The sequence below is a fragment of the Pecten maximus genome, chromosome 2, assembly GCF_902652985.1.
Source record: "Pecten maximus chromosome 2, xPecMax1.1, whole genome shotgun sequence".
Classification (NCBI taxonomy): Eukaryota; Metazoa; Mollusca; class Bivalvia; order Pectinida; family Pectinidae; genus Pecten; species Pecten maximus.
In genome coordinates, this window is record NC_047016.1 from 4,106,369 (window position 1) to 4,250,547 (window position 144,179).

The following is a 144,179-nucleotide window of genomic DNA, read 5'->3' on the forward strand; positions in this document are numbered from 1 at the left end:
TATTACGCACTAATTAGACACTATAGCTATTATGTACTAAATAGTTACTAGCTATTATGTACTAAATATGTACTATAGCTATTATGTACTAAATATGTACTATAGCTATTATGCACTAAATATGTACTATAGCTATTATGTACTATAGCTATTATGTACTAAATATGTACTATAGCTATTATGCACTAAATATGTACTATAGCTATTATATACTAAATATGTACTATAGCTATTATGTACTAAATATGTACTAGCTATGATGTACTAAATATGTACTATAGCTATTATGTATAAGCTATTATGTACCAAATATGTACTATAGCTATTATGCACTAAATATGTACTACAGCTATTATGTACCAAATATGCATTATAGCTATTATGTACTAGATATGTACTAGCTATTATGTACTAAATATGTACTATAGCTATTATGTACTAGCTATTATGTACCAAATATGTACTGTAGCTATTATGTACTAAAAATGTACTATGGATATTATGTACTAAGTATTTACTAGCTATTATGTACTAAATATGTACTAGCTATTATGTACCAAATATGTACTATAGCTATTATGTACCAAATATGTACTATAGCTATTATGTACCAAATATGTACTTTAGCTATTATGTACTAAAAATGTACTATAGATATTATGTACTAAGTATGTACTAGCTATTATGTACTAAGTATGTACTAGCTATTATGTACTAAAAATATATACTATAGCTGTTATGTACCAAATATGTACTAACTATTATGTACTAAGTGTGTACTAGCTATTATGTACCAAATATGTACTATAGATATTATGTACCAAATATGTACTATAGATATTATGTACCAAATATGTACTATAGCTATTATGTACTATAGATATTATTACAATTATCTATCTGTTACTAGGCTCTTTGCCGACGACACCGCACTGACACATTTTTTTCCAAAAATCCAACCGACATTAAACAGAAAATAAACTTTGACATGAAACTAATGAATCTTTGGTAAAAAAAATGGCTAATGACTTTCAATCCTACTAAAACAGCAATACTCTTGGTTTCTAACACAAATATACCTTCTAATTTCTTTTCGATAATACACCAATCCCTGTTGTTAACAAACATCAAGGTGTAGTTATGAATAGCAGTGGTGCATTGAACTCTCACATTGAAGACATTTTAAACAAAACTAAAAAAATACCTAGCAACGTTGAGAAAATACATTTCAAATTGGAAAAAATTAGCAAAAATATTCCTTGTTTTTATAAGACCACTTTTCGAGTAAGCCTCCGAAGTATGGGATAACTGTAACGCCAATTTAACAAATAAACTTAAAAATATGCAGTATGAAGCTGGTCGAATAATTACCGGTTTACCTATCTTTACTAAGAAAGAATATATATATAGGGAACTTCACTAACAGACAGACGAAGAAATAGAAAATTGTGCATGTTTTATAATATTCGTAACGATAACTCTCCTTCTTATTTAAAGTCCCTACTCCCACCCACAGTGTCTAATCATACTAGTTATAATCTCAGAAACAGAGATGATTTACAAAATCCACACCATAGACTACAAGTCACAAAATCATCTTTTATTCCAATTGCATCAAATTCCTAGAACAACCTAACAACCCAAGCAAAATCATCACAATCAAACAGACATTCTAAAACCTTTCTACCACACCAAGATACATTTCAAATTCAAATTCAACAATTTCTCGAATACGGGCAAAGTCAAATCGTTGTTGTTCTTTAAAATATCAGACTTGGACGATGGTCATGAAAGTTGTTCGGTCCCAAAGGTTCAATGGTAGGACCACTCATATTCAATATGGTATGAAATTATAGTTTTCTCTACATCTAATACTCTGAATAGATGACAACTGTTTATCTCATCTTCATATTTTTTCCAAAACAAAAAACAAAAAATATTATTGAGGGGAGACAACTCTCGCTAACAGGACCGATGATGATTGATGCTACTTTTGAAAGGAGTTATGTCCCCTAGACCTTATATTTCAACATAAAAACAGAGTTACTTCCCCTCAACCGTCCTCTGAACAAATCAACATTTTAACATTGTTATGTTATTTTGGCAATGAATAAACTACCGATTCTCCCGGTTTTTTTTTAAAAGGCTGAGTTATATTGACTTTGGGGTTTTATTTTATTTCGTGTATTCAACTTATACCTGAACCATACTACGATATTAACCATGGTGATATATACATATGTATTTATCATTCTTGCTTGAATTTAAATGGACAGTAAGTTAGTTAAGGTACTACACTCCCAACTACAGTTACTGGTCTAACGTCTATTCGCACAATCTAATTTGCTATATGATCTTACCATTTCAACGGAGTTTTTTCAAAGGATTTTCCTGATTTCGTTTTTTTTTTTTTTTTTTCTCTTTGATAATAACCCAATTTTAAGAAAGCGTTGTCCGCTGAAAGATATTGGTTTCAATATTTTTCATAATTATTCCATTTATTACCATTGTCGATTACATAAAAATTTTAAAAGCTATTTACTACATGAATTTCTGAAACGTCAATATGATGATATTTTGTGTATGAATGGTGACGGTGCCACGAGTGATCTGATTTTGTTGCTAATTTTCATTTCTTCTTAATTTGATTGTGTTGTGCATCGGTATTTTACATAGGGAATCAACACACCAAACATCAATAAAATGCAAGCATGCATGAAGTAAGGGCGAGTGATTGAAAAATGTTGGAAATACTAAGAAATTATAGTAAAATTAAATATTGCGGAATGATTTTTGACCCGAAAGTGAAGTTAACCCGAACTATTACTAGTGTGTCAGAACTCCAATATGTTTGTTTCCGATCAGATTACATGTGTCTCGGAACTCCAATATTTTTGTGTCCGATCATACCCGGACTTATTACATGTGTCTCGGAACTCCAGTATCTTTGTGTCCGATCATACCCAGACTTATTACATGTGTCTCGGAACTCCAGTATCTTTGTGTCCGATCATACCCGGACTTATTACATGTATCTCGGAACTCCAGTATCTTTGTGTCCGATCATACCCGGACTTATTACATGTGTCTCGGAACTCCAATATCTTTGTGTCCGATCATACCCAGACTTATTACATGTGTCTCGGAACTCCAGTATCTTTGTATCCGATCATACCCGGACGTATTACATGTGTCTCGGAACTCCAGTATCTTTGTGTCCGATCATACCCGGACGTATTACATGTGTCTCGGAACTCCAGTATCTTTGTGTCCGATCATACCCCGACTTATTACATGTGTCTCGGAACTCCAGTATCTTTGTGTCCGATCATACCCGGACGTATAACATGTGTCTCGGAACTCCAGTATCTTTGTGTCCGATCATACCCGGACTTATTACATGTGTCTCGGAACTCCAGTATCTTTGTGTCCGATCATACCCGGACTTATTACATGTGTCTCGGAACTCCAGTATCTTTGTGTCCGATCATACCCGGACTTATTACATGTGTCTCGGAACTCCAGTATCTTTGTGTCCGATCATACCCGGACTTATTACATGTGTCTCGGAACTCCAGTATCTTTGTGTCCGATCATACCCGGACTTATTACATGTGTCTCGGAACTCCAGTATCTTTGTATCCGATCATACCCGGACGTATTACATGTGTCTCAGAACTCCAGTATCTTTGTGTCCGATCATACCCGGACTTATTACATGTATCTCGGAACTCCAGTATCTTTATGTCCGATCATACCCGGACTTATTTCATGTGTCTCGGAACTCCAGTATCTTTGTGTCCGATCATACCCAGACTTCTATTACATGTGTCTCGGAACTCCAGTATCTTTGTGTCCGATCATACCCGGACTTATTACATGTGTCTCGGAACTCCAGTATCTTTATGTCCGATCATACCCGGACTTATTACATGTGTCTCGGAACTCCAGTATCTTTGTGTCCGATCATACCCCGACTTATTACATGTATCTCGGAACTCCAGTATCTTTATGTCCGATCATACCCGGACTTATTACATGTGTCTCGGAACTCCAGTATCTTTGTGTCCGATCATACCCCGACTTATTACATGTGTCTCGGAACTCCAGTATCTTTGTGTCCGATCATACCCGGACGTATTACATGTGTCTCGGAACTCCAGTATCTTTGTGTCCGACCATACCCCGACTTATTACATGTGTCTCGGAACTCCAGTATCTTTGTGTCCGATCATACCCCGACTTATTTCATGTGTCTCGGAACTCCAGTATCTTTGTGTCCGATCATACCCGGACTTATTACATGTGTCTCGGAACTCCAGTATCTTTGTGTCCGATCATACCCGGACGTATTACATGTGTCTCGGAACTCCAGTATCTTTGTGTCCGACCATACCCCGACTTATTACATGTGTCTCGGAACTCCAGTATCTTTGTGTCCGATCATACCCCGACTTATTTCATGTGTCTCGGAACTCCAGTATCTTTGTGTCCGATCATACCCGGACTTATTACATGTGTCTCGGAACTCCAGTATCTTTGTGTCCGATCATACCCGGACTTATTACATGTATCTCGGAACTCCAGTATCTTTATGTCCGATCATACCCGGACTTTTTTACATTTGTCTCGGAACCCCGGAATCTTTATAGCGCGTGCACGACTTGGTGTAGAGATCCTTTGACAGGTCGGTTATAATGAAGATCTATGTTGTTTTATCAGCGTGATGCGACTCCTTTGAAGCTATTGATGAGCTTCCGATCAAATGCACAATTTTTTCTTGGAAAATTTAACCCGTTTTGATAAGGACTTAAGCGGACATTTATGGATGTCCTGATAACACCCCGAACGGACATATTTATTATTCCACACTTAATCCTTGGACCGTTAGTAAATTTGTCAATAATGACCAACGGTCAGTATAATGGCTGGACACACTTATCGACTGACCGCCACGCGACATATACCCAGGTAATCGTGGTAGCCGATCATCGACCACAATGGAGTCACTCGTGTTCAATTTAACGGATGGCCGCATTTTGAAATTGATACGGTCACTCCGGAGTTTCAGCGGGTGTTGGTCAGTTGTGGCCGGAGAGAAATAAGGGTAACGCCAGGTCACCATAATTAACACCTTTTAGATTATACAGCTTTGTTGGTTTTGATTCAATTCTAGTTTACATTGCCAACGGTGAAAAACTGAATAGCGAGTCGTTCGGCACGCGCTTTGTCCAAATTAAAGGTAAGGGAACCGGGTGATGGCCAGTCTTGAGTGGACGCACATGTCCGGAGCCATGCCATGCCCGGTCACTCGGACTGGACACTTGACCTTTGATAAACATTATCACCTGGTCAGTGTTGATACAAAACTGACTAAAGATTTGACCGGCACCTTGGGACAAGTACGGGAATAAATTAGTAAGTGGATACTGGCAAAGTCTGGCATTGTTTCGGAAATAACCAACATACCTGTCAATATCCCAGCATTATACGGGCCGCTCATGCTGCTCAGAAGTCTGTGGTGATAGGTCAGGTTCTATCAGGTGTGGTGAGCTAAAACAAAATCAACATATAACATAAGCGAAACATTATGTAAAACACACGTGTCTGGCCCATTACCTTTATTACATCAATGTGTCTAGCCCCATACAGTCATAACATCAATGTGTCTAGCCCCATACAGTCATTACATCAATTTGTCTGGCCCCATACAGCCATTACATCAATGTGTCTGGTCCCATACAGCCATTACATCAATGTGTCTGGTCCCATACAGCCATAACATCAATGTGTCTGGTCCCATACAGCCATTACATCAATGTGTCTGGTCCCATACAGCCATTACATCAATGTGTCTGGTCCCATACAGCCATTACATCAATGTGTCTGGTCCCATACAGCCATAACATCAATGTGTCTGGTCCCATACAGCCATTAAATCAATGTGTCTGGTCCCATACAGCCATTACATCAATGTGTCCGGTCCCATACAGCCATAACATCAATGTGTCTGGTTCCATACAGCCATAACATCAATGTGTCTGGTCCCATACAGCCATTACATCAATGTGTCTTGTCCCATACAGCCATGGCATCAATGTGTCCTGCCCCTTACATACCCTTCCTATGATTACATCAATGTGTCTGGCCCCTTACTTTCCCTTCCTATGATTACATCAGTGTGTCTGGCCCCTTACATACCCTTTCTATGATTACATCAATGTGTCCGGCCCCTTACATACCCTTCCTATGATTACATCAATGTGTCTGGCCTCATACAGCCATTACATCAATGTGTCTGGTCCAAAACAGCCATAACATCAATGTGTCTGGTCCCATACAGCCATTACATCAATGTGTCTGGCCTCATACAGCCATTACATCAATGTGTCTTGTCCCATACAGCCATGGCATCAATGTGTCCTGCCCCTTACATACCCTTCCTATGATTACATCAATGTGTCTGGCCCCTTACTTTCCCTTCCTATGATTACATCAGTGTGTCTGGCCCCTTACATACCCTTCCTATGATTACATCAATGTGTCTGGCCTCATACAGCCATTACATCAATGTGTCTGGTCCAAAACAGCCATTACATCAATGTGTCTGGTCCAAAACAGCCAATACATCAATGTGTCTGGCCCCATACAGCCATTACATCAATGTGTCTGGCCCCATACAGCCATTACATCAATGTGTCTGGCCCCATACAGCCATTACATCAATGTGTCTGGTCCAAAACAGCCATTACATCAATGTGTCTGGCCCCATACAGCCATTACATCAATGTGTCTACCCCCATACAGTCATTACATCAATGTGTCTGGCCTCATACAGCCATTACATCAATGTGTCTGGTCCCATACAGCCATTACATCAATGTGTCTGGTCCCATACAGCCATTACATCAATGTGTCCGGCCCCTTACATACCCTTCCTATGATTACATCAATGTGTCCGGCCCCTTACATACCCTTCCTATGATTACATAAATGTGTCCGGCCCCTTACTTTCCCTTTCTATGATTACATCAATGTGACCGGCCCCTTACATACCCTTCCTATGATTACATCAATGTTTCCGGCCCCTTACTTTCCCTTTCTATGACTACATTAATGTGTCTGGCCCCATACAGCCATAACATCAATGTGTCTGGCCCCATACAGCCATTACATCAATGTGTCCGGCCCCATACAGCCATTACATCAATGTGTCGGGCCCCATACAGCCGTTACATCAATGTGTATGGCCTCATACAGCCATTACATCAATGTGTCTGGCCCCATACAACCATGACATCAATGTGTCTGGTCCAAAACAGACATTACATCAATGTGTCTGGCCCCATACAGCCATTACATCAATGTGTCTGGCCCCATACAGCCATTACATCAATGTATCTGGTCCCATACTGCCATTACATCAATGTGTCTGGTCCCATACAGCCATTACATCAATGTGCCTGGCCCCATACAGCCATGGCATCAATGTGTCTGGTCCCATACAGCCATTACATCAATGTGTGTGGCCTCATACATCAATTACATCAATGTGTCTGGTCCCATACAGCCATTACATCAATGTGTCCGGCCTCATACAGCCATTACATCAATGTGTCTGGCCCCATACAGCCATTACATCAATGTGTCTTGCCCCATACAGCCATTACATCAATGTGTCTGGTCCCATACAGCCATTACATCAATGTATCTGGTCCCATACAGCCATTACATCAATGTGTCTGGCCTCATACAGCCATTAAATCAATGGGCCTCGCCCCATACAGCCATTACATCAATGTGTCTGGTCCAAAACAGCCATTACATCAATGTGTCTGGCCTCATACAGCCATTACATCAATGGGCCTCGCCCCATACAGCCATAACATCAATGTGTCTGGTCCAAAACAGCCATTACATCAATGTGTCTGGGCCAAAACAGCCATTACATCAATGTGTCTGGCCTCATACAGCCATTACATCAATGGGCCTCGCCCCATACAGCCATTACATCAATGTGTCTGGTCCCATACAGCCATTACATCAATGGGCCTCGCCCAATACAGCCATAACATCAATGTGTCTGGTCCAAAACAGCCATTACATCAATGTGTCTGGTCCAAAACAGCCATTACATCAATGTGTCTGGCCTCATACAGCCATTACATCAATGGGCCTCGCCCAATACAGCCATTACATCAATGTGTCTGGCCTCATACAACCATTACATCAATGTGTCCGGCCCCTTACTTTCCCTTCCTATGATTACATCAATGTGTCCAGCCCCTTACATACCCTTCCTATGATTACATCAATGTGCCCGGCCCCTTACATACCCTTCCTATGATTACATCAATGTGTCCGGCCCCTTACTTTCCCTTCCTATGATTACATCAATGTGCCCGGCCCCTTACAGCCATTACATCAATGTGCCCGGCCCCTTACATACCCTTCCTATGATTACATCAATGTTTCCGGCCCCTTACTTTCCCTTCCTATGATTACATCAATGTGACCGGCCCCTTACATACCCTTCCTATGATTACATCAATGTGTCTGGTCCCATACAGCCATTACATCAATGTGTCCGGCCCCTTACATACCCTTCCTATGATTACATCAATGTTTCCGGCCCCTTAATTTCCCTTCCTATGATTACATCAATGTGTCCGGCCCCTTACTTTCCCTTCCTATGATTACATCAATATGTCCGGCCCCTTACATACCCTTCCTATGATTACATCAATGTGTCTTAATCGTGTGGTGTCAATTTTTAACAATTTACAAAGTACTTCAACCAATTAAGAAGATTTTCTGTTGATAAGAACCGAGACATTGGACTGAACAGTTTGTTTTGACAATTCAATTTTAGAAGCAGTAGAATTGGCGACAGAGTGTCGACCTGTACGTTAAGTTTTCTTCGGAACACGTCCGCACCATTATCCAAACATTTGAGCGCATTAAAAAGGCTTGTTCGTTTTGAATGAACCCTTGGTCAGTGCTTACTCAACACATCTCTCTCTATTTAAACGTGATTTAAATTTCCTGTGATTGGCATATACTAGTAGGTGCAAGTCAGGAGCATACGGAGACGGATGCTGGACCCACGGCTAGGACAGGACGAGACTGATATTGTACCCACGTCTCGTCTTGGACAGGACGAGACAGGATGCTGGACCCAGAGCTTGGACAGGACGAGACAGGATGCTGGACCCATAGCTTGGACAGGACGAGACAGGATGCTGGACCCGCGACTTGGACAGGACAAGACTGATATTGCACCCACGTCTCGTCTTGGACAGGACGAGACAGGATGCTGGCCCCACGACTTGGACAGGACGAGACTGATATTGTACCAACGTCTCGTCTTGGACAGGACGAGACAGGATGCTGGACTCACGGCTTGGACAGGACGAGACTGATACAGGACCCAGAGCTTGGACAGGACGAGACAGGATGCTGGACCCAGAGCTTGGACAGGACGAGACTGATACAGGACCCAGAGCTTGGACAGGACGAGACTGATACAGGACCCAGAGCTTGGACAGGACGAGATTGATATTGTTTTTCTGTTTTTTTTTGGTTTTTTTTTGTTTTTGTTTTGCTGGACCCACGGCTTGGACAGACAAGACTGACGCTGGGCCCTGGACGACTGTTTTCCATTAATTTCTAATAAATCTCAAAATGAAACAGGAAATCCGTATGGACCTTGGAAAGACTTCAAAGTCAATTACAGAGAACAAGGGTAAGAATCCACAGCAACGTCAATTCCATCAGGCTGTCCTTTTCTAGTCGGCTTGAAAATAAATACATGTATACGAAATTTAAGATAGATCATTACATCATTTAAGTGTCAAAACACAAGACGTTCGGACTCGGAATTCAGTCTGGTATCCTGATTGTTTTATATAAATGTTTATATCTACTAAATAATCCAGTCTGGTCCCCGATTGTTTTATATAAAGGTCTATATCTACTAAATAATCCAGTCTGGTCCCTGATTGTTTATATAAATATTTATATCTACTAAATAATCCAGTCTGGTCCCTGATTGTTTATATAAATATTTATATCTACTAAATAATCCAGTCTGGTACCCCGATTGTTGTATATAAAGGTTTATATCTACTAAATAATCCAGTCTGGTCCCCGATTGTTTTATATAAACGTTTATATCTACTAAATAATCCAGTCTGGCATCCTGATTGTTTTATATAAAGGTTTATATCTACTAAATAATCCAGTCTGGTCCCCGATTGTTTTATATAAACGTTTATATCTACTAAATAATCCAGTCTGGTCCCTGATTGTTTTATACAAAGGTTTATATCTACTAAATAATCCAGTCTGGTACCCTGATTGTTTTATATAAAGGTTTATATCTACTAAATAATCCAGTCTGGTACCCTGATTGTTTTATATAAATGTTTATATCTACTAAATAATCCAGTCTGGTACCCTGATTGTTTTATATACAGGTTTATATCTACTAAATAATCCAGTCTGGTACCCTGATTGTTTTATATACAAGGTTTATATCTACTAAATAATCCAGTCTGGTACCCTGATTGTTTTATATAAAGGTTTATATCTACTAAATAATCCAGTCTGGTACCCTGATTGTTTTATATCAAGGTTTATATCTACTAAATAATCCAGTCTGGTACCTGATTGTTTTATATAAAGGTTTATATCTACTAAATAATCCAGTCTGGTACCCTGATTGTTTTATATAAATGTTTATATCTACTAAATAATCCAGTCTGGTCCCTGATTGTTGTATACAAAGGTTTATATCTACTAAATAATCCAGTCTGGTCCCTGATTGTTTTATATAAAGGTTTATATCTACTAAATAATCCAGTCTGGTACCCCGATTGTTTATATAAAGGTTTATATCTACTAAATAATCCAGTCTGGTACCCTGATTGTTTTATATAAATGTTTATATCTACTAAATAATCCAGTCTGGTCCCTGATTGTTGTATACAAAGGTTTATATCTACTAAATAATCCAGTCTGGTATCCTGATTGTTGTATATAAAGGTTAATATCTACTAAATAATCCAGTCTGGTACCCTGATTGTTCTATATAAATGTTTATATCTACTAAATAATCCAGTCTGGTACCTGATTGTTTTATATAAAGGTTTATATCTACTAAATAATCCAGTCTGGTACCCTGATTGTTTTATATAAATGTTTATATATACTAAATAATCCAGTCTGGTACCCTGATTGTTTATATAAAGGTTTATATCTACTAAATAATCCAGTCTGGTACCCGGATTGTTCTATATAAATGTTTATATCTACTAAATAATCCAGTCTGGTACCCTGATTGTTTGATATAAAGGTTTATATCTACTAAATAATCCAGTCTGGTACCCTGATTGTTTATATAAAGGTTTATATCTACTAAATAATCCAGTCTGGTACCCTGATTGTTTTATATAAAGGTTTATATCTACTAAATAATCCAGTCTGGTTCCCTGATTGTTGTATACAAAGGTTTATATCTACTAAATAATCCAGTCTGGTACCCTGATTGTTTTATATAAAGGTTTATATCTACTAAATAATCCAGTCTGGTCCCTGATTGTTTATATAGAGGTTTATATCTACTAAATAATCCAGTCTGGTACCCTGATTGTTTTATATACAGGTTTATATCTACTAAATAATCCAGTCTGGTCCCTGATTGTTTAATATAAAGGTTTATATCTACTAAATAATCCAGTCTGGTACCCTGATTGTTTGATATAAAGGTTTATATCTACTAAATAATCCAGTCTGGTACCCTGATTGTTTTATATAAAGGTTTATATCTACTAAATAATCCAGTCTGGTCCCTGATTGTTTATATACAGGTTTATATCTACTAAATAATCCAGTCTGGTACCCTGATTGTTTTATATAAAGGTTTATATCTACTAAATAATCCAGTCTGGTCCCTGATTGTTTTATATAAAGGTTTATATCTACTAAATAATCCAGTCTGGTACCCTGATTGTTTTATATAAATGTTTATATCTACTAAATAATCCAGTCTGGTACCCTGATTGTTTTATATACAGGTTTATATCTACTAAATAATCCAGTCTGGTACCCTGATTGTTTTATATAAATGTTTTTATCTACTAAATAATCCAGTCTGGTACCCTGATTGTTTTATATAAAGGTTTATATCTACTAAATAATCCAGTCTGGTACCCTGACTGTTTTATATAAAGGTTTATATCTACTAAATAATCCAGTCTGGTACCCTGATTGTTTATATACAGGTTTATATCTACTAAATAATCCAGTCTGGTACCCTGATTGTTTTATATAAATGTTTATATCTACTAAATAATCCAGTCTGGTACCCTGATTGTTTTATATAAAGGTTTATATCTACTAAATAATCCAGTCTGGTCCCTGATTGTTTATATAAAGGTTTATATCTACTAAATAATCCAGTCTGGTACCCTGATTGTTTTATATAAAGGTTTATATCTACTAAATAATCCAGTCTGGTACCCTGATTGTTTTATATAAAGGTTTTATCTACTAAATAATCCAGTCTGGTACCCCGACTGTTTTATACAAAGGTTTATATCTACTAAATAATCCAGGCTGGTACCCTGATTGTTTTATATAAATGTTTATATCTACTAAATAATCCAGTCTGGTACCCCGATTGTTTTATATAAATGTTTATATCTACTAAATAATCCAGTCTGGTCCCTGATTGTTTTATATACAGGTTTACATCTAGCATGTGTTAATTCATTTAAAAAGAAAAAAATCCACTTACATTGATAAACAAATGTTATATTTATGAGATAATCGTATGACGCTTTAGCTTGTCGTAACTCGAACATTGATAAGGTCCATTTGTAACATGAACACTGACCAATATGGTCGCCCATTCCCCTGTATATTATTACAGAAATACGCGACAGATGACAGGTCGAGGCCCGATACCTCCGTTTACGGTTTGTGATTTTGTCCTATTCGCCAATTTCCAACAATACTGATTGATAGTATTCAAAGTAAAGAACCGATAAACGTGGTATTTAATGGAACAATGCATTGTGTTCATATTTCTATCATAAAAGTTACCGTTCTAAGAAAAACTACGGGAATGGTGTATTCTCCGGAGGGAGACCGATTACATGAGTGATAACCCGGACATATATCGAATCCGTATCAAATTATCCTGCCATTACTACGACCCTTAGAAGCCGGTGATGAGGCTGGTGCGGATTGTTTTGGATGGGCTCCCTTGATAACATCTAACACCTTTTTGGACCAGGAGGGAACTCTAAAGGGCCGGTCTGTCGACGTATTTGTAAGGACATCTGTTAGGGGTGTGAATGGTTGTCATAGAAACGGAGGTACGGGAAATTGAATGAAAACATCGGAGTTAGTGAAACAATGGTGACGGAGACTTTATATAAATAAAACACCGCCAACATCAAACGACATTCCAGCCACGACATTGTCTTAATGAAGGTCGAGGAGCAGGATATTTTCAGATTCAATACATCAATAATAACCCTTTATAATGTTTTGTTCTGGATTTGTCGTTTCATGCTAATTACATTTGAACACAAATATTTCAAAACCATGTATGCTTCAGCGATTTTTAACCGTTTTTTCTGATACGCGATCTTCTCAACCTGAGGGTTAACAGTGTTTTAAGCTGCCAAACAATCGGCAATCGTCATATAAGGTAACTAAAGACTCATCTCCAAGAGGATGAAAAATGCTTTTATTCCCCCACATTCATCTGATTTAAAGGAATTAATATTTGTGAGATCCACATCTTCTTGTCCAATAATGGTTATTTTGTCGATTTTGTAAGGTTGGCTTATTGATAATTCATTTAACGATTAGAGAGTGATTCCTTTTTTTTCGACATAGCCGTATAATATTCTTTTGGTCCCGGATATGACGTGACAGGTGGCGTTACTGGTCGAGATGAAGTATGTGATTGGTCTATGTAGCGGTAAATGCAAAATGCAGATATGCAGTTGAAAACGAAACAAAGTTAAGATTGAATGCAAGTTGAATAAGTGGATGTATCTTTTCAAATGATACTTTAATAAAATTATATTCCGGATTCAAATGCAGTCTTTTTATCACCAAAATGATTCAAACTGATATAATTTTGTTATCCGTGCTGAAACGCATTAGTTCGTTTTATAACCACCAGCATTAAAACTATGCCGTTTATCTTTTTTAAAGATATTTCTTGTTTGGCATTATCGTGTTTTTGCTGTTTTTGAAAAAGCAAATATAGAAGGTATCTGTCTACTTGTAGTAGCTGATGAATACCACTAACGAACCAAATAATCTGGTGTGTCTACGCAATGATGTTGAGGCAATCGGGGTCGCACGTCTAGGAGAGGAACAAAACATTGCGTCTGCAGAAACCAGTACTAAAATATTATGTACAAACGTTACCAAGTGTATGTGGTGACGTCAGTACTACAATATTATGTATACATGTTACCAATTGTATATACAGTGACGTCAGTACTACAATATTATGTATACACGTTACCAAGTGTATGTGGTGACGTCAGTACTACAATATTATGTATACATGTTACCAACTGTATATACAGTGACGTCAGTACTACAATATTATGTATACACGTTACCAACTGTATATACAGTGACGTCAGTACTACAATATTATGTATACACGTTACCAAGTGTATGTACAGTGACATCATTATCCATATTATGTCATAACAATTCATTTCTGTCTGGTGTAGTCAATTAAAACAAACTCCAGGGTATTTTATCAAAACATACTTCATGAGGGATTAACTGGAAAAGTGGTTGACCGTCTGATAAAAAGAGATGTTTGTACTGGATAGTATTGAAGTTACGCCTCTTGACAGATATCCATTACGATAAGTGATGACGACTTTAGGTTTAGTTGTCTATTGTTAATTAAGTAACAAAAAATGAAATGACTACCGCTGTGGCCGCTAGTGTTTGTAGCATATTTGTGATGACAGTAACAAGGGTTAGTGATACTAGAGTGACGGTAACAAGGGTTAGTGATACTAGAGTGACAGTAACAAGGGTTAGTGATACTAGAGTGATAGTAACAAGGGTTAGTGATACTAGAGTGACAGTAACAAGGGTTAGTGATACTAGAGTGACAGTAACAAGGGTTAGTGATATAACAGACGTTAGTAGAATGACAGTAACAAGGGTTAGTGATATAACAGACGTTAGTAGAATGACAGTAACAAGGGTTAGTGATACTAGAGTGACGGTAACAAGGGTTAGTGATACTAGAGTGACAGTAACAAGGGTTAGTGATACTAGAGTGACAGTAACAAGGGTTAGTGATACTAGAGTGACAGTAACAAGGGTTAGTGATACTAGAGTGACAGTAACAAGGGTTAGTGATACTAGAGTGACAGTAACAAGGGTTAGTGATACTAGAGTGACAGTAACAAGGGTTAGTGATACTAGAGTGACAGTAACAAGGGTTAGTGATACTAGAGTGACAGTAACAAGGGTTAGTGATACTAGAGTGACAGTAACAAGGGTTAGTGATACTAGAGTGACAGTAACAAGGGTTAGTGATACTAGAGTGACAGTAACAAGGGTTAGTGATACTAGAGTGACAGTAACAAGGGTTAGTGATACTAGAGTGACAGTAACAAGGGTTAGTGATACTAGAGTGACAGTAACAAGGGTTAGTGATACTAGAGTGACAGTAACAAGGGTTAGTGATACTAGAGTGACAGTAACAAGGGTTAGTGATACTAGAGTGACAGTAACAAGGGTTAGTGATACTAGAGTGACAGTAACAAGGGTTAGTGATACTAGAGTGACAGTAACAAGGGTTAGTGATACTAGAGTGACAGTAACAAGGGTTAGTGATACTAGAGTGACAGTAACAAGGGTTAGTGATACTAGAGTGACAGTAACAAGGGTTAGTGATACTAGAGTGACAGTAACAAGGGTTAGTGATACTAGAGTGACAGTAACAAGGGTTAGTGATACTAGAGTGACAGTAACAAGGGTTAGTGATACTAGAGTGACAGTAACAAGGGTTAGTGATACTAGAGTGACAGTAACAAGGGTTAGTGATACTAGAGTGACAGTAACAAGGGTTAGTGATACTAGAGTGACAGTAACAAGGGTTAGTGATACTAGAGTGACAGTAACAAGGTTAGTGATACTAGAGTGACAGTAACAAGGGTTAGTGATACTAGAGTGACAGTAACAAGGGTTAGTGATACTAGAGTGACAGTAACAAGGGTTATGATACTAGAGTGACAGTAACAAGGGTTAGTGATACTAGAGTGACAGTAACAAGGGTTAGTGATACTAGAGTGACAGTAACAAGGGTTAGTGATACTAGAGTGACAGTAACAAGGGTTAGTGATACTAGAGTGACAGTAACAAGGGTTAGTGATACTAGAGTGACAGTAACAAGGGTTAGTGATACTAGAGTGACGGTAACAAGGGTTAGTGATACTAGAGTGACAGTAACAATGGTTAGTGATACTAGAGTGACAGTAACAAGGGTTAGTGATACTAGAGTGACAGTAACAAGGGTTAGTGATACTAGAGTGACAGTAACAAGGGTTAGCGATATAACAGACGTTAGACTAGATCTAACAACGGTTAGTGATACTAGAGTGCTAGTAACAACGGCCTTATTGATACTAGAGTGACAGTAACCAGGGTTAGTGATACTAGCGTGACAGTTAACAAGGGTTAGTGATACTAGAGTGACAGTAACAATGGTAAGTGATACTAGAGTGACAGTAACAATGGTTAGTGATACTAGAGTGATAGTAACAAGGGTTAGTGAAACTAGAGAGATAGTAACAAGGGTTAGTGATACTGGAGGGACAGTAACAATGGTTAGTGATACTAGAGTGCTAGTAACAAGGGTTAGTGATACTAGAAGTGACAGTAACAATGGTTAGTGATGCTAGAGTGACAGTAACAAGGGTTAGTGATACTAGAGTGACGGTAACAAGGGTTAGTGATATAACAGACGTTAGTAGAATGACAGTTACAAGGGTTAGTGATACTAGAGTGACAGTACCAAGAGTTAGTGATACTAGAGTAACAGTAACAAGGGGTTAGTGATACTAGAGTGACGGTAACAAGGGTTAGTGATACTAGAGTGACGGTAACAAGGGTTAGTGATACTAGAGTTAAAGTAACAAAAGTGTTGTGATACTAGAGTGATAGTAACAAGGGTTAGTGATACTAGAGGTACAGTAACAAGGGTTAGTGTACTAGAGTGACAATTTAACAAGGGTGTAGTGATACTAGAGTGACAGTAACAATGGTTGTGATGTTTAAAAAAAAACAAGGGGGGGAATAGGGACGTAAAAGGGGTTGGTTTAAAGACGTTAAGAAAACTAGAGTGACGTAACAAGGTTAGTGATTTAAGGAAATACAGGGAATTTCTAGAGTTAAAAAAAAAAGGTTGTGATTAAAAAGTTAGAAAAATTAAAATAAAGGGACAATAAAAGGGGGTTTGTGATATAACAAGGGTTTTAAATAGGTGACAGTAACAAGGGGTTTGTGATTAGGGAAATAAACAAGGTTGTGATCTAGAGTGACGTAACAAAGGTTTGTGAAAAGAGTGGCAGTCAAGGGTTGTGATACTGAGTGAAGAACAAGGGTTAGTGATTAAGGGGTTTTTAAAGGGGGGAAAAAACAGTCAAGGGTTTGTGATAAAAAGTTAGTTAGAAATTTGTTAAAAATTTTTTTTTAAAAAAAAACCCAAAAAAAATGGGGAAAATTAGGAAAAAAAAGTAAAGGTAATTCTAAGGAAGTTCAAGGGTTAGTGTTTTATAAAAAAGGTATAAAGAAGTTACAAGGGTTGTGATACAAAGAGATTTGAAATAGAAAAAGGTTTTGTGAACTAAGGGGGGTAAAAGGGTTTGTTAAGGGAATTACAAGGGGAAGGAAATTTGGGGACAGAAAAGGGTTAGTGATTAGAGGAAGAACCAGGGTTTTTAAAGATACAGTAACAGGGGAGTGAAAGGACGAAACAAGGTTTGTGATTTCTGAGGAAAAAGGGTGTGTTAGAGTGTAGTAAAAAGGTTTGGATACTAGGGACAAACAAAGGGTTTGGATCTAGAGTGACAGAAAAAGGGTTGGAAACAGGTGATAGTAACAAGGGGGGTGATACGGGTGAAGTAACAAGGTTATGTATAGAGTGACAGTAACAAGGGTTAGAAAAAAAGGAAGTAACAAGGGTTGTGTCGGCGAATTAACAAGGGTTTTGGGTTTTGGTGACAGTAACAAGGTAGTGATACTAAAAGAAAAAAAAGGTATGAGGGGAGTTAAAAAATAAAATGTTTAAATGATCTAAGGGGCAGTAACAAGGTTAGTGAATAAGGAAGTAAAAGGGGAGTAACAGGAGTGTAAAAGGGTTAGGTCCCCGGGGGAAAAAAAAGGTTTGATTGGGGCTAAAAAAGGGGTTGGATCTGTGAAGTCGGTAAGTGTATAAAATTTGAGTAAGTAACGGGTTGTGACTGGTGGTTTAAAAAGGGGTTTTGATACAAGGGTAAAAAAATTTTCGGGTTTTAAAAATGGTTGTGAATAAAGGTTCAAGGGTTGTGTACTAGAGTGACAAAAAAGGGTTTGGATCAAGGTGATTTAACAAAAATTGTTTTTGGTGGGAAGTAACGGGGTTTGTGCTAGGTGAAATAAAAAGGGTTGGCCAGGTTGTCGGGTTGGAAAAGGTGTGTAACAAGGGGGTGAAAACAGGTTTGTGAAAATTGGGTTAGGAAAAGTTCCCCCTTTTGGTTCTAGGGTGCCGGGGTGTTTGGGGGCAGTAACAAGGGTAGTGATCTGGGGGGGTAAAAGGTTAAATTTTTTGCTAGTGGGGGGTGATATAAAGGACCCCGGGAAAAGGTATAGGTGCAAAAGGGGAAAGGATATAGAGTGACGTAACAAGGGGTTGGAAAAAAACGTTAAAGCGTTACAAGGGGTTAGGGCTAAACCATTGTTTAAAAAAAACGAGTGACGTAAACAGGGTTTTGCTACGGGAAAGAAAAGGGGGATACTGACAAAAAAGGGGGTTAAATTTTAAGGACGAAAAGGGGTTCATTCAACGTTGTAAATGACAAAAATTAGTGATACCCCCCCAGGAAAGGTTGGATTAGGACTTTGGGGCTAAAACAAGGGGGGTTTTTTAGGTGGAAAAAGGGGGTTTAAAAAAAGGGGGCTTTAAAAAATAAAAATTTTTTTTTCAGAGTACGAACGGGTTGTGGGTCTAGAGGTTTTGTAACAATTGTTTAAAAGCGTTGTCATAAAAAAAAAGGTGACAGAAAATGGGGGGTCTAGGTGGGGGGTTAGGAACTTGGAAAAAAAGGGTTTTGTTTTTAAAACTTGTCAAAAACTGGTGGGAAATAACTGGGTTGTATTAACTGGGAAGGGAAAAAGGGTTAGTGAAATGGGGAGATGTAAAAAGGTTTGTTTGGGGGGGAGAACTGGTTGGGGAAAAAGTCTGTAACAAAGGGATTGGAGATAGTAAAAGGGTTGTTTTGGTTTTTAAAAGGGTTGTGATAAAACGGTTGTAAAAATTTGAGTCGAAAAAAATGTTTTTAAAGGAATAAAAAAGGGTTGTAAAGAGGAAAACCGGGTTTGTTTAAAAAGACTTTTTTTAAAAAAAATTTGGGGGACTAAAATTTATGTTGGGGGATAACGGGTTTGTGAAAAAGGGAAAAAGAAAAATTTTTGGGGCTGGAAAGGGAAAAACTGGGTTGTATAATGATCTGAAAAAGGGGTTTGGAACTGGTGGAATAAAAAGGGTTTGTGGGATCGGTAAGTAAAAAATGGTTGTAACAAGGGGGAAAACGGGGGTTTGAAAAGGTGGCTTTTCAGGGTTTTTTGGGAAATGGTAAGTAAAAAGGGGTTTGAAAATAATGGGGAAAAAGGTTGTCTAGGAAAAAAAGGGGTTGGTTAAAAACGGGTTGTTTGAATTAAAAAAGGGGTTTGTCTAATACATAAAAATTTTGGTTTGAAAAAGGATTTAAAACAGGGTTTTGTACTATAAATACTAAGGGGGCGAAACAAGGGGTGTTAAAATGAAAAAAATTTATGATACAATCATAAAAGGGGTTTTTAAAAAGGGGAAATTTCAAGGGGCAGCTGGTAATTGCTGGTCGTAAAAAGGGGGGTGTCGATGAAGTCAGGGTTTATTTTAAAATTTTTCCCTTTAAATCAAGGGGAATAAAATTTTTAAATGGTTAATCAAGGGGGGGTTGAGTACAGTAAAAGGGGTTGGTTTTTGGGTATAAACAAGAGATGAACTGATACATCAAGGGATAAAAATTTTAAAAGGGGGGGGTTTTATTAATATTAACGGGTTGTGGAAAAATAAGTAAAAAGGGGTGGTAAGGGGGGGTAAAAAGGGTATGTCTAAGTGGGAAAACAGGGGAAAAAAAAAATTTAAATGCATTACAAGGGTGGGAAAGGGGGCGTTAAAATTTGGGGGTTTAAAAAGCATTGTAAAAAAATACAATGAAAACAATTATGATTGGGGAAAACAAGGAGGATAAATGAAGTAAAAAGGGGTTTTTATTTGGGGGGGGGCAAATTTTTTCTGGAGGGACTAAAATTTATTTTTACAGATTAGTTTTTAGTTTTGAAAAGACATAACACGGTTTTTAAATTGGGGCTAAAAGGGTTTTTTAAAACTGAATGTAACGGGTTTTTATATGGGCAAACAAGGGGAGTGATTAGGGGTTTTAAAAATTGAATAAATACATAACAAGGGATAACTAGTGACTAAAGGGGGAGGTACTAAACTAATAGGTTCGGGCGCCTTCGGTTGACATCTTGTCCAACATTTTTGGTGCCATAAGCAACGGCTGCCTGGATCAACTCTCTAGTCATGGCCTTCCTGATTAGTAAAATTAATTAGTCTGTGAGGAGTGTCATGAGATACGTTTTTATCTTCAATTTTTATATCTTTAAAATTCAATTAGTCAACTCTAATTGTTTAAAATTGGCATTTTACTCGAGAAGGTTCTGTTTGCGTCGTTACATGTTTGTGAAAACGTTTTGTTTCTTTGATTTTTTTTATAATTGATTTCTTATACGGAGACAATGAAAACTCGAAGATCAAACAAATACAACAGAGCGACCTCACCCACTTATTTAATTATTATGGTTCTAATCTGATTTTTATATTTTGATCGCGTTGTGTTGCCAAGCTAACAGATGGGGGAGACCTTTTGGTACCGTTAGTGGTCCCTAAAACGCCATATCGGTCTAGCGGTGTCCTTGTGCCGGTACGACCAGGCATAATGAACTAGGTGTTTCCAGATAGCATCACTGACAAGAGATGGCGCTGTACGACCTGCTCTAAAGACCTTATGCCCGCCGTTTTAGAATTACAGGTCGATTTTGTAACAAAGGAAAAATTACCAACCATGAAAACACCGATCTTAATCGATTTGCACGAACACACCGCCATGGCAATCAAATATATGCTAATTATGATATTGCTAATTGATTGTCACCGGTGCTTTAATCGCCTTTTTCTAACAGACCGAGAAAAGCATTAAATTCCTTTCTCATTTTTTACTATTCATTTTTTTTTCTTTCATCGATATCAATTTATGTCTTTTGAAATGTCTGATTCACCCAGGCATGGCATTTCTTTAATTGATTTCTCAAAATGTTTACCCATCCATGAAATATGTTTTAATCCGGGCATATCATTTATAATTTTTGTCCAACCTCAATCGATAATTGATTGACGGGCCGATAAAACTGTAATCAACTATTCAATGAAAGCATTGCCATTAAACTGATGACTAGACATCAATCGGATATCCGTAAATCTCTTCAAGTAAAAAATGTGACAAAATAACAAACAATATCTACAGAACGACTACAACAAAACAGTATTGACAAAATAACAAACAATATCTACAGAACGATTACAACAAAACAGTATTGACAAAATAACAAACAATATCTACAGAACGACTACAACAAAACAGTATTGACAAAATAACAAACAATATCTACAGAACGACAACAACAAAACAGTATTGACAAAATAACAAACAATATCTACAGAACGATTACAACAAAACAGTATTGACAAAATAACAAACAATATCTACAGAACGACTACAACAGAACAGTATTGACAAAATAACAAACAATATCTACAGAACGACAACAACAAAACAGTATTGACAAAATAACAATCAATATCTACAGAACGATTACAACAAAACAGTATTGACAAAATAACAAACAATATATACAGAACGATTACAACAAAACAGTATTGACAAAATAACAGTCAATATCTACAGAACGATTACAACAAAACAGTATTGACAAAATAACAAACAATATATACAGAACGATTACAACAAAATAGTATTGACAAAATAACAGTCAATATTGACAGAACGACTACAACAAAACAGTATTGACAAAATAACAAACAATATCTACAGAACGACAACAACAAAACAGTATTGACAAAATAACAAACAATATCTACAGAACGATTACAACAAAACAGTATTGACAAAATAACAAACAATATCTACAGAACGACAACAACAAAACAGTATTGACAAAATAACAAACAATATCTACAGAACGATTACAACAAAACAGTATTGACAAAATAACAAACAATATCTACAGAACGACAACAACAAAACAGTATTGACAAAATAACAAACAATATCTACAGAACGATTACAACAAAACAGTATTGACAAAATAACAAACAATATCTACAGAACGACTACAACAAAACAGTATTGACAAAATAACAAACAATATCTACAGAACGACTACAACAAAACTTTCTACTGAATAACAATATAGAAGATGCTCACATCGTTCTTTAACCTTTACTTGGCCATACTTAAACAAAAGTTGAAATCATATGAAACAGCTTTTTTTTCTTCGTCTTATAGAAAAAAGATGGAGGTTCAAGCTTATTTGTTCATTATTTTTTTGTTTTTGTTTTTTGCTCTATGTTTGTTTGGTTGTTTTTTTTTTAATTCCATGACACGATTTATATCTGTTAATTCATTAGTTTAGTATTATTATTATTATTATGTCTTTAAATATTATTTACTGAATGCCTTTTTTTAATCTTCAAAAACTTGATCTTAAATTTACGTATTATTTTCCTCTGAGAAAAAAAAAACCGTCTAGGAATCCAAACAAACTTGTGCTAGTGTTGTTTTCCCAGATAAAGCCGGGTACGTGTATTTCGTCGTTAGTAACAGTTGATGGATTGAAATATTACTCTGTCTGACATCAGATAAAATGTCAGTTTAGCGACTGGAGTTTCGATGAAGCGTCCATAATTTTGGCTCTAAGAAGCAGAAGAACTTCAGCCAGAAATTACCATAACAACGGCCGATCAGATATTATCGTATTTCATCAATGAGGATCGTCAGATTTGCTTTCTTGGGTACAATTAACCATTATTTGCCTAGCTACGCTCACAACTACAACGATTTCCCCCATCTTTGTAAATAATGATAAATACATCTGAGGCGCGTTCGATTGTTACCTTTATTAGGAAATTGGAAGTAACCGAGCTTGCATGATGGGGTGCACGTGGCGGTCCACACCAATAATCGTAAAGACATTTCCCGAAATGTCAAAATTAATATCCTCTATCAGGGTTGAGGATGAACAATCGAATGCGCCTAAATGAAATGCAGATTCGAGAAGGAATTATGCACATACGAACGCGCCTTATATTTCCAAGAAACAGAAAGAATGGTGTGCAAGTCTAACATGATCTATGCTCTTATTTCAAATTATCGGTTAAAATTGTTAAAATTATTATTTACTATATTTAGAAAATTTCAGAATGAGATATATGAAAACAAATCATTTTGTTATATATTTAATATTTCAGTCGAACTCAAATTTCTCCCATATTGAAAACATTACATGTAAATAAGAGCGTTCAGTAATGAAGCCAAAACGGTTTCGTGTCTCATTATTCACCTCGCAACACACCTACATCGTACACACGCGCACATCAACCTTCATGTTGTACACACGCGCAAACCTACCGTCACATCGTACACACGCACAAACCTACCTTCACATCGTACACACGCGCAAACCTACCTTCACATCGCACACACGCGCACACCTACCTTCACATCGTACACATGCACACACACGCGCACACAAAGACTTCCTACGTCAATGTTTGTTTATCGTTAGTATGCTTATGGGCTCTCCCCATAACGGATTAGTGTCAAAGTTCACGTGCCTCATCGATTTCTGGATGTTTTAGAAACATCACTGAAATCTGCAGGAATGCATAGAGAAAAATCAATTCTTTCATAATTATGTTGTAAATAATTAGCTCATTTAGAATTAGGTCAACAATAAACATTTGTAACATACTGGTCATACTACCAAACTTCCCGTTTGTAGACATTTTAGGTTAATCCGTTATATATCTTTCTATCTACTAATTTCTACCTTTTATTCATTTTTCGTTAGGTTTATTATTTATAAGATTAACATCCAGACCATCAATTAACCGTCAGGGTATTTAAAGTTATTTTGATTTATAAAAGAACTAATTCCTCTTTTTTATTGGATTTTTTTATGCTGTTTCTGATAAACCGTATCTGGACCGATATCTATTAATGATGACCAGGTAGTATTTAATTACAATGGTTATTTCCCCTTCCCTGTCTTTTTATTCCTCTTCGTCTACATCTATACTACAGTACTTTGAGTTCATCTCAGATAATGTCCGCCATTTTTCTCCATCCTATACTTTCCTAAACAGACTATTACTCATCGCTACCACTGTCCATGCCTAGCCCAGGTGCTCGATGACGATCGTTATTTAATAGCCATTTGGGGCTACATGACATTTTCCAGCATCCGGACCGAGTTATACCTTGTATAATTATCCTAATATTTTCCACTCAATTTATCACATGGTCACAGAACTCCACCGAAATAAATTGGATAAAATGGCCTTGTTGTTTTACAACAAAGGTAGTTTTCATTCGGTGGCTCATTTGTACCCTGTAAATGCCAACGTTTTTATGTGGACGGTAAGGGCATCCATTCTAAAACAAATAAAACACCAGTCGTTAATGTATTCTCATTCATAAAAGAATAACTTATATTCTCACTATAATCAGAGACCTATATAAATATTAGTATATAGGTCTCTGCTATAATGTATGATTTTGTAAACACATGTTTCTTTTTCGTGGACAAACTGATATCGAATTATAAAAACAAAACAAAAACAAAAAAACAACAACAACAAAAAAAAACAAAACAAATAAAAACAAATAAAAAGAAAACAAAAAAAAACACGAATTTGAGAGTGTAATGGTTTTGCTATCTTCGTATTTAATTATTCAACTTTTCGTCTTACTAAAAGGCAGAATTCCCAATTGAAATCTTTGGCACAGTTATGTTATTGTTGGTATCTGATGATTCACAAGCCTAAGGAAGTATGACCCTTCTATGTTAATGTATTTTGTATTCGTATCTTAAGTTCAGAATGTATTTAAATTTGAAAACATGATCTTATAAAGAATACAGAGTCTGAACGGTGTTTCCCGCCAAAAGTAGCCAATGCAGTTACATAAAAAGCTAAATGACTGGTTCCCATGCAGATACAGAAATAACCAACATCTTTGATATAAGAGGAATTTCATATTCACACTTCAACCTTTTATTTTCTTTTGATCTGGTGAGTTGGTAGTGATTAACGTGCGACTGCTGTCCGGTACAAGTGACCACAAGTGACCAACTGGCCAGGTGAGTATATCAAGAGTATACACACAGTATACCTTGTCCAGGTAAATCACAAGAGAGTGTTTACTGGGCCGTTATATGACCCTTTACCTGTGAAGAACCGTAACGGATGCTGGGGCTAATTAACATCCTGATCACCGACTAATACCCCGGATGCGTCTACCGTGCGTTTGGCACGCGACCAACTCCCAGGTAGTTGTCAAAGGTGTGAGGATTAGGTAAGGTGAACTCTCATTGGCTAACATTCACACTAATCACCCGTCAATCAAAATCTCATGTTACCTGAGTTAGCGAAGGAAATCGATGAGTGAAGATCATTGACAAACAAGCGATCACTCATACAGACACGCACAGGTAAGCCCAGCATCCGTATCATTTATTTGCAAATCGACATCGATTTCCGTAAATTATTCATCACCGAAGGTGTGGGTTATGATTATATCAATAGGGATTACAGGTAATTTCCTGTAAAATAACCAGGGTGAACTGAACAATTATTGGCAATGATATTATCTTTATTGTAGTCTTGTTTGCTCTGTTTTTTAATACTTTCTTCAAAAGAAAACAAATCGTCTGTTCATGATAAACGGATTATAGACTTTTATTACCGGATAATGGAGTATAACGTCCTGGGTGTTTACTGTGTTACATTTTTTAGAATTATATTTACACATCACCTGTATATTTAATGGTCGAGAAACCCCATGATAATTATATATGTAGAAAAATAAAAGATGTTTACTGAAATGTCAAAAATAATTTAATCTCACAACTTGAGCATTCTATTCTACAAATTAATTGAATGTTCTACTGAATTCAATTGACCGTAAAAATGGGAGTTTTCCTCTTAACCACGGAATTATCTTTCTGTTCTGTTTTAAAATTTAATGAAATTATGGATAAAGTCTTATTGGAAAAAAAAAGCATTCTTCAACATTGTTATTAACTTGACCAACCCGACTTATTTCTCCCCTTGTGTGCTATAGTGTCTATCTAACTCACGAGGTACATCCTTGTCTTCACGCATGTTACGTGTTCAATTAATTTTCTGATTCGTCTACATCATAGTAATTAGACTATAATATATATTTGAGGATATATACATGTATTGATAAAGCCTATGACTTCTCACTTAGCAGTGGACCTAATCAATATTTTTGTTTGAGACAAATAAAGAAAAAGTCCGTGTATAATATTATCTGCAGTAATTAATGGACAAGGAATCTTCAATTACTCTATAATATATTGTATTATTATCTGGTATAACTGAGAAAGTACACTGAAAACTTTAGGATGTTTTGCTGTAAGATATAAGTAAGATGAACACGTGCAGTGTTATAAATATGTTTTCATTATATTTTAATTGGTGTGACATATATTCCAATATATATTGTGCCAACATTTATGAGGAATTCTAAGTGAATTTCAGTAGTTATCTACGTGTGACATTCTGTAACTATATGGAATGTTCTTGTTCTTTATGAATGGATGGATTATGTGAGACAAAATAACTTCATATTTGAGCCATTTTTTATACACTTTTCTCTTCATCCATGTATTTACAAAGTTATGATTTGACAGATAATAAATATGTCATACCTATGAAAACTGGTGTGTCACCAACTAAATTCATTATTTGACACCACTTTGAGGTCTGTAGAAGATAAATTTTATGGTGTATATTGATAATTGTTGAAATTTACTTGACAATAATTTGTTGAAAACACGCGTGCAAACTTGCTATCAGATTTACTCTGGTCAAATAATTATGTATAATTGTATCCACTATAAAACTATTAATATGAAAGGGACAAAACAACAACAAAATGTTTTTTCATAAATTAGCATATTTTACCTAAGTTAAATTTAAATATAATTACGACCTACTACCTACATAAGCGCTGTCCCATATATTATTATAAAAATGTTGACAAAATATTAACCCCTTATAAAACCCAGGCCTCACCGCCCAACTCCAGTTAGATACAGAAGCTGGCAAGCGTCTCCGATTTCACGCGATGTCTGTACGACCTAAAGTCAACCTCCCATTGTTTATGCCTCAAGTAAATTTATGTCTTTTCGCGCTTCCCTTTAATTTCACACTTAATTTTCCACCTTCTCCTTTAGATAACAACATTCAAATTTAATTAAACAGTTATATAAATAAATAATAGTGATGTCCTTTATATTTCACGGGATATATGTAAGAATGATTTTCTGTAGTGGGCTGTATGTAGGTGGGTGGTTGAGTTTATGTGTAGTTTCTTTGTCCCACATTAAAACGCCGATGGCAGATAACTAGCTATAGGTGCCCAGCTAAATAACGTAGTTGTTGTATACATCACTCACCGAAGCTGCGCGTGGGGATCAAATTTCACGCGCTCCTCTATCCCCAGCTTCTGAAACCGCCAAATCTTGGTCCGCCTCAAGACAAAGTGTATACATACATACCCACCTTCCACAACAAATACATGTTCACCTTTGTGAGTCAATTTCCATGAAATCAGTACATTTATTAAATATTTTACCATTATTTTCCATGTCTATTTCTTCATCTTTGAACCAGCTTCATCTTACAACCTTTGGAACCTACCTAGATAAGATAGACATTTGCCAGGGGGAAATGACCTACCTTTGTCTGTCTGTTTACCTTACCTTGTTCTAAAAATATCCATCCAGATTTTGCCAGTTGTTGGCACTTGCTGAAATATGCTTATACATATACATAATATATCATTTTCTGAAGAATTGGTCGTTTTTATCATAAACGATTACCACAAATGTCAAAATTTTCGAATGTCACACATAATTTCAGTTTTACACGTGAACTTCGTAATTAAAGGTATTTTGATTTTTTCATAAACAAATCATGTTTATTGTTTAATATTTATATAAATGATTAGCAATGTTTAAATATTTGATCACATTAAAGCTAAAAGATATAAAAGCACCTGAATAACTGTTCATCTGTCACAGTACACCGTGTGGCTGGTGCAGGACCGTTACCACACGTGTGCTCATTTAGCCTGGGTCACACCGCGAGGCAGCATTAACAAAGCGCTTTTTATAAACTATCTGAATTTGTATTTAATCAGGTTAAATCAGGGGAGATATTCAATGTAAAGAAGGAAATTTAAATGATTAAAAGTGACAAATGTTTTTGACCGGAAGCTGACATTTGCTATAACGGTACATGCGCAATAATATTTACCAGGTTGGATGTGAAGTCACTTCTCAATATTGAAATGAAAACATGGCAGAAGCGGCCAGGTGCGGAAGAAGAAAACAGAGAAATCCCAAAAGAAAAAACGGTAAGTGAACCTATTGATTTATAACATCGATATATTTACACACACTCTGATCCTTAGATTCATTTTCTGTGGCAATTTACAGCCAAAAATTGGCCCGGTATGTGATTGTTTCTTAGGTGACTGTTACCTTTCCCCGATACCTGATTTGGCTAAGTGATGAAGTGATGGAGCTGCATGGTTTATATGATGCTGGGATATTAAAATTGTGTGTTTAATTGTAATTTTTAGATATGATTATGTTGTGGAAGATGTTTATTTCATGCATTCCGATAATTTTCTGGCAAAGGTGAGATTATTTGATATGTGACCTCAACGCGGCGTGCTTCGGAGCAACTCGGTGAAGTTCTCGCTCCATCCGCAGCCGCATCTAGTTAAACCAGTATGGCGGTCGTTCACAGATGCGCAGTTAGCAAGTCATTTTAGATAAGGACAGGACTTCTTTCACATTTATTATTAATATATCCAGGTGTAAACAAAACTAAATTTATTTACGGTAACTATTTGTGCCTTTTTATATCGTGAATCTTTATAAAAATGGGTGAAATTTGGATATGAAGTTGGGATTAAATTGATACAATATCCAGGCTAACCTGTCAGTCACAGTCGTGAAGCCACTCGACTCCAGCCGGAGACCTAAAGGTGGGGCACATAGACATGAATACATCTCTTTCATTTTGATTTCAGTTAAATTATTTTTGTTATTAATACTTTAGACAAATATAAATACTTTCATATTATAAAATTAGTGATTTTAGGACAAAAATATTTAGGTAGGATAATATCCTGGGGATTGTACAGCTCTATAGGTAGATGTCTACCACCTTTGCTGAATGTTATGGACACAAACACTAACATTTGATTGAAACCATATGGAGGACTTGTATATCATATTTCAAAGTTTCAAAATGAATTTATCTTGGTTAAGATTAACACCTAGGTGAACCAGGCCAGAGACCTATCATACCCCTGCTGTTACCTTAGCACAGAGGTCAACCTCCCATAAATTATGGGGATCCAATTATCATAATTTTTGGGTCTCATTGATACAAAGATATAGGGTTCCAGCCTTCCAAGAGTGATTGTTGATTAAAACAAGCTTATTCTTTTAAGACTAAAATTGTTTTATATATAAATTTTGTTTTGGAAAAAATATTGGCCCAGCTTCCATGTTAAAGAAGGACAATGACGGATCCAATTGTCTTTGGTTTGTGATAATGAGATTCATAGTCTTTGTTATCACAAACTTATCTTATTTCTGTTGTATACAGTGTTGGATAATTTTGTCTCTTACTGTAGGAGTAATTAATTACATTTAACAAATTAGGATCCACTAAAAAAAAAAATTGTATCTTTTAGTTTTAATACTTTTTTTTAAGATTTTAATTTTAATTAGGAAACTTCTAAAAATTAATATGCTAGAAATATGACTTGATGTTTATTTTTTTCAGGTAGAAAAAAAAGCACATTGATGCAAATAAAATGTTTGTTTCTGTTACCTTTTTTGCTCATTACAATATTATCTTGATTAATATTTTCAGTGACAGCGTAATATTGTAGATAATTTGTCTTAAATTCTCCACATTTTATGTTCTTTCTTTATTAGAAGAAATTTTATTTGTATTTATTAATAGCAACAATTCTCTTCCTACTAGAAAACAAAACAAAAATTTTCCAAAACTATAAAAGTAAATTCTAACACAAATTTTATTGGTCTTAGGTAATTCATAAAAAAAGTAGTAATTGGCATTGGTAATGGGGAAATTGGCAAAAAATGTGAAAATGGTAGAACAATACCCTATTTCACCCTGTTTAAGGACATTGACACAAAATAAATCAAACTTTCTGAAATATCAGGCATTTGAACCAAACTGTAGTCGGCTTGAACATGGATGAAATTATCAGGTAGACAGCTTTATTGAAAGGAAGCATTGGCCCTAAGGGATTGTAGCGTTTGCCTACAACATTTCTCGTAATTGAAAATCAATCTTTTGTAGCTGGTAACTTGAAAGGAAGGGATCATCTTCACTGTACCTTGAGGTGACCAGGTGAACTTTTACCCCATCAAATTACATTAATCAATTTCATCTAAGTATAGAGCATCTATTTCTGGCGTCCCAGTATAATAACTAGTTAGTCCTATCATAACTCGATTAGCTCTTCCCAACTAAGAAAATGGTTGGCTTCTCTGGTCAGTAACAGCACTTAGCTGTAATTATTTCAAACTATTGAACAGATGAGTAATAAATATGAAATTGAATTTGTCCAGGTGTGTTATTATTTAATTACAATACTGATTAACATTCCATCTGTCATATCGGAGGCAGTAGAGGAATAGTCGTGTCTTACTAATTATATGCAGGTACTGAGAAATCTCCACACTGTATCTTTTCTTCCCCATGAATATCAGCCTGGATAATTAAAATGATAGATTTATAGATAGCATTTGCAACTTAAAACAATATTCTACATTAAACAATATATATATGCCAAACGTATTTCTCTATAAAACATTGCTGTTTGATCATTTTATTTGATGAATTGTGTTGTTTGTGATTGCAGTACTAGCAATACTCACCAGGCATCTTATTGAATACACTTAAAATTTACCTCATTTATTTATTATTGAATTTAAAATTCAATCAGCAATTTAAAAAGTGGCCAGAGATGAAGACAGATTTAGTTTTGTAATAGATCAGACAATTAGTACACACATTGTTTTTGTCTCACAGGTGTAATTCTAAAAAAAGAACAAGTTATTGTAATTGTTTTATATTTCTCTCATTACTGTATATGACATAAACATTTGAATGATATATTCTTTGATATTAGACTAAAGATATTGAAGTCATGGGGAGATTAGTTGTGCCCCCATATCAAATCCCACCTGTCCTTTTTCTTCCATTCTTGCCAGCCCTTCAATTGTGGCGACCATCACAACCAGCCTGGCAATTAGTGACTTTTTTAAGTGTTAATAGGTACCATTCTTCAATGAACCAATTCATAATAGATTTTCTTCTTCATTCTTAACATGATAATTTCACACCTGTATTTTTGTCTTGATTTAGCTTTGTATGTTAATTTCAGCTCTTCCAAATCATAATTTTCTGCTTAATCAAGCTTGTAGTATTATCCCTCAGAAATGAACAAGCTCTTTAGATGTCCATTAATTTTCAGATATTTTTCAATTGTACCAGCGGTAAAGTTAGCGAGAGTTACCTGCACAGTGTTCCAAACCCTGCAACTGTCAACTTCTATAATCTCTGTAATTCTTAAAGACAAAATTTTCAAAAGCGTCTCTACTTGAACATGACAATGGCAATGCGAAGGGACTTAAAAGTGCCGGGGGAGGTGTGATTTATTTTAGAACCTTCACCGTTTCTTCCGTAGACAAAGGCACTGATTGTTTGCTTTCTTCCCTTATACTTCTCCAAGCGTTTTTTCCCTAAGAGAAAATCTTAGGCGGGCCCTTTGTTTGTTGTCCACGCCCCTCCAAGGTAGTGATATGCTCCTTAGCATCTTCCAATATACAGTTGCAAAGGTCCTATTACGGCTTGAATCAACAGTATAATTTTCTTTTTGACAAGCACGCGGCAGAATAATAGTGTGCATAAAGGCGTAAAAACTCTGGCACGTGCCGTACACACGACCCCAAAAGGAGGCCAGGTAAATGACTTGTTAGGTTTACACCTGAACAGGCCCATAAACGTGGATTTTCCCGCATGGACAACTTAAAAGTCTTTTCATGTGTCACTCAAAACCCCATGAATTTGTTTCATATGAAAATAACCTAGAATTTAGCCAGCAAATCGGCCTGATACGGTTGACAATGAACCACTACCTCCTACAAAAAGACTAACATCGTCAGTATCAACTTACCTGTATTTTATTTGAGAACAAATCACTGTAAAAAAGATGTCAGAAAAATAAATGTTCAATTGTGAAGATGTTGTCAGCTGGTAGGATCCCTAGATCATGACCTGAACATGAAGGAGTATCAGCTTACCTGGGTTTTTATGCACAAACATTAAAAAAAAAAAAAAGATGAAGACCTGAATGTTGTAGTTTGTTGTCACCTGGTGCGATTCCAGGAGCATGACCTCGACCCACGAAAAGGAGAAAGGTGTAAAGGCCTGGAGTAACAATGAAGTGATAATTATGTGCATAGAAATTAGGTCTTTTCCAGCTTCTGTATTTCAAGTCATCCAGCTAGACAGCTTTATAATTTGAATAGATGTAGCCAGCCTGGTATTGGTAATAGCATGCAGAAGCAGAAGACTATTAGATTTAAGTAAATGAAAACAAATAATAAAAGTAATCCAAAAATATTTGTTTAATCAGTAAAACATTTGTGCTATAATCTGAAATCTGATTGTTTGAATAAAAGTGTATGATGCTACACTGAAAGATTTTTTTCACAGAATGACTTTAACATCTGAAAGTGGCTAAAGCATAACGTCTGAAACACATTTTTTATCAAAATATAGGTAAAAAGTAAAAATTATAAATATAAGTAAAGAAAAACCAGTAAAAATTATAATTTTTTTTACATCTTTATCATCATGTGTAATGGACACTGCTCTTGAAATGTGACATTGTGCAGTGTTTGATAGTAAGCCATTACCATCTGATACTGTACCTGTCTGACTTTTACCTGGCTAGACGAGCAGGTGATAATGATGACTGCCCCGGTGGTTTGCTTCCTCTGATACTTAAGTGAACTGTAAACGATCAGTAATACATCCAAAAAACAGGCAATCTCAGGTATATTATATATACGTAGGTGGGATTGAGTCAGCGTGGCACCAAAACACAGTTGTGAATTTTAAAGTAGTGATTGGCTTCAATTGAAAATGTTCTCTTTATCATGATATTTGCTTACCTGTCATTTTCACCTGAATTGGACAAATAGGAAACATGAACACAGTAAGTCTGCTGCTATTGGCAGGTTGCTTTTCCAGTTGTTGGCCAATGGACTGATTGCAAAGATAATCAATTGACATACCTTGAGTTTACCTGAACAGAAAAGTGCTATACCATGACAGTGGCCATTTGCTTCCTCTGATACTTGCTTACAAACTGCCTCGTAAAGGTGAAAAATCAATTTCTGCATACCTGTGTTCTTATAGGTAACCACAGCTTGTCACACAAATGGTTGGCTATCGCTGTCCCTGATTGTTGACTCTGAGCCTGTTCAGCAATCAATGGTGTTTAAGGTCATTACTCCTATCTGATCCTTGTCATAACTGTCATTGTTATCATTTCATATTTATTTACTTATTGGAGAATTAATTGTGTGATTAAGTCACCTGTATGAGAGGGAGCAAGCATGCAGGTGATAAATCTAATAGATGATGTTACAATGCCAATGAACCATTAGACTTAATTGTTTGAACAGGAAGCTGATAACAGAAATCAAACAAATGGCAATAAATTGTTGCTAATTTACAGGAATAATGGTCTTCTGTGCATCATTATATAGAATATCAATACATGATGTATTAGTAGTAAGAAGGGTTGTCTGCTCTTGGTAATTTTAAAAAAGCAAGCAATACTTAAGAATTCATTAATCTTAATTATATAATTTGAAAATAAATTTAGTATAAATTATATAATTTGAAAATAAATGTAGTTAATTGGTTTATCCCTTTATGTCAATATTATCAGAATATCCATTTTCTCTTAATTTGGTTTGATAAAATGATAGGAAATGATTATACATGTACCATGTAGATGATGCTGTTTATCCTCATGGGGGGAGGAGGGCTGTACTTTTATCAACCTTGATAGAAGACAGATACCTGGATAAATGTCCAAAATCAGAAAATATCTCAGGTATGTAGACATAAACAACAAAGGTGATTCATATTTAATTGACATATCAGTTCTCGTTAGTTTTAATTAAATCATATCAAGGTGTGTCCTCACCTGAAAGGTTAAAGGTCAGATAAAGGTGGAAAGTTGGAATAGTTCTTGTTATGTATGGATAACAAGCTGAAAGGTAAGATGATAAAGCTGGCGTACCTGGAGTTTATTGTCAGGAAAAATGAGATTGCTCACCTGACAGGTGCGATTAGACACAAACTTGGCACACCTGAGTTTGTTTTAAGTGTGGTAACCCTTTCTGAAATACATTTTGTGACTCGATAAATGATTGGAAGAGTTATGAAGTAAATTTGTTGTTTGCTTGCAGTTGAATTGATGGTGCCACATTTAGATTCAAGTCGAGATTTATAAGTGAGAATAAGATGATTGTAAGATACACGGTTCAAACAACATGATAGTCGTGCACTGACAGGCATCAGGAACAAATTGTCTCCATAATTCTGAAGTAAAGAAACATGACCTCGAAGATAGGGAACTTTGGCATCTTGGTTACCTTAATTGGATGTCAAGGTCTTGCAGTATGGCAGTGTACCTGTTCATATCTTACCTGTAATCATGTCGGTATTCGATAAGTTAATAAACTGTTAATATCAGTTTAAATTGTTTGAATTAACTTTATCAGGAAAGTGGATCCTGTAATATCTAAATGAGATTCAGGATAGGTACATATTTAAATATACCAACTACACCTTGAATTACGTATGGAAATTGATTTACCTGAACCAATCATTTGTCAAGGTATAGCATGAGCTTATTGAGATGTCGGAACTATCTTACTAGAGTGAGACTAATCAATTTAAGAGAACAGTATAGTACTCTATGTAATGTATAGTGTTATAAATATTGCATATTGAAAATCAGTTCAATTCAATTTTATTAGCACTTTTGTAATTACAAATGTTATGTGATGGCTAAACATGAACTAAATGGAAATAACAATAAAATATATATTGAATCAGACTGGATGCAGGCCAGTCTTCTTCTGTTCTAATTACGAATTACTTAAGTATGATCTTCGTATTTATAAATAGTCTGAAGTATGATCTTCGTATTTATAAATGGTCTGAAGTATGATCTTCGTATTTATAAATGGTCTGAAGTATGATCTTCGTATTTATAAATGGTCTGAAGTATGATCTTCGTATTTATAAATGGTCTGACGTATGATCTTCGTATTTATAAATGGTCTGAAGTATGATCTTTGTATATATATATAAATGCTCTGAAGTATGATCTTCGTATTTATAAATGGTATGAAGTATGATCTTCGTATTTATAAATGGTCTGACGTATGATCTTCGTATTTGACCAGGACATATATTTGCAAAATCTCTTTAGAGTTGGGTTAAAGATATCTAATCTGGAGAAAGAACTTGGATCTTACTGTTTGGTTAAATGGGGCAATGAAAAATGATATGTGATTCATCATCAAGTGAATTATAGGTTGTATGTAATCTTTGCATTCTGGGAATTACTTAGGATGTGTATCTGAGAGAGAGTAGACATTACTTAGGATGTGTATCTGAGAAACTTAGATTTGTATCTGAGAAACTTAGGATGTGTATCTGAGAGACTTAGGATGTGTATCTGAGAGAGAGTAGACATTACTTAGGATGTGTATCTGAGAGAGAGTAGACATTACTTAGGATGTGTATCTGAGAAACTTAGGATGTGTATCTGAGAGACTTAGGATGTGTATCTGAGAGACTTAGGATGTGTATCTGAGAGAGAGTAGACATTACTTAGGATGTGTATCTGAGAGAGAGTAGACATTACTTAGGATGTGTATCTGAGAAACTTAGGATGTGTATCTGAGAAACTTAGGATGTGTATCTGAGAGACTTAGGATGTGTATCTGAGAGACTTAGGATGTGTATCTGAGAGACTTAGGATGTGTATCTGAGAGACTTAGGATGTGTATCTGAGAGACTTAGGATGTGTATCTGAGAGACTTAGGATGTGTATCTGAGAGACTTGGGATGTTGGTCAGGAGTGGTGTTGGGGCTCTGAACTTTTTTGCAGCAAGACAATTATTTTGATGTTTGATTAGCCACACAAATTACAACACATGCATCAGAGCACAGTTGGGATACATTTTTATTATCAAATTATTCATATCGACAAGACTTTTATGGTATGAGCAGGTAAAATGTAATTAGTACACACCTTTGCAAAAAAAAAAAAAAAAAAAACACAAAAAAAATGGTAAAGAGCTAATCAAATTTGTTGATGGACATTGCTCATCAAATTCAAATTAAAAAAATCATCAATAGTGTATTTCATAGTCTTGTCAATAACGGTTGAGCTCCTGCAGGTAAATCTCATTAACGTTATTGCAGCTCACCTTTAAACAAAGGTAGAAAACAAGTTTAATCCAATAAGTACTACTGATAGAATGTTTCATCATGGGCAAGAGTTGCCGTTTTCTCTGATGTACAGGTAAATTGCATGACAGAATGCCATATTTCTGTTCATGCAATTCTCATAATCTGGTACAACGGAAATAGCTGTCAGCTAATTGCACGTGACGAAAGATACCTGTAATTGAAGTATAACTAGCCCACAGATGACAGGTAATGAAATTAATCCATAATGACAGGTGTAATCAAATTAAACAATGAGACAGGTAATTACATTAGACCTGATGACAGAAATGGTCGTGCTGATGTATATCCTTGTCCTCCTCTGTAGCCACGGTTAATATACACAGACAGGTGTAATTATAGTAACAAAACAGGAAATTACTAATAGAATTATACAGGAGAGGAACATTTTGTATGGCTTAGTACACATCATCCCTGTGAACACCTAGCAAGTGGTAAATGTCTATCATATATAATCAGTATCAAAAAAATGTCTATTGTACATGTAGTCTCAAAAATGTCTATTGTACATATAGTCTCAAAAAATGTCTATTGTACATATAGTCAGTCTCAAAAAAGGTCTATTTTACATATAGTCTCAAAAATGTCTATTGTACATATAGTCAGTCTCAAAAAAGGTCTATTTTACATATAGTCAGTCTCAAAAAATGTCTATTGTACATATAGTCAGTCTCAAAAAATGTCTATTGTACATATAGTCAGTCTAAAAAAATGTCTATTTTACATATAGTCAGTCTCAAAAAATGTCTATTGTACATATAGTCAGTCTAAAAAAATGTCTATTGTACATATAGTCAGTCTCAAAAAATGTCTATTGTACATATAGTCGGCCTCAAAAATGTCTATTGTACATATAGTCAGCCTCAAAAAATGTCTATTGTACATATAGTCTCAAAAATGTCTATTGTACATATAGTCAGTCTCAAAAAATGTCTATTGTACATATAGTCTCAAAAATGTCTATTGTACATATAGTCAGTCTCAAAAAATGTCTATTGTACATATAGTCAGTCTCAAAAAATGTCTATTGTACATATAGTCAGTCTCAAAAAATGTCTATTGTACATATAGTCAGTCTCAAAAAATGTCTATTGTACATATGGTCTCAAAAATGTCTATTGTACATATAGTCAGTCTCAAAAAATGTCTATTGTACATATAGTCAGTCTCAAAAAATGTCTATTGTACATATAGTCAGCCTCAAAAAATGTCTATTGTACATATAGTCTCAAAAATGTCTATTGTACATATAGTCAGTCTCAAAAATGTCTATTGTACTAATAGTAGTCTCAAAAATGTCTATTGTACATATAGTCAGTCTCAAAAAATGTCTATTGTACATAGTCAGTCTCAAAAAATGTCTATTGTACATATAGTCTCAAAAATGTCTATTGTACATAGTCAGCCTCAAAAAATGTCTATTGTACATATAGTCAGCCTCAAAAAATGTCTATTGTACATATAGTCTCAAAAATGTCTATTGTACATATAGTCAGTCTCAAAAAAAGTCTATTGTACATATAGTCAGTCTCAAAAAATGTCTATTGTACATATAGTCAGTCTAAAAAAATGTCTATTGTACATATAGTCAGTCTCAAAAATGTCTATTGTACATATAGTCTCAAAAATGTCTATTGTACATATAGTCAGTCTCAAAAATGTCTATTGTACATATAGTCAGTCTCAAAAAATGTCTATTGTACATATAGTCAGTCTAAAAAAATGTCTATTGTACATATAGTCAGTCTAAAAAAATGTCTATTGTACATATAGTCAGCCTCAAAAAATGTCTATTGTACATATAGTCAGTCTCAAAAAATGTCTATTGTACATATAGCAAGCCTCAAAAAATGTCTATTGTTCATATAGTCAGCCTCAACAAATGTCTATTGTACATATAGTCAGTCTCAAAAAATGTCTATTGTACATATAGTCAGTCTCAAAAAATGTCTATTGTACATATAGTCAGTCTCAAAAATGTCTATTGTACATATAGTCAGTATCAAATTAATGCTGATCTTCTGTATTGTATTGAATAGAGAGGAACTGAGAAAGAAATATAAAAAGAACAGGTAATAGTTTTCTTTCGGAAGGAAACTTGTTTTTAGACTACATGTATTTCTTTATCTGGATGGACAAAAACTAATGTTGTCTTTGAGGAAAAAAATAAACAATTCTTGGTGTCATCTGTCTAGGTACTGTTATGAGATCTATTAAAAAGTATTCAATGTGAAAGCCACCATTTCATAACGGGCCATATGTTATAGGAGAAGTGTACAAGATTGTATCTGGAAAAGATATCAAACATCAAACAAGGGCGCGTACTACTACCTGGCCTGCCAGTGATGGTCATATGAAAACGGAAACTAGGAACATTTGTGGGTCTCCTGGTTTATAGAATGTTTACAGCGTGACGTCGTTACGGAAGATTATTGGCTGATATTGAGATGTGATTACAGGTATATTTGCTAATCAATTGCTACGGATACCTGCATGTGACGGCCATGTAATTGGATTTTGTGGCCAACAGATTTCATTCATCATACAGAAAAGTCTGTCGATGATGTGGCAGTGTTTTCATTGGTTAATTCATATCAAGTTAGCTTGATATAACTTATAAGCATCATGTAAAAATAAAGTTTCTTTCAAGAAAAATTTTCTTCAATTAGTTGTTAATTTTGCTCTTTTTTGCTCTTTAAATTATCTTTCTTGAACAAAAAGATTTTTTTATATATAAACTGCATATTAAGCAAGAGTTAAAAAGAATGAATTTTAGAGAAAGTTGCATATGCTTGAATCAATCCCACTCAGGTAATTCCATATAGATGCATTTGTTAATTACATGCATAATCTGAAGGTAGGGGGCACATCAGGTGGCAGTGACAGTCCCACTAGGGGGCGCCAGGGTCATTTCAGGTAAAACGAGAAGCTGATGTGCTATCTGGAACTGAATTGTTACTTTCAAAGGGACTAGGACAAATTTAATTAATTAAAAATCAATTTAGATATTAACAAAATAGCTGATTTCAATGAAAAAACGAGTAGTTAATATGAAGGAGATAACAACATGTTACAAAGTTAATTTATGATTGTGTTTTAGAGGAGAATCCTGTTTCATATTTACCCATTGAGAAGGCAATATGGTAACCAAATGTTAGACTTTAAATGAGAGCAGTCAATGTACTGCTGTTGATTTAGGTCAATTAAGGATAAATCACCACCTAGAATAAAACAGTAATACAATGTACCAGAATTGTGACAGCCTAGCCTCAAGGTATTGATGATAAGAGTTTCGTGTCTACAGAAATCACTCAGAAATTTGGAACTAATGCCTTTTTGTAGCAGTTACAGTACAAGTGCCCTGAGGATGATATGTGCTGTTACATGACTGCTCGATTGCTTCAGGGAAAATGGCTTTCGGCCTTCTTCATACCTTTCTGAAATATTAGTTTTCTGATCTTTATTACCGGTATGGCCGATTTTTAACCATAACTTTTGTATAAAGAGATTTGCTGTAAAATGTCAACTTGTCTAATCTCCTGTATTGGACATACATGTCGATGAAAGGTTTGAATCTTCTCCTGGTCCTTTACTGGATCAGTCAATGAAATGTTTGAATTGTACTGAATCATAGTCTGTAAAATGCTTGAATCTTGTCCTGAATCTGATCCTGGTCCATTACTGGATCATAGTCAATGCAATGTTTGAATCTTGTCCAGGTCCATTACTGGATCATAGTTGATAAAATGTTTGAATTGTGTCCTGGTCCATTACTGATTCATAGTTTGTAAAATGCTTGAATCTCATCCTGAATCTTGTCCTTGTCTTGTAATGGATCATGGTCAATAAACTGTTTGAACCTTGTCTTTGCTCCTCCTGTACTGAATTTGTAATGAAAAAAGTAAAATTTGCACAGGATTCAAAACTTGAATGTGTGCTGATTTTGCTGTTTTGATCGAAGGAATTGCAATATAAAGTAGATGCATTTTTGGATCTTCATTTTTATGTGAACAAAAGATCTAAAAAGTAACAAAGTGTTTTATTGAAGATTTTCCTCTTGATAAGATAAGAGTTTACTTAACATCCATTTAAATGACTGCAATTCTTTGAATAGCATATTTGTTAAAGATATTGTATATATGTAAACTGTATCTCTTCCTAAGAAGAAATGTGTAATAAATATGTGAACACTAAATTGCTGGTTAAGATCAGTGACAAGTGTTGACCTTTGGAGAAGTCATGTTTGAAGACTGCTACATGAATAATTTACAGAATTTCATGTGAAAATGTAAGCTGATGTTTAGTCAAGTATGTTGACTTGACATGCTATAAGTATGTAACATGTTAACACTGAGGTACACGTAACTGCTGTCATATATAGAGTTTATAACAACCAGTGATTCATGCTGGAAATATGGAGCAATTCATCAGCGGGATTCGTCAAAATCATGTCACGTGTCAGGTGACGCCTCCTTAGATACAGTATTAATCTCATAGCAACCTCTTAAAATGATCATATTATTCAATCCCTAGTTTATAGGTGATATATCTTAAAGCCACATTACAATGGGTCTTTTTGAGGTAGGGTTGCAGTCAGTAGAACCATAGCAACAGAACACTGGCAGAAGTAGATTTCATAAATAATAAGTTAAAAAAAAAATACCATGGTCAAACTTTGCAAAGGTAAAATTAGGTGATCATGTGTTGTTTTAGATATTATCACCTGTGATGAAGTACATTGTGTATCATAATTTCCCTCTATATGTGAATGATAGAAACTACATGAGGAAGTTTTTGCCCAGATAAACAATACCATACATACGATACTACATCGGAAACTAGACAGGAAGGCAGGTCAATGCTATCATGTCGTAGACACCTGATGTATAGATTTATAATGACAAGCCTGTAGGTGTAGGCTGTGTGAAACAAAGACACAGCCTGTTAGTCATATAAATGTTGATCGGCATCACATTATAGGAGTTCACATTACAAGTGCTATCAAGATTAAGTCAAGACATTAGTTAGCCTGACAGTAACGATAAAAGTGCTGGTTTATATTTAAAGGTGTCATATGCCATACAAGGCTACCAACCCTAAAACTATTCAGGAGGAAAATCCCCGATTCTGGACCCTTATTTTGATATATTATTTAGTGTTCATGATTTTTAAAATCAAATTGTAGAAGTGTAGTTTCAAAGTATTATTTTTATCAGAAGGAGGGCTTCTTTAGGTTTGGGAATTTGAACATTTTCACAATCTTCTGCCATAGAATTGTAGGTAATATGTATACAAACAAGTGATCCGAGGACCAAAAGTTTTGATGGCAAATTCTTAGTTTTTGTGTAAAATAGGTACCAGCTTGTTATGAAATAAATGAGCCAGTTCCACATGTAAAATGGACGGAGCACCGAGTACAGTGGACCCGCGATAATCCGGACGCCGATAGTCCGGAAAACTCACAGTCCGGACGGAAATGCACGGGAACGGATTTCCGTAACGTTATTTGTACTCACCAGTCCGGAAATTCGGATTCCGATTCCGGAAGCCCATTTTGGGAACGGAACGTACTTTTCATTAGTAAATTTCCCTCAATAATCCGGACGATTTTTTCACCACGAGGAGAAAAAAATGTCGGGGCAAGTCACCCGTGTCGACAGCGGTACAGACTATCGCTTGACACTGTGCATAGTCATAGCGACCGCTGCCAGGTCATAGCCCCGGGTGTTTACCTGTGTTAGAATGTGTAGCTTTTGTTATTATACGGTACATTGCTTTTTCTCTACGACCTAAATGTTACAGAATTTATGCACAGAAATAAAGTACGTGATACGATAATTAATCAATCTCAAATACATGTAATAAATTTATGATCGGTAATTAACATCATTAACACTTGTATTGGGTAAACACGGATATCGGCTTTGTAACACCGTTACGTGAAACGACGACTCATTGAAAGATGCATGTTATTAATTACATACACATTTACGTATTAAGCAGTGATCACAAGAACTGGGTTGATTACACACAAATTAGTCAATAGTCGTCTGATACTTAACTAAGCGTCACATTGTTAAGTGAATACGGGTTTAATAATTATCGGACATCTTGGGTAGTTCTCGCTGGTGTCGCGTACTTTTAAATAGATAGCTTGGGGTTTCTGGTACGTAAAAATCATAAAAAACATGGACTAACGGTAAGTTGTAAAATCCGGGTATTTTATTTAAGGTATTTAACGTTTGTAATTTCTACTTGTTTGTGAACCTCCGGGATGTGACACATGTGTGTTGTTTGTAGGTCACATATGCCCGCTATAAATAAAACAACTTTCACTTTACATGTTCTTTTAAAAACATAGTTTATTTTTTACTTTCTACAAAACAAAACAAGAATCATATCAGAAACATAAGTATATTTATTGTTAAAAAGTCTGACAATTAGACGTGTTTATGAAAGTCCCGGATTGTATATAATCAAGGGAGATAACTCTTACACGACAATTTTTTTGACCTGGTACACGAAATTCGGCAGTCTGGAAAACTCGTAATCCGGACGGTTTGGACTGGGAACGAAGGTGTTCGGATTATCGAGGGTCCACTGTATATCTAACATGCGAAAGAGTCTTGTGGGTTGTGTTATTGCTTGTCTGTTCGGTTCACGGTGGTGCCCTCTAGTGGCTGTGATTTTAATTTGGGTGTCAACACAAATCCCTATGATTTCCTTAGAGATCCTTATTTGTCTTATTGATTGTGTATGATACAAAGCATGTCTTGGTTTTATTGTAGTTATATTGTTATTATAAACTTTGTGTGGCTGTATTGGAAAAAAATCAGAGTCAAAGTACAAGACAGTGTTTAGTAGCAGCATAGATGACAGGACGTAGCCTGAAATTAAGGTTGAAACCTTTGATAATGATGCTACTTAAAATGTCATACCAAGAAATCTTATTCCTTTTAAATATCCAACAGTAAATGGTATGTGTCCGGTAATATTTAAGTTGGGGACATCGGAAAAGCAATGTGCAATACCAGACCTCATAGTAAAGAATGAAATATAGAAACCTGAAAGTAAAGTGGAAGAAAAATGTGTATTTGGTCTTTCTCTAGCTATATCTGACCAGTCAAACAAAGGTGTGGAATAGGTCTTTCTCTAGCTATATCTGTTTATTAAACAAAGGTGTGGAATAGGTCTTTCTCTAGCTATATCTGTCTAGTCAAACAAAGGTGTGGAATAGGTCTTTCTCTAGCTATATCTGTACTAGTCAAACAAAGGTGTGGAATAGGTCTTTCTCTAGCTATATCTGTCTAGTCAAACAAAGGTGTGGAATAGGTCTTTCTCTAGCTATATCCGTCTAGTCAAACAAAGGTGTGGAATAGGTCTTTCTCTAGCTATATCTGTCTAGTCAAACAAAGGTGTGGAATAGGTCTTTCTCTAGCTATATCTGTCTAGTCAAACAATAGTGTGGAATAGGTCTTTCTCTAGCTATATCTGACCAGTCAAACAAAGGTGTGGAATAGGTCTTTCTCTAGCTATATCTGTCTAGTCAAACAATGGTGTGGAATAGGTCTTTCTCTAGCTATATCTGTCTAGTCAAACAAAGGTGTGGAATAGGTCTTTCTCTAGCTATATCCGTCTAGTCAAACAAAGGTGTGGAATAGGTCTTTCTCCAGCTATATCTGTCTATTAAACAATGGTGTGGAATAGGTCTTTCTCTAGCTATATCTGTCTATTAAACAAAGGTGTGGAATAGGTCTTTCTCTAGCTATATCTGTCTAGTCAAACAAAGGTGTGGAATAGGTCTTTCTCTAGCTATATCTGTCTAGTCAAACAATGGTGTGGAATAGGTCTTTCTCTAGCTATATCTGTCTAGTCAAACAAAGGTGTGGAATAGGTCTTTCTCTAGCTATATCTGACCAGTCAAACAAAGGTGTGGAATAGGTCTTTCTCTAGCTATATCTGACCAGTCAAACAAAGGTGTGGAATAGGTCTTTCTCTAGCTATATCTGACCAGTCAAACAAAGGTGTGGAATAGGTCTTTCTCTAGCTATATCTGTCTAGTCAAACAAAGGTGTGGAATAGGTCTTTCTCTAGCTATATCTGTCTATTAAACAATGGTGTGGAATAGGTCTTTCTCTAGCTATATCTGACCAGTCAAACAAAGGTGTGGAATAGGTCTTTCTCTAGCTATATCTGTCTAGTCAAACAAAGGTGTGGAATAGGTCTTTCTCTAGCTATATCCGTCTAGTCAAACAAAGGTGTGGAATAGGTCTTTCTCCAGCTATATCTGTCTAGTCAAACAATGGTGTGGAATAGGTCTTTCTCTAGCTATATCTGTCTAGTCAAACAATGGTGTGGAATAGGTCTTTCTCTAGCTATATCTGACCAGTCAAACAATGGTGTAGAATAGGTCTTCCTCTAGCTATATCTGACCAGTCAAACAAAGGTGTAGACTAGGTCTTTCTCTAGCTATATCTGACCAGTCAAACAAAGGTGTGGAATAGGTCTTTCTCTAGCTATATCTGTCTAGTCAAACAATGGTGTGGAATAGGTCTTTCTCTAGCTATATCTGTCTAGTCAAACAAAGGTGTGGAATAGGTCTTTCTCTAGCTATATCTGTCTAGTCAAACAATAGTGTGGAATAGGTCTTTCTCTAGCTATATCTGACCAGTCAAACAAAGGTGTGGAATAGGTCTTTCTCTAGCTATATCTGTCTAGTCAAACAATGGTGTGGAATAGGTCTTTCTCTAGCTATATCTGTCTAGTCAAACAAAGGTGTGGAATAGGTCTTTCTCTAGCTATATCCGTCTAGTCAAACAAAGGTGTGGAATAGGTCTTTCTCCAGCTTTATCTGTCTATTAAACAATGGTGTGGAATAGGTCTTTCTCTAGCTATATCTGTCTATTAAACAAAGGTGTGGAATAGGTCTTTCTCTAGCTATATCTGTCTAGTCAAACAAAGGTGTGGAATAGGTCTTTCTCTAGCTATATCTGTCTAGTCAAACAATGGTGTGGAATAGGTCTTTCTCTAGCTATATCTGTCTAGTCAAACAAAGGTGTGGAATAGGTCTTTCTCTAGCTATATCTGACCAGTCAAACAAAGGTGTGGAATAGGTCTTTCTCTAGCTATATCTGACCAGTCAAACAAAGGTGTGGAATAGGTCTTTCTCTAGCTATATCTGACCAGTCAAACAAAGGTGTGGAATAGGTCTTTCTCTAGCTATATCTGACCAGTCAAACAAAGGTGTGGAATAGGTCTTTCTCTAGCTATATCTGTCTATTAAACAATGGTGTGGAATAGGTCTTTCTCTAGCTATATCTGACCAGTCAAACAAAGGTGTGGAATAGGTCTTTCTCTAGCTATATCTGTCTAGTCAAACAAAGGTGTAGAATAGGTCTTTCTCTAGCTATATCCGTCTAGTCAAACAAAGGTGTGGAATAGGTCTTTCTCCAGCTATATCTGTCTAGTCAAACAATGGTGTGGAATAGGTCTTTCTCTAGCTATATCTGTCTAGTCAAACAATGGTGTGGAATAGGTCTTTCTCTAGCTATATCTGACCAGTCAAACAATGGTGTAGAATAGGTCTTCCTCTAGCTATATCTGACCAGTCAAACAAAGGTGTAGACTAGGTCTTTCTCTAGCTATATCTGACCAGTCAAACAAAGGTGTGGAATAGGTCTTTCTCTAGCTATATCTGTCTAGTCAAACAATGGTGTGGAATAGGTCTTTCTCTAGCTATATCTGACCAGTCAAACAAAGGTGTGGAATAGGTCTTTCTCTAGCTATATCCGTCTAGTCAAACAAAGGTGTGGAATAGGTCTTTCTCCAGCTATATCTGTCTAGTCAAACAAAGGTGTGGAATATGTCAAACAAAGGTGTGGAATAGGTCTTTCTCTAGCTATATCTGTCTAGTCAAACAATGGTGTGGAATAGGTCTTTCTCTAGCTATATCTGACCAGTCAAACAAAGGTGTGGAATAGGTCTTTCTCTAGCTATATCTGACCAGTCAAACAAAGGTGTGGAATAGGTCTTTCTCTAGCTATATCTGCCCAGTCAAACAAAGGTGTGGAATAGGTCTTTCTCTAGCTATATCTGTCTAGTCAAACAAAGGTGTGGAATAGGTCTTTCTCTAGCTATATCTGTCTAGTCAAACAAAGGTGTGGAATAGGTCTTTCTCTAGCTATATCTGACCAGTCAAACAAAGGTGTGGAATAGGTCTTTCTCTAGCTATATCTGACCAGTCAAACAAAGGTGTGGAATAGGTCTTTCTCTAGCTATATCTGTCTAGTCAAACAAAGGTGTGGAATAAGTCTTTCTCTAGCTATATCTGTCTATTGAACAATGGTGTGGAATAGGCCAAACAGAAGTGTGGAATATGTCTTTTTCTCTACCTATATTTGTCTTTTGAACAAAGGTGCTGGATAAGTAATGTCATTCTTTAGCAATATGCATGGCCTCTACTCTAGCTTCATGACAAAAGTAATTTGAAAAAAGGGTGTTCTTGAACCAGCCAATTTTTGTGGGGACTGTAGGTAATATAAGGATGTTGAGTACATACTCAAAATTGAACAATCTCTAAATTTGGAACAACTAGCATTGTAATTCATTGAAAATAATCCTGAGGTATTATTTGGTGTCTGCAATATTACAAAGTCTTAGGAAGCTGTGTGTGGGGACCAACAAAGCAAATATGATATTTGAACAGCGTATGAGATTTCTGAGATGACGTGATTGAAGAATGACAAAACAACGACCTGGGCACAAGTGAAAGTGCTTTGGCTGCTTGTGATGAAGGGGTCGGTAAATAGTTACTGCTAAGGATGGTTTACAGAGCTCCAACAGGCCTGTTTGCTTTCTCCTAACTTTTGATTAGATTGCTTCAGGTTTTGGCTTGGTTTTCAGGCAGAGATTCGTAGGAAGGGGGTCGATACATACACACAAAGAGTAGTCGGATCAAGCTTCATGCTGAAGCAATAAGTAATGGATTTCAAATTTATTTCTTAGATTAATGCTATAAAGGTTTTAGGATTAGAGTTTCTTGGTTTAACTAACCTGTAAAACATTTGAGGTAAGTTGTATGACAGTTTTAATTGGCCGCTGTATATCAGCATTGATTCCATTGTAGTCACTTTAAAATTAAACATGGCACATTTTGATGGATGGAGTCAATGTCAAGGTCATTGATCTGATAATAAAGGGAACTTTAGAGTCTGATGGCACAGCCTGCTAAAGCTGTAGGAAGAAACATTGAATTCAAACTTCCTGAAAGCTTGATTGATTTAATATATGCAACTCTAATATGTACATTACAACAATCAATGTAACAACCATAAACTAATTTTGCCTGTTCAGCGAAATACAAATGACTAAATTCTAGGGCGTTTAGAAAATGCTATTAGCTACCTTCTTCTATGAATCAAATTGGGAACAAAAAATTGGAATATTGGAAAATGGCACAGTTGTGTATTCATTGTGATGCCCTGAGGATCTTGTCATGGATATGCAAATGAGTGGAGGGCTCCTGGCTTCCAAGACAGATGTATCGGGTGTGAGGATGGGAAGTCCTATTGACTTAGTATAGATGAGGCATTGTCCCCCATTCCTTGTGTTGCAAGGCTATTGAAAAATTGTATGCAGAATATTGGCTACGGTAGAAATCAACGTGTGCCTCTAATTGATCTTCTGCCTGGAGAAAATTAACGAGCACCTTAGACCATCTTAGAAAATGTGTGGAAATTGACGTGACCAACCATGGGGCCAGGTCACACGTATTTAATATTGGCGACAGATGACTCAACATTTTCCTCAGAAGGGTTTGATGACATTCTGGGAGAGGCGGAACGGATATCGATAGACGTCCCAGAGTATGATGTCCCATAAGAATATTGATAATTCATGCTACACTCGTCAAATATTGTACTGCGTCAAGGCAAAAAAAGAAATAAAGGGCTATTTGATCACTTAGGATTACTCCTAACCTGAGTGGTCAAATTTTATTTTCCTTTGTTGGTGCTCCGGAAAGTTTGTGATGTGTAAATAATGGAGGGAAACAAAATAAAAGTAGCATTCAAATTAACTTGAAAATTCTTAATTACAATTTTGATTGAGCAAATTAATATAAAAAGATTTGGTGGTACTATGGAGATAAGTCAGACAGCCTTGGTATGAATAATAAATAGAATGTATAAACAACCAACCTATAGGCTGTATTTGATTCATTTTACTAAGAAACTTGATACTTCTGATGAGATGCAGTTAGCTGTCACATATGATACAGGAAGATGTAATTTTAGAACAATACCTATAGCCGCAGCTCCCCTACTTAGGAAACGCCAAAGTACCTGCTTTTGAGAGGCTGACTAATATCAGTGTTTTAAGGGTTACAACAATACCTATACATGGCTGTATATATAGTACTTTATAAAATGAAGCAAGTACCTGCTTAGCGTCTGACTAACATAATTGCCAATTTCCTTTTGGTGTTAGTCATAACGGTAACATAAATATATTTCGTATGAATTGCCGATCCTCTAAGCTCTCCCTTTTGACCCCCCAACACAAGGGTCAGTCTCCTAATAAGTCCGAGGAGAAGTCCACCCTCCAAATTATTGTTAAGTATTTTTCTCGTCAGAGTTGCATCTTCATTGTTACCAGTAACATGTCTATATACGGACTTTGTATTATAGAAAAGTGTATGTGTGTGTGTGATGATAAAAATATATATACCTGGTATATGTGTGATGGATTTCCTCTAGACCTTGATGGTGTATTATATAACACTGCTCTATTCAGACAAGTCCTCAGTACCAGTTCAAAAAAAATATGTAGGCGAGTCCCACAGCAAAGGCAGGAATCCCAGAAATTACTGCTTAGGGTATTTTCTTAAAAAAAGAACACTTTATAAACTGTTAATATATTAAAATGTATCAGAATATATTTTATTATTTTTCTGATAGGTTGTGGTTTATCAGAAACCTTAATCTGCCTAGAACTGAACTTGCAGGTCATTATATTATTTTCATAAAATATTGTATACTGTCTATTGATAAAGACATATTTTGTTATATAAAGCAAGATAGTATTTTTTCAATAAAATCACTTTTAATATATCAAACCGTGTGTAAAGGAGAGAGTAATATGATGGGGAATGGCTATAGGTAAAAGGCTGGATCGGCCCTACAGTAGCTGTATCTGGGACAACACAACACTATAAATTTTCATATGTTGGTTAAAACTGTATCATTTTCCTGGTTGCTATGGTTACAGAAAGAGAAATGTCCTAACTGGATGACTTGAGGTGCAAAATGTTGACATTAGGATTTTTGATTTTTAGGTGATTGGGGTACCATGAAGGGAGCCTTTTAATGCAAAATAATTTGTTTGAGTATTTTTTATAAGAAAGGATGGACAATATATACATGTATGTTACAGATGTTAGTCAAATTATGGAAGGAAGATACATGAAATTAATTAAGTTTAGTCAGGTATTTTGAAATATTCAATACCAACTTAAGATTTATTCAGAAATTACCATAAGACCTTGACCCCTGTTTCTAAAAAGCATGAACATTTAATTACAAAAAATAAGTGATGCCCTTGGGTGTGCCTCCAATCCTGAATAATGCAGGTAGACAAATGGTCGTTGTAACAGAGCTGCTGGCTCCCCCTCCCTTCATAGATAAGGAACAGCACCATATGGATACACTAGGGCCTTTACCAATACCATATGGGTGGCGACACACCAGTGCACACTTAGCAAACCTTATCTTACCAACTTGTTGGTTTTCAGAAAATTAGAAAAACAAAAACTTCACTTTAGAGATTTCAGGACATGATTCATTCATTAGTGTCAGACACATGACTGTGTATATAGGTGTAGAAATGAGAGTTGTCATTTGCTGTAGAAATGTGTTAGTTGAAGCCTTTCTGTCAATTAGTGGTCCTTGGAATGACTGATGGAATCATATCCAAAAAGTTTTATACCATACCATATTTAGAAATAATTAAGGGAATCAAACATTGAAATAATAAATCAATGTAGCAAACTTTAGAAGCAGAATAACTAGTCCATATATACCTCTTCAGTCAGATACTAACTTAAAAAAAACAACAACTATTTATCCTGTTTGGTGCCTCATTGTATTACAAACAAAATTTATACCTATCACAGTTTGTGGGTCTGTAAATTCCATCAGTAGTTCCCCCTCAGCTGTCGGGCTGTCAGGACCCAGGTCTGACAGGGGACCCCCAAGCTCCCTACACCTAGCTAGTCAGGGGGCCCAGCAGCAGAAACCATCGCCATGGCAACCACATCTTGGCTATCACAAAGGTGCTACTGTTGACAACTCCCCAAAGTAAAGGTAGCAATATGAGATATGAGATGTTGTTAGCTTGCAGAATACATTTTTAAGTAACGTTAAGTCCATGTTAAAAGTTCAGTCATTTTTTTCTGTGTCACAGTTAAACATCTAAAGATAACATACAACACAAACAGTGTAAATTGTGTTCCATTTATTTGAGGTATCAACAGAGAAGCTACTTATGGTTTTGAAATAAGTTGACCAGCCTCCGAGCGACATCCAAAAATGAGTAGGAATTGGAGAGACCCAGTTAGTGGGTATTGGGATCAGATTAAGATGTATCTGGTAGATTGAGGAGAGATTAAGGTGTAAAGTTTACAAGTAATTGGACCTGTGTGTTTACACAGATACATATGCTGGTGACTGTAGGATACAAAGGAACAGTGTTAATGCCAGGCTCCACCTCTGTATTGTAGGGGGATTTTTATCTGCTCTTAGTTACCAACATAATTATATATTTCTAACAGGTGGGATGGATGATAAAGAAAGGGGAAAGAGTACATGTGTATTTGTATACTTGTAACTTACAGCAATCAGGTTAATATCTCTTAAGTGACTGATTGGTAAAAAAAATTACTTTTGAAGGAGTGCTCAGTAATAAAGGTAAATATACCTGCAAAATGAGCGTTCAATAAGGAAATACCATCAAAATGAGCGTTCAATAAGGAAATACCTGCGAAATGAGCGTTCAATAAGGAAATACCTGCAAGGTGTGCCAAGTTAGCATTCAATAAGGCAAATACCTGCAAGGTGTGTCAGGTTAGTGTTCAATAAGGCAAATACCTGCAAGGTGAACCAAGTTAGCATTCAATAAGGCAAATACCTGCAAGGTGTGTCAGGTTAGTGTTCAATAAGGCAAATACCTGTGTGCAAATGTTGGCCAAGGAGGATGATGTGCAGGGTCAAAAAGGGTCAAATTGACTGAAATATTTGAAAACTTGGGTGACCATTAAGGCCCATGGGCCTCTTGTTATACATGATCTTGGTATTGACTTGTAAACTGCCTCCTTTGTTTTACCACCACGTTAGACATCAGGTATGACCCAGCACCAACTACCTTTTGTACCAAAATAGCTACAATCCTGTCGGCACACCTGTAACATGTGGTACTTGTACACACAGGGAGATAATCAGACTCCAGATTTTGTGTGTGGAGGGTCAGAAGGTATATTACCATGGTCAGTCTGACCAGACTCTTCCTACCTTTGTATCAATATATAGCTCCCCCCAACTCTGACCTCCACTGCACAGACACCTGTACATATGACTGCATCTTTCCACACTCCATGGTAGCTAATATGCTGCATATTGGAGCATTTATTGTACATCAAAACAAACTGATAGTGGATATTGTAACATATTTATAATATATTACTGGCATTGACATCAATTTTCACCTGGTAACACTCTCACACTGTTTTCTAGTCATTCGTAAGCAAAGCTTGGTGGACCAATGATCTAATATTTAATGCTGAATTACCACAGTATCAAATTAAAAACTGGTAGCAGCCAAAATATCTGTATTAAAAGATTAAACAGAATATAGCTTAAAATCATGAGTTTCTCTTTGAACATTTGTTTTAAATTTGTCCCTGCTTATCTATACTTGTAGTTGAGGTATTCAGGACACAAGTAATATTTTTCAGGAGATGCTTTATGGTTTATGGTCTGTATATAAACAAGCCATTTATTCTCTGTAGAAGGACGATGAATTATTGGACAAAATGATGAACTATGGGAATTAGCTATAGTTATAGGTGGATCGTTGGTAAATGTCATAAACTACGGGCCACTAAGAAAGGAATGGCGGAACTCTGCACTTTATTATTCTAAAGGATGAGTGTCTCATTCATGGTTCTCCCAGGACCGATCAAGTCGGATGGAATTTCTGCACGTCAGTGCATGTGGGTAAAGGGTTGCCTTGGTAACCGTTTGTCACACTAGTGGTCAGGTAATTTTCCTAAGCAAACTTTCAGATAAACCATTATCAGGATAGGGAAATGTAGAAAACACAGAGAAAACTAGTGTATCCTCAAAGAAATTATGAATATTTATCATGTTCTGATCAGTAGCGTCCTTTGCTGTAACGATTTTTACTACGACGCCACCGCACACGGCAGTCACGTGACTGCGCCTCTAGGTGCCGATCTGTTTGTAGGTATACACAACTTTCGGCACTGAAATCAATAGACTACTTTGTGTGGTGTGCTTGGCAATTTATTGTCATATAAAGAAAAATATTTATATTGGTGGCAGTAGGGAAAGGGTGAACACAGTTGAGCGGCGAGATATAGTATACTATTGATCCGCGGGACGGCCTGAGCCAAATACTCCAAAGCTCGGTTAGATTTTAATCCAAAAATAGAAATTGTAATATTGAAAATAGTTTGATAATTCCATAATTAACAAAGTCGTACTGTTTTTACACCGTAGTTCAACAGACTACAGGGAATGTAGATTCATTAACTTTGATAATGTTTTTAGTCCATCACTATAAAGATCATATTTCTTTGTATTTAGGCCGTGAAGGTAACAAAGCTGTGAGTAGAATACTGGAGAGAATGTCTTGATGATTATTGTCGGCCCGTCATACCGCTATTCATTACTATTTGGAAAAGAAGTGCATGCCATTCTATCCATTTTAATGAATAATCTTCCTCAAGATTATCTATCACTGAGACGACACTACAACGCTCAGTAATGGACCAGCTTTCAGTCACAACTTTCCATGAAATTAAGCGCTTGATTGCCTATACTAACAGTATATTTGAAGGAAGCATTGCCAAATTGACTTATTGATTCTCTGGTATATAGATGTATAAGGATCCCACCGTCAATATTAACTAGGCCCATTATCATATCACAGGGACCCATTTCATTTCCGTTCCTTGTCATTTCTGTATTTTTCGAATTAATTTTGAAGAATGCAAAATGTTTCTTTAATTGAAGTTAATTTAGAACATTTCAAAGATATATCATCAGATGGAAAAGTTCTGTAGACAAAAAAAAAAAAGTATTCTGAAAATGGTGAAATGAAATCCACCAAATTAACACAATTGACAAAGTACATCAGATATAATCAAACGTAAATACTAATTCTATTTATTTTCACTGTTAATCTCAAATAATATATCTTAATGACATGAAATATTATGGAAGAATTACTCACAAAAACACTTAATAATCATTATAATACAGAGAGAAGTAAATGTTTGTCTATATTAGATTAGTACGATTGTACCACGGTTTTCTCTACGAATAACAGTATTTCCCAGCACGCACAGTAGGACAATTCATAATACAGAGTCCGAGCACACAAACCCGAGACATCAGATTGGACGCATGATCACCATTATGATGGCAGTTACTTGTTCTGTATTAGGTTTTATGTTGTGATGGGTTCCATTTCTGAAACTTACAGATCTGCATCATCAGCTTGCTTAGTATATAAAATTGTCTCATAAAATTTTTCTTTTGAAATTAATTTTTTCTTTCTCATAATATTTCCATTTCTGTGTTTTTAATGTCTAAGGCAAAAAGATATTCTGGAGGCTAGACTTTTATGGAAATACTAGAATCAGACTCTGACTGAAAGAGTTAGAGCGAGCGAGCATGCGAGTCTGTCCGTGTGTATACAGATGGCAGTGTTCATAGGGGCGGTCCTTAGGGAGGTCGTAGCATTCTACCTGCCTACTTCACCGTGTATTTAAAAGTCGTCCAGGTGTAAACTTTATGAGAAAATGCTTTTGTTGGAATATCGCTGAATTCCCTGAGGACGTTTAGAAGCGTGCCGTAGATTAACAACAAAGTAGGTGTGAAAACGTGATACAGTACAACAATTATTATTCCGTCACCTTACCAAGATTGACAATGGCCTTAATGATATCCGATGTGTTCTACAACTGCTGCCGCAAACTTGTTTTACAAAAAAAAAAATGTTGTTAGAAAAAAAACGATTGATGTAGGTGGTAAATTAGGTGAACAGTCGACTATGGATATTGTTGCACAGTTTCTAAGTGTAAGATTTATTTTTCATGTTGTAATTTTTTTTCTCTCTGTTATCTTTCATGAAAATCTATAGAAACCCGTTATGTTACAAGGAAATATTTTCACCCTGCTTATCTTGCACATCAAGTTTCAAAGGCAAATTTGAGGACCAATATGGAACTGCTATCAGAGTTAAAAGGCAGTTTTCACACCTTGCAGAGATTTTACGAGCATTTTCAATTTTGATGATGGACCATCCAAACCTGCTCGATATTTCCCATTGTTTTGCTGGTAAAAAGTTCTTGTTAGCTATAACATTCCTTAGTTTTAATGGCTGAAAAGATAAGGCAGCAAAATCTCCTAATCAATTCTCAAAAAAAAAAAAAATAAAAAAATACCATAGTCTAAAGATTATAAATTACATTTTGTGACATATATATGAAATATCATAAATTTGATATTTAAACTAAAACAACATAAAATCTTTATAATTAATATGCGATTAAAAATGAATCTTTTCTGAAGTTTTCTGAACTTTGGTTTTGATTAAAAGCATAAATAATAAGAAAAAAAATTGTTTATTTAATGAAAGTATTCAATTGGACCCATTAAAAAACCTGAAATGAAATATTTTTATTTTTAAGTTAAATTTTCTTGGTTGTTGATTTCACAACCACATGTCAAAAGTAAGAATTTGTAACATAAAATACAATCTGTTATAATCCATGCAATTTATGCCCAGATGAATTCTTTAAAAAATTAAAAGTACAGAAAATATGATTGAAGGCTTATTGTTATGGGGAATTGGGGAATGGGAGGGGGAAAGTAGGCGTGTCCTCAAGATTGTCCACAGTTGCATACTTTAGAAGGTATTTTTCCAATAATGATTTACAAGTGCAGGGTTTGGATGTAAAAAACACAGAACAAAGCATTAAGAACAATAGAAAGAAAGCCAGCAATCAGTGTGAATCATTGTGAATAAAAAACAATCGCCACGACAGGATTCAGGTGACGAAAAACGTTTGCAATTTACCCTGGGCCGACCACCTTAATTACAGTTGCTCTTTTAGTTTCTTAGAAATGTTCTTCCTTCTTCAATCAGGGGGGTCTAGAAACCTAGAATTAACTCTCTTTAATGGTTTGAAAGAACACTAGCCAAGCCGTAAGACTACCCTCCTAAGGTGAGTCGAGCTGCACTGGTCTTTTGTCAGCCTTAATCAGCCGCTTCAACATGATTTCTCTACGAACCAATGAAACAATGTCCGCGAGTTTAGCGTCTACTGACAGATTCGAGCACCATTCAGGATTCCATTGTTTGCCATTGTAATTAAGAATCTGCAGACTAAAATCTTGGAAGACTTTCTTGTGAATTTGAAAATCAAAGGGACTAGCGGGATTGAAGATGTGAAAATCTCTCTGAGAGCCGACTGTTTAGTGAATTGTGAAGGAGGTGTTAACACTTGGGCATCAGACTGAATAGTTGAAGCGTAATTACTCCAAGTTCGCCCAGGTGAGCTGGAATCCACATATTCGCCCTAAGCAACCGGGTAACTTAGAGGTGATTAAAGGACAAATTATATTCAAAGACGAATACCAAACTTAATCCCGACTCGTGCCAACCGTCGTTATTTCTGTATAATTTCATAATGACCTCATCTGTCTTTTTCCCTGCGATAGGTGATTTCTGAATTCAGTGAGGCGCCTCCCTCACCCTTACAGTCCTGTCTGTCAATGATTAGTATGACTTGTCAGCTTTTTTAGCTGTGAAATTGTAGATCGAACTAAATAGCACAAATTTAATGGATTAGAATTTCATGAGAACATTGAAAAACTTTTTACCTTTGTTTTAATAAGGGATGAAGTCCCCATGAACATTTGCCAGTGACTTTCTTTTTCAAGTATAAAATGAAGTTAATTTCTGTTATTGATGATGGATTATGGATTGATTTTTCTTTGGAGATGTTTCTGTTTCCTTTGTTTTTCAGGAAGTGGTGAAAAGGAATGGAGTAGGTGAAAATTTGTGGGTAACATTAAAGACAGATGCCATTTTATAATAATGATGTATTGCTTATCAAATATTCATTGAAGACAAAGAAACCATCCAATTTGAAATGACAAGCTGACTGATGACATCACAGCTTTTAATCTAAACCAAGGGGAGAATTCTTAATCAAATTGACAATAAAAATACAATTTTAATCTTATCTACTAAGTTGTGATAAAAATATATAACTTTCTATTAACATTGTATTTACTTATCAAAGTATCTCAATATCCTATAAGATTGTATCAGCTACTCTCAATATCCTATAAGATTGTATCAGCTACTCTCAATATCCTATAAGATTGTATCAGCTACTCTCAATATCATATAATATATTGTATCAGCTACTCAATATCATATAATATATTGTATCAGCTACTCAATATCATATAATATATTGTATCAGCTACTCAATATCATATAATATATTGTATCAGCTACTCTCAATATCATATAATATACTGTATCAGCTACTCTCAATATCATATAATATACTGTATCAGCTACTCTCAACATCATATAATATACTGTATCAGCTACTCTCAATATCATATAATATACTGTATCAGCTACTCTCAATATCCTATAATATATTGTATCAGCTACTCTCAATATCATATAATATATTGTATCAGCTACTCTCAACATCATATAATATATTGTATCAGCTACTCTCAATATCATATAATATATTGTATCAGCTACTCTCAATATCATATAATGTTGTATCAGCTACTCTCAATATCCTATAATATACTGTATCAGCTACTCTCAATATCATATAATATACTGTATCAGCTACTCTCAATATCATATAATATATTGTATCAGCTACTCTCAATATCATATAATATATTGTATCAGCTACTCTCAATATCATATAATATATTGTATCGGCTACTCTCAATATCCTATAATATTGTATCAGCTACTCTCAATATCATATAAGATTGTATCAGCTACTCTCAATATCCTATAATATATTGTATCAGCTACTCTCAATATCCTATAATATTGTATCAGCTACTCTCAATATCATATAATATACTGTATCAGCTACTCTCAATATCCTATAATATATTGTATCGGATCAGCTACTCTCAATACTCATAAATATATTGTATCAGCTACTCTCAAATCATATAATATATTGTATCAGCTACTCTCATCTCATATAATATATTGTATCAGCTACTCTCAATATCATATAATATATTGTATCAGCTACTCTCAAATCATATATAATATTGTATCAGCTACTCTCAATATCTAATATATGTATCAGCTACTCTCAATATCTATAATATCTGTATCAGCTACTCTCAATATCATATAATATACTGTATCAGCTACTCTCAATATCATATAATATATTGTATCAGCTACTCTCAATATCATATAATATATTGTATCAGCTACTCTCAATATCATATAATATTGTATCAGCTACTCTCAATATCCTATAATATTGTATCAGCTACTCTCAATATCATATAATATATTGTATCAGCTACTCTCAATATCATATAATATATTGTATCAGCTACTCTCAATATCATATAATATATTGTATCAGCTACTCTCAATATCATATAATATATTGTATCAGCTACTCTCAATATCATATAATACATTGTATCAGCTACTCTCAATATCCTATAATATATTGTATCGGCTACTCTCAATATCCTATAATATTGTATCAGCTACTCTCAATATCGTATAATATATTGTATCAGCTACTCTCAACATCATATAATATATTGTATCAGCTACTCTCAATATCATATAATATATTGTATCAGCTACTCTCAATATCCTATAATATACTGTATCAGCTACTCTCATTATCATATAATATATTGTATCAGCTACTCTCAATATCCTATAATATACTGTATCAGCTACTCTCAATATCATATAATATACTGTATCAGCTACTCTCAATATCATATAATATATTGTATCAGCTACTCTCAATATCCTATAATATTGTATCAGCTTACTCTCAATATCATATAATATATTGTATCAACTACTCTAAAACTATTCCGTCTTTTCTATCCCATGACATTTTCAGTTTATTTATTACCTCCCTTTGATATTTCAAGCCTCCATCAGCTGTACTGAAATACTCCCTCTGATATCTCTGTTATTACAGTCTAACATCTTGTGATGATGGGTGTGTTACCTCTGTTAGTTACATTATACTTACCTCTTATCTCCCTTGGATATTCCATAATTTCCTCCCCCTGATAGTTGTACAGTGTTACTTCCCTTGGCTGTCTGTTCCCTCCTGTTAATGCTTGTAATGTTGTAATTGTGTAGAGGAACTGGACTGGGTTGATCATCAGCGACCAGGTAGCTCAATTGCTAGAGCATCCGGCTAGTGTTCGGAGGTCCTGGGTTTCAAACCCCAGTTTGGCCGTGCATTTTTCCTCTCCTATTACAATTGTATATTACCTCTTTGGTTACACCATAATTATCTCCCCTATCTATGGCAAGTATCAAGATATATTTATATACTGACCTAGAAACAGAAATCTTGATATTCAAAAAACCTAAAATGTCAACAAAATCTATTGATATTTTAGATACAAAAATAGAGAACATATCTTGTTTGTGTAAACAATCTGAGTTAATATTAGAAACATCAGAAAATAAAGGAAGCATCTAAGTTAGGGATGTTCATTATACCGAGTTATTGATTACCTCTCAGGATCTGTTTGTGTTATTATTTACAACTGGGGAGACTAATTCTTTATCAATAAATCATAATGAGACCGTTGAGTCGGGAGACTCTGTAGAGATTACAGAACAGGTAATGGACATATTAAATATTGATGGTGGAGAGGCTGTGGTAGGAACACCTGAGACAGATCAATACACCTGGCCTGCCAATCAAATGTAAAGGTGTGCTGGAATTCAAATGCCTTCAAAGAATTGGCTGTTGTAAAAACATGTTCAGTAGTTGGAGATTTTGGATTTGTTTCTTTATTACATTAACATGAACGTTTATAATATTTTCAGCCATTGCAAATTACCTTTGCTAATTACAAATGTGTTTTACAGAAGTTTGCGTGATTGTAGGACTGTAAGCATTAAATCACATAATGACAAATGACCTGTATTTGATTGTAGGCTAGAGACACAGGTTCCTCATGATAATTATTTGCTGCTTTCAGAGTTCATATGATATTAATTCACACCAGAAACAAGTTTTTGTTCCTCGTCTAACATTGGTATATTTAGTCAATACTCTGCTATCTATAGCAGAGTATTGACTAAATATACCAATGGTAGACGAGATGTGATAGATGTGATGTTATTATAATAGGTCTTTGTGGAAGTTACTTCTGACATTTAAAAATTTCTGACACAGTATCATACTTTGTTACGATCAGCATCACCTGGCCTGAAATGTCAGCTATTCAAATTGGCATTAAACCTGCACTCAGGTATTGTTTTTGAAACTGATTCTTCAAAAAAACATCCCAGCAGGTGCTGAATATATTGGTACAAGTATCCCCTGTGTGCTCACAAACTTATCTTGGCATTAGGACCATTAATATTGTAAGTCAATTTGAAAAGGGAAGGTAACAGTTTTACATTGATATTTTAAGATATATTAGTACTCATAAAGTGACACATGTAACATTTTTGTTTCACATTAAGTTGTCTGGACATGTCTAGAAGTTTGACAGGTACTTGTGTAACAGGAATGTGTATTGAAAAACACTCTATGCTGGGACTTGAGCTAGTAACCTCTCTCTCACGGCAGACATCCTACCACTAGGCTCTTTGCTGGGACTTGAGCTAGTAACCTCTCTCTCTCTCACGGCAGACATCCTACCACTAGGCTCTATACTGGGACTTGAGCTAGTAACCTCTCTCTCTCTCACGACAGACATCCTACCACTAGACTCTTTGCTGGGACTTGAGCTAGTAACCTCTCTCTCTCACGGCAGACATCCTACCACTACGCTCTTCTGGGACTTGAGCTAGTAACCTCTCTCTCTCTCACGACAGACATCCTACCACTACGCTCTTCTGGGACTTGAGCTAGTAACCTCTCTCTCTCTCATGACAGACATCCTACAACTAGGCTCTAGTAACCTCTCTCTCTCACGACAGACATCCTACCACTACGCTCTTCTGGGACTTGAGCTAGTAACCTCTCTCTCTCTCACGACAGACATCCTACCACTAGGCTAAAGGTAAATTCCAGCTAGCCTGATCTATGAAGATAACCAATACGCTCCACTGTTTTAGGGTCCGTAATATTTAGGGTCCGCAATAGCTCAGTCAGTTGCAGTGTTGCAGTGGTTGTGTTTTTGGGGCAATATACTTTAACCTAATTGCCCTGGATGGCATTTGATGGGCCAGTGAGGTACTACAAGGAGACCCCACTTCAAAATGACCCAGGCTGTTCACTGAGCTATAAACCCAACAAACAAACAAATTTTACTTTTACAATTGATCTAGAAAACAATTACTCTCTAAATGATTTGAACAGAATCAAAAGTAGGTATATATATATGTATATATAAACTTATCATAGAATACTGAAGACAGAGGTCACCGGTGTGCTTGATTAGGATGAGCAAGGCAAGCTCTCAAGTGACAAAGACAATGATTGCATAAAACTACTTTTGAAATGGTAGATGTCTTACAGATTACTGGATGATGGCTGATTCAGATCCAAAATGCTGTATAGAAGACAGTTCCTTTTTGTGACTTAGAAAATGCTAAAAAGGCTATAGAGAGTTAACATGGAAACTAACTTTGATATTATTCTTGTATCAGTATTGTTCTTAAACAAATAACTTGATACAAAGGATTTTAAATCAGATCATGATAAGAATGGTATTTAAATAGTAAAAAAGAAAATATCATTTATTTAGGAAAACAAGGGGGAAAACACTGCTTAAAGTAACCCAAGTAGAAAAGACGATGTCAATCATTTCAAGGTATTAAGCGAAGATTTTATGATAAATTTATTCAAATTGACAATTAGGACGATACAAAGTTGGGCTATCTGTCCCTGTCACATGGGTAACTAACAGTCTTCTTGTAATATAACACAAAGGTATTAGTTCTAATATCTTGTCTGGAGCTTTCATATGCTAATACCTTTTGTGAGTACCCACTCATACAGCGCGTGTACAAATGTCCAATAGGGCACCACAAGCCTGCAGATTGTTTCCTCGATGGCTGATGCATAGTTAAAATCCTGTATTTAATCTGTCAGTGATAGGTCGTCAGATCTTGATGTTGGTTTCAAGGTATCGATGCCTGTAAATCCGATGTTTAATCTTTCAATGATAGTTTTGTCAGATGACATTGTGTTTGTTCCAAGGTGTAGGGGCTTTAAATTTCTTTGATATAATCTGGCAATTACTATTTAGTCAGTGTTTGTTTGGCCATTGTGTGTGTCTCTTGGTCAACACGGAGTTAGGTGGCTGTGGCGAGGTGATTCTCTCATGTATCCATATAGCAGGAATGTCACAACCCGATATTGTTCCTGGTGAATTACCAATCGAAACCATTGATTTTACAGTAACACAATACCTTGGCTCTTTACGTTAATGTCCTGCATCAGTAAGCACTAGGCACCTTGTGGGTGTAGACTCGCTTTCTTTTTACAGCACCATAACACAAGTCCTTAAGGAAAAGCTTTCTAGCAAATCGTGAAGCCTTTCATTTTGGGATTGATTAGTCCAGCCATACAATCTTGTTCTTCTTTCAAAGCCACATTTAACTTTACATATAGAATCACATTCATCTTCATCTATTATTTTTTTTAATTTAGAGATTGTGGACAATAAAACAATATTTTTCTTTCAGTCAATATTCATTGGAAAGTTTTTTGTCATTTTTCTTTAACATTATATGAAATTATTTAGACTCCAACACCTTTTCATTGAAGTAATAAAAACTAATTTAACTTGTCCATAGTAAATCTATTTTTTTGGGAGCTAACTGAAATCCCATAATTTGTCTGGACTTAATACTTCGCCTATAGGACATTTTATCAATACCTACCGAACAAATGCCCTTCTATTTGATTTCGGCATAATAAAATCGACATTTTTGATGAGTGCCCATGTCAGAGAGTTGTTTTTGCCCCTGATGGGAATTAAGAATGCCATTATTCTGGTCCATTTGCATAGATCGATAAGGACATTTTCTAGTTGTTTCGATTTACAGAGGCAGCCACTTTGGGTACAGTTACATAGTCCTTTTGCATAATTTCATTACCAAATAAATTATGTTATTGTTGCCAAGATAAATGTTCTCGATAAACAATATTATGAAACAAGCTCTTTGTTGCTGATTATAATTAAACAGTGATGGATGCCAGACTCCAAAACTTTCTTCTGTAAAAGTTGATACCAAATACTGGAATTAATAGATGTTCGGAATCAATTTGGTAAAATGAAAACTTTTGATAAGTAATTACTAATAGCGATAAATTGATCAATTCAGTTAATTTTTTTATACTCTACCTGGTAAATTATGCTCGGTCAATTATCTACTTATCATTATAATTTTTTTTCCCCTGGTGTTAATAAGTCTCTAGGATCTTTATAATTTTTTCATTAAAAAGATATTCTCCTTTGGGAAAAAAAAGAAAGAAAACCACTTTAAAACAAATCCTTTATTTTTTTTCAAGAATATGAATGTTGTGTTGTATTATGTGACTCTTTATGCTACTAATTAATAGTGTTGATACTTATAGGACACAAGCTCACATAATGCCTTGTGTAAACACAGAGGTGACGACTTACTTTAATGAAATTCTTTTACCTTTTTTTTTTTTTATGTAATTTTTTCTTACGGACAGCACCATTTGAATGATACATGTCATGATAAACTGGATGACAGACGGGAAAAGTCCTTCACATGCTTCGTCATTACGTGCCTTTGTGTAGCAAGCATACCTTTGATACCATGCGAGATCCGAAATAATCGAATAAGTGATAGAATTGATTTGATTGATATTGATTGTGTAAACACTCAATGTAAGGAGCCACTGGCAGTTCTCTGGGCATGGCCAAGCAGAAATGGATGAAATCTCATATTTTTGTCCCCAGATATAAATGTTAGGTTTGTAGTTATTCTTGAGGTGACTTTCGATGTCCTTGGCAGTCAGTGACTTTCACAAATACACATTGGTCTTTATTCTAGCTCATCTTATGGGAAGAATCCATTGACCATTTTAATTTATTTTTTCCTTCAATCATTGTTCTTGTTCCTGAGAAGGTATGTTTCTTTTTGTACTAGTAAGCATTTCTCTAGAGTGAATATGTTTCATTTTTGTAATAGCAAGCTTTTTACTTGTGATAATAATTATTGCTGTTTTGTTTTATACATGCAGCTGTCCAGCAAATGTTATTCCTATAAAACAACCCCATTCTTTAAATATATTAAATTTTCAAATAAGACTTTGTGTGTTTGTATTGTTTTGTTATGGAAAAAAAATCAAAGCTGCTTTTGAAGATTTTACTGGGTAATTCAATCATTTTACACAATAGACATAGTGCTTACAGACTTAACAGTTAGACCAGTAATTCAATCATTTTACACAATAGACATAGTGCTTACAGACTTAACAGTTAGACCAGTAATTCAATCATTTTACACAATAGACATAGTGCTTACAGACTTAACAGTTAGAGTATACTCTTTATCAGTACCAGGCAGTTTTGAAATTATTGTATTTGATAATAGAAATTCTCATTTTCTTGCACCCTATGGGTAAATCGAGTTTGTAGTAAATTATAAGCCATTGATATGTGTGATAAAACTGGACTCGATAGATGTCATTCATATGTATTTTTTGTTTCAGCCTGATCAGAAACATGAAATGCCACTTAAGATCTTATCTGTATTATTCCTAGTCACCAATTATCATGTTTTGAAAGTATATACACTGTGAGATTTGTGATAAAATTAATTTAATTGTTCTTTCATGTGCAGAAATGTTAATGGCTATTTCCATTTCATCATCAGAAGATTAGTAAAATTAGATAATATTGAACAGAAATTTGTATTTTTTAATCATCATTGTTCAGTGGTTGTTTACGATGCTGTGACCTTCCAATGTTGTCTGTTCAGTGGTTGTTTACAATGCTGTGACCTTCCAATGTTGTCTGTTCAGTGGTTGTTTACAATGCTGTGACCTTCCAATGTTGTCTGTTCAGTGGTTGTTTACGATGCTGTGACCTTCCAATGTTGTCTGTTCAGTGGTTGTTTACAATGCTGTGACCTTCCAATGTTGTCTGTTCAGTGGTTGTTTACAATGCTGTGACCTTCCAATGTTGTCTGTGGTTTAAAATTGACCTTCCCCTATTACAAGGCTGTGACCTTCATGTTTGTAGCGACAAAGTTTTCTACGATAACGTCTATGACTTGACGATGACCTTCACCCATATGAAATGACCTTCATGTATCTATAGTAATATTTTCATGCTGATATGTTCATTAACCGCCCACATTGTCCTGTTGACTTTTGGTCTGTCTTGGACCACTGCAGCTAGAGAGAAACTACAGGAGATAGGCTAGTGTTTATCTGGTACACCTTTGGATAATTTTGATTATGCCATAAATACAATAGACACTTATCACTGGAAAATAAAAGTGGAGCTGGAAGGTGGATACATTCTAAAGCTCTCTTGGCTCCATCCTGTTGATTTTTTCATGGCGTCGAAGGGACACATGATTTTAACTTTATTGGTCGGTGCACGACTACCTCACAGCAGAAAGTCTCCATAGAGCCACACAGCATATAAGTACAAACAAAATGATTGAGTTTGGAAACCCAGCTAACAACAATTGCCACCAATTACTGTCATGGGCTAGCAATGGCACGACCATAACTAGGGAAACCAACCATGATGAAACGCAATGATGAACAGCAAACACACGATCATACTGCTACATCAACTTAACCTATTGCAACCTTTCATGTTCATCTTCAAAGAGAAACAAGGGTCTAAAGCAGCAATTACTTTAGTTCTGCCTTCCCATGTACGATAATAAAGCCTGTTTTGTCAGTCACTTTTTTTTATTGTTTTTGGTCAACAACTTAAGAATTAAACTGCTCCTTTTTAGGAAAACATTATTGGCACATTGTGAATATATAACTGAAAGCATGTTTTTTTTTAGTTAAAGAACATATTTTTAGAATTTTAGAATTGATTCAGCAGAAACACAAAGTAACCTGATTTCACAGCAACAAAAATAAAAGTTTATTTTATTATTAAAATTTTATCTTATGCATATCAATGAAATGATATCTAAGAAATAGTAAGGTGATAAACTGTTAAATTGAAGAAATGAGACAATTTTAAGGTGACTTTATTCAGGTGTCATGAGTCAGGTGTCGTAGATTTCCAAGAAGAATGTATCCTGTCGTTGATGTAAACAGGAGGGTATCTAGCTTTAACCAGATACCTTGTACTGATGGGCTATAAATTAAACATTCCCTTATCAGTAGTTGATTAAATTTGAAAATTACCGCCCATGGAATGGATGGTGGTTAATGTACAATTAGCTATGAATCAACCAATTACTGAAAATTGATTTAGAAGTCAGGTAGACATGTGTCCTTTATCAGAGCGATAGCAGACCTCTGGTCAGTGTCAAATAGGACTGACCATCTCCAGCCTGACACCATTGTCCAGGGTACTTATAAAGAGCTAAAAATAATCATAAACTGACCACTGGGTCGGATTACATAGTGACCATTGAAACCCTGAAACATTTGTTAGCTTTTGATGCTTTGGAAAAAACAATAATAGCCCTAGTTTCAGTAAGCATATTTTGTATAAATGATTCTCAATTAACATTGAATGTAGATTTTGTAGAATTTGTCTCAATATAAGCCAAGTTTATTTAGTTACTACCATAGAGTTTTGTCCTTACCTGGGAACAAGAGGACAATACTTCAGTCATATGGCCAGTGGGCATTATATAACCCTATAGGGGCACTGGCACAGAAGATGTCATTGGAGGAACAGAGATCCTCACGGGACAATGGTCAATGCACATGGTGGTCAACTGCCTTGACCATTGGTCAATCGGTCATTCTTACAGGTAATGACCACATTGTGTAATTAATGTAGTCTCATTATTGTTAGATTATATATGCCTGAAAGAGTAATTTCTTTTCAGTGAAATTGTTAATGATAAAACCAAGAAATGAAAATTTGAAATTGGTTAAGTAACTGAATATGGATCAATAACACATTGAAATACAAATTGACAAGACTCTGTAAATTGTAGTTGAGGATGTGGAAATACAATTGTGATTAAGAAACATTAGAGGCGATGAAAGCCTTTATCAACCTACAGAGTCATTCTAGGACAAGTTGGATTTGCATGGTGCTCACATGTTTAAAGTTGAATTTGTTGAGAGACATGTGTTATCAATGTCTGAACAATGACAGTTCATGTTCCTATGAATACCAATTAATTTGACATTACTTAACACAACTTAGCATCAACCTAGTGTCTTGGTGTCATCCATACTGAAATGGAATCAATATTTCAATTTTCATAAAATTTCAACAAATTCACTTCAAATTTGAAATATATAAGTAATGAACTGCCATAGTACTAATAGTAAACAGATGAATCTGATCACATAACTATCGATCTGATCACATAACTATCGATCTGATCACATAACTATATTGATCTGATCACCTAACTATCGATCTGATCACATAACTATCGATCTGATCAAATAACTATCAATCTGATCACATAACTATCAATCTGATCACATAACTCTCAATCTGATCACATAACTATCAATCTGATCAAATAACTATCGATCTGATCAAATAACTATTGATCTGATCAAATAACTATCGATCTGATCACATAACTATCGATCTGATCACATAATTATCGATCTGATCACATAACTATCGATCTGATCACCTAACTATCGATCTGATCACATAACTATCGATCTGATCACATAACTATCGATCTGATCACATAACTATCGATCTGATCACATAACTATCGATCTGATCACATGACTATCGATCTGATCACATAACTATTGATCTGATCAAATAACTACTATCCATGTCATAATTTAACACCAACAGCTACACAATTGTTTGAGCTTCTAGTCTACAAAACTTGAGATCTGGCATCACATGCAGATGAAAAACAAAAAAGGCTTAAGGTTGAAGTTCACGGTATCAAATCTTTAGATATTGGCCATAGCTGTTGATTAGATATTACCTGAGAGTATAACTGTTACATACCTGTTAGATAAAGATATTATCTATATGTGATCATTAAAATCTTATTTTCATTTCCTTTTTCACATTAGATTCATGATCGAATGTTTTTAGCAAAATTTTTGAACAGTTTTGAAATGGACTTTTTTGACAAGGAAAACAACTTAACACCTTTGTAGTACTGACAATTAAATGTAGTACTGACAATTAAACATGGTTCTGGCAATTAAACTTTAAGTTCTTACAATTAAACATAGTTCTGACAATTAAACATAGTTCTGACAATTAAACATAGTTCTGACAATTAAACATAGTTCTGACAATTAAGCAAAGTTCTGACAATTAAACATAGTTCTGACAATCAAACATAGTTTGACAATTAAACATAGTTCTGACAATTAAACATAGTTCTGACAATTAAACATAGTTCTGACAATTAAACATAGTTTTTTGTAAGTATACGGTTTGTTCATCAGTGGAAACTTGTTACTGAACTTTGATGATTGATGAAGTGGTTTTTAAATAGAGAGCCAAAAAAATTGTGAAACCATCATTGATTTTTACTAAATTTCCTAACTGTACAATAACAATTAAAGCCTTTGTCATTGACAGCTCTACAGCTACACTTTACACCTCACAAACGTCTGACTATAACCATACACGCATCCAGATTAACAAGTATCTTGTTAGTGTGTTAAAGAGCTGAGAACAAAAGTACCACTTGTGATTTCTGATTGGTGCCACAATGATTTTACCCCAGTCTTCACCAATCAAAGTATTTTACAATGCTCTAAAGCAAATATGTATTTAATATAAGGGTTTACATTGACATCTCTTCCTCTGGGGTTCATCTTTGATGAAGCGTTTGAACGTTGCTGTTGAGAATGAGAGTATGGCGGTAGTTATATGAGGGTTCTGATAATGGGGAGGTGAAAGGGTAACCAGACGTGATTCCTAGTTCCTAATGTCTTATAATCATATGTCATCACATTTACCTTTCCTTAATAAGCCTTAAATTCTTTGAAATTGAAGAAAATTAAGAGCTCGCAATTTCAGCACTGTTTTAACATTATGCAATTTTGTATTGACTTCATTTGATCGTATTGGTCAATTTGTATGATGAGATAATAATGAGTCTCAATATAGGGCTGAATTACTCCAAATTTCACTAGCAGCATTGTCCTCCCTGTCGCTCTGTTTTCATTCATGATATATTTAATGATCAAAAACAAAAATCATAGATGTAGAAACTGATCATCACTCAAATGACTATTTTGTGCCTAAAACTCATGACCACTGAACTTTGGATCTCCATCAGGAAATGGAGAGCGCAGAGGTATAAGATCTCATAGGCATTGACCGATAGTGTTACAATGGTCAAGAGCCTGACCGTTAAAGTGACGGAGATAAATAACAATATCTAGGTTAATAATAGATAAGTCCCTCAAAGCCTGCATTTTGGAACCATTTGTGTCAAACTTGCCAGGAAGCAGTTTTGAAAAGTAAGTAAAAATTTTATGTGAAAAGTTCATGAGATGACTTTAAACTTTTCAAGGAATTCCCGATCATGTTTCCCCGAAGACATCTGTCATGTTTTGAGTATAGTCGTGAAGAATGTTCTCACACATGAAGTTGGTAACTAGAAAAAGAATAATTGCCCATACCACCATTCTTTACAGCAGATAAAAAAAAATCCCCAAAACAGAGGTAGATTCTACGATTATCTCGAGTACATCCATCAAAATTTCAATCTTTGTGAGGGATTTGTTGTTGCATGAACCATTCTCAGATCTGCAATGTTGATCAGGATGTGAACAAATGACGATGCACGGGGATAGCTTTTGTAGTGAAGATTTAACGTAAAGATCCTGCAGTCATAGTAACGTTAGCGTTTGATTGGTCCTTATCAGTTCTGCCGTGTTTGTTTGTTGTTGTCCCGACTACGAGGCTGGGCGACAACAACTGAAAACTAACAAAATTATGGTGTGCACATGTAATTGATGTGCAGCGTAGCCACAAAATGTATGTGATGCAGCACTGTATGTATTGGTAGCCACACGCAGCAAACAGTTGCTTAGTCAACAATTAAAAAGGTTTATCTCGCGTTTTATCCTTATGCGCATTTTTGAAATTTTTATAAATGCTTTAAAATATTTAAAAAAAAATATATATTGATATTTGCTAATTTCTAGAAATTGTATTAATGTCCCTTTTAAGAGAACTTCATGAATTTCCCCTTAAATTCAGAAAAAAGGGATTAATCTATCAGTTCAAGTCCCTATATGTGGTAATTACTGATAGTGTTAATTGGATAGTTGTAAACATTTTCTATAACCAATAACTGCCACAATGAACATATTACTCATGGACTTTATAATCATCACATTTTTTCAGAGAAAATGTACAACACACAAGGGTAGTCTAATTGTTCTTCCTTAGAAAACACAGATGCCATAACAGTAGTGGTGATTTTAGGGTGGTGTCAGGTTGTGCCCAGCTTCTGTAGCCTAGATGTACTACTGGGAACCACGTAATCACAGGATCAAGGTCTAATCGGGTCTGGGAACATGTGACAGTTGCACCTGTCTCTTGTATGTAAAAACACACACATGATGTGGGTAATCACCTCCCTCCCCACTAGTCAGCCTCAGTCTGGTGCATTCTGGGTTAAGTAGTATCACCTCCCTGTAAAGGTATGACCTATGACTCCTAATCATGTCTCCTGGGGCACCCCAAGGGGAAATAATATATATCTTATCAGCTTCCAAGTTAAATTAAAGGAAAATATTGTAGTACCTCCCTAATGTCTGGAGGGGTCTCCAGGAGGTTTTGAGTGTTTCTTCCAATCGTAGAGGTACCCTAGCTACTGTTGTATAATTAATGATATTTTTTTTAACTAGCCAAACCTTTCCTGGTCCTACGTCCGATTTACATGTACTTGACACTACATATGGTTATATGAGCTCCATGGTATACACATGGGACAGTAATACAAGTATGCTTCAATTTAAAATCTTAAGTCTACATATATGTACTTCAGAACAGAATGCCACAAACATATTGATTACAAAAACCATCTATTTGGACAAGATCGCTGTAAAGATATGCAACAAATTTTTGAATGATGGCTTCTGCAGCATTTTTACCCTTCAATGCATACATTAAAATCTGCCTTCCCAGAGGAGAATCTGTCTTTTTTTAGATAATGTGTCATTTTTTATTTTCTGTCTCATGCCTTTAGTAAATTTCTTATATTGCAATGGAATTGTACATGAAAATAGGAAATGAAAACATGAACACTCGAAAAAATAACCAGCACAGTGGTTGATAGATCACCTAAGGAAAAAACATGATTTACCTTCATTTACTGCAGCTTGAGGCTCTAATTTTCTGTCTAAAATTGAGCAAATAGAAATGTGATGTTATGGTGATCACTCCTGAGTTGTCTACGTACAGGGTAGATAATTGTAGGTTGGAATGGCTTCATCATTGATCGTCAACATTTTCAAATGATGGATGATTAGTATTCATTTAACATGAAGGAGTATTACCAAAAAATATAGTCATAGAGGTTCAAAGACTGATAAATTGATTAATTAGAATAATTAATACGGTATGCTATGGAGAGGATGTCGCTAGAGAGAATGTCAATAGAGAGGATATTGCTATATAGTGAGGATGTTGTTATAGAGAATATCGCTATGGAGAGAATGTCGCTATAGGGGGGTTATTGCTATATAGTGAGGATGTTGTTATAGAGAATATCGCTATGGAGAGAATGTCGCTATAGGGAGGTTATTGCTATATAGTGAGGATGTTGTTATAGAGAATATCGCTATGGAGAGAATGTCGCTATAGGGGGGTTATTGCTATATAGTGAGGATGTTATAGAGAATATCGCTATGGAGAGAATGTCGCTATAGAGAGGTTATTGCTATATAGTGAGGATGTTGTTATAGAGAATATCGCTATGGAGAGAATGTCGCTATAGAGAGGATATTGCTATATAGTGAGGATGTTGTTATAGAGAATATCACTATGGAGAGAATGTCGCTATAGAGAGGTTATTGCTATATAGTGAGGATGTTGTTATAGAGAATATCGCTATGGAGAGAATGTCGCTATAGAGAGGATATTGCTATATAGTGAGGATGTTGTTATAGAGAATATCGCTATGGAGAGAATGTCGCTATAGAGAGGTTATTGCTATATAGTGAGGATGTTGTTATAGATAATATCGCTATGGAGAGAATGTCGCTATGGAGAGAATGTCACTATATAGTGAGGATGTTGTTATAGAGAATATCGCTATGGAGAGAATGTCGCTATAGAGAGGTTATTGCTATATAGTGAGGATGTTGTTATAGAGAATATCGCTATGGAGAGAATGTCGCTATAGAGAGGATATTGCTATATAGTGAGGATGTTGTTATAGAGAATATCGCTATGGAGAGAATGTCGCTATAGAGAGGTTATTGCTATATAGTGAGGATGTTGTTATAGAGAATATCGCTATGGAGAGAATGTCGCTTTAGAGAGGTTATTGCTATATAGTGAGGATGTTATAGAGAATATCGCTATGGAGAGAATGTCGATATTGATAGGATGTTGCGAAGTATATATAGACAAAACAGAGATTTCCATTTATATTGTTTCGCGTCAACATGGATTTTAACACTAAAAGCAGTGTAAACACTTGGAACTGGTATATATTTTGAGATAAAAGATGAATTAATATTCGTAGGAGCGATGGTATGTCGGGTTCTAGTGGTAAGGGCCATCTATCCTTCCATTACAAACGTTTGATTGACATATCTAGATTTTAAAGGAGAAAAAACGAAACAAAACGCTCATTCATCAATGTGTGGATGCAACGGAAGCAAATCAACTTTAATGTCATCTGGCGTAACATTGGTAAATAACTTAGGAAACATTAAGTAAACTCTGGCATTATCACGGCCAGAACCTGGTCCACACTAATCATGAGTAACCCTAATCATATCCAACAATTATGTAAAATATTTCACATGACTAAGGATGAAACCATTCAGATGATCTGCAACAAAATATAGTACTTTGTGTTTGGGGGAGAAAGATAATTTGATATTTATCAAATGCAGTGCAAATAAATCCGGCTCGGAAAAAAAAGACAGCGTGGTCCTGTAATCATGTAGTGTGATGTCACTTTTGCTGCCGGAGAAAACCATCATGGAAAGTCATTGTGCACGAAGCCTTGGTGTTCTTGGAGATTTGGATTCCACGCTTGACTGAATATTGACTGGTCTTTATTGGTACAATTATGATATTTGGAACATAACTATGCTCCTGGTTTTCATTGTAACCATAAATCTCCCGCCAGTGTTAGGCTTGTAATTTCATTAAACCACTATCTCCACAATCAGGTAGCATTGGCCACCATAGGGGGGCACTCCAGGGGAATCCAAGTAATCATACCAAAATTGGGCAATTCTGAACCTTATTCTATTAATGAACAATGTGGTTTTTTGTCTTCATTATGAGGTATTTGTTGGATCGTAATTCTTTCAGTGTATATATTTTCATTTAAGTTTATAGATATTTTTCTATCCTCGATTTTACTTGTGTTGTAGGTGAATTTATGATATAGCTGTCATATTTTGACCATTCTGTATGTGTGTATACATTGATATACAAATCCACTAAATGATGAATATTCCCTGAATGAGGGATTGATGAACTGAGTTGGTAATTGTTTACTATCCCCAAGTGTCATTACCATACCTTGAACGTTAATATAGACTGAATATATTTTCCTAAAAATATACGAAAAATTAACATAATGTGCTGGGAAGAATAACGATCGTCATGTAAAAGTGTGTTCTGGGTGATACTTAGAGCCATTTTCTGGAGGCTGCTTCTAGGGCGCACAACCCTTATATTATATCGTGTGTCATTACCTAAATCGCTTTTGTGTATGTGCGTGCATCGAGGTCTTATTTCAAGACAATGACACCACCTAACTTTGCCCTGTATTGAAAGCTTTTGTTACCGGTTCAAAACCCGAAGATATGGTGAATTCTTTGAACCCTTTGGGAGGCCCCTAGACTGGGTATAGGATCCCTTCCTGTGTATTGTAAGAAAAGCACAGAGCCAACCAAAAGTGGGATTGATTAATGGTATATTGAAGTAATGCAATTTCCCTAAAATTCAGATAGCGTGCGCAAGACTGATGAGTGCGAAACAACGTTCGGGTAACTTCTCTAATTTCACGAATAAAAGAGTTCGGTAAAATGACAGAGGGCTTTTGATTTGCGATGCGCGCTCCTGTAATGTCAGAAAACATTAGGGCGAGATATGTATCCTGTCATGAATCCATTGTCGTGAAAATAAAACCACAGCTCATTATGATACGGTAAAATATTCATAGTTGTCAGTGTAAAGGTGTATACAACCAAATGTCATTGATGTCTGGTTGGTTTGTGATCTAGTGCAACGGAATTCCCGGAAATGTCATCATATCATAACTAATCCTGATGTCTGATCAAGTAGGCTTTTAAAAATGGCAGTAGGCTTCAAGCACCAAGTCTATATAAAATAGCTAATAATCAAAAAAATATTTTATCTACAATTTACAATTATGGACTGATATCTTTTTAAGTTTTATAAAAACAGTTTTGAGGTAAGTATGGAAAAAGGTGTATTTCATATATCAAATTACCTCAGTGAAAAAAAAGTTTTCAATAATTTTGTCTTAATAAGGCGAATTCTTATATGTCTCGTGTTTAGATTAAAATTGAATTTTTGATAACTTTTTATAAATGTCCAATTTATGTGGTCTTAGAACTGAGTTTTGTCTGATTTACTGCTTTCAAAGGTGTAAGGTTGTCAAACTTGAGAATAATGCTGACCCACCTTCCTGGCATAACTGATAAGCGACTGATCAGAAAGAACCCAACATATGTTTCTCAGCTAGATCTTATCTCCAAACCTGATATACAGGTTATTTAGTTCCTGTGATACAAAGGGAGACAATCATATAAAATATAGCCCTTATTAAAATTAAGAAAAAGTTCAGCTGTTCACAGAAAGTCAGCCGATAATTCTAGAAAAACCACAAAGGCTTTATTATCTTGATTTAAGATAGGAAATTTGTAGGTTCCAATTTTTTGTTTGTAATTAGAATATAAGGACATTTGGCGGGTGGTCTTGGAAACAAAGACTTGATTAGATGTTGGGACAGACTAAACAAATATTACACTTATCTATGTCCGGCTTCTTTTATCAGATTCTTGTAAGTTTTGATAAATCAACTGGGAATATAATTGACATACAGGAAATATGTCTGTATTCTAGGATGTTTATGTGTTAGGTCTAAAGGGTGTAGATAGAAGTTCCTCATATTTCATAAACAGTCTTGGATCTAATTTACTCCATATAATTATATTACAGAAACAACAATGCTGAAGCAAATTCCATGATGGAACTAATTTATTGGCTTTTGATAATTGATTATGTAACTCTTGGGAAATTTTGAAAATATGAAGTTTATGATATACCCAATAACTATTTGATGTATGGGAATCATGAAATTAAAAACATTTTCAAATTAAAAAGAAAAATTGCAATGATATATGACACAAGGGAGAGAGAAATTGTAGGAATTGCAGAGCAAATGATACCTGATCTAAGTATACAGTAAATGGACATTTTATTATTAATATGTAAAATCACTGACTTAATTTCTATTTTAAGGAGAATGTGGGACTTCCTGCTTTCAGGAAAACGTCATATTTATGTTATTTCTAGACTGGAGACAAGTAGGTGACCAGGATTAGGACTACAAAGTCAATATATAACTTGTCAGATTGGTGTTATAAGTAGGAAGGTGCTTGAGGAGGACATGAAGATCTAGGGAGGTGAGGGTACAGACCCAACACATGCTCACATTTGTCCCTAATTACAGTAGAAAGCTAGGGTAAGGTGTCATCAGGCACCAGGAAAGGATCTGGAGCCCCTTAGTGGTAAGCAGTGTATGTAAGCTCCAGGATAGTGTAATCAGGTGATTATATCCTCATGATATCCTGCTGTGTCCCACAGCCATGACAGGGAGTGTGGACATAACTGTAGGGGTAGATTAGATCCCCTGGAGTCCTACTGGTCTAGGTAGAGAGTACAAAGATTAATAAGGAAATGTCAAATTAATAGGGGTTACTGATCTGAAAGTGTTGTGTCACAGATCATACAGATTACTGCAGCTGTCATAGGATCAGCATCTGTAGCTACCTGGGAATGGAAGTAAAGAGTAGACAATAAAGAAAACTTTCTCCTAGAGGTTTTATAGTGAAAAACACCCCAGATCAAGTACCAACTTTCAAAATTGCTCTTAGAAAAAGGTGTATCCTTGTGGTAAAATTCCATCTCAATCTGAAACAAAAAAATATGAGTTTGAAATCATGCATCACCACCCCTCCAACAGCACCTTCAGAGGTCAGGGGTAAAAGTGTAAACAAGTATATAAACAATTATGTAATGTGTGTAGGTACGACTGCCTCCCAGCTCTGAACACAAAGGACCAAGCTGTCCCATGCTCCAGCAATGGGGGAGTGGGGCCGTCTAGTGGTAACAGGAAATCACCCATCATTAAGATAAAGTTGTCAGCTTCTGTAGCAGGCAAAAAGACATGGCCTCCCAGTAAATATGGACTGGACTGTCTGCCCGACTACATGTTCTGTAGAGAAAGATCTAAAGCTTTGGCCAATAATAACTGATGTTAAGGTTATGGGAACACCAGAACGAAGCAATATTTTACAAGTGACTAAGCTTAGAAAAAGAACTGAAAATATTATTCTGAAAGTAACAGAGACATAATAATGATATATGTGTATCTGTTGAAATAAACTGATGGCTTAAATTTAACATATGCCATAGCTGTATTAGAAATAATGAAATTAAAATGATTAACATAGATTTATATATCATTAAGTATGAAAGCTTCACTAAGAGACTGAAATCTGTGTTAAGTTTATTACAGTTCTTTGTTAGAACATTTTGTCTGCAGTAATCAAATATAAGATAAATTAAAAAATAATACGAACATTTCCTTTGAGAAGTTACTCTTAAAAAACTGGTGTAAAAAATCCTGTGTGAAGTCCATATTTCCCTGAATGCTACATGTAATGGGTTTGCTTTATGGGTGAAAAGCTGTAATTATATTCTTTAATGACAACTAGGACTTGGGAACTATCAGATTTGTAACAAAGGATCAGCCAGTTAGTCTAGGTTGTGACACACAGCATTTCCAAGTCTACTGGTACAGCAGCAAATTATCTCTAGTTTTCTATACATCCAAACTGCCACATTTCTTTCCAGTCAATTGAAAGTGAGCAAGATTTTTTTTTTTTTTTTTTTAGAAATTTTGTGTATATCAGAATATTCTTGATATTTATTTAACAAGGTGCACCTTCCAAGAACTGTTAATTTGTTATTGGTTAGAATACACTGTATGTAGTTAATGTGGTCAACTATACAGAATTCTGTCTTAGAGACTGGATAGATTTTTTTTAAGTTTGATTAGAACCTATAGAAAACATTACCATGACTTTAATTAGTTTTCAATTGTTTAGATTCATTTTGAATTATTTTTCCTTAAAAACTATGTAAAAGAATCAAGTAATAACATCAAATTAATTTCAAATCTCAATCTGTCATGAAATGTTTTATGTCAATGTTGTTTCAACATGATGACCATATATATATTTTTTTAAACAATGAATTCAGAATTCACCTTTAGAAGTTGATAGGCTCTGTAGTTTATCAGAGAGGAACAGACCCCACATTAATACAAAATTTAGTCACCTCCATGCACCCACGGTTGATCAAGACCAAATTCAACGAAAATCTTTTTGTAAGGATGTTTGTAACGCACCAAATAAATGTATAAAAAATCCTTACAAAAACCGTACCTTCCAACCTGAAAATGTTTATAAATATTGGTGGAAATCTGTTCTGAACTAGTGATATAGAGAAAGTTGACAGACTTTGGATGGTAGTGATGTAGAGAAAGTTGACAGCCTTTGTATGTTATAGTAATGTAGAGAAAGTTGACAGACTTTGTATGTTATAGTAATGTAGAGAAAGTTGACAGACTTTGTATGGTACAGTAATGTAGAGAAAGTTGACAGACTTTGTATGTTATAGTAATGTAGAGAAAGTTGACAGACTTTGTATGGTACAGTAATGTAGAGAAAGTTGACAGACTTTGTATGTTATAGTAATGTAGAGAAAGTTGACAGACTTTGTATGGTACAGTAATGTAGAGAAAGTTGACAGACTTTGTATGTTATAGTAATGTAGAGAAAGTTGACAGACTTTGTATGGTATAGTAATGTAGAGAAAGTTGACAGACTTTGTATGGTACAGTAATGTAGAGAAAGTTGACAGACTTTGTATGGTATAGTAATGTAGAGAAAGTTGACAGACTTTGTATGTTATAGTAATGTAGAGACAGACTTTGTATGGTACAGTAATGTAGAGAAAGTTGACAGACTTTGTATGTTATAGTAATGTAGAGAAAGTTGACAGACTTTGGATGGTACAGTAATGTAGAGAAAGTTGACAGACTTTGTATGGTATAGTGAATGTAGAGAAGTTGACAGACTTTGTATGTACAGTAATGTAGAGAAAGTTGACAGACTTTGTATGGTACAGTAATGTAGAGAAAGTTGACAGACTTTGTATGTTATAGTAATGTAGAGAAAGTTGACAGACTTTGGATGGTACAGTAATGTAGAGAAAGTTGACAGACTTTGTATGGTATAGTGATGTAGAGAACGTTGACAGACTTTGTATGGTACAGTAATGTAGAGAAAGTTGACAGACTTTGTATGTTATAGTAATGTAGAGACAGACTTTGTATGGTACAGTAATGTAGAGAAAGTTGACAGACTGTGTATGTTATAGTAATGTAGAGAAAGTTGACAGACTTTGGATGGTACAGTAATGTAGAGAAAGTTGACAGACTTTGTATGGTATAGTGATGTAGAGAACGTTGACAGACTTTGTATGGTACAGTAATGTAGAGAAAGTTGACAGACTTTGTATGGTACAGTAATGTAGAGAAAGTTGACAGACTGTGTATGTTATAGTAATGTAGAGAAAGTTGACAGACTTTGGATGGTACAGTAATGTAGAGAAAGTTGACAGACTTTGTATGGTATAGTGATGTAGAGAACGTTGACAGACTTTGTATGGTACAGTAATGTAGAGAAAGTTGACAGACTTTGTATGGTACAGTAATGTAGAGAAAGTTGACAGACTTTGTATGGTACAGTAATGTAGAGAAAGTTGACAGACTTTGGATGGTATAAGCTTGTCTGTTCATGGACCAGGTTAACTATAAAACAGGTTTTTACTGGCAACATTCACACTCCATACTCTATCTTCCAGATAAGGCCAGTTTGAAATTGTATTTGAATTCAAAGATGAAAGGTCAAACCATTGCCCCATGGCCGCTTGTTATAGAGGATAAATACCAATGCTTGCAGATCCCGATTGTCCAGGGACTATTTTATCTAGATATAAACATTTCCAAATTCAAATGGAAGCCTTTTGTAATCCTTCCAAAGAAAATTGTGATAATGTGAATAAACTGTTGATTACCTTCTTTTTAAGAAAAAAAAAAACCAATTTATGTTTCTGAAATGTGTGGAGAATGGAATTGAAACAAAACCAGTAGATTCTAGCTTCGATACAGTACATACACACTTGTGTATCAAGGTTTACAGTTGTGTAAAAATCAATGACATGCTTGCATAGTTGAGGATGTTAAAAGTGAGTGTTTATAGGGCATGAACACCCAGGTAGCTTCGCGGTCCTAATATCAGTACCAAGTTTTACAGTACTGGGGATGAAGCAAACGTTTGTACCTTGGTGTATTTTGCTTGTCAAATACATATTTATTATAATGAACTGATATTGTTTATCAATTAGAGAGACTATTTGCAGTTTTGCATCTGTAGACATGGATAGAAAATGTCCTATTGCCTACCACAGGTCTGGTACTCCAGTTAGGTTGTATGGATACATGTAGATTGTAGGCCAGCTTCTCAAATGTCACAAAGATAAACGTCTATGTACAATCAATAATGTATGTGTTAGCTAGGAGTAAAAGTTATCATTTGTGGTGATGGTGGTCGGTACAGCTGGTAGGTTACTATTGGTGACCATTACAATAGGTACACTCTGATATAAAAAAAGTAACACTAAACCAAAGGTAAGCTGTGTGATACCAAAAATATAGTAAACAAAAGGTAAGCTGAGAAACCAAAAATATACTTAACAAAAGGTAAGCTGAAATACCGAAAATGCACTAAACAAAAGGTAAGCCATAGTTAGGCCTGGTTACCAAAAAAAAAAAACCAAAAAAAAAACACTTAACCAAAAGAAAGCTCTGATACAAAAAAAATGTAGACATCAAACTGGGATACAAAAAAAATGTAGACATCAGATTCAGAATACAAAAAGGTAGATGACAGATTCTGATATTATAATCAAATCATGGGTGTTTATAAGGTGAAAAGTGAATTCTGAAGATAGCTGTCATCAGGTAATACCTGGTAAATTAAAAGGTTTTCATAAATCTTTTGTCTTGCTAAATAACAAAATTAGAATTAAAAAAAACACAGGCAAGCATCCATCGCGATGTTTTTCAGGCAAGCATCCATTGAGATGTTTTTTCAGGCAAGCATCCCTCACGATGTTTTTCAGGCAAGCATCCATCGCGATGTTTTTCAGGCAAGCATCCATCGCAATGTTTTTCAGGCAAGCATCCATAGTGATGTTTTTCAGGCAGGCATCCATCGCGATGTTTTTCAGGCAAGCATCCATTGTGATGTTTTTCAGGTAGATGTCAGATTCTTAACTGATAATTGTGATGTTTTTCAGGCAGGCATCCATTGTAAAGAAAAAGGTATTGATGAATTTAGTGTGCATACCTGGTATTACTTTGAACAGAAAAAATAAGCAGTTTCTGAACTGTTTAACAAAAATTGAATTGAAAAAATTAAAGAATAAATGAATGTTATACCAAAATAAAAGTGAACAAAAATATAAGAATGCATGAATGTTATTTCATCAGGAAAGCAAACACCATAATTTCCATATTTCCAGTATAAAGGAAAGTTAAAGAAAAGAAATGCCAATTGTTTAGTGCAACTCATTAATTTTGTGTAAATTTCTCATAGTGTCGGACAGTACATCATGATAGGTGTACATTAGGTCACCAGAAATTTCCTGGTGTCAGTCGACTAATCCGTAATTACAGATTAATTTGGCAATGTCTGGTACAGCTGGTACACATTGACAAAACAAAACACAGGTAGGATACATACAACACTTTGTTATATAATTTATGTGAACAGAACAGTATGATATTGAGTTATATCTCCATGTTAATTGCCACCATCCTTTTATAAAGGGGCTGGTATACTGAGGGGCCATGTAAAGATTTTATAAAGGGGCTGGTATACTGAGGGGCCATGTAAAGATTTTATAAAGGGGCTGGTATACTGAGGGGCCATGTAAAGAAATTGTCCAGAACCACATGTGATTGTTGGGCTTGATGTACTTTATGGCAACTAAAGCATTTGATCATAATCACAAGTTCATTAAGTGAGCGTTGTTATGTTATAAATTGTAAGTGTGATGACAACAGCATCACCATAACGGATAAACAATGTACATTTATACATTGTTTTTGTTGAGAATAGCTTATCTAAAACTTGTGTCAAATATTTACCTGAACAATTAATGATGATCAGTTAATTATATTTAAATCCAAAATAAATACATATGTACCGCTATTTTGAGTACATTCATTGTTCAGGTGTAAAGACAATGTTAAATGTTTAAGACAACGGTTTGTGTCGGTGCGATGGACAGAGAATTGTTGTACCTAGTCACACATCCTCCATTACTGTACCAGTCTGATAGAAGATGGAAAAGTCAGCAAACAAAATCAATAAGCCTGAATTCATCTATCAGGATATGACAGCCTGCTGGGGTCCTGTGATTGGTGGATTGCTCCCCTAGGAAGGCCCCACAGGAAAAGGTGACTGCTTGGCCTCACAGGCAGGTAGCTCCACCTTGATACAAAGGTTGATTTGATGCTGGCATTGTATTGGGGTACACTACAGGGTATTTCTCATGCTGAAGTTATTCATAATGAATTTTCTCCAAAATTTCAAGAATATCATCATGTAATAATGTTAAATAACTTGAAAGTCCATAAAAAATTATATTTTGTAAATACTAATATTTTCATATGGAGTTGATAAATATATCATTTAGTTTAATCTTTAAACAAAAGGGCCATATTTAATGACATTATATATTCTATGACTGTATAAAGAAAAAAATATTGCAAATTAGAATATATGTTTATCAATATGTTTTGCCCATGTCAATTAAAATAATTGATATGAAAATGGTTAATGGAACATTTGTATTAGTAATAACCAGAATATAAACCAAATGTTTCTCACATCCTGTACTAAACCAGGATGTGACTAGTAGGTACTAAAATTCTGGGATCAATCTATGGATTTCCCTGTGGGAGCCCCTTTCTAGAGCTGAGAGCCTTGAATAGCACAGCTGTTGGTTACAGCTACAAGACTGAGTGCTAGGTTTGTGATTGGTGAAATTGATTATGATGATGGGCAGGCCTTAGGAAGGTGAAGCCTGCCTTAATCTGCCAGTTAGGGGTAGATCTCACCTGGTCCCTCCCAATGCAAACAAGAGTTTATTTTAAATACCTGTGATGATAAAGGTGTAACTTCAATATTAACATTGACTTGATAACTACAACACATGGATCCAGTCTGTGTCTACCTCTGAGGAGGATTCTCTACAAGTGACCTTATATAAAAAGTATCAAGATGCTGAAGGAATTTTGCATTTTCCCTTTTGGTAAGTTTACCTTTGATGTGATACATACATATATAATGTGTGATATATATATACATACAAATATTACCTATATTCCTCTTAACTATTTACATCATATTAGACAACATAAAAAAATCCTAAATAGTTTTGATATTTTACTTAATTTTACATTTAGAACAAATTAAAACAAATGATAATAAAAAATTACCAGTTTTCAGCTTCAGTAACTATTAACAGAATTTAAACAGTTGATAAGTTTAAATCTTGAATTTTGAAACACTGATTATGTAAAATTCTTTTCTTTGATATATATGGCTTTGATTTCGATTTTGCAAATTTTGGAATTGAAGGAATATGATAAGATTATTTTTGATATTCGGCACCAGAGCTGTGGTTGTGGTTTGTTGATGGAGCGTGTTTGTAATTATCTGTGTGGCCAGGTGAGAAGGAACACAATGGTAGCCAGGTGGGCTACTGTCCCTTCCTTTACAGTTAAACACACACCCGCTAACTGTATGTAAATCACCCGGAACATCTTAACAATCGGCTAGCATCTCTTCTGTCACTGTCTAGTCCTACTCAACTGGGTAGCGTCTTACAATTATTTTACTGTTAGGGCACACGCTTTGGGGCTTTTCAGAATATGGAAATTAATTTGAAAACATCTTTAAGTTTGAATATTGGCTCCAGGTAACATCTTAATTACAGGTACATAACACCCTTAGCCATTACCCACTATCTTGTATGTAAATGAGCTTTTCTAATGCTCAGAACTGATACATTGTTATGTTTTAAGTATCATTTGAAACCGTTACATAAAGAAATATGTAAATTATTTCAGAAGACATCCTTTTAATTACAATGTATTTTCTTGAGGGAAACAGATGGTAGATTTTCTGTGCTTATTTTCACGCTTTCAACATCTCAGCGAGTCTTTCTGCATGGTAATTTCATGTTGCGATACCTTTTAGATTTTAACATCTGTATTCACCTGGACTTTGAACTTTTGTAATGTAAAATACATGGATATTACCAGGTTATTCAATTATCAACCGCAGTCTTAATGACAGGCATCCAGTAGCTGTGACATGTAGCTAGAAATGTTAAAAAGATAAGGAGGGGAATTCTAATGATACAAATTAATACTAGATTGAACATGATCTAGCCCAGACTTACAGAAGGAGTAATAGAATAATTGTACAGGTGAGATGGAGTTTACAATAACGGGTACAGGTAAGATGTAATTGTACAGGTGAGATGGAGTATACAATAACGGGGTACAGGTGAGATGGAGTATACAATAACGGGGTACAGGTTTTATTTGTAAGGACACTCTGAAAGCCTTCAGGTATGCATCTGACAGATCAACTTAGAACATCTGTCAAATTTTCTGACTGAAGGAGGCTTTATAAAATACAGAGAAATTCTAAAACGTTATGATTTACCTGGTTGTATAGTGAGTTTAGGTGGGAATTAAAGACTTGAAGAATAGTTCTATGTACTAAAATCGGTCAATAATGTTTTTTTGTGAAGAATTTGTTTTTCAATATTACCAATTTTGTTTTTTGGGGGATTTTATCCACATAGAAAGGTAATGTTGTTGATCAGTGTTGGGGTAATTAAAAAGCGATTGTTTCAAAGAATGTTAGGATACTTTTGTCATTTTAATGGATGCATTTTACATTTTCCCCTGCTTTAAGTATGAAAAATATTTTGGAAATGTCAAAAAATTAACAAGAAATGAACAAAAATGAAAGGGTACAGGTATGAGTTGAAGTAAATGATCATCTTTATCTGTATTGTAATTCCAGGGATTATCAACGAAAAACATCAAAATGTAAAACCAGTGAAGTTTAAAACTTTATGTATAAAGCCTGGTTTGCTGTGTTGCTTACTATTATTTTAAAGTGTTAGGTCGTGAAGTAATATAAAGAATTTAGCAGTAAACAGACACAGCAGTGTTCTTTGGTGCTACTGAACTGATTGCCACAATTGTGATTCATGATAAATCTGTCCAGATAGATGGACAAAATGATGGCTTTATGAGTAATGTAATAGGATGTTTTCTGGTAGTTTCATGACTACATTATTCATATTTAACTCAAATAATAACATATCCTTAAATGTTGTAGACCACTTTCTACTCACAAATCCAATTTAATTATTTGATGATAAAAGCCAGTGCTCATTACCATGGAACTCAGGTGGAAATACAAGAGGGGCTAAATATGGCAAGTTCAGAGAAAATGACATGGAAAGAATGAAAATCGGCTCACATAATTGGCTCAAATGAGTAGGCTGTAAATGTCAGATTGTACGGACAAATTGATGTTTTGTGTGTGGAATGTAACAATATTACTGATGTTACCTTTGGCATTTACCAGGACGTACGTGCATATGTTAATAGCGTAAAGGGTACTCGGTTGACGTCCCCTCATGAATATCTAAACGGGTGTTTAGTAGTACTGTTGACTGGGGACTGATGTTATCAGAGACCACCTCACGTGACTAGATATGGACAGTATCATTATTACAATGATTTATTCCAGCACGAACCTTTAAACCATCACCTGATCACCAACGCAACCTGGTGTAATTTCTTCTAATTAGTTAATCAATTAAAAACATGTGTATTATGTATTTTTAGTCAAATATGTTGATTGCACTAATTGTTCATTAGCTTTGACCTGAATGAAATATGAAATATTCAAAATGAAATGGAGTTTTATGACAGTTGACACATGATGTGTTTTTGTCAGGTAATTCCAGCCTTTTACAGGATTTTGCATTTCACTATCAAAGTTTCAACTGAATCAAGCAATGACGACTGAGATCTGTTTAGACTGATAAACATATCCAGTACATTAAAGAACAGATGTACTTTTCCTGTATTTCAAAGTTGATTCATTGTATATTTTTCCATCAGCTAGAAAATTGCAGCAAGAATGTTTTGTTTGTAAAAGTAAGATATCTGGAAAAATATTGTGCTAACATCAGTTGTAACAGAATGATGTTTTTGTGTATTTTCAGTCGAGAATGATGATGTTGACACAAGCATAAACAAGAAAAAGAGGGAAGTCGAGACAGAAGCAGTAGTGGAGAAACACGACAACAGTATCCATGACAGCAATGGCCATGACAACGGTGCAATCAGTGACCACGACGAGGACAAGACAACACCCAACCTTACAAACCATGACATGGAGACGGATGTGGAAAAAGGTAGGTTTTGGTTCTCACATTAAATCTTATTTGAAAGTGTGAGTTCCGGATAAATTTCAAAGTGTGGAATTATGATGTATGACTTGTTTAAATCATTTAGTGTCTGGTAATATTTTAAAAATACATGCTGTCAAAATGTCACAAGGCAACACTATCTAGCTCCACCAGACCAATGTTACGATGTTTTCCATCTGTTCCTCTGACAGCCATTGGTGTAAATAACTCTTCCTCTTGTTGGTGGGTCATACCAATCTGTCCTAGATCAGTATAAACAAGGATACAATTATAGAATCATAGAACTGACCAAATATCTCTACCTTCCAGACCAGCTGAAAGACATGGTTATACCTGATGTACCAGAAAAGGCCATGATCCCTGAACCTACAACTGCTGTGAAAGAGAGTGTGGAGGAAGCTGTGGAGAAGCCTGATGATCCCGAACCTGTGAAGGTCACAGATCTGCCCTGTAAGCCCCCAGTATGTGTTGCCTTGACAACAGGATGTGTTACCGAGGAAGAGAAGATCCAGGAATACCTGAATCGTAGTGACACAGCTGTTATATACCCAGAACCAGTTTCTGACCGTGAGCCTGATGAGGAGGAAGACGATGATAACAGTGGCAAGAACGAACCTGATACTGGTAGGTCAAGGTCAAAATTAGCAATCCTTTTATAACTGTTATTTCCCTACTGTATTACAAGGTCAAGGTCAAAATTAGCACTCCTACCTCATACGATGAATGTAAATTCTTCACTTTACTACCAGGTCAAGTTAATAAACAACCTTTTTCTCAAAATTATGACTGTTCACAGTGATGCGCATAGACACAGTTACCTAATTTTTTATGACAGTACACCTTGGCGTGTCTAATTTGTTTCTTCATACTTGTGTCATTATGTACAATGTTTTAGCCTTCTTTTTTAACTTGAGGTTATTTCTCATGTACTCTCTCCTTAACTTTGTAAACAAATACCTCTTGATGACATTTGGGTCTCCTTCCCCACTAAGATTGGCCTTTCGTTTAATTGTGTTTGACTTCTAGGTACCCATAAATGGTGTATCATTATCTCAGATTACTTCAAAAGAATTTGTTGGATTCATTCATCTTTGGTCATGTCCATATCCACAGTTAAATAGTTGGAATGAACAGGAGTGAATTGTTTAAGTAGATGTATTATATCGGAGCTTCCTCTTACAGATTTGATGCTACCTGGCGAGGAAGTCATTCTGCGATGTATCCACTGTGACCAAAGCTTCATCCGTGCTACTCTGCTCCGTGACCACATGAAGATGCTCCACCCAGACAAGCCTATCAAGTACCTGTGCCCTAAATGTGATGAAACATTCCTTCTGAAGTCTCAGCTGGACAAGCATCTGGCTCTCCATTCACCAACATCCCAGTCCTGTAAGATCTGCAACAAGACTTTCGCCAATGTGTACCGTCTTCAGCGTCACATGATCAGCCATGACGAGAGCACAGATCTACGCAAGTTTAAGTGTCCTGAATGTGGTAAGGCATTTAAGTTCAAACATCACCTTAAGGAACACGTCCGTATCCACAGTGGTGAGAAACCATTCCAGTGCCCCAACTGCGGGAAGCGATTCAGCCACTCAGGATCCTACAGCAGCCACATGACCTCCAAAAAGTGCTGGGTGATGAACCAGAATAAGCCAAGATCATTGGACCAAAACAGCAATGCCGAGTCTCCAAGCGTGTCCTATTCTCCTATCCGTACTCCAGTCACAGCCATTGGTATGGAAACCATGATCCAGAGTCTAACAGCTGGCAAGTTCTCTCCGGCGTTTCTTCACTTTGATCCAACAAAGGGAGGCCTTCCTTACTACACCCCTCCTAGTGGATATCTCCCCATGGCATACACTGTGAGACATGGAAACCCTATCAAGCCCATCATGACCCCACTGATCCACCATCAGAAGCCATTGGAGTGCCCGCCATCATCAGTACCCAGCACCAGTCCCTCAGCACCAATGCCATTGTCCCAGATCTCCCCAGATGTCAACTCTAACACTCAACTCATCAGCAAGCAGGCCAGTCTTCAGGTAGATGGAACCATTCCTATCCCAGCCTCAGTTGCTGCCACCATTGCTGCTACGGTCGCTGCCACCATCGCAGAGACCCGCACCACTCCTGTTGTTGATGCAAAAGAAGCTGCTGCTACAGAAAAGTCTGAGTCACCTCCTCCACCATGTAACATTAAGGTTGAGAAACTGACAGATTCAGAGATGGAAATTAGTGAGAAACCTGAGGAGCTGCCAGATGTCTCGATGATCAAGCAGGAACACCAGAATGGTGAGGGTACACCTTGTAGATTCTGTGGTGACAGCTTTAACAGTCCTGTGGACCAGCACCAGCATGAGCGGTACCTCTGTAAGCTAAATAAGGACATCATCCATCGTATCCCTAGTGGAGAGAGTGCCAGGAACTCTCCCTGTAGTACTATGTCAGAGAGCGGCAGCCATCGTGATACACCCAATGGGAGCATCAGCGCTGAGGCCGAGACAGACACTGAGGAGATTGAAGAGATATACAAGACAGAGAAGAACTCACCGATGGAGAGCAAGAAATTTCGCATGAGATCTCTCATCAGTGATGATCAGCTGAAGGTTCTCAAATCCCACTACCAGGTCAACCCACGCCCAAGGAAGTATGAACTCATCCGCATTGGAAATGAGATAGGACTTCCTAAACGTGTTGTACAGGTGTGGTTCCAGAACCAGCGAGCGCGGGATCGTAGACGAGGCATGAATGTTCCATATTTCCCATCAATGGCCAGATTCAAGCGTCAAGAGAGTCCCTCAGTACAGTGGAAGGAGACTGCACCCAAAACATCCACTCCAAACTACATAGCTGTGGTACCAACACCCTATGCTCATGGCGCCAAGGTCAATGGCAAGGTGACACCTCCAAAACGTACAGGTGAGGAACAGCCTCTGGATCTTAGTGTGAAGATGTCTAAACCACCAGACGCTCATTCTGGTAGTAGGTCATCCAGTGCCACACCACCTAGTAGCCGCTCAGGCGAGACAACGTGCCGTCCAGGGGACCAAGTTCTAAATCTGAGTACTCGAGCAGACGATGCCAGCAAGCCAAGTGTGGAAGGCAGTCTTCAGAACTCGGCCATCTACAAGTATATGCAGCAGGAGGGTTTGTTCGCCGCACACAGACATCTCCTCACCAATGCCATACTGACATCATCTCCTAGTCTAATTCGTCCACTTTCTACACCCACCATTCCAAGGAGAGAACTCTCTGTCACACCAACTCCATCCATCTCATCACTAAGTGACATTGCCAGAAGCCACTGTGAACGTGCCAGATCCACACCCAGCGACAAATTTGACAACTCATCAGATGGCCACAACCGCGACATGGAAAATGGCAGAGATGTAGATCACCGACTCATAATTGATGAACAATCGGACATGTCTGACGAAGATAGCAACCACAGTTATGAGTGCAGCACAGCAATGGCCGATGCGACCTGTAACCTTTCGACCTTGGCTGAGGTCAGTCTTGCTGAGCACCACAACATCACAATGACTGCTGACGGCGAGATCAAGGTCAAAAGGTTACGCAAGAAGTCGTGGCGACAGGTACACAGCTATGTCTGTATCAGTGTTTTTCTTGCCTTTTTACCCCATAGTTAGTTACATTGGGCTGTGTTGTGTGGAAATTCCATATTATGTCAATGATTCATGTCCAACAAAAGCCAGATCTTCAGACAGTTTTGTTTAATCAATAAGGCACATAACAAAGTCTTCACAAAGTACATCATGCTAAAATATAACTGTCAACTGTAAGAAAGATGAGAAAAAATTGGTTGTTATAATCCTACTGACTAGACTTTGATGTGTGCCTCTGTCTGAATATCTGTGGTAGGGGATGGTCGGGTTACACTGTCCTTTTCTTTTCCCAATACTTCAAAATTCTTCTTTGGGGAAATATTTGATTTCGATCACGAATGAATTATTATTTTGATTATCAGAAAAAGAAATGATTATTTGAGAATCATACAGTGTAAGCAGCATCTATCTTTACTTCTTATTTTCCTCTAGTATCTTAAAACTCTGAAAATAATTTATCTTGTCTATAATGTAGCTTTCTTTGCCATGATCAAACAACACACAACTCTCTTGTGCAAGTTGTCATTTATTTATTATTTTTCTTTCTTTCAATTTTTCATCCTTTTTTGTCTTTCCTTTCCAGAACACATTTCTCTACATTTTGTGTTAATCACTGTTACAGTCTGACACCTCTCCTATTGGTTCCATCAAATTTCTTATACTTTTTAGTTATTTATGATTTTCGCCTAACGTCTTATTGAACCTGCTGCTTTGCAATAGAATGATTTTACTGGTGTTTTTATCCTGAACCCTTTTCACCTTTTGCATTACCCCTCACGTTTTCCACACGACATTAGCGGAGAAAATCAGACCATTTTTCAAAGGGATGGTGGGGGGATGAGTTAGAGTTCTACTAACAAACTCTAAAATCATTCAAATTTATCAATATTGAGCTTTTGTAATACTTTTGGGGCATGTTATCAAAATTGTATCTTTTAAATTCTAAATTTGTAAGAATTTGTTTAAGAAAGTACCAGGGAAATTCTTAGAAATTTGAATGATTTTAAACATTAAATTGGTCTGATAGTCTCACAGCATGCAATATTACCTATTAAAGTTTCACTCAAGAATTTACTGATTTCATTAATAATTATCATTTAGAAATGTCATTGTATGTATAACTTTACACTTAGAACATCATCTTTGTATTCATAACAATAGTATATCACAGTTTACTTAGAGTTATTCCCCTTGGATATAATCGCAATGCATTCAGTATTTCCTACCAATTGATGCCGTTATCTTTGTATACCATTGTTTTTGTGCAAATTTACAGTTGATAGGAATGTTTTTGCAATAAAGTATTGCACATAATGGTATTTTGCATGATAAAAGTTGATTCAAAGCAAATCTCCTTCACCAGAAAGACATCTGTTAATGTGAACAATTCAAGATTGTATTTATCTACCCAAATTAAATATTTGATCGAATTGGAAAGTTTTTTCTCGATCAGACATGATTTCTTCTTAATTTCAAAAAATATTCTAAAAGTTTGGTTGATAACACTCTGCAGATTAAATTTACTGCTGAGCAAAATGGAACATGGGAGGTTTGCATTGGTTGCTGTGAAGTCTTATTTTGTGTAAATACCATTGATCACCTAACACAAACCCATTTAAGTTTTTGTTCTGAAACAATTACATTAAAAATCATTACTAAATATGTCAATATTCCTAAACCTCATATGAAAGATACTTTGCTTAGAAATTATATCTTTCAATATACTTCTCACTTTTCTGCGTCTATTTTCATATTCTCTGACAAAATTAAAACTGAAAACATCTTTTGTCGGAAAATTAGTTCTTATAGTATAAATAGCATTAATAAATATATCAAAAATTACATTGCTAACATTATCAGAATATTATTGATAGTATTAACCATAGGGTGGAGGAAGAGGGGGGGGGGGGGGGGGGGGGGGGGGGGGGTCATGTCAAATTAAGATTAAAGATAATAATAGAAGAAAAAAAACTCTATTTAAAATTATGCTAAGGTAGTCTCATTGGTCTTACTGGTATTGATGAAATTATGAATGGATTCAGTTCTTTCTGACCAAGTTCAATTATAAATGAAAGATTATTTAAGATTATTTTTATAGCCACTTACTATTGATTGTTGGTCACAAATTATTATATTTTGTCATTTCATAATGTCAGTTATATCATGTAATTAATAATTAGGAAATTATTTCTATAAATCTTCTTGTCAGTTTATTTCACAGTGAAGGTACACTAACAATGGTTGTTGTAGTCACAGTCTATATATAGCACACAGCACGTATAGTATATATGATGGCAGTTACACGTAGCTGTCCTCACTGGTTACCTCCCCTGTTATTGTTCACCAAAAAAAACTCAGGATTGACAGAAAATCATTTGGAATTAACTTGGAATTGCATTAATTTTAGTTTGATGTTTATTTTGTATGGAGCGTTGACATGAATGTTTTTGTTGATTTGTTTGTTGTGAAGTTAAGCATTTTTTTGTTGATTTTGAAGCCATTTTGAATTAACATCCTAAGTTCAAATCTAATACATCATTTTCATAGACAAATAGACTAGTTTACATGAGAAGTTGATTTTGAAAATGAAATTAGTTTTAGACTCACTCTCAGCAGCTTGAGGAGATTATAAAGAACTTATTGAAATGATGATACAACATTTGATTTTTTTGATTCAATGGAAGAAGTTCAACAAACAAGCTGTAAGTGTCTGAAAAAAAAAAGAGCACTCTTAGATATGAAAGTCAACGTATACTTAAATATATGCTCATATATGCCGGTTTCAATTTCTAAGGACGTAAAGATCAGTAAACCATAAAGCAGATTTAATGCCACCCAGCAGAGACCAGATCATACAGAAATTAATTTTTTTAAACCAGTATATGAAGTTTTTTCCTAGTTTGATATTTACAGGACAATTCCCCCAATTAGAGTACAATATTGAAGTATCTTTGGCAGTAATATGTGTTAGATGGATGTAAAACAGTGTGATGACACATCACAACTTAGCACACCAACACAATTGGACGAAGGAGATCATTCTGTTATAATTCTAAAATATTTTTTGTAAATGTCTCACATTTTCACCATAGTGCAGGTTTTGTAAACATCACATAATTTAGAATTAAATATTGGCACTGTTCTAGTATAATTTACAAGAAAACACTTTTAGAAGGATTGAGGTGACCCAGATAAACCCAGTGGTATTTTCATTTGAATAATGACTTCATAAATGACCTTCAACTTTAGAATAATTTTAAGTAGTTTTAGCTATGATACCTTGGAAGTACTCATCACTTACCTGTTGTTTCGTTCAGATGGAGGCTGAGGAAGCTCAGTTAGAGCTTGATGAATCCTTACTGGATGAGGATCACCCTTTCCGTAAGAAACGTAGATCATGGAAAAATCATCGCATGGATTCCGAGGAAGGCCTGTACGCCTGTGATCAGTGCAAGAAGATGTTCAGCAAGCAGAGTTCTCTGGCACGCCACAAGTATGAACATTCAGGTAGGTACTCGGTAACCAGATAGGGGCAGGAAACTGGATTTAATTTGACAAAGAAAGCAATATTTCTGGCTTCCAATGGTATACAGGTCTAAGGTAGTATTGAACTGTTGCCACACGCTGTCACCCAGGTGTGCAGTCAATATAAGGTACACAGTACAATTTGGGTGACAGCTGAATTGAATGGTGCTTGTTTGATGCAATTTTCCACAAACACAAAATTAATATGATCTATTAAAATCGAATCACTGACGGAAAATTAAGGTTAAATCAAATTCTTTTTAAATAAGAGCTATTTTTGTGGAATCAGTATTCAAAAAACAGTCTAGGTGATATTTTAATGAGACCAACTTTATTTTGACAGGAGCCCGGCCCTTTTCCTGTGAGCTCTGTGGAAAAGCCTTCAAGCACAAGCACCACCTGACAGAGCACCGGCGCCTGCATAGTGGAGAGAAGCCTTTTCAGTGTAAAAAGTGTGGCAAGCGCTTCAGTCACTCTGGGTCCTACAGCCAACATATGAACCATCGCTACAAGTACTGCAAGCCAATGAGAGGCGAGGAAGGTCATGATGACCATGAAAGCCATGATGGACATGAAATGATGGACCTTCACGAAGGATCCTCTTCACCATAGGCAAACCAGTTGTATGTCGAGGTTGACCAATCTAGTGGCATCTTGCAAAAAGGGAGTTTTCTGTCTCTGCAAAAATTATGTGATGGATGCTGATTGGTTCATATCTATATTCATTGACCAATCAATATTTCTCTAACAGTAGATATACCTGTGTGTAAAGTGACTGTAAATGAATGCTGAATTATTGACCAATCATAAGTCCTCTTATTTCAAGAGTGCAGCTGCTGTCTCATTCATTGAGAATATGAATTCATGACTTGTATTAAGACTTGATTCCAGTATTTTTGTGTGCTTCATATTCAAGTGGAAACAAATTGATAATTGTAATTGATCCCTAATCATTCCTGTCATAGAAAAAATGTTATCAGTTGTTCTGTTCTATGTTGGTCACATGATATAGGTCACATGGCTTCATTTTCATATGCCAGCCATTTTGAAATTTATATGACAAGAAGACGATCATTAATAAAAAGAAAAAAAACAACATTTGACACGAATATGTGTCTGATGTAGACAAAAACTCTAGTGCTGTAAAACTCTTTTCTCAGTAATGAGTGTTGATGACTTTGTAACAGTCCAAGTTTCTCATTGTATTGCTGTTCTGAGATATGTTTTGAATAGTGCTCAAGATAATTATGTGTTTGGTTGGCGTTATTAGCTAATCTAAGGTTTTGATATTTAAATATTCCGACTTTAATTAATCAGATAAATTTGTCATGATTTCATTGGCTGACACTGTGACCTTGGGAGTGTGATGCAGATTTTTTGTGTATTCTGTTAAGGTTTACTATTAATAGTCATTTTTATTTTTGTAACGTTACATGCAAAGTAACATTTTCTCACTTGTCCTGTTTAAATGGATACTAAGGAGTCCTCACCAGTAATGTGATCATCATAGCTTCAATATCTGTAAATTTATCAAAACTCAAAATAGGACTGAAGTAGCAAGTCGAGTGTGATGACTCCAGAAATGTACCATTGATTGGAATTTACAAATGATTTGTATTCATGGTGAGAAATGTTCCATGTATGTTGACTGTATACAATCCTGTATTGTAGTTGGTTTGTAATCATTGTCTGTAAACATTGTTCCTATGTGATAACGGGACCAGAACTACGTGTTATCTTTGTAAGTTGTCATGGTAAATGTATTAGGTACATATAGATATATATATATAGATTCCTGGTTTGGTGTTTTGGTCGAAAAAATGACCATTAGCCAATCAGTACCTGATACTAAATACTCAGTTTATTAACCAATAGGATTCATTGTTACATATTTGAATTGATCGATAACCAATCATTATTTAGCAATTGATGCTAATCAAATGACTTTTCCCCCATTATTGTTATTATGTTTAAGAATTGTTCACATCACTTAGTCTACTGTGTCATGTCATCGTAAGGCCAGATTACGGTGTCATGTCATCGTACGGCCAGTCTACTGTGTCATGTCATCGTACGGCCAGTCTACTGTGTCATGTCATCGTACGGCCAGTCTACTGTGTCATGTCATCGTAAGACCAGTCAACTGTCTCATGTCATCGTAAGGCGAGTCTACTGTGTCATGTCATCGTACTGCCAGTCTACTGTGTCATGTCATCGTACGGCCAGTCTACTGTGTCATGTCATCGTACGGCCAGTCTACTGTGTCATGTCATCGTACGACCAGTCTACTGTGTCATGTCATCGTAAGGCCAGTCAACTGTGTCATGTCATCGTACGGCCAGTCTACTGTGTCATGTCATCGTAAGGCCAGTCTACTGTGTCATGTCATCGTAAGACCAGTCTACTGTGTCATGTCAACGTAAGGCCAGTCAACTGTGTCATGTCATCGTAAGACCAGTCTACTGTGTCATGTCATCGTAAGGCCAGTCTACTGTGTCATGTCATCGTAAGGCCCGTTTGGATGTTGCATGCTCAATTATTTTAGTGAACATATACATTTTTAAGTAGGGATACTATTAATTTCTAAACATTGTATTGTTTTATCCTACTAAGGCACTCCAGAATTTTAAAGCAGTTACCCATAACAACAATCATTTCTAGATTGAATAGTTTATTACAGTATTATTTTTATTTAAAAGATTTTTTAATTAGGATTCTGCAATAATATGTGTGCAATGAGGTTATCTTTTATCGTTTAAATTAAGATGTACCTGGTTTCATCTACATGGACAATAATATTTTGTTTCATCAGATGCCCAAATGACTATCAGCTATTATATTTTTAATCTATGTTTAGGAAATATCAGTATTTATTTCCTACAGCTGCCAAATCTTTGTTAGTCCCTCACTAAGTGAGATACTGGGTGAGAATTTAATCGTGTTTCTCCCGGACATTTCACTTGTACTGTGTTATATTTAGCGTATAGAAAAACTGGGAAACCGTGGCAAGTCTCCTATGTATATGTTGTGTACAAATTGTAATTAAACTGGTGATCATTTCTGCTAGAATTTTTACTGATTTCAGATGGTGTCTATGTGGTTAGAGGATAGTTTTAACAGGTTTATATATAGATATGTACTCATCTTATTATGTCTGTTGTTTGTAAATAGGAAAGAAATATTCCCTGGTACATTCTCAAAGGCTATAACTCAAGTTTTTATCCAAAGAAATATTCCCTGGTACATTCTCAAAAGCTCTAACTCAGGTTTTTATCCAAAGAAATATTCCCTTGTACATTCTCAAATTTTTATCGAAAGAAATATCACACAAAGATGGTAAAAAGTTTGTATTCAGAAAGATTTCTTAAAATTTAAAATATTTTGAACAGAAAGTGTAGTTTTTGGAGATACTAGTAATTAAATCAAAGTTTTTAGATTTTGAATTTGTAAATGAACTACGAACATTTATTTGATAGATGTACCAGAGATATTTTTTCCCCTGTAGTCATGTCGTGTGTGTGTGCTTGTTTGTCTGTTTTTATATTTATTATAAATTCTAACAAATGATCGGGCTGAGGAAATGGAGTTAATTTCTGATGGATTTAAACATATGCTGTATTTAGATATCAGTCGTGGGCCTACCATGGTCTGAATACTTTGACTGCAATATTACAGTTAGGATGTAGAATGAAAGAAGTTTTTGAAATATGGAAAGCATCTCATTATGGGTGCCAAAGATGATCAGAATAGCCTACCGTATCTTTCAATAGAATCACATTATCAAGAATATGATTGGAAAAAATCATTTTCATGCAAATATTTTGTTAAATGTTTCTAACATAATTTTTTTTTTCTTTGTAGTAATTTCCAAAAATCTGTTATTTCCATCATTCAATGTTGAGCTGTGACAATGATTTATCAGAAACTAATCTCTTATCCGATAAAGCCTGACAACACATCAAAATCCGTGGTAGTCTTCCAGTGTCACTGTGCTCGTCACCGTGCTCGTCTTCCAGTGTTAATAGTTGTTATAGTTGTTGACTTGTTACTGTTTGTGTCGTTACAGAAGGATATCCTAGGTAAATTGATCCTAGTCATCAAGGAGTTGTGGAGTAGCTTTCCTTTTCTGTTATAAAATTATTCTTGTCTTTTTTTTGAGCATTTTCTTCTCACTTCTTGAAAGCATTAACATATTTGTTTAAAATCATCTAATTATTCTCATTTGCAATATTAGAATTACTATTTGAAGAATGTTTTATAAAGTTTTATTGACATTGCAAAGAAGATCTCTTTTGTTTTGGCTAAAGAATGTTAAATTAGATTTTGTTGAAGATATAAACCACTATTACAATTGTTTAGTGTAGTTTTCTGTGAAGTTTGGTGATTTTCTGTGAAGTCTGTGAAGTGTGGTGATTTTCTGTGAAGTTTGGTGATTTTCTGTGAAGTTTGGTGATTTTCTGTGAAGTCTGTAAAGTTTGGTGATTTTCTATGTTTGGGAAGTCGGGTCAGTATTACATTATACATCACTAGTTAAATAAATTCACACTCATCAGAACAGACATTCTTGAACAATTCATACCTTCTTATGTGCCAAAGTTTCCTCTAACTTAAGGTCACATTTCCCAATGACTGACCTTCGTGGTGAATTCATTTGTGCCAAAATGAAAACTGATTCATGTTGTATGTGGCTTTTGATTTCACGCTGGTCATAGTGATGTTGTGGAACAGGTAATCTCACCTGTTGTCAAAATTGTAGATGTGTTGTTATTAAGTAATGATCACAAGACCGACATTTCTTTACAAGTTAGAATATCATAAAGATTTGTTACTGCAGCCCAAAATGGTCGCCGTACAGAAATATAAGGGAGACTACCCACTTTTAAAAAGGAGGAACTCATATGTCTTCATCTTCCCCAGATACGTTGAACATTAACAGGGTGTGTGTTTGTGTTTGTGTTTGTGTTTGTGTCAAGGTTTCCTTGGACATCTACCCATACAGTATTAAAGACAGATGTCTTCCATTATATAACCCATGTATATAAAATCATTGTGGATATATAATCAATTGGTGTGGTCCACAAACATTTATCCTTATATTCCTCGCTGCTTTATGTAAAATGCATGTTCAGTTTTTACAACAAAATTTCAAACAATTATGCTGATATTAAGACTAAAATTAATCAGGTATGAAAATTTCAATGTTCAGTTAAATGTTTTTTATATCCAAACTGAGTGTTCATCCTCAATGTTATTGGTACAACCTTTGTACATTCTGTGACAGATATAAACAGTTTAGATAAAAATTGATATTTTTGTTTGAACTACAGGTACTGTAAATTACAATATTTAAGTTTATTAAACAAAATGTTTTTGAGATACTTTGATTAATGAATAAAATGTTTACCGTATTTTATTTGGGAAGGAAAAATTCACAACATACTTCACGTATGATTGGATTAGTTTTTGAGAGATATTTGAAAAAAAAATATATTCCAGTTGTGATTTACAGTTCACATCATTACTATAAAGCAGTGAGAATTTATAGGTCACAGTGACCTGGTACAGACTTTTATAGGTCACTGTGACCTAGTATAGCCTGGTTTCTTTGATGCATGTTTTGTGTACATACTAAATATTTATATCTCTTTGTGCCAATATTTGTAAAATTCTTCCCATAATGTCTAATGTTATTTCTGTAACATAACTATGATTTCTTTTTTTAATACTTTCCACCTGAGACTAAAAAACAATATCACAAAATATCTGTGACTTTCCCACCTTAATAACACATTAAAGAAATAATGTATATGACTAAAGTTATGCCAACTTCATTTTTGTGGATACATAACAATAAAAAACTCAGTATTAGTTGTATTTGATGAACATAGATTTTCATTAGTAGCAGGTAGTCCCAGGTGTAGTTATTTCTGTTAAATGAACCTTAATTTGTAATGTGCCAATGACAAATCTCCATTAATGTTCATTTTCATATCCATGTTCTTCCGTTATAGTTAATTATTATGTGCCAATTTGAAATTATGGAAAATACTCAAACACTCAAACCATTTCAGTATTCAATGTTGTTATGCCTTCCTGTTTACGTATTGAAGTATTTATGATATTCCTTAATATTATACAGTAACACTTGACCAATACTTACAATCCTGTATGTTTACACTAATCCTGAAATCCAGTTTTGCCAATACTCAAGTCCTCAAAACCATGTCAGTATTCTATTTCTTTTATTATTACCTGCTGATCTTCCAGGAATATTGTTTGCACTTATTATTTAGAATATTGTCATGAAACCACTCTGCAATCATTGTTTGTCTTCCTAATGTTGATTACAGAATGTGCCAACACTAGAAAATAATACTCATTTTACTCAGCAGATACATTTAAATGCTCAAACGTGTTAAAACAGAGATCAATGTTTTCCTGGTTTGAGGATAGAAACTCAGCCTTGTAGTGTCAAACCTTTGTCAATTTCTCTACTTAATGTAACTTGTAAATATTCCAATATAATCTTGTGAATGCATAATATTGTCATGTCTGGTCATATAAAATATATCTCTTCGTGAATGCATAATATGTAATATATGATTTCAAATTTTATCAATTTGAAGATGTCAAATTTGTTTTAATACATGTAAACTTATTTAATATATAGAATCAGTGCATGTTGTATATTTAGTATAGTGTTTTAAATAGCTGCTTGTGTATGCATTTCCTTGAGTAAAAACCCTGCATGTTTTGTTAGTATCTACAAAGTTCTTCTAGCAATAATGATAAAACTTTGTCTCAGTATGCCATAGTGAAATTTACATAAAACGGCTTTAAATGGCAATTAATCAAAATCTTATATAATTTGTGTTGTCTTCTCTGTTTTAAGCTCTGTGAATTTCTATGTGGCCATACTATAGCTGTACTAGTTAACTGTTATATCTAGTGTATTCTGTACGATATGAGTAATATTTACGATTGTTTATCGAGACTTGCCATGGTTTCTATTTAATTGTTTTTGACGGCTTCCTCAGAGTAACAGGTATAAGATACCTGTGTATGTGCCAAACAGAACATAGTCCCAAGTATTATCCTCGTGTATACAATCTGGTCCTAATTTATATATAGTAAAGCAGCAATATATCATGTAGAATTAAACGAGTAATCAAAGACAACCAATGAATTTAAAATCTCAACATTAAAGATTTTTAGCCATCTAGTATCAGATGGTATGGTATTCAGAATACCCATCGTCTATCTGTAAAAGTCCTTTTTATTTTTTTAGAAGTATTGGAGGGATTTTTCTCAGACTTCAAGTATAGATACCCTTGATCCCTAGCTGTTCCCATTCAATTCTGAGTCTGATTGGCCTGGCAGGCATCTTTTATTTTGATATTTGAAAATTGGTCGCTAGTTGTGCCCATTCAATTTTGAGTTGTTTGGAAAAACAAAATGGCCGACAGACAGCCATCTTTGATTTTGATGGTTTCAGTTTATTTTTATTTCCCAGAAAGTTAAGTCTGTTAATTTTGAAACCAGATTTCCATTCATGGATTAAATCATGAGTTTAATCAGACAATTAAGTGTTTAAAAAACTTGTACTTAAAACCATATTTCTGCATATTTACACATGATGTTGGATTTAAATTATGATATCAATACTAGAATGTTCAATATTTAAATGAACATAATCTTTGAGATTGAAATAGTGTGTAAATGAATGGCAGCAATAAGTATTATAGCTAGGTATTATAGCTATGTATGTTATGTAACGTGAAGAGATGAGTCAATTCTAGTCAGTAGGATACCACTGGTGTAAAGTGCAATATCGGGCAGTGCTTAGTCTCCCAGTCAACCAGCACTCGCACAACATGTGTCTTCACAACTTTATCTCTGGAATTTGTATTTGTCAGAAATGACAATCAGTTGGAAACTAAAAATCTCATTTTATATTTAGAACTAAAAAAATATTCTCTGATCTTACCCTCTTTTTTTTTTCCATTTTTTTTTTTCTTTTTTTTTCTTTTATCATAATAATCTTTATTTTTAAAAACTTAAAGTTATATGCAGAAATATTAATTTCATGATCGTAAATTAATTTAGATTGTTTAAAATGTACCATTGATAATTATGCCATTAAAACTAGTCAGTGTATATCAGGTAACAAGACGTAGAATAGGTTGTTGTGTCGTTAGGTCGTGTGAATCATTTAAACATGTGTTTAATTCCAATTTTGAAAAAAGAACCATTGTTTTACTCATTTACCCATTAATGATTAAAATTGATTTTAATGATGTATGATTTAATGTTTAATTGATGTTTTAGTAATGATGTACTGAGCAGTTGCTAATTACTACTCATCAGCAATATACCGTTCTTGCCATGGATGTATATAATTGTATCTCAATATGAAAGTGTATGTATATTTGCTAATGTATAGTATGTGTAAAAATGATTTTGTAATGCAATTTGGTATCATGTATATTGATTGTATAGTGAAAATAAAATGACTTAATCTAGTCTTGCTGAAATTCAATTTGATTTGTGACATGTGTTGAATGTTGATAATAATGCTTTTCAGTTTTAAGCCAGAAAAGGAACACCCCTAATTTGAAAGAAAGGTATTTTTTATTTTATTTGTTAAAATATACAACCGCTCTGTATTAAACATGCCTTGACAATATAATAGATAGCTCATGGGGCAGGCTAGAGAAAATTATCTGATACAAACTATAAACACACCCTATACAACAATTTATATAATATTGGAGGTGTGGGGGGAGGGGGGAGACCCCCTATATAACAATTTATATAATAATGGGGGGGGGGGGGGGGGGGGGGGGGGGGGGGGGGGCATTCAATTATTGAGGGTAAAGAAAGAGACAAAGTGGAAGTTGGATATTAAAATTTTGAAATTATATACATATAGAACAAATGGTAGAAACAGATTAGAATACAGATATGTTTTGTTGACCTTGTTTGAATAGCCTTACCTCACCCCGTCGTGTTCCAGACCACTGGCAGCACTCGTTTAGATATGCAAAATTTTACTTAGTTTGAACCCTCCCATCCTCATATATTTATATGAATTTTCTTTATATCAGTTCTCGGTCATAACGTACAGATTACTTTTAAAGATATTTCATTATGTATTATAAATGGACAATACTTTTGAGGATGTCAGCTCAAAATTTAGCGTTTCTTTCAGGAAAAGTCTTAAAAATCGAGAAATTGAACATGGCAGTATGATCTTACTATGATGTATGTCTTAATACTCACCTTAACCTGCTCATAATTATAAAACAGTTTTACGTAGAAGTAGAACTCGCTGTTAATATCTATTTAGTCAGCTGTACAACAAAACACTGTCTCAGAATTTTTATTTTTTTCTATAAATGTGTTATTTTTTATTACCGGTAAGTTGAATTATATTCGAATTTTACATGAAAACTTTGTATATAGTACATGAGATTATATAGAAATGTATTTTTGTGTAGATGCTTCTTTAAAGATGTAGCATTAGATTGCTCCGCTATTAAGGGAAACGTTCAAGGGTATTCCATAGGAACTTATACTGTAACTTACTGTGGATCACAAAGTCAAGGTTCATTTGAATATGTTACTCACAGTGAGCCTGAGGGAATACCTTGTGAACCTTTCTGGTTGCTACAGTGAAGATGAAAATTACTGCTATGAATGTCTTGGGATTTACCTGCTTGTATAGACAGGTGTAAGCTCACAACTTGGGATTTACCTGCTTGTATAGACAGGTGTAAGCTCACAACCTGGGATTTACCTGCTTGTATAGACAGGTGTAAGCTCACAACCTGGGATTTACCTGCTTGTATAGACAGGTGTAAGCTCACAACCTGGGATTTACCTGCTTGTATAGACAGGTGTAAGCTCACAACCTGGGATTTACCTGCTTGTATAGACAGGTGTAAGCTCACAACCTGGTTATTAAGATATTTTTATGTCAAGACACTTCTATATATGGAAAGTCTACAATGTTATTTTTGTCAACTTGAAATATCTTGGACATATTTGTACAGCTGGTGATAAATGTATGTGTATAAGATATTGCAGACAATTTATCATTCAAAGTCGAAATAAAATTCAAGGATTACAAGAAATTTTTAAAGAACAAACTAAATGATTGTGTTAATTCCAAAACGTTTCAATATTGACAAATGATGTTGAATTTCTTCTCATACTTTTAATGATAAGTAAAATTAATATTGACTGACTTCCATTGGGACATCGTCAGGGTAACAGTAAAATAAATACTGACTGACATCCATTGGGACATTGTCAGGGTAACAGAACACACACTGCTTATATATGACGTGTGTTATTCAGGGGACATAACTTCCTTATTGTGTTGTAAATGTCCAGCATGGTATATTAGGTTAGCATGGTCTGTAACGTTTAGTCTAGCTCTGTGTTATTTCCTTGTAAATGATACTTAATTCTACTGGATGTGTATTTTGGAGTAAATGATATGATGTATTCAATAAATCCTGGATACATATGTCAGCCAATGTTTGTTACATTGAAATTTCAAGTTGATCATGTGAATATCAGATTCAACATGGACTTGTGAATATTAGAACAAAGGCATTATACAAATAGTTAATCATGTCTGAAATCGTAAAACTGTAATAATAATATGTAGACTTATTGCTCAAATTATAAGAACAAACATTTTGGTTTTCTATATCAAAGAAAGGTAATTTTTTTCGAAAAAAATTAACGCTGTAAAATTGTCACGAACATTGTGATATTTTCCATCCCATGCATATCTGTTGCTATGGCAAATTTCCAGTCCCTCACCCCAGGGACATCTCTTGTCCCAAACCCCAGGGACATTTCTTGTTATGTACAAACATTGTTAGGACATGCATTGCTAATTCCAGAAATCTGTTAATAGATTTCTCAATTCTATAAGGATATTATTAAAATGTGAATGCATTTTCCTTTCCAATAAAAACGTATGCAAAAACTATCTGATTGTGTGTTGTTTTTTAGCTTTATTTGAAATGAAATCCTGTGAATACGGTCTTTTTTACTGAAGTAAAATGCAATGATTGTAACAGAGTAAATTTACCATGTGGAGAAAAAAAAACATCACTGTTCATATAAGTCGAAAATTGGTTTCCGAACAATAATTCAAGTCCAACTGGTCCAATCAGTTTGAGGAAGAGGTGAACAGTCAAGGTCACTATTACTAAAAATAGAAATTGCTTTCTTGAAAACAACTCGCCTTCAAGTGGACTAAGGTCCTAAGATAGGTCCAGGAGGTGGTCAGACCAAGCTCAGACATGATGGGCCGTTTGTTTGGGATATCATTTAGGGTACAAAGATCAAGGTCATTGTTACTATGAATAGAACAAAAATTGTTTTCTCCCAAGAACTCAAGTTCCAACTTTACATGAAGTTTACTGACTGATATACATTGTTTAGATTGCTATTTGATGTGAACGGTTCAGGTAAAGGTCACTTACCATTTTGACATGAATGGTTCAGGTAACCATTTTGACATGAATGGTTCAGGTAAGGGTCACTTACCATTTTGACATGAACGGTTCAGGTAAAAGTCACTTACCATTTTGACATGAATGGTTCAGGTAAAGACCACTTACCATTTTGACATGAATGGTTCAGGTAAAGACCACTTACCATTTTGACATGAATGGTTCAGGTAACCATTTTGACATGAACGGTTCAGGTAAATGTCACTTACCATTTTGACATGAACGGTTCAGGTAAATGTCACTTACCATTTTGACATGAACGGTTCAGTTAAAAGTCACTTACCATTTTGAGAAATGACATATGCTCTGATACTGAGTTCCCTTGGATATATCCTCTGTTAGTATGGACATTTCTCCAAGTCTAAGTTGACCAATCAAACTTTACATAATGCTGACTTATCAGAAGCCATTGCTTGTAATTGCTTTTCAAATCAAAAGATCACATGTCACTATTACTACTAAAGACAAAAGAGTTACAAGAAATGAACATATCAGGGCAATTAGTATCACTACAGCAATACCTTTTTTAATAAGTATTAATATTTCTTGAAAATAAAGTGATCGCCTTCGCCATCAGTTATTCGCTTGTAGTTAACATTGTTGGTATATTGTCACTGTAACAGCTCAGCTCAAAGGACCATTTATAGTGTCAACACACTGAACTGACCTACCTTGGACACATTTACCCCATAACAGCTTAGCTAGTGTCGTCACACTGAACTGACCTACCTTGGACACATTTACCCCATAACAGCTTAGCTAGTGTCGTCACACTGAACTGACCTACCTTGGACACATTTACCCCATAACAGCTTAGCTAGTGTCGTCACACTGAACTGACCTACCTTGGACACATTAACCCCGTAAAAGCTTAGCTCATAGGACCATTTATAGTATCATTTCACTGAACTGTAATAACATGGACAAATCAACCCATAACAGTTTAGCTCATAGGTCCATTTATAGTGTCATCATGCTGAATCATCATAACCCGGACACATAAACCCCATACCAACTTAGATAATATGAGCATAACAGTGTTATCACACTGAACTGTCCTAGCCTGGACATATTAACCCCATAACGGCGTAGATCAAGGGTCATACCTACAAAGGTCAGGGCATGTCTTTACAGAAAAATGCTCATTCATTTGAATTTCAAGAAATATTCTGTGATGTTATTGTTTACAGCCGCTTACTTGTTTAATCCGACCAACAATATCATTTCCCTATATTCTGACAGACAGTAATCTTACCCTTTGTTCTGACAGTCAAAAATCTTACCGTTTGTCCCGACAGACAGTTATCTTACTCTTTATTCCAACAGACAGTTATCTTACCCTTTATTCAGACAGACAGTAATCTTGCCCTTTGTTCCGACAGACAATAATCTTACCCTTTGTTCTGATGCACAATAATCTTATCCTTCATTCCGACGAAAACTAATTTTAACCATCATTCATGAAAAATCATTTTAACTTTAATTACGACAAAAAATAATCTTACCCCTCATTCCGACAGACAGCTATCTTACCTTTTGTTCCGACAGACAGTAATCTTACCCTTTGTTCCGACAGACAATAATCTTACCCTTCATTCCGACAGACAGTAATCTTACCCTTTGTTCCGACAGACACTTATCTTACCCTTCATTCCGACAGTTATCTTACCCTTCATTCCGACAGACAGTAATCTTACCCTTTGTTCCGACAGATAGTAATCTTACCCTTTATTCCGACAGTAATCTTACCCTTTGTTCCGACAGACAGTAATCTTACCCTTCATTCTGACAGACAGTAATCTTACCCTTCATTCCGACAGACAGTTATCTTACCCTTCATTCCGACAGTTATCTTACCCTTTGTTCCGACAGACAATAATCTTACCCTTCATTCCGACGGACAGTAATCTTACCCTTCATTCCGACAGACAGTAATCTTACCCTTTGTTCCGACAGACAATAATCTTACCCCTCATTCCGACAGACAGTAATCTTACCCTTCATTTCGACAGACAGTAATCTTACCCTTTGTTCCGACAGACAGTAATCTTACCCTTCATTCCGACAGACAGTAATCTTACCCTTCATTCCGACAGACAATAATCTTACCCTTCATTCCGACAGACAGTAATCTTACCCTTTGTTCCGACAGACAGTTATCTTACCTTTTGTCCCGACAGACAATAATCTTACCCTTCATTCTGACAGACAGTTATCTTACCCTTCATTCCGACAGACAGTAATCTTACCCTTCATTCCGACAGACAGTAATCTTACCCTTCATTCCGACAGACAGTTATCTTACCCTTCATTCCGAGAGACAGTAATCTTACCCTTCATTCTGACAGACAGTTATCTTACCCTTCATCCCGACAGACAGTAACCTTACCCTTCATTCAGACAGACAGTAATCTTACCCTTTGTTCCGACAGACAGTTATCTTACCCTTTGTCCCGACAGACAATAATCTTACCCTTCATTCTGACAGACAGTTATCTTACCCTTCATTCCGACAGACAGTTATCTTACCCTTCATTCCGACAGACAGTAATCTTACCCCTCATTCCGACAGACAGTAATCTTACCCTTTGTTCCGACAGACAGTTATCTTACCCTTTGTTCCGACAGACAATAATCTTACCCTTCATTCCGACAGACAGTAATTTTACCCTTTGTTCCGACAGACAGTAATCTTACCCTTCATCCCGACAGACAGTTATCTTACCCTTTGTTCCGACAGACAATAATCTTACCCTTCATTCCGACAGACAGTAATCTTACCCTTCATTCCCACAGTAATCTTACCCTTTGTTCCGACAGACAATAATCTTACCCTTCATTCCGACAGACAGTAATCTTACCCTTCATTCCGACAGACAACAATCTTACCCTTCATTCCGACAGACAGTTATCTTACCCTTTGTCCCGACAGACAATAATCTTACCCTTTGTTCCGACAGACAGTAATCTTACCCTTTGTTCCGACAGACAATAATCTTACCCTTCATTCCGACAGACAGTAATCTTACCCTTCATTCCGACAGTTATCTTACCCTTCATTCCGACAGACAGTAATCTTACCCTTCATTCCGACAGTTATCTTACCCTTCATTCCGACAGACAGTTACCTTACCCTTCATTCTGACAGACAGTAATCTTACCCTTTGTTCCGACAGACAGTAATCTTACCCTTCATTCCGACCGACAGTAATCTTACCCTTCATTCTGACAGACAGTAATCTTACCCTTCATTCCGACAGACAGTAATCTTACCCGTCATTCCGACCGACAGTAATCTTACCCTTCATTCCGACAGACAGTTATCTTACCCTTCATTCCCACAGACAGTTATCTTACCCTTCATTCTGACAGACAGTAATCTTACCCTTCATTCCGACAGACAGTAATCTTACCCTTCATTCTGACAGACAGTAATCTTACCCTTCATTCCGACAGACAATAATCTTACCCTTTGTTCCGACAGACAGTAATCTTACCCTTCATTCCGACAGACAGTTATCTTACCCTTCATTCCGACAGACAGTTATCTTACCCTTTGTTCCGACAGACAGTAATCTTACCCTTCATTCCGACAGACAGTTATCTTACCCTTCATTCCGACAGACAATAATCTTACCCTTCATTCCCACAGACAGTTATCTTACCCTTTGTTCCGACAGACAGTTATCTTACCCTTCATTCCGACAGACAATAATCTAACCCTTCATTCCGACAGTTATCTTACCCTTTGTTCCGACAGACAGTTATCTTACCCTTCATTCCGACAGACAATAATCTTACCCTTTGTTCCGACAGACAGTTATCTTACCCTTCATTCCGACAGACAGTAATCTTACCCTTCATTCCGACAGACAGTTATCTTACCCTTTGTTCCGACAGACAGTTATCTTACCCTTCATTCCGACAGACAATAATCTTACCCTTCATTCCCACAGACAGTTATCTTACCCTTTGTTCCGACAGACAATAATCTTACCCTTCATTCCGACCGACAGTAATCTTACCCTTTGTTCCGACAGACAGTAATCTTACCCTTCATTCCGACAGACAGCAATCTTACCTTTCATTCCGACAGACAGTAATCTTACCCTTCATTCCGACAGACAGTTATCTTACCCTTCATTCCGACAGACAATAATCTTAACCTTCATTCCGACAGACAATAATCTTACCCTTCATTCCGACAGACAGTAATCTTACCCTTTGTTCCGACAGACAGTTATCTTACCCTTCATTCTGACAGACAGTTATCTTACCTTTCATTCCGACAGATAATAATCTTACCCTTCATTCCCACAGACAGTTATCTTACCCTTTGTTCCGACAGACAATAATCTTACCCTTTATTCCGACAGACAGTTATCTTACCCTTTATTCCGACAGTAATCTTACCCTTCATTCCGACAGACAGTAATCTTACCTTTCATTCTGACAGACAGTAATCTTACCCTTTGTTCCGACAGACAATAATCTTACCCTTCATTCCGACAGACAGTAATCTTACCCTTTGTTCCGAAAGACAGTAATCTTACCTTTCATTCTGACAGACAATAATCTTACCCTTGTTCCGACAGACAATAATCTTACCCTTCATTCCGACAGACAATAATCTTACCCTTTGTTCCGACAGACAGTAATCTTACCTTTCATTCCGACAGACAGTAATCTTACCCTTCATTCCGACAGTCAGTAATCTTACCCTTCATTCTGACAGACAGTTATCTTACCCTTCATTCCTACAGACAATAATCTTACCCTTCATTCTGACAGACAGTTATCTTACCTTTCATTCTGACAGACAGTTATCTTACCCTTCATTCCGACAGACAGTAATCTTACCCTTCATTCCGACAGTCAGTAATCTTACCCTTTGTTCCGACAGACAGTAATCTTACCCTTCATTCCTACAGACAATAATCTTACCCTTCATTCCGACAGACAGTAATCTTACCCTTCATTCTGACAGACAGTAATCTTACCCTTCATTCCGACAGTCAGTAATCTTACCCTTCATTCCGACAGACAGTTATCTTACCCTTTGTTCCGACAGACAATAATCTTACCCTTCATTCTGACAGACAGTAATCTTACCCTTCATTCCGATAGACAGTAATCTTACCCTTCATTCCGACAGACAATAATCTTACCCTTCATTCCGATAGACAGTAATCTTACCCTTTGTTCCGACAGACAATAATCTTACCCTTCATTCCGACAGACAGTTATCTTACCCTTTGTTCCGACAGACAATAATCTTACCCTTCATTCCGACAGACAGTTATCTTACCCTTTGTTCCGACAGACAATAATCTTACCCTTCATTCTGACAGACAGTAATCTTACCCTTCATTCCGATAGACAGTAATCTTACCCTTCATTCCGACAGACAATAATCTTACCCTTCATTCCGACAGACAGTTATCTTACCCTTTGTTCCGACAGACAATAATCTTACCCTTTGTTCCGACAGACAATAATCTTACCCTTCATTCCGACAGTCAGTAATCTTACCCTTTATTCCGACAGTTATCTTACCCTTCATTCCGATAGACAGTAATCTTACCCTTCATTCCGACAGACAGTAATCTTACCCTTTGTTCCGACAGACAATAATCTTACCCTTCATTCCGACAGACAGTAATCTTACCCTTCATTCCGACAGTTATCTTACCCTTCATTCCGATAGACAGTAATCTTACCCTTTGTTCCGACAGACAGTAATCTTACCCTTCATTCCGACAGACAGTTATCTTACCCTTCATTCCGACAGACAGTTATCTTACCCTTCATTCCGACAGACAGTAATCTTACCCGTCATTCCGACCGACAGTTATCTTACCCTTCATTCCGACAGACAGTTATCTTACCCTTTATTCCGACAGACAATAATCTTACCCTTCATTCCGACAGACAATAATCTTACCCGTCATTCCGACCGACAGTTATCTTACCCTTCATTCCGACAGACAGTTATCTTACCCTTCATTCCGACAGACAGTTAGCTTACCCTTCATTCCGACAGACAGCTATCTTACTCTTACTTCCAATCGACAGGATAACATCAGTATAACATCAACATCAGTATAACATCAGTATAACATCAGTATACCACCAGTATAACATCAGTATACCACCAGTATAACATCAGTATAACATCAGTATAACATCAGTATAACATCAGTATAAAGTCAGTATAACATCAGTATAACATCAGTATAACATCAGTATAACATCAGTATAAAGTCAGTATAACATCAGTATAACATCAGTATAAAGTCAGTATAACATCAGTATAACATCAGTATACCACCAGTATAACATCAGTATAACATCAGTATAACATCAGTATAAAGTCAGTATACCACCAGTATAACATCAGTATAACATCAGTATAACATCAGTATAACATCAGTATACCACCAGTATAACATCAGTATAACATCAGTATACCACCAGTATAACATCAGTATAACATCAGTATAACATCAGTATAAAGTCAGTATAACATCAGTATAACATCAGTATAACATCAGTATAAAGTCATTATAACATCAGTATAACATCAGTATAACATCAGTATAACATCAGTATAAAGTCAGTATAACATCAGTATAACATCAGTATAACATCAGTATAAAGTCAGTATAACATCAGTATAACATCAGTATAACATCAGTAACATCAGTATAACATCAGTATAACATCAGTATATTACTGTAAGTTTTTTTTAACAAACCCTGACATTTTACGTTGTCGGAAGCAAAAATGTTTGTAGGAACATATTGAAGAGTAATCAATTTTAATGTATAGTTGAGCATCCGTAACTATGTAGGCGGTGGTCCGACGCTTGGTTTCGGCGTGGTTTGGTTGATATTGTGTTGTTTCGTGAGGTGTAAAGTTCATCTACCTCATAAACAGATAAAACGTATCGGCGGGCCGTGTGGGGCAGTGAGTTGTCGTAGGATGTTGTTTTATTTAATTAAATTACTGGTAATAAACATATAAACTCGGCAGGTATCCTGGCTATTCTAATAGGACAGCTCCATTACAATACATTATAGCGCCACATCGTCATCACATCGCGCCTTTTGTGTGGGGCAGGGGAATAGATAACACGTCGTTATAGTGAAATAAAACTATCGATCACCGATCGATCAGACCTCACCTTGACAGGTGCTCGTCCCTTTCGTGTCACGTGTCCTACGACGTTCCAACAATATAGTGTCGTATTAATGCAGTTTCACGGGCAGTGCCCGGGGAGGGGGTAGGGGTCGTGATGCCTCAGGGGTTGTGGTGATCGTCACGAATGTCGCCGTGTGTTTATTAAAACATATACTAATTAATATATTGAGAATACTTTTTATGGAATTAGATTTCCATCTATAGTTAATTAAAATGGGTTTTTTTTCAGGTAAACAGGTGGTCAATTTATAAGGGAAAGGAATACCTTTATATATGAAATTAGATTTCAATCAGGTAATTGAAGAGGTTTTTTCCCCAGATAAAGCATTAGGTCGTTTGATCGTTATACGGGATGAAAATGTATGTTGAAAAGCAAAGAGATCTTGTTCTGTTACAGGTAGAACAGTTGGTGTTTTATCGAGATAAGGAGATGTACCACCGCGACTGGTAATTAAAGGTAAGAGATCGATCGTATGCAGGTAAAAATCACAGCTGAGAATGAAACAACAGCTGCTAACGGGGAGAATGATCTGAGAAAACAGGCGAAAAGAAACAGTTAAGAATTCTGATATATATGGAAGTCGGCACTTTTTTGCTTTGTCGTCGGTGTAAAGACACCAAGACACATAGTCTACAAATACAGCGTAACACGATAACATTATATTACGAAGAAATAATATGATTTTATAACTCGCCAAAACAAAATGAAATTGCAAAAAAGTTTGAATAAAGTAAAAACCGAGAGTACAATGTTTGTCAAAGATAGATAATATTTTGACAAAGTATAAAATATACCAAAGTGCAAAGTATACTAACTATAAAGTATGATAAAGTATGAAATATACAAAAGTGCAAACTTTATTAAATGAATAAAGTACATCAAAGCTTACAAAATTCTTACTAATGGTTCGTTTTTGTCTTCGCTTTGGCAAAATTAACAGTTTTATGGCTGCGTAACTGTAAGATGAATAAGTAAGAGAGATACCAGGAGAGGTGACGATGTATAAGTAAGAGTGATACCAGGAGAGGTGACGATGTATAAGTAAGAGAGATACCAGGAGAGGTGACGATGTATAATTAAGAGTGATACCAGGAGAGGTGACGATGTATAAGTAAGAGTGATACCAGGAGAGGTGACGATGTATAAGTAAGAGTGATACCAGGAGAGGTGACTATGTATAAGTAAGAGAGAGATACCAGGAGAGGTGACTATGTATAAGTAAGAGTGATACCAGGAGAGGTAACGATGTATAAGTAAGAGTGATACCAGGAGAGGTGACGATGTATAAGTAAGAGAGATACCAGGAGAGGTGACGATGTATAAGTAAGAGAGAGATACCAGGAGAGGTGACGATGTATAAGTAAGAGTGATACCAGGAGAGGTGACGATGTATAAGTAAGAGTGATACCAGGAGAGGTGACGATGTATAAGAGAGATACCAGGAGAGGTGACGATGTATAAGTAAGAGTGATACCAGGAGAGGTGACGATGTATAAGTAAGAGAGATACCAGGAGAGGTGACGATGTATAAGTAAGAGTGATACCAGGAGAGGTGACGATGTATAAGTAAGAGTGATACCAGGAGAGGTGACGATGTATAAGTAAGAGAGATACGAGGAGAGGTGACGATGTATAAGTAAGAGTGATACCAGGAGAGGTGACGATGTATAAGTAAGAGAGATACCAGGAGAGGTGACGATGTATAAGTAAGAGTGATACCAGGAGAGGTGACGATGTATAAGTAAGAGAGATACCAGGAGAGGTGACGATGTATAAGTAAGAGTGATACCAGGAGAGGTGACGATGTATAAGTAAGAGTGATACCAGGAGAGGTGACGATGTATAAGTAAGAGTGATACCAGGAGAGGTGACGATGTATAAGTAAGAGAGATACCAGGAGAGGTGACTATGTATAAGTAAGAGTGATACCAGGAGAGGTGACGATGTATAAGTAAGAGTGATACCAGGAGATGTGACGATGTATAAGTAAGAGAGAGATACCAGGAGAGGTGACGATGTATAAGTAAGAGAGATACCAGGAGTGGTGACGATGTATAAGTAAGAGAGATACCAGGAGAGGTGACGATGTATAAGTAAGATTGATACCAGGAGAGGTGACGATGTATAAGTAAGAGAGATACCAGGAGAGGTGACGATGTATAAGTAAGAGTGATACCAGGAGAGGTGACGATGTATAAGTAAGAGTGATACCAGGAGAGGTGACGATGTATAAGTAAGAATGATACCAGGAGAGGTGACGATGTATAAGTAAGTGTGATACCAGGAGAGGTGACTATGTATAAGTAAGAGAGAGATACCAGGAGAGGTGACTATGTATAAGTAAGAGTGATACCAGGAGAGGTGACGATGTATAAGTAAGAGTGATACCAGGAGAGGTGACGATGTATAAGTAAGAGAGATACCAGGAGAGGTGACGATGTATAAGTAAGAGAGAGATACCAGGAGAGGTGACGATGTATAAGTAAGAGTGATACCAGGAGAGGTGACGATGTATAAGTAAGAGTGATACCAGGAGAGGTGACGATGTATAAGAGAGATACCAGGAGAGGTGACGATGTATAAGTAAGAGTGATACCAGGAGAGGTGACGATGTATAAGTAAGAGAGATACCAGGAGAGGTGACGATGTATAAGTAAAAGTGATACCGGGAGAGGTGACGATGTATAAGTAAGAGTGATACCAGGAGAGGTGACGATGTATAAGTAAGAGAGATACGAGGAGAGGTGACGATGTATAAGTAAGAGTGATACCAGGAGAGGTGACGATGTATAAGTAAGAGAGATACCAGGAGAGGTGACGATGTATAAGTAAGAGTGATACCAGGAGAGGTGACGATGTATAAGTAAGAGAGATACCAGGAGAGGTGACGATGTATAAGTAAGAGTGATACCAGGAGAGGTGACGATGTATAAGTAAGAGTGATACCAGGAGAGGTGACGATGTATAAGTAAGAGAGATACCAGGAGAGGTGACGATGTATAAGTAAGAGTGATACCAGGAGAGGTGACGATGTATAAGTAAGAGAGATACCAGGAGAGGTGACGATGTATAAGTAAGAGTGATACCAGGAGAGGTGACGATGTATAAGTAAGAGTGATACCAGGAGAGGTGACGATGTATAAGTAAGAGTGATACCAGGAGAGGTGACGATGTATAAGTAAGAGAGATACCAGGAGAGGTGACTATGTATAAGTAAGAGTGATACCAGGAGAGGTGACGATGTATAAGTAAGAGTGATACCAGGAGATGTGACGATGTATAAGTAAGAGAGAGATACCAGGAGAGGTGACGATGTATAAGTAAGAGAGATACCAGGAGTGGTGACGATGTATAAGTAAGAGAGATACCAGGAGAGGTGACGATGTATAAGTAAGATTGATACCAGGAGAGGTGACGATGTATAAGTAAGAGAGATACCAGGAGAGGTGACGATGTATAAGTAAGAGTGATACCAGGAGAGGTGACGATGTATAAGTAAGAGTGATACCAGGAGAGGTGACGATGTATAAGTAAGAATGATACCAGGAGAGGTGACGATGTATAAGTAAGTGTGATACCAGGAGAGGTGACTATGTATAAGTAAGAGAGAGATACCAGGAGAGGTGACTATGTATAAGTAAGAGTGATACCAGGAGAGGTGACGATGTATAAGTAAGAGTGATACCAGGAGAGGTGACGATGTATAAGTAAGAGAGATACCAGGAGAGGTGACGATGTATAAGTAAGAGAGAGATACCAGGAGAGGTGACGATGTATAAGTAAGAGTGATACCAGGAGAGGTGACGATGTATAAGTAAGAGTGATACCAGGAGAGGTGACGATGTATAAGAGAGATACCAGGAGAGGTGACGATGTATAAGTAAGAGTGATACCAGGAGAGGTGACGATGTATAAGTAAGAGAGATACCAGGAGAGGTGACGATGTATAAGTAAAAGTGATACCGGGAGAGGTGACGATGTATAAGTAAGAGTGATACCAGGAGAGGTGACGATGTATAAGTAAGAGAGATACGAGGAGAGGTGACGATGTATAAGTAAGAGTGATACCAGGAGAGGTGACGATGTATAAGTAAGAGAGATACCAGGAGAGGTGACGATGTATAAGTAAGAGTGATACCAGGAGAGGTGACGATGTATAAGTAAGAGAGATACCAGGAGAGGTGACGATGTATAAGTAAGAGTGATACCAGGAGAGGTGACGATGTATAAGTAAGAGTGATACCAGGAGAGGTGACGATGTATAAGTAAGAGTGATACCAGGAGAGGTGACGATGTATAAGTAAGAGAGATACCAGGAGAGGTGACGATGTATAAGTAAGAGTGATACCAGGAGAGGTGACGATGTATAAGTAAGAGAGATACCAGGAGAGGTGACTATGTATAAGTAAGAGTGATACCAGGAGAAGTGACGATGTATAAGTAAGAGTGATACCAGGAGATGTGACGATGTATAAGTAAGAGAGAGATACCAGGAGAGGTGACGATGTATAAGTAAGAGAGATACCAGGAGAGGTGACGATGTATAAGTAAGAGTGATACCAGGAGAGGTGACGATGTATAAGTAAGAGAGATACCAGGAGAGGTGACGATGTATAAGTAAGAGTGATACCAGGAGAGGTGACGATGTATAAGTAAGAGTGATACCAGGAGAGGTGACGATGTATAAGTAAGAGTGATACCAGGAGAGGTGACGATGTATAAGTAAGAGAGAGATACCAGGAGAGGTGACGATGTATAAGTAAGAGTGATACCAGGAGAGGTGACGATGTATAAGTAAGAGTGATACCAGGAGAGGTGACGATGTATAAGTAAGAGTGATACCAGGAGAGGTGACGATGTATAAGTAAGAGTGATACCAGGAGAGGTGACGATGTATAAGTAAGAGTGATACCAGGAGAGGTGACGATGTATAAGTAAGAGTGATACCAGGAGAGGTGACGATGTATAAGTAAGTGTGATACCAGGAGAGGTGACGATGTATAAGTAAGAGTGATACCAGGAGAGGTGACGATGTATAAGTAAGAGAGATACCAGGAGAGGTGACGATGTATAAGTAAGAGAGATACCAGGAGAGGTGACGATGTATAAGTAAGAGAGAGATACCAGGAGAGGTGACGATGTATAAGTAAGAGTGATACCAGGAGAGGTGACGATGTATAAGTAAGAGTGATACCAGGAGAGGTGACGATGTATAAGTAAGAGTGATACCAGGAGAGGTGACGATGTATAAGTAAGAGAGATACCAGGAGAGGTGACGATGTATAAGTAAGAGAGATACCAGGAGAGGTGACGATGTATAAGTAAGAGTGATACCAGGAGAAGTGACGATGTATAAGTAAGAGAGAGATACCAGGAGAGGTGACGATGTATAAGTAAGAGTGATACCAGGAGAGGTGACGATGTATAAGTAAGAGTGATACCAGGAGATGTGACGATGTATAAGAGTGATACCAGGAGAGGTGACGATGTATAAGTAAGAGTGATACCAGGAGAGGTGACGATGTATAAGTAAGAGTGATACCAGGAGTGGTGACGATGTATAAGTAAGATAGAGATACCAGGAGAGGTGACGATGTATAAGTAAGAGTGATACCAGGAGAGGTGACGATGTATAAGTAAGAGAGAGATACCAGGAGAGGTGACGATGTATAAGTAAGAGAGAGATACCAGGAGAGGTGACGATGTATAAGTAAGAGAGATACCAGGAGAGGTGACGATGTATAAGTAAGAGAGATACCAGGAGAGGTGACGATGTATAAGTAAGAGTGATACCAGGAGAGGTGACGATGTATAAGTAAGAGTGATACCAGGAGAGGTGACGATGTATAAGTAAGAGAGATACCAGGAGAGGTGACGATGTATAAGTAAGAGTGATACCAGGAGAGGTGACGATGTATAAGTAAGAGTGATACCAGGAGAGGTGACGAGGTATAAGTAAGAGTGATACCAGGAGAGGTGACGATGTATAAGTAAGAGATACCAGGAGAGGTGACGATGTATAAGTAAGAGAGATACCAGGAGAGGTGACGATGTATAAGTAAGAGAGATACCAGGAGAGGTGACGATGTATAAGTAAGAGTGATACCAGGAGAGGTGACGATGTATAAGTAAGAGTGATACCAGGAGATGTGACGATGTATAAGTAAGAGAGATACCAGGAGAGGTGACGATGTATAAGTAAGAGTGATACGAGGAGAGGTGACGATGTATAAGTAAGAGAGAGATACCAGGAGAGGTGACGATGTATAAGTAAGAGTGATACCAGGAGAGGTGACGATGTATAAGTAAGAGAGATACCAGGAGAGGTGACGATGTATAAGTAAGAGAGATACCAGGAGAGGTGACGATGTATAAGTAAGAGTGATACCAGGAGAGGTGGCCGATGTACTCGGGTAACCACATTTTTCATTGTCTTCATGCTTATCACAATCATTTTATTTGATTTTTTTTATTGAATGAAGGGTAAGAAGTTTGAATATTTGAGGTGAACTATTATAATTTTAAAAATATTCAACAAATTCCAAATTGTAACTTTAATATATCGAGTCATAAAACACTGAACTAACAGGAATATTAGATATTGAAAATATACACACAAATATTGAGTATTTTTATGGAATGAACTTAATTAAATAGGAAAAGCACGGACGAGGTGGCCGAGTGGTTAAGGCGATGGACTGCTAATCCATTGGGGTCTCCCCGCGTGGGTTCGAATCCCATCCTCGTCGTTTATTCTTTTCCCCTTCGTTTTGAAATTCTCGATTTTTTATGTAATAATTATTGAAGATTTCTAGCACGATACACATCTGAAGTTGAGATAAAACTTGATATTTGCAACGAATAGGACTTAACGTGTACAATATTGTGGCGGTATGCTCAGTGATAAACATTTAAAACATAAAACGTTTAAAACGATTGATTTGATATAACAGCATTTAATAACAAGTGTACAGTAAGAGATACAGTAAATATATGAAACAGGAAGTAAGATCAAAATACAATATTCACAAAATATATACCTCAAAATACAATATCCACGTACAATATTCACAAAATATATACCTCAAAATACAATATCCACGTACAATATTCACAAAATATATACCTCAAAACACAATATCCACGTACAATATTCACAAAATATATACCTCAAAATACAATATCCACGTACAATATTCACAAAATATATACCTGAAAATACAATATCCACGTACAATATTCACAAAATATATACCTCAAAATCATAGCAAACATGTATAAGTAAATCGTTATCGTTAAAAACCGACAAAATTGCAAACCATTCAGAAATTAACCAGTTATAAACATTGATTAGTCTTTGATCCACCGTTGGAATCTCTGGAACCAGCTGAAAACTTTTCGGAGTGGTCCTGCCCTTTTCACGGGGTTTGGGGTTTCCTTCACTTCGTCGTCATCACCTGAATAGAAGAAAATACAGGTCAGGCTATTTTCTGCTGGACATATACACAATACTGGACGTAATTATTGCTTTTAAAAGGTTTTTCTGTGTTAGTGACAATGTTCTAACACTTTCCATACACATTATTTATCTTACAACATTTGCGAAACCTGTTATATTAACTTCTATTAATTACGCTTGTTGGCCCGGATGAAAGCGCGCGAGGGGTCTTACTGTGAGAGAAAATCGGAGTACCCGGGGGAAACCCACGTGGTCGGGCAGGTGATCCCATACCTTTTCACGTCCGATCGGAGAATCGAACCCCGGCCGCCTAGGTGAAAGACAAGAGTGTTATCACAGTGCCACCCGAACACCCGAAAACGCTGAACGAGTGAATCGTATGCATCAAAAGCGTGCTTTAGAGAGTTTGTTATTTTGACAGTTATCCAGATATGATCAGAGACAATAAATACCTTTAACACTTTATCAACTTGAGTGATTGTCAGTGTAAAAGTAACGGGTCGGTGTTGCTTGTACATAGTGTTAAATACGGTCTCTGTCACTCAGCTGACGGAGTGGGTCGGTGTGACTTGTACATAGTGTTAAATACGGTCTCTGTCACTCAGCTGACGGAGTGGGTCGGTGTGACTTGTACATAGTGTTAAATACGGTCTCTGTCACTCAGCTGATGTAGTGGGTCGGTGTGGCTTGTACATAGTGTTAAATGCGGTCTCTGTCACTGACTTGTACATAGTGTTAAATACAGTCTCTGTCACTCAGCTGATGTAGTGGGTCGGTGTGGCTTGTACATAGTGTTAAATACGGTCTCTGTCACTCAGCTGATGTAGTGGGTCGGTGTGACTTGTACATAGTGTTAAATACGGTCTCTGTCACTCAGCTGATGTAGTGGGTCGGTGTGGCTTGTACATAGTGTTACAGTCTCTGTCACTCAGCTGATGTAGTGGGTCGGTGTGACTTGTACATAGTGTTAAATACAGTCTCTGTCACTCAGCTGATGTAGTGGGTCGGTGTGGCTTGTACATAGTGTTAAATACAGTCTCTGTCACTCAGCTGATGTAGTGGGTCGGTGTGGCTTGCACATAGTGTTAAATACGGTCTCTGTCACTCAGCTGATGTAATGGGTCGGTGTGGCTTGACATATCTCTGCCACTCAGCTGACGGAGCATGCTTTGGCTCAGGAGGTAGAACCGTGTATTACCACGCTGGAGACCCGGGTTCGATTCCTGTTTGGGACTCGATCATTAGTATTATACTTACTGTATGTCGTTCTGAAACAGTTCAGGCAGGTCAGGTATGATTTCTTTACATTTTCGTTCTCCTTCTGAAGCAGAAGTTTTTTACAATTAATTCACGGCTAGTTATCAGATTTTAGTTTCGTTTTGTTGCGTTGTTTATAATCCGGTATATTACTGGGGAAAGAAGGCCACCCCTACTATCGGCATAACATCATCACGACACCCTTTCTCTAAAATACCATTTTATTAACGGTGACCTTGACCTTTGAGTGGCGAAGTTTATATTTAAGTGTATGCTCCAGGCAGACGTGTAAAGTGTAGCTGTGTTGAGCTGTTAGATCATGCAGAGTAGGAGGAGAAGATGCGCGTGGAGTGATGCTAACGAGTGTGACAATGAAATTCTCGTTTCTGTAAATTTTGACAGACTGATATATGCCCAGATATGTCCCTATTAGACGTCTGCTGCCGATGCCAATAATCACCGCCGCTGGAGGGAGGACACTGAGGATGACTTTCTATATTTGTCAATTTTCTTGATCAACATCTTTTGTTTAATCTAGAATAGACTTTCCTCGATCTCCCAGTATTGTGGTATCATGGTAGTTTATAATCTTACCTGAAACAACTCCCAACACAGCTTTGTTGACTCGGCAGTGTCTGTCACAAAGGAACAAGGGTGAGGTTAACATCATCTACTCAATGTGTTTATAAAAGCGGATCTGCATGCAGTATTCACAAAAGAAAATACTGGTGAAAACCTTAAATATATAATTAATATTCAGAAAATACGATATCAATAAGAATATGTCATAGTACAGCTAACAATAAACATGCTTTGTTATATTGAAAAAACCCACTTTTTGCAAGACAAGCTCAAAGACAAATCAACAATATTCAGTGTTGTGCGTTTACGATGTCATACCGCTTTCTATTTGCGTTTCTTGGCTAATTCGCTCAACGAATTTCTCTTCGTCGTCATCAGACAGAGGGCTGCATGAGAATCGAACACAAACTTCATATGGCTCCTGAGTACCATCTTTTTCGGTGAAGAAACATCCAAGGTTTTTATACTTGTTATATGTGTAATCATCATCATCATCATCATCATCATCATCATCATGACTCGTTTCTTCTCCGCTGGAGCTATCTGATTCACTATCATCGTCGCTGTCATCTATTTCATCATACACAACTCGATTGAGGAGAGGACGACGAACGGCCTTCTCCATGTATCCTATAAGGACGTGTATCCTCAGATCAAATGTATCGACAGGGAAGCCTACTGTCTCCCGTCTAAGCGGCCTGTTGGCTGGCTGATATCTCTTCCACTTAACTGGGTAATCAACGTCATCAAAATCATCGCCGTTATGCATGATGTTGATTCTAATCCAGACTAAGGGAAAATGACAAAGCATCAGTAAGTAATGTGGTGTTCGTGAATGGTTACAACGGCCTGCGCAAAACAATCATTCACGCGCGTCTGTACTGTGTTAATGTGTCTGTGTATCTTACCTTGTAAGAACTTGAAAACTTCAAATAGACACTGTCGAAAACTGTCTGTCAATTGTTTGTTGGTAAGTCGTGTTTGCTTGCTGAAATCGTGTTGTTGCCACAAAAAACTTAATTATGACGTCACAATCAAACAAGGGGCGTCACTCTTTCGTTACTTCCGCTGTCAATACTGGCCTTGGCGTATTAATTCGGTTTACTCTCTGTTTAGAATCTATTATTTCATTAATGACAAAACGAACATAAGTTTTACATGTACGTGTGACCTCACGTGTACACGAGAGTTGATGTAGAAGTAAATTTCAGCGTAACTTTACCTCACATACAGTTAAGATTTTCAGTGAAACTCCTTAGAGTCGTACGTCTTAGTCACGTCTCCGTGTAGACGTAGCCTGGTGTTGCGTGTTTTCGATAGTGACTAACTGTGGATTACTTTTTTATTGGTGGTATTTTCATTCATTTGGCGATTGTATCTTTTAGAATTGATAGTTTAGATAATTTAACATTCACAGCAGAGAACTGAAGCGGGTGCTATTACGTCACACAGTATGACGTAATAGCACAACATAAGCTGTTGCGTTGTCCACGTGACTACTATTTCAGCTTAGGTGTTTGTGTGACCGGCATAGCTTTCAAAAGGTGATGTCATCATCATCACAGTGCAATGACGGTCTTATCAGAGACCTATATTAATTTAGTATATAGGTCTCTGGTCTTATGTTTCCGATAGGCACCATTAGAGTCTGAGGTTTTCCGAATGCTGGCTAGCTGGGGCTCCATACGAGTGTGTTTAAAATAACTCAATATATTTCTGATCATTAGTCGTTTTACTTCCAAGTTCTATCTATTAATTCATATAACTGAGTGTCCAAGATTTAAATTTAATTCCAGAATTGATTGAAAATATTTAGGCGATTTCAAATTAAAAAAAAAACAACACATTTCTTTACTTCATAAATCATAATTATAAAAATTAAAAGTAGGCAATAAAAATGAAAAAAATACATGTGTAATATGTACTGCTCACAAAAAAACCTCAACTAAAACAAAATTTAGAAATCAAACAAACTATTTGCAGGAATTTTTATTGGTGTGGAGACTGAATTTAGACATGTCCATTATCACAGTGTTGACACAAGGATATGGAATGTCTCCTGACAACTCTTGTGCTGGTACAAAAGCGCAGGTGTGTCCAATGTTCACAATTGTCACACTGAGCCAACTTGACAATGACAAGATCTGGACAGTCACGTAATCCTGGGGGTGAAATTTTGCCACAACCACAACAATCTCCCACTCCATCATCAGTCTGACTGTCATCTGAATCATCAAGATACACAACTTTTGGTGACCATGATTGTGTTGAATTTGCTGTCGACTTCGATGGGCCTGGTTGTGGTGTAGATGGTGAACAGGTTTTGGAGCTTATACTGCTGGTTGATCATCCAAAGGCTTGTCTGCGGGCCGTTTTTGTGTCGTTTTTTCCTTTTGCTTTTCTTTCGAAGATGTTTTATAATCCTTAATTTGTTGCTGAATTTCGCTTCAGTGATGGAATGTCCACCAAATCATTTGGACAGTTGCTTATTATCTCCTTGAGTTTTTTTGTGAACCATGGGTTTTGCCTTCAGAAGTTCGGACTGAAAGAATGTCACAGCATCATCATTGATAATATTATCATTTATTTCAGATGGTTCAGTCAGATTACCTGCAGATGCATCCTTCTCATGGTACTCGCTGCCAATGGGTGTAGCATCTATACTGGTAGCATGCTGTTGCTGAAATACAGTCGATGGTTTGAGTTTTGAAGGAGGAAACAACATTTTGATCAAAAGGATATATACCTGCCTTCTAGATCGATGACCTCAAATTATCTGGAGAAAGGGCAGTTGAATATGCTTTGCAAGAAAATCGACAAACATTTAAACGAGATATTGTCTGTCCAGGATTCTGTCGCAGAAAAGCAGAACATTCCCGACTGTAAATTCCAAAACACCCGATGTCCAGTGGTTGTAAAATGTGGGAACAATGTGGCGGTAAGAGAAATACAAATGATCTGTCTCTCATTCTATTAATGACAAACTCACATGACTGCCATGACCATCATAAAGCACAAGAATATGCTGTCCCCTCCTTTGGTTGAACATACCTGCTAAAGTGGTCCTTCATGTAAGATTCAAAATGTTTTCCATTGGACCAGCCAGAATCAGAGACATCATAACCTGTTCCCAGTAGAGCTCCATCAATCAGATGATCCAATTTGCGTTTGCCGGCGAAGATATAGAAGGGAGGAATCTGCTGCCCAATAGCATTACCACAACCAATGATAGTTGTGTTTTGCCCTCTAGGAGAAGTGTTGGTCTGTGCGGATGCTTCCTTACCAGCGACTATATTTGGAGGGTGATGTTCTGTACAGATGCCTTTCTCATCAATATTGTATATGGACTTTGGCTTATCCTTGAGTTTGTACTTCTCTAGAATGTTATCTAATTCCACATAGTATGCATTGATGTTGTCAGGCGATGCACTTTTGGCCCTCAAAGCAGACAAACCTCTTGGCTTTACAACATGAAGTTCGGGCCATCTACTTAGGAAAGAGAAGAACCAAATCATTGAAAATGGCTTGTCCTTTTCACGTTTACCTAGGACGACTGCAAGATCTGTAGTTATTTCCAGAATCTGTGCTCTTGTATACCCATATCCCATAAGTGACATATATTTTATATGGTCTACAAATCTGGATTCCTCTTCAAGTGTAAATAGAGGATTTGGTCCAGATGAAGTTGTATCAAGCGGTACACGGCCATCAACTCGATCACGCAATGTCGTCAGTGGAATGTTGTAAGAAATTGAAGCCCTTCGAACCGACATCCATTCCTTCACTGCCTCGAATGCGTTGGATAAACGACTGGGAGAATACAGCCGGTAATTCACCTTGGCAGGCTTTGGGTTGATCTACAAGAGATAAAAACAACATTAAATAATTTAAAAAGTGAGAAGCGTTTTAAAATTGATTAATTTAAAATATATTTTAGTAATATATACACTGTGTTAGTTATAACAAGAAAAAAAGGAAAATCACTTCTCACAAATTATAATTTAAATAGCATAAAAATCTCTAATTTTTCTTTCTTTAGCGATTTATTACTTAATTACACGTATTTATCAATATTTGTTATTCCTCCATATATAATTATATAAACTAAATACCCACGATTTCTATGTTAAGTACTAATTATGTTTATAAAGTGAATTTTTAAAATACATGCTTTTTTAATAAACAAGCTAAGCGACCACCCATATTAAGCCTCATTATTTTAATTTGACCTTCACCTCGTCAACCCAAAACATGACCTCGGGGGATGCTGGGAAGGCAGATATTGCAGACGATGTAGTCAGACTTGATTTCGATGACGTTTTTTAGGAAACTCATAATTTTTATCGTTTTCTATAAAAAAGGAATAGCAGAAATATGTTTTTCCAACATGAAAAACAAAAATTGCACATACCGCCCCTTATAAATACAATGTATTCTGTTAGCTAGTGACAACTGTAACATACGTCCCTAATAAATACTCTGTTAGCTAGTGACAACTGTAACATACCGTCCCTAATACATACTCTGTTAGCTAGTGACAACTGTAACATACGTCCCTAATAAATACTCTGTTAGCTAGTGACAACTGTAACATACCGTCCCTAATAAATACTCTGTTAACTAGTGACAACTGTAACATACCGTCCCTAATAAATACTCTGTTAACTAGTGACAACTGTAACATACCGTCCCTAATAAATACTCTGTTAGCTAGTGACAACTGTAACATACCGTCCCTAATAAATACTCTGTTAACTAGTGACAACTGTAACATACCGTCCCTAATAAATACTCTGTTAACTAATGACAACTGTAACATACCGTCCCTAAAAAATACTCTCTGTTAGCTAGTGACAACTGTAACATACCGTCCCTAATAAATACTCTGTTAGTTAGTGACAACTGTAACATACCGTCCCTAATAAATACTCTGTTAGTTAGTGACAACTGTAACATACCGTCCCTAATAAATACTCTGTTAGCTAGTGACAACTGTAACATACCGTCCCTAATAAATACTCTCTGTTAGCTAGTGACAACTGTACCATACCGTCCCTTATAAATACTCTGTTAACTAGTGACAACTGTAACATACCGTCCCTAATAAATACTCTCTGTTAGCTAGTGACAACTGTAACATACCGTCCCTAATAAATACTCTGTTAGCTAGTGACAACTGTAACATACCGTCCCTAATAAATACTCTCTGTTAGCTAGTGACAACTGTACCATACCGTCCCTTATAAATACTCTGTTAACTAGTGACAACTGTAACATACCGTCCCTAATAAATACGCTGTTAGCTAGTGACAACTGTAACATACCGTCCCTAATAAATAATCTGTTAGCTAGTTACAACTGTAACATACCGTCCCTAATAAATACTCTGTTAGCTAGTGACAACTGTAACATACCGTCCCTAATAAATACTCTGTTAGCTAGTGACAACTGTAACATACTGTCCCTAATAAATACTCTGTTAGCTAGTGACAACTGTAACATACCGTCCCTAATAAATACTCTGTTAACTAGTGACAACTGTAACATACTGTCCCTAATAAATACTCTGTTAGCTAGTGACAACTGTAACATACCGTCCCTAATAAATACTCTGTTAGCTAGTGACAACTGTAACATACCGTCCCTAATAAATACTCCGTTAGTTAGTGACAACTGTAACATACCGTCCCTAATAAATACTCTGTTAACTAGTGACAACTGTAACATACTGTCCCTAATAAATACTCTGTTAGCTAGTGACAACTGTAACATACCGTCCCTAATAAATACTCTGTTAGCTAGTGACAACTGTAACATACCGTCCCTAATAAATACTCTGTTAGCTAGTGACAACTGTAACATACCGTCCCTAATAAATACTCTGTTAGCTAGTGACAACTGTAACATACCGTCCCTAATAAATACTCTGTTAGCTAGTGACAACTGTAACATACCGTCCCTAATAAATACTCTGTTAGCTAGTGACAACTGTAACATACCGTCCCTAATAAATACTCTGTTAACTAGTGACAACTGTAACATACCGTCCCTAATAAATACTCTGTTAGCTAGTGACAACTGTAACATACCGTCCCTAATAAATACTCTGTTAGCTAGTGACAACTGTAACATACCGTCCCTAATAAATACTCTGTTAGCTAGTGACAACTGTAACATACCGTCCCTAATAAATACTCTGTTAGCTAGTGACAACTGTAACATACCGTCCCTAATAAATACTCTGTTAGCTAGTGACAACTGTAACATACCGTCCCTAATAAATACTCTGTTAGTTAGTGACAACTGTAACATACCGTCCCTAATAAATACTCTGTTAGCTAGTGACAACTGTACCATACCGTCCCTAATAAATAATCTCTGTTAGCTAGTGACAACTGTAACATACCGTCCCTAATACATACTCTGTTAGCTAGTGACAACTGTAACATACCGTCCCTTATAAATACTCTGTTAACTAGTGAAAACTGTAACATACCGTCCCTTATAAATACTCTGTTAGCTAGTGACAACTGTAACATACCGTCCCTAATAAATACTCTGTTAGCTAGTGACAACTGTAACATACCGTCCCTTATAAATACTCTGTTAGCTAGTGACAACTGTAACATACCGTCCCTTATAAATACTCTGTTTACTAGTGACAACTGTAACATACCGTCCCTTATAAATATTCTGTTAGCTAGTGACAACTGTAACATACCGTCCCTTATAAATACTCTCTGTTAGCTAGTGACAACTGTAACATACCGTCCCTAATAAATACTCTGTTAGCTAGTGACAACTGTAACATACCGTCCCTAATAAATACTCTGTTAGCTTAGTGACAACTGTAACATACCGTCCCTAATAAATACTCTGTTAACTAGTGACAACTGTAACATACCGTCCCTAATAAATACTCTGTTAGCTAGTGACAACTGTAACATACCGTCCCTAATAAATACTCTGTTAGCTAGTGACAACTGTAACATACCGTCCCTAATAAATACTCTGTTAGCTAGTGACAACTGTAACATACCGTCCCTAATAAATACTCTGTTAACTAGTGACAACTGTAACATACCGTCCCTAATAAATACTCTGTTAGCTAGTGACAACTGTAACATACCGTCCCTAATAAATACTCTGTTAGCTAGTGACAACTGTAACATACCGTCCCTAATAAATACTCTGTTAACTAGTGACAACTGTAACATACCGTCCCTAATAAATACTCTGTTAACTAGTGACAACTGTAACATACCGTCCCTAATAAATACTCTGTTAGCTAGTGACAACTGTAACATACCGTCCCTAATAAATACTCTGTTAACTAGTGACAACTGTAACATACCGTCCCTAATAAATACTCTGTTAACTAGTGACAACTGTAACATACCGTCCCTAATAAATACTCTGTTAGTTAGTGACAACTGTAACATACCGTCCCTAATAAATACTCTGTTAGTTAGTGACAACTGTAACATACCGTCCCTAATAAATACTCTGTTAGCTAGTGACAACTGTACCATACCGTCCCTAATAAATAATCTCTGTTAGCTAGTGACAACTGTAACATACCGTCCCTAATACATACTCTGTTAGCTAGTGACAACTGTAACATACCGTCCCTTATAAATACTCTGTTAACTAGTGAAAACTGTAACATACCGTCCCTTATAAATACTCTGTTAGCTAGTGACAACTGTAACATACCGTCCTAATAAATACTCTGTTAGCTAGTGACAACTGTAACATACCGTCCCTTATAAATACTCTGTTAGCTAGTGACAACTGTAACATACCGTCCCTAATAAATACTCTGTTAGCTAGTGACAACTGTAACATACCGTCCCTAATAAATACTCTGTTAGCTAGTGACAACTGTAACATACCGTCCCTAATAAATACTCTCTGTTAGCTAGTGACAACTGTAACATACCGTCCCTAATAAATACTCTGTTAGCTAGTGACAACTGTAACATACCGTCCCTAATAAATACTCTGTTAGCTAGTGACAACTGTAACATACCGTCCCTAATAAATACTCTGTTAGCTAGTGACAACTGTAACATACCGTCCCTAATAAATACTCTGTTAGCTAGTGACAACTGTAACATACCGTCCCTAATAAATACTCTGTTAGCTAGTGACAACTGTAACATACCGTCCCTAATAAATACTCTGTTAGCTAGTGACAACTGTAACATACCGTCCCTAATAAATACTCTGTTAGCTAGTGACAACTGTAACATACCGTCCCTAATAAATACTCTGTTAGCTAGTGACAACTGTAACATACCGTCCCTAATAAATACTCTGTTAGCTAGTGACAACTGTAACATACCGTCCCTAATAAATACTCTGTTAACTAGTGACAACTGTAACATACCGTCCCTAATAAATACTCTGTTAGCTAGTGACAACTGTAACATACCGTCCCTATAAATACTCTGTTAGCTAGTGACAACTGTAACATACCGTCCCTAATAAATACTCTGTTAGCTAGTGACAACTGTAACATACCGTCCCTAATAAATACTCTGTTAGCTAGTGACAACTGTAACATACCGTCCCTAATAAATACTCTGTTAGCTAGTGACAACTGTAACATACCGTCCCTAATAAATACTCTGTTAGCTAGTGACAACTGTAACATACCGTCCCTAATAAATACTCTGTTAGCTAGTGACAACTGTAACATACCGTCCCTAATAAATACTCTGTTAGCTAGTGACAACTGTAACATACCGTCCCTTATAAATACTCTGTTAGCTAGTGACAACTGTAACATACCGTCCCTAATAAATACTCTGTTAACTAGTGACAACTGTAACATACCGTCCCTAATAAATACTCTGTTAGCTAGTGACAACTGTAACATTCCATCCCTAATAAATACTCTGTTAGCTAGTGACAACTGTAACATACCGTCCCTAATAAATACTCTGTTAGCTAGTGACAACTGTAACATACCGTCCCTAATAAATACTCTGTTAACTAGTGACAACTGTGACATACCGTCCCTAATAAATACTCTGTTAGCTAGTGTTAACAGTAACATACCGTCCCTAATAAATACTCTGTTAGCTAGTGACAACTGTAACATACCGTCCTAATAAATACTCTCTGTTAGCTAGTGACAACTGTACCATACCGTCCCTTATAAATACTCTGTTAACTAGTGACAACTGTAACATACCGTCCCTAATAAATACTCTGTTAGCTAGTGACAACTGTAACATACCGTCCCTAATAAATACTCTGTTAGCTAGTGACAACTGTAACATACCGTCCCTAATAAATACTCTGTTAGCTAGTGACAACTGTAACATACCGTCCCTAATAAATACTCTGTTAGCTAGTGTTAACAGTAACATACCGTCCCTAATAAATACTCTCTGTTAGCTAGTGACAACTGTAACATACCGTCCCTTATAAATACTCTGTTAGCTAGTGACAACTGTAACATACCGTCCCTAATAAATACTCTGTTAGCTAGTGACAACTGTAACATACCGTCCATAATAAATACTCTGTTAGCTAGTGACAACTGTAACATACCGTCCCTAACAAATACTCTGTTAGCTAGTGACAACTGTAACATACCGTCCCTAATAAATACTCTGTTAACTAGTGACAACTGTAACATACCGTCCCTAATAAATACTCTGTTAGCTAGTGACAACTGTAACATACCGTCCCTAATAAATACTCTATTAGCTAGTGACAACTGTAACATACCTGTCCCTAATAAATACTCTGTTAGCTAGTGACAACTGTAACATACCGTCCCTAATAAATACTCTGTTAGCTAGTGACAACTGTAACATACCGTCCCTAATAAATACTCTGTTAGCTAGTGACAACTGTAACATACCGTCCCTAATAAATACTCTGTTAACTAGTGACAACTGTAACATACCGTCCCTAATAAATACTCTGTTAGCTAGTGACAACTGTAACATACCGTCCCTAATAAATACTCTGTTAGCTAGTGACAACTGTAACATACCGTCCCTAATAAATACTCTGTTAGCTAGTGACAACTGTAACATACCGTCCCTAATAAATACTCTGTTAACTAGTGACAACTGTAACATACCGTCCCTAATAAATACTCTGTTAGCTAGTGACAACTGTAACATACCGTCCCTAATAAATACTCTGTTAGCTAGTGACAACTGTAACATACCGTCCCTAATAAATACTCTGTTAACTAGTGACAACTGTAACATACCGTCCCTAATAAATACTCTGTTAGCTAGTGACAACTGTAACATACCGTCCCTAATAAATACTCTGTTAACTAGTGACAACTGTAACAGTTACCGTCCCTAATACTACTTCTGTTAGTTAGTGACAACGTAACATACCGTCCCTAATAAATACTCTGTTACCTTATGACACTGTAAACCAACCGTCCATAATAATACTCTGTTCGCTAGTGGACAACTGTAACATACCGTCCATAATAAATAATCTCTGTTGCTAGTGACAACTGTAACATACCGTTCCCATAAATACTCTCTGTTAGCTAGTGCAACTGTAACATCCGTCCCTAATAAATACTCTCTGTTCACTAGTGACAACTTAACATACCGTCCCCTAATAATACTCTTTTAGCTAGTGTATACTCTCTGTAGCTAGTGACAACTTAATACAGTCCATAATAAATACTCTCTGTTAGCTAGTGACAACTGTAACATACCGTCCCTAATAAATACTCTGTTAGCTAGTGACAACTGTAACATACCGTCCCTAATAAATACTCTCTGTTAACTAGTGACAACTGTAACATACCGTCCCTAATAAATACTCTGTTAGCTAGTGACAACTGTAACATACCGTCCATAATAAATACTCTGTTAGCTAGTGACAACTGTAACATACCGTCCCTAATAAATACTCTCTGTTAACTAGTGACAACTGTAACATACCGTCCCTAATAAATACTCTGTTAGCTAGTGACAACTGTAACATACCGTCCCTAATAAATACTCTGTTAGCTAGTGACAACTGTAACATACCGTCCCTAATAAATACTCTGTTAGCTAGTGACAACTGTAACATACCGTCCCTAATAAATACTCTGTTAGCTAGTGACAACTGTAACATACCGTCCCTAATAAATACTCTGTTAGCTAGTGACAACTGTAACATACCGTCCCTAATAAATACTCTGTTAGCTAGTGACAACTGTAACATACCGTCCCTAATAAATACTCTGTTAGCTAGTGACAACTGTAACATACCGTCCCTAATAAATACTCTGTTAACTAGTGACAACTGTAACATACCGTCCCTAATAAATACTCTGTTAGCTAGTGACAACTGTAACATACCGTCCCTAATAAATACTCTGTTAGCTAGTGACAACTGTAACATACCGTCCCTAATAAATACTCTGTTAGCTAGTGACAACTGTAACATACCGTCCCTAATAAATACTCTGTTAGCTAGTGACAACTGTAACATACCGTCCCTAATAAATACTCTGTTAGCTAGTGACAACTGTAACATACCGTCCCTAATAAATACTCTGTTAGCTAGTGACAACTGTAACATACCGTCCCTAATAAATACTCTGTTAGCTAGTGACAACTGTAACATACCGTCCCTAATAAATACTCTGTTAGCTAGTGACAACTGTAACATACCGTCCCTAATAAATACTCTGTTAGCTAGTGACAACTGTAACATACCGTCCCTAATAAATACTCTGTTAGCTAGTGACAACTGTAACATACCGTCCCTAATAAATACTCTGTTAGCTAGTGACAACTGTAACATACCGTCCCTAATAAATACTCTGTTAGCTAGTGACAACTGTAACATACCGTCCCTAATAAATACTCTGTTAACTAGTGACAACTGTAACATACCGTCCCTAATAAATACTCTGTTAACTAGTGACAACTGTAACATACCGTCCCTAATAAATACTCTGTTAGCTAGTGACAACTGTAACATACCGTCCCTAATAAATACTCTGTTAGCTAGTGACAACTGTAACATACCGTCCCTAATAAATACTCTGTTAGCTAGTGACAACTGTAACATACCGTCCCTAATAAATACTCTGTTAGCTAGTGACAACTGTAACATACCGTCCCTAATAAATACTCTGTTAGCTAGTGACAACTGTAACATACCGTCCCTAATAAATACTCTGTTAGCTAGTGACAACTGTAACATACCGTCCCTAATAAATACTCTGTTAGCTAGTGACAACTGTAACATACCGTCCCTAATAAATACTCTGTTAGCTAGTGACAACTGTAACATACCGTCCCTAATAAATACTCTGTTAGCTAGTGACAACTGTAACATACCGTCCCTAATAAATACTCTGTTAACTAGTGACAACTGTAACATACCGTCCCTAATAAATACTCTGTTAGCTAGTGACAACTGTAACATACCGTCCCTAATAAATACTCTGTTAGCTAGTGACAACTGTAACATACCGTCCCTAATAAATACTCTGTTAGCTAGTGACAACTGTAACATACCGTCCCTAATAAATACTCTGTTAGCTAGTGACAACTGTAACATACCGTCCCTAATAAATACTCTGTTAGCTAGTGACAACTGTAACATACCGTCCCTAATAAATACTCTGTTAACTAGTGACAACTGTAACATACCGTCCCTAATAAATACTCTGTTAGCTAGTGACAACTGTAACATTCCGTCCCTAATAAATACTCTCTGTTAGCTAGTGACAACTGTAACATACCGTCCCTAATAAATACTCTGTTAGCTAGTGACAACTGTAACATACCGTCCCTAATAAATACTCTCTGTTAGCTAGTGGCAACTGTAACATACCGTCCCTAATAAATACTCTCTGTTAGCTAGTGGCAACTGTAACATACCGTCCCTAATAAATACTCTCTGTTAGCTAGTGACAACTGTAACATACCGTCCATAATAAATACTCTCTGTTAGCTAGTGACAATTTCGAGTTACTGTAATCATTATAATTTATCGTTGTGCCATTATGTTTATATTAGGATATTGTTTAGGATCGCAAAAACAAGCTAAGTAAACCACAATGCTAGTCTTGTCTTGCGCTAAATCAAGGTGCAACAATTACGAATTCGCTATATAAATCATGTTGTGTTGTATTTTATCAATGCTACCCTCATCTAACAAAACACACATGCATCCTATTTGTACATCTTATTATCTGTTTTCGTGAGAGGGTGTTAACTTCTGTCCCGTACAAACGTTATCATTCGACGATCCTTGAACATCGTTCCATTCATTGTGAGAAGGGGCTCCGATTGCATACTCTTGTTTACTTTCCTGCCGATTTGCCATTTTTCCGGCTTAAAAGGACCAATATTGCCAACAATACACATATCCTTCTCGATACAGGACAGATTTCCTCAAGCAGGTAACACAGAAATATAATTACCGTAACCATCTCGTCTGACAACGCCATCTGGCCACGAGATTCAGCAACGACCAGATCAATGGAGGTGATCGTATCTCCCGAGACGTCATCAGGTATTGCATTTGACGTGCACGTGCGCCTCACAGGTGAAATCGACATTAAGTTTGATTGACATGTGCACTTGTGAGAAGTGGTTAATTACCAACAAATGCTATGTTTGATAATGGCCAACGGCTGTGGTGAAAGCGATGTTGTGCCTGACATGTTAGAACGCTTCCATTGGGTGGAGCGCCGTGCAGTGGACATTTGAAGCGTCAGAAAAAACGTAACCAACAAAGCTACAGACCTCCGTGTGTCTGGGAACCAGGAAAGGTCCATTATCGAGGACATATTTCCATTTTAACAATTATCAATAATAGTAAAACTTCTGGTTCCAAGTTTTAATCTTGTTTCAGAATCAACTATACTGTTTAATACAAAGGTGTATTAGTATTTTTCTCTCTCGTATACCCTTTTAATGTTTATATTTTCTGTTTGACGGATTTCGTTTAAAATGACCCAATTTATGTTGTGGAAAGATGTACTGTGTACTGTTTTAGCAATGTCCAGCACATAGAAGAATGTGGTGACTTCTGTATGTTTCGTGGTCGCCGAGCAGTGAGTAAATTAGGAATGTTTTGAATCAAAACCTGTCGAGAAATCGATTAGGACTCGAGGCATTGTGAACAGTTATACTGACCATTCCCGTTAAAACATCAAAGGAAGATCTGGCCAATTAATCTCAACAGGCCTGAAACAAAAATAGACAAAACGCTAAATTTATCTCGTTTGATGTTACACCAAATGTCATTTTAACACTTAACACGGATACTAAATTAGTTTAATTACAAGTTTGGTCCAAATAATGATACCCTGACATCGGGGCTGATACCATTTATTCCGGATAATCCTGTCCCACGATCCGGTGTATAGTCTGTACTTTTTATCTGTGTGTCGTTTTTGTTTATCAAAACATAACTTTCTATGATTATAGAATGATAGTTGTCAACACGATAATACTCAATAGTATACTGCTATTTTTTTAAATACAGCACAGCATATAGGCACATACATAGGTTGAGATTCACTCCTTTCTTCTACTGTAAATTTCTGATTTACAATTACTGAAACTATCCTGCTTACTTGCTTTTCGGTTTTGTTGATCCATCGTAATTACTGCGGAGAATACAAATTGACATCAGTTAGATAACTTGTTTCTCGATCCCATCTTTCATTTCGTGTAATTATTAAATGGATTGTTTACTTAACTTCAATTAAAAACGGTTTAAGATAAAATACAAGACGGCTTATAAAGTAATAAATTCTATTACAGACGTTTTATAAAGTAATAAATTCTATTACAGATGTTTTATAAAGTAATAAATTCTATTACAGATGTTTTATAAAATAATAAATTCTATTACAGACGTTTTATAAAGTAATAAATTCTATTACAGACGTTTTATAAAGTAATAAATTCGATTACAGATGTTTTATAAAATAATAAATTCTATTACAGACGTTTTATAAAATAATAAATTCTATTACAGACGTTTTTTTAAAGCAGTACACTGTCTAGGTCATGAACAAGTTCCATGGACAAGTTCCATGGACAACCCACTTTGGGATAGAAAGTATGTCTGTGTACTCAAGCTAGAGAGTGGTATTTCGATAGTTTATATAAAACACTGTATCTTTTCGTCCGTTCGATAACTACAGTCTTGGCACAATGTATTTTTGTTGAATGTTACATATAGATATTTCTACATATCTTATTTTTGTAAAGATAACTTGAACAAATAAAGTTGAAACTTTTAAAAAATTAAAAAGTTGGCGTTTATAAACATCAAAGTCATTATTTATCTGCCTTGATTAGTAAAAGTTGACACATTTATTGTAATTCCAACACCATGCTAATTAAACACACACGGATGAGTAAGTTATATCAGTCTATTTAGGTAACCATGCCGTCACGTGACTTATAAATGTCACCGGACTTAAACTAGATCTAATACAAGTCCGTGATACGTTAAATTTCAATTGAGTGTGTCTATTGTGTTACATTAGAGTAATCAACAATCGAGGAATCTCACGGAAGCGAGAACCTGGATGTTTAATGGTAGCCCGTGACGCCATAATAGGTCTTTGTCCTGCCTTTGTCCTCCCATCCTCACCTGGCCTAAGATGGGGGCGACCTGGTCGGCAAGAAGCCTGCTCGTCCCTCATTAAAACATAACCCTGAGCTATTCAGCATATCTACCACTTCAAAATCACGAACTGAGGAGGGGGATGGAGGAAAAGATCTGGCGACTCTACAGGAAACACACGCTAGTGTTTGTCCTAAATTAAATTCAATACTATCTCAATCCTTCAATGTCTTACGCCAAACTGAGGTGTTAGAATGACGTATTATCCCGAAATCCTGCAAGTGCCTTGAAGACCCAGTATAGCACGTGCACTGACAAATACTCATAGTTTTTGAAGAAAGAATTAGTAATGTAAGTCACGTGGTTTCCGTTATGCCGACATTTGTTCAGCGACTGTCAAAACGAACGCACCCGCCGCCATACACGTGTTTAAAGGTTATGAACTTATGAGGTACCCGTGTAATGATCCTAGTCACACAGATGTTTGGTGATAATTCATGTACTCTTAATTGAAAATAACAATTATTCAATGAAATGCGCTCATGTTAATTGTTTCAATCTAGAGTAATGTAAACGGCTGTCAGGTATCGTAAAGTCATTGTGTCGCCGTCGTGTTACATTGTTACTGGTGACGTGGCTACCTTAGTAGTTCCGTTTTAACACCTCACATAATAAAATTATGTTATCCAACTTCTGGATATTAAGGTGGTTTAATTCTCACTAGCTTATCCATATAATAGCATTGACAATCTGAGCAACAGTTCAGCTAAATTATCTAACTCCATGATTTATGACAATTTTGCATATAGTAGATAAATTCTCTCACATTCGTATCCTGCATTGTCTATTTCAAAGGTCATAGGCTTATGATGCGTGTAGGTCGGCCACATAGGCTTCATGATGAGTGTAGGTCGGCCACATATAGGCTTCATGATGCGTGCAAGTCGGCCACATAGGCTTCATGATGCGTGCAGGTCGGCCACATAGGCTTCATGATGAGTGTAGGTCGGCCACATATAGGCTTCATGATGCGTGCAAGTCGGCCACATAGGCTTATGATGCGTGTAGGTCGGCCACATAGGCTTCATGATGCTTGCAGGTCGGCCACAGAGGCCTCATGGTGCGTGCAGGTCGGCCACATAGGTTTCATGATGCGTGTAGGTCGGCCACATAGGCTTCATGATGCGTGCAGGTCGGCCACATAGGCTTCATAATGCTTGCAGGTCGGCCACAGAGGCCTCATGATGCGTGCAGGTCGGCCAGCTATAATAAAACCGGCCGTCAGAATAACATTGGTCCGTGTTCTCGATTTCTGTATAACAACATCGGACCATGTTCTCGATTTCTGTATAACAACATCGGTCCTTGTTCTCGATTTCTGTATAACAACATCGGACCATGTTCTCGATTTCTGTATTACAACATTGGTCCTTGTTCTCGATTTCTGTATTACAACATTGGTCCGTGTTCTCGATTTCTGTATAACAACATTGGTCCGTGTTCTCGATTTCTGTATAACAACTTTTGTCCTTGTTCTAGATTTCTGTATAACAACATTGGTCCGTGTTCTAGATTTCTGTATAACAACATCGGTCCGTGTTCTCGATTTCTGTATAACAACATTGGACTATGTTCTAGATTTCTGTATAATAACATTGGTCCGTGTTCTCGATTTCTGTATAACAACATTGGTCCGTGTTCTCGATTTCTGTATAACAACATCGGACCATGTTCTCGATTTCTGTATAACAACATCGGTCCTTGTTCTCGATTTCTGTATAACAACATCGGACTATGTTCTCGATTTCTGTATAACAATATTGGTCCGTGTTCTCGATTTCTGTATAACAACATCGGTCCTTGTTCTCGATTTCTGTATAACAACATCGGTCCTTGTTCTCGATTTCTGTATAACAACTTTTGTCCTTGTTCTCGATTTCTGTATAACAACATCGGTCCTTGTTCTCGATTTCTGTATTACAACATTGGTCCGTGTTCTCGATTTCTGTATAACAACATCGGACCATGTTCTCGATTTCTGTATAACAACATCGGTCCGTGTTCTCGATTTCTGTATAACAACATTGGTCCGTGTTCTAGATTTCTGTATAACAACATCGGACCATGTTCTCGATTTCTGTATAACAACATCGGTCCTTGTTCTCGATTTCTGTATAACAACATCGGTCCGTGTTCTCGATTTCTGTATTACAACATTGGTCCGTGTTCTAAATTTCTGTATAACAACATCGGTCCGTGTTCTCGATTTCTGTATAACAACATCGGTCCGTGTTCTCGATTTCTGTATTACAACATTGGTCCGTGTTCTAAATTTCTGTATAACAACATTGGTCCGTGCTCTCGATTTCTGTATAACAACATTGGACCATGTTCTCGATTCTGTATAACAACATTGGACCATGTTCTCGATTTCTGTATAACAAATACTATTGGCCAAGACCAAATATAATTAAGATTAACGAACTAATGAATATAACTTATGTTAAAAAACCAACGAAAATGTGTATTTTTATCAGATTAATTAATGGCATGATCTGTCCTCCTTGATAAGAATGAAAATGTTTTGTTGTGAAACAGTGCTATGTATCAAATACGAACACTAGTTTAATTGTATATATTATATTGTAAATATGTTTTTCTCTATACATCATGTCAATAGAGGAAAAGAGAATAAAATGAAGTTGAATTTGTGGATAACAACCCCATACCTGTATTATTGTAGATAACAACTCCATACCTGTATTATTGTAGATAACAACCCTATACCTGTATTATTGTGGATAACAACCCCATACCTGTATTATTGTAGATAACAACTCCATACCTGTATTATTGTAGATAACAACCCCATACCTGTATTATTGTAGATAACAACCCCATACCTGTATTATTGTAGATAACAACCCCATACCTATATTATTGTAGATAACAACCCCATACCTGTATTATTGTAGATAACAACTCCATACCTGTATTATTGTAGATAACAACCCCATACCTGTATTATTGTAGATAACAACCCCATACCTGTATTATTGTAGATAACAACCCCATACCTATATTATTGTAGATAACAACCCCATACCTGTATTATTGTAGATAACAACCCCATACCTGTATTATTGTAGATAACAACCGCATACCTATATTATTGGTTACTGACGCCATATTAACAGCGTTGATACATGTTTGTTTAATATAAACTGATAATTTGTATAATTTCTTGTGATAAACTGAAGTACATTGGTTCCATTTTATTGTCATTTAGCCTCAACAAAGACAGTGAGTCACAAATTATATTTACAACAATGTCATTTTCTAGGAAAGGATTTATAGAGATAATCATTGGCTTTGTGTTGAGACGGACTAGATTTATGGTTATTTAATACACAGAACAGCTCCGATCCATCCCCTCTCCAATGGAAACTGTTTTTCTGAGTTGCTGTCAATGGGAAGTGCTGTTTCCCAGGTGGGGCATTTTCACAGAGGTAAGTTATACTTGGGATCACGGTAAATATCTTGCCACGAAATTCAATTTCCGATATTTTGTGTATAATTACAACCTTTTGTAAACGAGATTTAAAAATTAACTGGATAATAACACAAATCAATCCCTAATATACCACTCCGACAACATTAGGCTGTTAGACGATAATAGACCGATGGACCTTCATCCCGTAGCTTCGATTAAAATTGCTCTTGCGTTTTATTGTACTAATCAAACGCGCCTGATATTGGTTACAACGTTTGATTCATAAAAACAGATAAACCATAATTACATTGAAATCTGACGCGATATCACGGGACCTTCAAATAAACTAATTCTTCTCGACAGGATTCTCTATCATTTCTTGCAATGCAGATGAAACTGAAACCGCTTGTGCATATTGTCGGTAAAGTGAGGCTTGTGACCCGATGTTTCCGCCTCAGTGATTCCCTCCGTATATTTATTTGTCTCTATTACATACCTATTATGCCAGCAGAGAATCACACGGGATCATAAAATCGTTTTCCTAATTTTAGTCTCTAATTAGGTAGGACAAAATAGCAAGTTACGAAGGAAAACTACACACAATTTTAACCTCGACCAACTGCTTCGTGTAAATTGATACAGGGAGACCAAAATGGACAGTTCAATGGGGCCCCTAAAGGGGTTTCTGTTTTTTCATCATTAGTCACGTTTTAGTGGACAGATTGAAATACGAAAATATAATTAAAATGACGATAATCCAATCCGAGGTAATACTGAAGAAAATGTCAGAACGAGGGGACTTCAGTCAACCTTTGGTGTCTGACAAAACACTTATGATGATCGGTTAAGTGGACCCTTTTATGCGTTAACATGTCAAAGCTAACTCGAGTTCGACCCTGTTTGGGCCTACATATATGCGCGCTAGCAGCCCAAGCTTACTCCCGTTTTAACACTATAAAACTTAACTGAAACGTTTAAAGACGCACGGTCCAAACTTTCACTGGTCTACATGTAGGACGTAAGAATTGTACTCGTTGCCCAATTGCACGATCGTAAGAATCGACTAAATTAAGGACCTTATCTTTTCTCTTCCTTCTAAACGTTCTCTTCCTTGACAATGCCTCACTCTTGGTCTTTAGTTGAGCGTTCTCACCTTGTGAGGAAGACATGCCAGAATCTATTATTATGGTAGTTGCTACTCTCGCTTAATGCTCATCATTTTTGGATTCGGACGACTGGTTTGTCCGTTAGTATAATGTGATCGGGTGAGGTGTCCTGCTGGTGGCTTCAGTGGTGAAGCACGATAAAGTCGACATTTCGTGTTAATGTGATACCTTTCCTTATTTTACACTATGTAAAAAATAGAATATAGAAATGTTATTTGAACCACATCCTCCAAAATGGTATTAACCAGGTTAATAGTCAAAGGTGCTATTCATCCGGAATGAATGAATTCAGATTTTTGCTTTTTTTTCGTTCATTCTGATTGGACAATGCATTGGTATATATCTTCAGATCGTCTCTACCGCCACCCCTTATAGTACAATAAAATCCGAAAGCGCTTTCGAGAACGAAAGCGTGTTCGAGACCAAGACGAAGCAGACACAGTTAGTTTACTAAAATCGTATAAGTGAATGCTACAGGAGCATTTCAGAAAATGGCTTCATCGACAAGTTTCGATAATCTGGATGAAGAAGTGCTGGAGAATTTATTTTTTTCTTCTAAAAATGGCAGCGTTAATACACAACAAGTAATAAAAACGGCAGTTAGCATGCTGAAGACTATCTTCGGGGAAAACACAGTAGATACAGTACAGGATATGAACACTGGTTCGAGAGAAAAATGGAATTATTTAAATGCTGGTATACAGTTAAACAGTTATTGTATGGGTATTTCTGTAAATAACACTTTTATTCTAAGCAACAAGTCTGGAGATTTCTAAGAACAAGTATTAGGCTTTCTGGGAAACAAGTCTGAGACGTTTTAGGACACAAGCCTGTATTCTAGGAAGTAAACATAACGTTTTATCGGAAATAAGCCTAAGGCTTTTATAAATAAGTTAGAGACTTTTTTAAGATACAAGTATTGGATTTATTCGCCTGTTTCTAAGGATACAATCAACTTGGTTTTAAGAAATCCGTCTGTCTTTCCCATTCCCATCCAGACAGGGAAGTTGGATAAAGTCGTCCACGTACCATAAAACATAGGAACATCGGCAACCTGGCGCGGAAATACAAATACGGGCATGTTCACACTCCAGATCTCAACTTCCGGTGACTTTTGACCTTCAGTAGCGGAACTAACACCAATCAAACCAGTGGCGTCGATGTCACCAATATCATTTGTGTATACGTCATTTCTGTCGAAGGAAATTAGCTCGGAACCACAAACGTCTGGCAGGTGAATAGTTTTGTTTGTCAATGGGTTGGTCCATGTTTCTATGACGTCACCGGAAGATGCACTTCGATAATATCCCGAATATTTATATTTTAGCGTCATGAAAGGTTCCTGTTGAGACGCAGACACGTTGAATGCCACTACAGCCGTCCCGTTACCTTCTAACCGATACAGGTTATTCTGTTTACCATTAATTGAGGTCAAAACGGAGCCGTTAAATCGGAATGGAATCTGGTCCTGGCGTTCAAGCAAAGAAACAATTTTTGAATCAACTTCTGGCAGATTTACGGTTGGATGTACGCTT

The 144,179-nt window shown here is 36.2% G+C and overlaps 3 protein-coding genes, 2 long non-coding RNA genes and 1 other non-coding gene across 9 annotated transcripts in view; 3 read left to right on the forward strand and 3 right to left on the reverse strand.

Moving 5' to 3' along the window:
- The first annotated feature begins 28,897 nt into the window (after nt 1-28,897).
- On the forward strand, nt 28,898-102,894 carry LOC117345415 (zinc finger E-box-binding homeobox 2-like). 4 transcript variants are annotated; one of them, XR_004536435.1, is made up of 7 exons: nt 28,898-29,117; nt 86,995-87,186; nt 87,511-87,825; nt 88,384-90,812; nt 94,148-94,337; nt 94,699-97,569; nt 97,622-102,894. XR_004536435.1 is itself a non-coding variant. In XM_033908491.1 (6 exons), exons 1-6 carry the CDS (start codon nt 29,060-29,062, stop codon nt 94,965-94,967), a joined length of 3,453 nt encoding a protein of 1,150 aa, XP_033764382.1. In that variant the 5' UTR covers nt 28,898-29,059; the 3' UTR covers nt 94,968-102,894. The 4 variants fall into 4 exon arrangements, 3 of the variants coding, with proteins under 3 accessions (XP_033764382.1, XP_033764393.1, XP_033764402.1); XM_033908491.1 differs by having other exon boundaries at nt 94,699-102,894; XM_033908502.1 differs by having other exon boundaries at nt 88,384-90,800; nt 94,699-102,894.
- An 881-nt stretch (nt 102,895-103,775) lies between these two features.
- Nucleotides 103,776-104,219, reverse strand: LOC117314533. The gene is made up of 2 exons (XR_004529543.1): nt 104,113-104,219; nt 103,776-104,070 (listed from the first exon to the last, which is right to left on the reverse strand). It is a non-coding gene; the product is annotated as an uncharacterized LOC117314533 (long non-coding RNA).
- On the forward strand, nt 104,015-105,361 carry LOC117314538. The gene is made up of 2 exons (XR_004529544.1): nt 104,015-104,086; nt 104,129-105,361. It is a non-coding gene; the product is annotated as an uncharacterized LOC117314538 (long non-coding RNA).
- Nucleotides 105,362-119,763: 14,402 nt separating this feature from the next.
- Trnas-gcu lies at nt 119,764-119,845 on the forward strand. The gene has a single exon. It is a non-coding gene; the product is annotated as a tRNA-Ser (tRNA).
- Nucleotides 119,846-120,107: 262 nt separating this feature from the next.
- On the reverse strand, nt 120,108-123,393 carry LOC117340966 (WD repeat-containing protein JIP5-like). The gene is made up of 5 exons (XM_033902760.1): nt 123,303-123,393; nt 122,713-123,183; nt 122,407-122,447; nt 121,813-121,876; nt 120,108-120,553 (listed from the first exon to the last, which is right to left on the reverse strand). The coding sequence occupies exons 2-5, from the start codon at nt 123,161-123,163 to the stop codon at nt 120,447-120,449; spliced, it is 663 nt and encodes a 220-aa protein (XP_033758651.1). The 5' UTR covers nt 123,164-123,183; nt 123,303-123,393; the 3' UTR covers nt 120,108-120,446.
- Nucleotides 123,394-143,489: 20,096 nt separating this feature from the next.
- LOC117314545 overlaps nt 143,490-144,179 on the reverse strand; it is a 1,588-nt gene continuing 898 nt past the window's right edge. The window contains exon 1 of the mRNA XM_033868613.1: nt 143,490-144,179. This exon is cut by the window's right edge and continues 898 nt beyond it. Within this exon, the coding sequence (XP_033724504.1) occupies nt 143,570-144,179 (610 nt within the window). The 3' untranslated portion in view covers nt 143,490-143,569.

Bases quoted from the DNA above. Each gene is read 5' to 3' on its own strand.
- LOC117345415 (XM_033908491.1), top strand. From the start codon at position 29,060: ATGGCAGAAGCGGCCAGGTGCGGAAGAAGAAAACAGAGAAATCCCAAA. The intron at 87,187-87,510 runs GTAGGTTTTGGT...TCTACCTTCCAG, and splicing joins GGAGACGGATGTGGAAAAAG to ACCAGCTGAAAGACATGGTT. The intron at 90,813-94,147 runs GTCTGTATCAGT...TGTTTCGTTCAG, and splicing joins GGCGACAGGTACACAGCTAT to ATGGAGGCTGAGGAAGCTCA.
- LOC117340966 (XM_033902760.1), bottom strand. From the start codon at position 123,163: ATGCATAACGGCGATGATTTTGATGACGTTGATTACCCAGTTAAGTGG. The intron at 121,877-122,406 runs GTAAGATTATAA...CTTCTGCTTCAG, and splicing joins TGTGTTGGGAGTTGTTTCAG to AAGGAGAACGAAAATGTAAA. The intron at 120,554-121,812 runs GTAAGTATAATA...TCTTCTATTCAG, and splicing joins CTGTTTCAGAACGACATACA to GTGATGACGACGAAGTGAAG.